At 35.4% G+C, this 121896-nt stretch overlaps 1 protein-coding gene and 1 long non-coding RNA gene across 2 annotated transcripts; one reads left to right on the top strand and one right to left on the bottom strand.

Moving 5' to 3' along the window:
• Nucleotides 1–8561: 8561 nt before the first annotated feature.
• Nucleotides 8562–109389, bottom strand: LOC149802844 ((E3-independent) E2 ubiquitin-conjugating enzyme UBE2O-like). Its single transcript, XM_089952299.1, has 21 exons — nt 109001–109389; nt 101949–102122; nt 98520–98617; nt 85320–85380; nt 82501–82665; nt 79977–80092; nt 69536–70061; nt 67356–67458; nt 61993–62095; nt 60145–60250; nt 52217–52348; nt 51257–51405; nt 49615–49680; nt 40350–41971; nt 33810–33910; nt 31846–31908; nt 27418–27621; nt 25110–25167; nt 22561–22682; nt 20768–20847; nt 8562–15756 (listed from the first exon to the last, which is right to left on the bottom strand). Exons 1-21 carry the CDS (start codon nt 109205–109207, stop codon nt 15267–15269), a joined length of 4746 nt encoding a protein of 1581 aa, XP_089808425.1. The 5' UTR covers nt 109208–109389; the 3' UTR covers nt 8562–15266.
• A 118-nt stretch (nt 109390–109507) lies between these two features.
• On the top strand, nt 109508–121505 carry LOC149802845 (uncharacterized). Its single transcript, XR_016420101.1, has 2 exons — nt 109508–109823; nt 120599–121505. It is a non-coding gene; the product is annotated as an uncharacterized LOC149802845 (long non-coding RNA).
• Nucleotides 121506–121896: the final 391 nt, after the last annotated feature.

Below are 121896 nucleotides of genomic sequence, written 5' to 3' on the forward strand. Positions count from 1 at the left end.
GATAAACCCTTCCAAATACATGTAAATATGTCATCTCTCTTGATAAACACTTCCAAATACATGTAAATATGTCATCATCCTTGATAAACCCTTCCAAATACATGTAAATATGTCATCATCCTTGATGAACCCTTCCAAATACATGTAAATATGTCATCATTCTAGATAAACCCTTCCAAATACATGTAAATGTCATCATCCTTGATAAACCCTTCCAAATACATGTAAATATGTCATCATCCTTGATAAACCCTTCCAAATACATGTAAATATGTCATCATTCTAGATAAACCCTTCCAAATACATGTAAATGTCATCATCCTTGATAAACCCTTCCAAATACATGTAAATATGTCATCATCCATGATAAACCCTTCCAAATACATGTAAATATGTCATCTCTCTTGATAAACCCTTCCAAATACATGTAAATATGTCATCATCCATGATAAACCCTTCCAAATACATGTAAATATGTCATCATCCTTGATAAACCCTTCCAAATAAATGTAAATATGTCATCATCCTTGATAAACCCTTCCAAATACATGTAAATATGTCATTATTCTAGATAAACCCTTCCAAATACATGTAAATATGTCATCTCTCTTGATAAACCCTTCCAAATACATGTAAATATGTCATCATCCTTGATAAACCCTTCCAAATACATGTTAATATGTCATCATCCTTGATAAACCCTTCCAAATACATGTAAATATGTCATCATTCTAGATAAACCCTTCCAAATACATGTAAATATGTCATCATCCTTGATAAACCCTTCCAAATACATGCAAATATGTCATCTTTCTAGATAAACCCTTCCAAATACATGTAAATGTCATCTCTCTTGATAAACCCTTCCAAATACATGTAAATATGTCATCATCCTTGATAAACCCTTCCAAATAATTGTAAATATGTCATCATCCTTGATAAACCCTTCCAAATACATGTAAATATGTCATCATTCTAAATAAACCCTTCCAAATACATGTAAATGTCATCATCCTTTATAAACCCTTCCAAATACATGCAAATATGTCATCTTTGTAGATAAACCCTTCCAAATACATGTAAATATGTCATTTCTCTTGATAAACCCTTCCAAATACATGTAAATATGTCATCATCCTTGATAAACCCTTCCAAATACATGTAAATATGTTATCATCCTTGATAAACCCTTTCAAATACTTGCAAATATGTCATCTTTCTAGATAAACCCTTCCAAATACATGTAAATATGTCATCTCTCTTGATAAACCCTTCCAAATACATGTAAATTTGTCATCATTCTAGATAAACACTTCCAAACACATGTAAATATGTCATCATCCATGATAAACCCTTCCAAATAAATGTAAATATGTCATCTCTCTTGATAAACCCTTCCAAATACATGTAAATATGTCATCATTCTAGATAAACGCTTCCAAATACATGTAAATATGTCATCTCTCTTGATAAACCCTTCCAAATACACCACTCCCTCGATAACTCGCGTACATCGGGGTCCAGAAACATCGACCGCACTATAAGCGAGGGGCGAGTTATCGAGGGACCTATAAAATAAGCCCAAAACCAATGAAGTGATTGACGACATAACGGAAAAATAAGGGGGGGGGGGGTAGGCAGATTATACTGTTGAATACTCACTTTATAATCGTTCTGAGATTAATTGTTAATAAATATCTCTTCATAACAGTGTACTTTATTATTTTCTCATAGGACAACATTAAAAATTTCAGGATAAATTACAGTATATTGAGGCGATCATCGAAAACATTATTCCACGTGGTTTCCGTTCGCTGAACATGTGTACCACTTCACACATTGTATACTACGTCACTAAGTTTTATGTTGAATTGTATACATTCTGTTTCATTGTTTGAGCCAAATTAGAAGTTTTTTATACACAAAAGATCGACTCTTTTCGAGAAACAGTGTCGATCGAACGATAGATAGATAGATTTGAATGCGATAGAAGTAAAATGGAAAACAAAAAAAAAACAAGAGTTAATCAGCACTGACATGTTTAATTGGTCTACAAATTTAAAACAACGTAAATTAGAACAAGTTAATACTTGCCGTTTGTGCCACGCTTGACAAATATCAATTCACTTTTTGAAAAAATCAGTCAATTTTTTTTTGTGTGTGTTACTCCTTGGTTTCTCTGCCGCAGAGCAAAATCCTCAGATTTCTCAACTGCATGAGCTTTACGTAGTCAACATTTTGGGTCTCCAGCCACCTTATGGCAATATCAAAATATTTGCTTCCTGTGTAGAGGGGTGGGGGTGCAACATCTGTGTCTGCATCACTTTCAGCACTTGTGTTACTCCAGTTTGAATCGTTTTCTGCTGCAAATTTGTTCGCTATAGAAATAATTATAGTTTCATCTGACTGTAGGGCAATCATTGTCTGCACAAATCCACTCCTCCATCAAGAGAAACGCCCATCTCAGGACCATGAGTCTGTACTAATTTCTCCCAAACAGCCTCGGCATTAATGACATCAGTTTCACTGAAACATTCGAAGTCACTATCGTCGTCGTTGTCTATGTTACTGTTTTGCTTTACGTCAAAGGCAGCTCCAAGACCCTTAATCCAGCACCCGAGGTCTCTTTTAATCGATTTTTTTTTTTAATGCAACAAACACTTCCCCAAGTTGTTGATCAAAACAAAGCCGGCATGTACATGTAATTAGGTTCTCACAGAAGTAATCACGGGTTTCGATGTGACGATCGATTGACTCTTTTCATGTTTTCAATGAACAGACTATGTTGTGATTATAATGTTTACACTGAAACGGAATTAAAGGATTAGAACGTGACTTTCACACAGGAAGTCGTTTAATTGGTGTTTATTTCATTCTCTGTTGCCACCTGTTAACATTTACCAGAAGTTTTCATTGATCGCTATTTCACCAGACTGTTTATTTACAGTATAATGACAACTATTTATCCTAAAAACTTACATAATATATGATATCTTTAAACAGAGGTCTCGCTAAGATTTTAAAACTGGGTCTTTCTGCCTCTGAATTCAATCACTAAATATCAGTATATTTTCTCACTCGGCCGCCAAGTCAAAGCCTTTGAACTAGCCGCCTAGCTGTTGCATCATGTTCTTTTTTTTTTTTAATGTACTCTTGTGAAATAGCAACAGTACATCAAAGAGTCTTTCAGTCACTGAATTCTGTCATTGTAAATGTCAGCACAGTAAACTGATCAACACATTTTCCCACAAAGCAGGTGGCTGAAACAGGACCGGCAAATCTTTGAATTTTCCCGCGCAGCTATACATGCGTACGGAGGACTCCCGCCTCGGTGATTTTCTGCGTCCCAGGTCAAAAATTGGCGTCCAAATACGCGTAATTAAGCGTTTTCGAGATCTCTGAAATTAATTCTTCTCTAGAACTTGCAAATTGCAAAATATGGATTATATTTTTACGGGCATTAATCACCATTTTCGATGATAAAACGAGCAATATATCAAGGTTTAATTTATCAATTCTTATCGTAATTTTTTTCATGTTCAGCATATTTTAAAGATATTTTAAATACATTTTGTCTGGAAAAAATCGGGAGCCAAGACGGACACCGCGTTATAAGCGGGATCGCGAGATATCCGGGCGCGAGTTATCGAGGGAACGGTGTACATGTAAATATGTCATCTCTCTTGATAAACCCTTCCAAATACATGTAAATATGTCATCATCCTTGATAAACCCTTCCAAATACATGCAAATATGTCATCTTTCTAGATAAACCCTTCCAAATACATGTAAATGTCATTTCTCTTGATAAACCCTTCCAAATACATGTAAATATGTCATCATCCTTGATAAACCCTTTCAAATACTTGCAAATATGTCATCTTTCTAGATAAAACCTTCCAAATACATGTAAATATGTCACCTCTCTTGATAAACCCTTCCAAATACATGTAAATATGTCATCTCTCTTGATAAACCCTTCCAAATACATGTAAATATGTCATCATCCATGATAAACCCTTCCAAATACATGTAAATATGTCATCATTCTAGATAAACACTTCCAAACACATGTAAATATGTCATCATCCATGATAAACCCTTCCAAATAAATGTAAATATCTCATCATCCTTGATAAACCCTTCCAAATAAATGTAAATATGTCATCATCCTTGATAAACCCTTCCAAATAAATGTAAATATGTCATCTCTCTTGATAAACCCTTCCAAATACATGTAAATATGTCATCTCTCTTGATAAACCCTTCCAAATACATGTAAATATGTCATCATCCTTGATAAACCCTTCCAAATACATGTAAATATGTCATCATCCTTGATAAACCCTTCCAAATACATGTAAATATGTCATCATTCTAGATAAACCCTTCCAAATACATGTAAATATGTCATCATTCTAGATAAACCCTTCCAAATACATGAAAATGTTATCTCTCTTGATAAACCCTTCCAAATACATGTAAATATGTCATCATCCTTGATAAACCCTTCCAAATACATGTAAATATGTCATCATCCTTGATAAACCCTTCCAAATACATGTAAATATGTCATCATTCTAGATAAACCCTTCCAAATACATGTAAATGTCATCATCCTTTATAAACCCTTCCAAATACATGCAAATATGTCATCTTTGTAGATAAACCCTTCCAAATACATGTAAATATGTCATTTCTCTTGATAAACCCTTCCAAATACATGTAAATATGTCATCATCCTTGATAAACCCTTCCAAATACATGTAAATATGTTATCATCCTTGATAAACCCTTTCAAATACTTGCAAATATGTCATCTTTCTAGATAAACCCTTCCAAATACATGTAAATATGTCATCTCTCTTGATAAACCCTTCCAAATACATGTAAATATGTCATCATTCTAGATAAACACTTCCAAACACATGTAAATATGTCATCATCCATGATAAACCCTTCCAAATAAATGTAAATGTCATCTCTCTTGATAAACCCTTCCAAATAAATGTAAATATGTCATCATTCTAGATAAACCCTTCCAAATACATGTAAATATGTCATCTCTCTTGATAAACCCTTCCAAATACATGTAAATATGTCATCATCCTTGATAAACCCTTCCAAATACATGCAAATATGTCATCTTTCTAGATAAACCCTTCCAAATACATGTAAATATGTCATTTCTCTTGATAAACCCTTCCAAATACATGTAAATATGTCATCATCCTTGATAAACCCTTTCAAATACTTGCAAATATGTCATCTTTCTAGATAAACCCTTCCAAATACATGTAAATATGTCATCTCTCTTGATAAACCCTTCCAAATACATGTAAATATGTCATCATCCATGATAAACCCTTCCAAATACATGTAAATATGTCATCATTCTAGATAAACACTTCCAAACACATGTAAATATGTCATCATCCATGATAAACCCTTCCAAATAAATGTAAATGTCTCATCATCCTTGATAAACCCTTCCAAATAAATGTAAATATGTCATCATCCTTGATAAACCCTTCCAAATAAATGTAAATATGTCATCTCTCTTGATAAACCCTTCCAAATACATGTAAATATGTCATCTCTCTTGATAAACCCTTCCAAATACATGTAAATATGTTATCATCCTTGATAAACCCTTCCAAATACATGTAAATATGTCATCATCCTTGATAAACCCTTCCAAATACATGTAAATATGTCATCATTCTAGATAAACCCTTCCAAATACATGAAAATGTTATCTCTCTTGATAAACCCTTCCAAATACATGTAAATATGTCATCATCCTTGATAAACCCTTCCAAATACATGTAAATATGTCATCATCCTTGATAAACCCTTCCAAATACATGTAAATATGTTATCATTCTAGATAAACCCTTCCAAATACATGAAAATGTTATCTCTCTTGATAAACCCTTCCAAATACATGTAAATATGTCATCATCCTTGATAAACCCTTCCAAATACATGTAAATATGTCATCATCCTTGATAAACCCTTCCAAATACATGTAAATATGTCATCATTCTAGATAAACCCTTCCAAATACATGTAAATGTCATCATCCTTTATAAACCCTTCCAAATACATGTAAATATGTCATCTTTCTAGATAAACCCTTTAAAATACATGTAAATATGTCATCTCTCTTGATAAACCCTTCCAAATACATGTAAATATGTCATCATCCTTGATAAACCCTTCCAAATACATGTAAATATGTTATCATCCTTGATAAACCCTTTCAAATACTTGCAAATATGTCATCTTTCTAGATAAACCCTTCCAAATACATGTAAATATGTCATCGCTCTTGATAAACCCTTCCAAATACATGTAAATATGTCATCTCTCTTGATAAACCCTTCCAAATACATGTAAATATGTCATCATCCATGATAAACCCTTCCAAATACATGTAAATATGTCATCATTCTAGATAAACACTTCCAAACACATGTAAATATGTCATCATCCTTGATAAACCCTTCCAAATAAATGTAAATATGTCATCATCCTTGATAAACCCTTCCAAATAAATGTAAATATGTCATCATTCTAGATAAAACCTTCCAAATACATGTAAATATGTCATCATTCTAGATAAACCCTTCCAAACACATGTAAATATGTCATCATCCTTGATAAACCCTTCCAAATACATGTAAATATGTCATCATCCTTGATAAACCCTTCCAAATACATGTAAATATGTCATCATTCTAGATAAACCCTTCCAAATACATGTAAATGTCATCATCCTTTATAAACCCTTCCAAATACATGCAAATATGTCATCTTTCTAGATAAACCCTTTAAAATACATGTAAATATGTCATCTCTCTTGATAAACCCTTCCAAATACATGTAAATATGTCATCATCCTTGATAAACCCTTCCAAATACATGTAAATATGTTATCATCCTTGATAAACCCTTTCAAATACTTGCAAATATGTCATCTTTCTAGATAAACCCTTCCAAATACATGTAAATATGTCATCTCTCTTGATAAACCCTTCCAAATACATGTAAATATGTCATCATCCATGATAAACCCTTCCAAATACATGTAAATATGTCATCATTCTAGATAAACACTTCCAAACACATGTAAATATGTCATCATCCTTGATAAACCCTTCCAAATAAATGTAAATATGTCATCATCCTTGATAAACCCTTCCAAATAAATGTAAATATGTCATCATTCTAGATAAACCCTTCCAAATACATGTAGATATGTCATCATTCTAGATAAACCCTTCCAAACACATGTAAATATGTCATCATCCTTGATAAACCCTTCCAATCAAGCATAAATAACCATGCAGTCTTTCAAGATAAAAGGCAAAGATGTTACAATGGTTGTAAAAAAACATAGTGGGTTACACATTGTTAAGGACATGTCATTCCAAATAAAAGTAAATGTTTTTATTTACAAGATAAAAAGTAAAACCCCCAAGTTCTTTTAATAACATTAAGGAAAACAAAAGGGTCAAGTCCTGAAAATATAGAATCAAAATTAGTCTGGAACATCATAAAACGGCTGCTTGATCATAAAATTTGTCTTGCAGTTTGGAATGAGTAGATTTGACAATGTGCTCCATGGGCAATGGTTACTGGTACACTTTTTGCATCCTGGTCAAGGTTAACCCTTAAGCTATGCATTGGTAATATGTACCACCTGAACTTGTGATTTGTTTTATATACGTTATTGATGCTACTCTCCAATGAAGGGTTGAACATTTGAAGCTTGTGTGTTTAGCTTTCATTTCACATTTTGCCCTGTCTATAGGACATAACTTTACATTATACATTTCAAGCCCCTCTCTGGGTTCTTCCATTTAGAAATGAGTAACTTTGTTCTCTCATTACTCATAACATGCATGTGACTTGGTAGTCATCAGTACAGGATGCTATGTGACTTGGTAGTCATCAGTACGGGATGCTATGTGACTTGGTAGTCATCAGTACAGGATGCTTTTTCTGGACTCCATTAGCAGATCATGCTTCTGTAAGATGGGAGATATTTAAAGATTGTCAAATTTACAAATTTGTAAGGTTTTCAATATGAAAAGATAACAAGTCTTCAGAGAAGTTTCAATATAGTGCAGCAGAGTAAGTATGGATGCAACTTTTTGCAGTCAAAATGGAAGGTACATTTGTTAACAAGTTGGAGATGGTGTTCAGGGGGTATGGCAACAACAGCTGCAACCTTTTCTCTATCTTTCGAAATATCTGTAATGTATGGCCACCACATGATGCTTCTATTTTAATTAATTCACTCTGAAAAATGAGAGGACTGGTAGATAACCTAAATCGCAATCCAGTGTTTTTGCAGTGGTTTTAATAACCATGGTGATTATGCGATTGAGAACTTTGTAGTATTCAAAAGATCTGATTTATATATGACCTTGAAAGAATTAGTAATACAGCCATCATGTGTTTTAGAAACGAGATTCATCCTGAGGATTATAGTATATGAAAGGAACATGAAAAGAACATTGAAACATTCAAAAGAAAACACTGACAACATCATTTCTTGGCTTATTTTATTTGTTTCTGTATGCAAGACCAAATTTTTGTGACTGGTGTTAGTAGCCTTTTCCATCTTTTCAACACTGACCAAGACTGAAAATTACCACATACACTTGCTTATAACTCTAGTCCAACGGTGAACTGCACCAACCCATATCTGCCATTGCATAATGAACTGGCAGATATGGGTCTGTGCAGTTTGTTGGCAGTGATCAGTTAGAACAAACACAGACCCTGATCATCTGATACATTATGAAACAACTGATCTGTGTCAACGTCTGTAGTTGGACTCAACTTCTGAGCAAGCACATAAAGAAAGATACGAACAGAACAAACAGAAAACACAATAAACATGAAGTTGTGCTAATTAACTAACAAAACAATAATGAGTTTAAAGGACAAAATGGGTGATTTTACAGAACTGGATATGTACCAGCTTCAGATTTCTTAATATATATATAATTTACTTGTGCACATAACCCAGCGTTCTGTACAGTGGAATTAATGGTCTAATCATGTGGAGCAGTTCTGATGTGACCATACATATCCTGCACTGATCTGGAAAACACCTCCATCATCGATGAGACCTTTAACTCTACTATTGTCAGGCAGATAAATAGTACATTATTAAACAAAGTATAAATGAGTATCGATAGTTTGTAACACTGAAAACATGGCGCAAATAGAAAATCACATTTTCATATTGAAATATTAAGAACACATGCCAATTTATAAATGGATAATAAGTTAGTGCATGTCAGATGACTTTAGCAATATTATCTTTATAATGCATCCCACCTAGCTTCTAATAAGTCTAAGCATCACACTGTCGATGTCACATACACTTTGCATCATACCGTATATACTCACTTGCAAGTCAATTCCAATGGGACTTGTCATATATACATGTACTAGCTTATAAGTCAAGCCCAACTGCAAAGGTCATAGACCCTGATATGCAGTCACATAATGCACCAGAGATCAAGCTATATGTCATCTGTTTACTGATCACTTCTAACATGTATGCGACGTCAGATCTGGGTCTGCATAGTTTGCAGTTGGATTCAACTTATAGTGAGTATATACTGTAACTTAAAAATTCACACAATATAAGCTACACAAGTCTTCTGGCAAAATGAATACATGTACTAAAAACAATGGGTCAAACTAAGCTTAACCAATATTTGATCAAGCAATTTAAATATCTATCATAATGTTATGTTTCATTTAATCAATTAATAGCATTCAATCACTAATGAAAGCAATAAATTATTAATGTCCACTGAAAGTTACATCATCAGCTGATATGACATTTTTCAATCATAAATTGCCACTTAAAGAAACAATTAATGATAAAATGTTGTCAAATGTAAACTTTTAGACTGGAAGTCAACTTTATGCAAGAGATAAAGAAATTTCAAAATAAAAAGATAGGAATTGTTTTTCTTGAAAGTGAAATCAATCTGTAATACCTAAATATTATTTCATTCCACAACAGTAATGAAACTTGATCGAATACATTTGTCTTCCCAGTATTGGGTTGACAACTTGTCATGGACGCTCCTGTTGAGTTTGTATGTTAACACATGAACCTTGTACCATCTTATCATTATGCAGTATGTCCTTTCATGTCCCTGCATTATAGTTTTTCTGTAAGCTTGACCTGCTAGTCACATTTGATTTAAAACATGTTGAGTAACATTTTCCAGTTATGAATCTGCCTTCAGTTTCCTAATATTATTCCCTGTGCATATAAATCAACAGATACCTTGGTATCAAGGTCTTTCTCCAGGTTTCTTATGGGTAGCAATTAAAATGAAACTATAATGAGAATAAGACTGAATGTTGATGATCAAACTTTAACACAAAACAAAGAAAGATTTTATACTGCACTTCAGTTGCATTTACACTTTCAAACGGATCCAAGAAGTCATCAACAACATGGATGAAAGTGAACAAAAAAGAAGTAACCAAGAGTTTAACATTTTTTCTTCTTAGTTTATCGTGGTATAAACTGTCAGTTGCCGACTCACACAGCTTACTTAACGCCCTTTGGGCGTTATTTGTTGTGTGAGTCGGCAACTGACAGTTTATACCATGATAAACTTGGAAAAAACGTTAAACTCTAAATTAATTAGAAAACGGTCTTGAAAATCTCCAATGGTGTGACTTTATTGTTGAAACTGCCGTATCAAATAATTATTACTTAAGAAGCAGAAGCTTCATGTAGATATTATACGATGACAAGAAATACATGGAAGTAATCGAAACAAACGGGAATAAAAATGTTTAAAAAAACTAGGTCCAAAATGGGCCTGAGATTGCTTAGCTGGCTAACATATGTCTGACAGCTAACTACTGTATAAGATGGACCAGAAATCTGGTCTGCAGTAATTTCTGTGGAAATTTTTACCAGTGCTGTTCACTGATATTTTATTAAAAAAACACAACTCTTTAAAGGTTTACGCTTTTAGGATCTTCTTTTAAATTTGATGGCACATCAACATCATTTGCCAATACTGAAAAGCCTTGATGCCAGGATGCTTTCAAAGTTTGTAATGTTGTTACATGTGCATCTCTGTGACATGCCTCAGTTTCCCATAAGGCACCCCTAATTATCATCTATATTAGCCAAAGAAATATGTACTATGACAGTTTAAACAAATATCCAGCTAGTGATTGAATCCCTACCTAAATGCTTGAATGGTCCGCTGGCCTCTCAAGTGCAGTAAGGTGCAATTGTGATAGGTCCTGTGTGCGGTATGTTATGATTGTAATTGGCTTAGCTTGGTTTGATGTTTAACAGCATAGTAACACATGAGGATCAGTTAGTACTGACACAATACGAGTAAAGAGACTTGCCCAAAGACACACCATGGCAGCCGACCCAGCCTGATCTGATGGTAGGATTGTAACCTACACTTTTCAGTTGCAAGTTCAGCATGCTAACCATCATGCCACTGCAGCTATTGTCTCCAAATGGTCACCTTTCATGACATATACTAGAATGTATCTGATTTATTCTACACTTTGTGTCTGCAGGTGGATGTGATTGTAATGAACAAGGTTTTATGAAGTCAGATTGGAGAATAATTTGCACAATGTAGTTCATTCTCAGTACACATGTTTCAAGAACCAGAAAGTTCACTTATTAATGTGATACCATTTTCTTTAATGACATAATTATATTTCATGGCTCAACCAATGTACATGTAAGGGAGTGGGGGCAGTTTTTCAATAAATGTTTATTGGCATGAATAAGAGATGAACAATATTTTGGTTTGGTTGCACTAATCCACTTTGAGTTATTTTAACTAAAAGGTATTTCTGAACTTTAACTGTGCAACTATTTAGCAGTGTGCATCAAAGACATACAACATTACATTGGTTTGGTTAAGAAGACAACTTTAGTTTTTTTGTGCCTAAATGACACTTCTGAATTCTAGCATGAATTGTTTCTTTGGCAATTTTGAGCTTTAACATTAATAATTAAGCCTATTCTGTTAAATTTCAATTACACCAATATATTATTGATCAACAGTATTATACAAGAAATGCTTAGAAACCATAAAGCCATTCATGCCTGAGTTATCTCTGCCAAAAAGTTTGGCCCAGTGTTTTGTCTGAAAAGTTCAAAATAGCATTGATGGACACATGACCTGCAAAACTAACAAAAGTCATTAAACACAAAAAGTAGACCACAGTGACTGATCTTTCAAGATGATGATACCAAAGCCTTTTATTTTCTACTCACAGAGGTGTAAATGAAATTTGTCTGATCAAACATTTAACAAAATCTAATTGAATAGATGCATAATAACTGGTCTTTGTTTCTATGATTCCTCACTAAAGACATTTATCAATCCAAAAGTAAAACTACAAACCAACTACTGAGCATGACAAGAATATCACTGATATTGTTTTGATAGGTGGCATCTGTTGAAATTATTCTACAATATGAAGCAACATTATTTCTCAACAAGGCAAAATATTTGCTCATAAATATTCCTGAACTGAGAATAATCTCACAAGTCCAGTTCTGTGTGTAATAGACAATTTCCTAAAAAGAAAAGCAGCTTGGGGCTGCATCCCAAAACAATGTTTGAACTTTATGGCTCGACTTTGGATTAAGCCAAAAGCAATCATATGATACAGTTTGAAGAATATTTACCCTCAATTCCTTTTGATTATGTTGGTATGTATTGGCCTTCTTTTTCCTTTCTTGATATATTTTTACCATAATAATTCCCCAACAAACCTTGACTGCCACGATAGATTGAGAACCTAACAGGAGCATTCATCAGACCCGAGATTTACGAAACAATGAATGCTATGTGCAGCTGGCTGTTAAAAAGGTGGAATAAATTTCATATCTGATGAAAATAGCATTTAAAAGCTAATGAAACACAACTGCAATTTGTATACAAGGTGTTTTTCTATCTTTTTCAAGGGTGTAACAGGATTAGATAATTCAACCTGAGCAGATGAATCCATGCCAGGGACAAATGTTCTGGTACATCCTGTCCATCATATCCACAATCTGGGGAAGATTCTACTAATTCCAGTTCCAAAATATCCAAACCTTGAGTCTGGTGTTGATCAAATATGGCTCTAATGTGCTTTGGTCCTTTGATGGCACAAAATATGCCTGCAAATTATGATTAGCACTGTGCTGTGTACTGAGTCAGAATGAAGGCTGGGTCTGAAGTGAAAATTCCTATGATTACCAAAATATCCCAAGAGAATCCGACTATAACAAGGTTGTGCGGTCTATAACTGCCTACTGTGTTATGTACTGAACTGCATTTAAGCAAGAATGATTAAATGTATGCGAATGTTAGTGGGTGAAAAAAAAAATGCCAATGTCTTACATATTGTAATAATCTCATTAACTGCCAATTTATTTAGTAATCAGGATTACCGTAGCTCTATGGTCGATGAAAATTATTGCTGTGGAAGAACATTAATTATTATCTGTATACTAATTGTTCCTGTCACATAACTTAATTATTTTTATCTGATTCTCAGCTTGGATGTTTTCAGTTATGTCAAAATATAAGGGATATCTAAGACAAAGAAATCATGAGCCATGGCATAACTGTGTTATACCTAAATTCATAGTATAATGAAGTGTGTTATAGCAGAATTTCCCTGTATTCACAAAATATGCCACTGTTTCCAAATACAACTGTATTTCCTGGCTTTGATGTCAAAGAAAACTGCTGTCAATGGACTTAAAACAAATAATCTAAATATGCTTATGGTTGATGCAAAAAAACATGTCACAGTGTACATCAAAATAAGGGAATTTGTTATTATACATTTGGATGAATACAAGTATTTAAAAATAAATCACAGTCAAGCTTTATCACACATGCTGGCTGAAAGATAATATCTATGTCGACAATGAATTGATATGTAAATTGTCATTCTTCATGTCAGTGGTCATTATCAAAGATACAAGATGGTTTGGCATTATGTTTTCCTCTCTGAGAAGAATACAAGGTGGTTTGGCATTATGTTTTCCTCTCTGAGAAGAATACAAGATGGTCTGGCATAATGTTTTCCTCTCACAGAAGAATACAAGATGGTTTGGCATTATGTTTTCCTCTCTGAGAAGAATATTAAAGGTCAATAACAGAGAAACTCTTCAAAGTTTTCAAGCTCTTGGAGGAACATTGTGTGGAATCAAAATCTATTTCTTGAGTAAAATTTACTCCAAATTTCCAAAATTTACCATTAAAATTAATGACAACAAAATGATTTAGACAAAATTCTGTTAATTAGTCACATGAAACTGAGTGAGTTATTGAATGAGAGATGAAAAAAATTTGTGTGAAAAATAAGTTGTCCCATTTAATAGGGTGGAGAAATCTGAATTACCAAAACATATCTTTATTAAATATTTCTTTTAAAGATTTATGATAGAGAAATAAGCATTAAAAATCACGAAGAAGATGGTGAAATATCAAATTAGGATATAAGTGGTTACATTTAAATGGGGCAGAATTCCCTATGTACCATCTCAAACATTTGCCATTAGTTTTTAGGAGTTATTTTTCATAATTTTCATTACAACGAAGGATCTAAGTATTTAATTTCTCAATGTGGCTTAAACAACATAAATGCTAGAAAGCAAAGTATCAATCTTCTGCACTTGAATTTTTTTCTTTAAATCCTAATTTGCTTTCTTTTCTTCCCAATCAATGGATGACCATACAATGGTAGATGTAGCATTTGTTATTTCAATTTCTTAAGTTCCATTGGATGACTCTCAATTGATAACCTATCAGAAATTCCATACACAATTATTTAATGCTAGCAAGTTCTTGGTTATTGAGTTACAACACTTTCATATACCCGCTTCCATATATGAATCAAGGGCAGATATTACCCCACATTTTTTGAGAGTCAGGTTTTGAAAATTAATTATATGTAAGTGACGAAATAGAAATTTATAATAACAAATTGGTGGTTTGGGGGTAATGAAAATTCAAGAACAAGTTTAAATACAAACATTCCATCTCTGACCTTTATGTAAAACAATTACACTCATTATTCGCACGATACTTTTCATCTCTGATACTGATTTTTTAACTTCTTACAATTAATAGTTCTGGTAATAATTCATATGACTCTACAATTTAAATTATGCGCATGCACCATGTGATGTAACCCTGTGATATAAAAGTATCATTAGCTGGCTATATGACTGCTTCTGCACCGCTGTTGAAAATAGTTTTCTCCAAACTTTCCTCAAAGAGCTTCAAATGATGTTTCATGCTGATGCAGAATCCCTTAGATGCAGGAAGTAGTGGGAATCCTAAATCAGGCATGCCCATAGCTGTATCCCCTTTGCACTGTTGCTGAGAGTCAGGGCCTGTGGGTGCTGTGGCAGTGTTCACAGGAGCTGGATGGGAGTCAATGCTAGCTGTACTAAGATCCTTGGAGTCTGTCATCAGCTTAGCTTGGTCAGTGCTTATTTCTGCTGGAGTTGAACTTGGGTCCAAACTGGAAGAACTGGAATCACAGGAGGCTGCTACACCACCATCAGTGAAGCCTGGACCATCCTTAGTAATGATAGGTTGCTGAGCAAACTTGACAGCCTCGCTTGAAGTGCTGGCTGAAGAAATGCTAGTCTGGAGCATCCTTTTCTCGGAGAGCTGAATATAGGTCTGGAATTTCTTAATAATGCTGAAAATATACAGGGGAGAGCACTTGTTCTAAAGCTTTGTATTAGGAAAAGAACCACAAGAGTTAACAAGATGTAATGGGTTCCCTGAAAATCCAATTAGCAATCTGCCACATTGAAAATATGTGTAGAGATTTGCTTCATATACAAATGCAACAGAACTCATAAAGTCCTTCACTTCAAAAGTTCAAAAGGTCTTACAATATTACTGATCATAAGTAATCAGACTCTGAGTGTTGAATTAATAAAAGAATATATGTATAAGGTTTGCCAAGTTTCCTTTTAATGAAAAATTTATACACATGGCATATCATTGATACAGCGTACATACTAAACATATATTTTATTTACACCACATACAAGTTTTCATTTTATATGGGAGATAAAACTGACGGCCATAAACAGTGCACTTTAGAAGACTGAACTCTTCACAATCCCTTGCATGTATGTATGCTCAAACAAGAAGTTCTGCAGTAATTCATAATTTCCTGTACACTTCATTCATATTAGTTGCTATGTTTCCTTTGGCAATATTAATTGAAATGAAAACACAAGGCTGATAGTTAACACTCAACATTTTTAAATAATGTGCATGCAAACATTGAATTTGCAGCATTTGCAGTCACGAACAGTAACAGGGTGGCCATTTGCATCTATAGCAACAGTACGATTCAAGCAAGAAACATCAAAATAATGAAGGAACAAGAGGTAATTAAACAATTTAACCCTAACTACGTTTCATTGATATCATTTCTGTCCATATTTCGCTATTCCTACTGACTGTCAGTGTCACTTTCAATAACTCTCCTATGTTTCCATTGTGTGTGCCCTGTTTGAGCATTCGCCTTTTGAAAGAAGCTGACTCAGGGATCTTATTCACGTTTTGCGGGAGGTTCAAAACAAACATATTTTGTATGGTGATGTTTGATCTGTAGAATTGGGTTGCTGATAATCTGATTCTGTTGAATACTACACGTTAGGAAACTTGATATACTAGTCTGTTGCTGTGCAGTTTGAAATTTCTTTGTTGTGGGGGAGGAGGTTGACGGCATCATTACTTAATAATAGTGAGGACTTTGTATAGCACCTAATCTTTAGAAGCTCTAAGCACTTTACAAAATTAGACAACACCTATAACATATAAAAAAACACATATAATGATATGATTACAAAAACAAACACCATGAAATTAGAAAACATAAAAACATGCTGAAAATATTTAAGGTAGGAAACATTATTAGGTCTTTAAGTTTTTTCTTGCAGTCGAAATAAGTGAGTTTTGAGAGCTCTCTTGAATGGGATAACTGTGTCTTTGGGTCTAAGTTCAGTGGGCAATTCATTCCACATTGCTGGGCCCTGGTATGCAAAAGAACGCTGTCCATATGACTTTGTTTTCATAGTGGGAATAATGAGTATACGATTGTCAGAAGAGGAGCGTAAGTATTTTTAAACATTAGCTATTATGTGGAAGATAAACAACAATGAATAGGTTGTAATGTGTTTACAACGTCTTGTTTATAGTGAAAAAATAAAAAAGAATTTAGAAACAGACTACACATCGAGAAAATTTGTGAGAATCCTGTTCTATTGGTAAGCTGACATGTTTGGCAGCAGACAATTTTGTAAGTGTGGGACAACTTGTTACAAAATTGGAAACTTTGATTAAGATGCATATTTGTATTTAAGGTATACATTTCCATCGTTTATAAAATGTAGTTATTTGTATGATTCTAACAGATACATAGTAAATAGGATTTTGTGGGTTACAGGTACAAGCACAGGTGTCTGACATTTTATCAATTAACTACGACAAAATCCCTGACAACATGAAATCACCTTATCGGCAATATAAATGAACACAAGGAGTGAAAGTGTGACCACAACCCTTTGCTCGATTCGACTTTTCTTACGCGTCTTTTATCACTTCAGAATGGAAAGAAGACTGATAAACTACACATATACATTCAAAAGACAGTGACGTACCAACGCACGTCTTGGATGACATCGCATGAATCCAATCTGGCAAATTAACCTTTATTTTCACCATTATTTTCTCAGAAATGGCAAGTATTATAATTGTTATGTCGTTAATCCGCAGTCAAACAAGACGAAACTACAGCGTAGATGAAACCTGACCCAGTACTCGCCACTTGCATTACTAGTTACATGACTTCACAAGTCTTAAATGAGGACATCGGAAGTCCAATATTCATGTGATATCAACAACAAACTCCTTTATAATGTTGTTGCAGAGAAATTTAATTATATTAAATGCAAGTCAGGTACTTTGTGTAAAAACCAGCAATCTGGTCAGTCTGATTTATCAAGGAGAGATCACGTGTCAACATGGTGGTCACGTGATACAACAATACTCCAAAAGTTGTTCTCGGAATATATAAATATGGAGAATTTAGTGTTCTTTCATTTTTGTATTTTTATTACAACCAGTATATGACTTTCATTTAATTTTTTCTTTCTTTCTCTACAACATTTGAAAAGGTGGGTTGTTAGATACTAGCAAAGCAAATCGCGAGTACCAGGTCACATTTCATCAACGACGTAGCTTTATCTCGTCTTTCAGCAGATTAAAGACATAACAATTTTACTACTCACAATTTCTGAGAAAATAAGTAATTTTCATATCGATTTCATGCATGTCTAGCAACGTTTAAAATTTGCTAGGCCATGCGTTAAGCTGCTACACTTCGTCACCACCATGTTGGCCTCTTGTGATGCTAGATTGGTTTTCATACCTTCCATGAAATGAAAGATACAGATACTGAGCTGACTTTGAAAATAAAAGTCTACTAGACGAATCTAATCCACTGGGTGTTTGGATTGACTCGGCATATATGTTTATTGCAAGCAACCAAATAATCCATACTGCACCGTCCAAATATTCTGGTTAGAACTTGATAAATTTAACTCACGATCAGTTTAGTTACGACTCCATTTTGTGACTGTTTCGAGCGTCAAGTGGTGGCAGAAAATTCCCGGGTTTTTCCCGACTTTCATTAATATTTGCAAAATTCTAGGACTTTTCACAGTCAGGAAAATAATTATCATTTCTCTCGACTTTTTCCTGATAGCATGGGAACCGTGTTGCATGATATCAGTTGAAGGAATGTTTTTTTTCTCTTAACTTCTGAATTAAGTACTTTCAGCTACTAGTGTTTATTAATTTCTTTCCTTCTGTAATATTTGCCTTTTCTTTAATATTTTCCATGATGCATCCAAGTTTGTTAATTCCAGCAACTTGTTTCCTAAACTATTTTGGGTTTGTCACTGTGACTGGCATAGTGTCAGGCGCAATATAGAAAGGATCTTCACATTGACAAAAGTCTGCTGGGCTTAGCTCAGCATACCATTTGTAGATAGCAAGTGGATCTCTCTCTTTGTTGTTTTTGTTTTCATACATCTTATAATTAATATCCCTGATGTCCGTGACATTGTCTCCTGTTCTTGTTTTTGTCTGCCTTTCATTGAGTTCAAGATACTTGAGGCCATTCACATCTTTCTTTAGTGTAACAAAACTCATTTCAGATTGTAATGTTGTCACTCCCCTCAAACCAAATAGCAAGGAGTTGTTAAACCACAGTGTGTTAACAATGGCTTCAGGTGTTTCCATCCCCATTAGTTTTTTTTCTATACAAGGCAGTTATTTCTTCATCTGTGAGAAGTTGACTCTGATTGGGTTTTTTCCTTTTCCTTTAGATCATAAATCTTTTTGCTTAGCCCAAAGAGCTTCCCTTGTTAATGCGAAATTTGTGCCTGTTCCTCTCATGACTGTACTTGCATATTTCTTGATTTTAAGGTGGTGATCAATGGAGCTGATGATGCTTCTTAAGCTGTTCGGTTCAAACTCAGATCCATCTTTTCTCCTAACACTAGGTATAAAACCAGACAGGTGTTGATCCAATTCAGGTGGGTGTATCTCGTGTAAATTTCTGAATTCATTTTTTGACTGCAAGAATTCTGTCACTAGCCTTACATCAAAAAGTGTCTTTTTTAAAGTACTTGCATTCCGCTTACTTTCTATCAATTTGAGTATACCATCAGGTACATGGTGTACAGATCTGTCTTCCCCAACAAGCTCACATTTGGACACAATGATCATTTTCATTTACAAATGTCTCAGCCATGTCTCTATCAAACTCTCCAATTAAGTCACAGTTTAGTAGATTAAATGCTGCTTCATCATCTTGCTCCTTATCTGATGTCATTGTTTTCTTTCTTCCAGAGTTGCAGTTTTTGATTTTTGCCAGAGGGAGAGACTGGAAACAGCAGTGTTGACATAGATGACAGCAGACGACACACGGTGAAACTCAATAATATTTAGTTCCTGGATTGAGTATGCCTTTTTGTTATTTTTGGTATAAAAATATTAGTTTTTATAAAAATATTTTACATGAAAATCATTTTTTTTGTCATTTTCTCCTTTTTAAATGTAGTATTCCAAGAAAATGAAATCCATGTTTAGAGAGTATAATAGTTATCAAAACATCATTTAGCATATTCATATGCCATGGGCAAATCACGATTTGATATAACAATACTATTGGTATAGCAACACTTCAAAGGCCATGTTATTTTTAATGTATGTGGTATATATATATATATATATATATATATATATATATATATATATATATATATATATATATATATATATAATACTTTTTAAGCATCTGTACAATATGAAGATATCTAATTATGGTGACATGCTGGCACAAATAAAGTTTTACAAAATGCATAAAAATTAAAACTACTTATGACAAAGGAAAGCTTTGTTAGATTCAGATGAATGATCAACATGAAATAAATAAATAATGTTCAAATTCAGCGTATAGAGTGCAGTGGCTATCTGTTTATGGTCAGAAATTTTTCCAATGTAACCACTATGAACATATAAACCCAATCTTTGCCAATATCCATGCCTCTTAAACTATTCTATAAACTCTTTTAATGAATATACAATCAAGAAAAATAAATAAAATTTTAATCAGGACCTACCCTCGTCCTTTTGACCTGAGATGAGACTTGACTTCCTCTACAAATGCCACTGGTGGTAGTCTTGCCATTTTTGTCATGGACTGTAAACAAGAAATAATAATCCCAATGGGCTTAAATAACAGTCAACATTTCACTATGCAGCATTCTGGAGTATTGCAAAAACATGACCCTGTGTAAACTATGCCCCAACCTTTATGTCATGTTGATTTTACCTATTTTTCTGCTGCCTGAGACAAATTATTTCCATAGATAAAGGAATAATTAATATATATGACTCCAGCTTCACAATCAAACTCATCCAAGATCATGATGGCATAAAACTATCTACCAAGTTTAATTGAAATCAGAATAGAAACAAGGTATCTAGAAACAGTGCAAGCTCAGTCAATCTGAGGCAAGATCACTTCATTAATATGAGCAGATCTTGCTTTTTAAACAACCTGTCTAAAACTATGATGATACAAGCTTACTAACCAAGTCTGAGCAAAATATAATATAACTTGAGTCTTCAGATTGGTAACAAACTTGATCTATGAGATACAAGATTACCTAACTGCAAACATGAGGAGATTTTGCTAATGATCCAATTCATCCAAAATCTTGAGGATATTGACTATTTAACAATTTGATCAAAAATACTGTCACTTGAGTGACTTAACAAATCAATCTAGATTACCTTAATAGTATGCACTGATCTAGGTAAGTATAAAAAAATGTCAGAGAATGTCATAAACCTATATTACAAGATATATCAAAATTTGTTGTTAAAAAAACAGTTGTTTCATTCAGATGAAATATCAGCAAAACTGCATGAGACCAAATCCAAAGTCTGATCATAAATGGGTCAGAAATAAGACCTCCCAAGTGGTAAAAAGATAAGTTAATCAGATTAAAAACCACCAAATTAATATTCCAGAATCGCACTCATTATCAAACTTGATATAATCTCATATTCCAAATCTAGATCAGATTCAAAATCATCTCATTAATAAACATGGATCTAGCTATCAAACTTATCTGAGACGCTGATGATAGCCATATTCCAAAACCATATTCCAACTTTGATTAAAATCGGACCAGACATATGACTTCCAGAGTGTTAAAAAAGCTTTGACAATAAGATGCAAGATCACATTGTTAATATGCATGTACCTCACTCTGACTCATCTGGGACTGAATCAGAATTATGGCCTCCAGACTGGTAACAATTGCTGATTGATGGATAGATTATCGACTGATAATAGATGGACAATAGGCCATACCATAAGATCCTTTGATCACATGTGAGATAAAAGCACATCAAGCATTCCTCTGATAGGATATATAGTAGTTAAATATTTTCATTGTCTGTTAATTTTCAATTTTCCATTACAGCTTGAATAAAATCATACTTTCTTCCAAAATTATAAGAATATGACTATCCAAAAATTTAAAATGTTCCAACTCCAAGTCATCTTCTCAATTACATCATATAAAAACATAAGGGGATGAAATTGTAGACATTATGATAAAGATGAAAAACTGATTATTTATTACTGTCATGCATTGTAGTACTGTAATATTCAAACTAGTAATTTTTTTACTTAAACTTTTAGGAAGAATACTTTGATCAATAGCATCTTCACCAAGATGATGGTTGAACTGGTATATGCATGACAAATTACTATTTACCAATTACCAGAAATAACTAAATGCTGATGTCAATCTAACTAAATTGCAGATTGGTCAATCTGATACCTAACTAGACAGGCCAAAGGTTTAACAGATCAAAAGTCCTTTATTTATTACGATACCTGGGTAAGTTTGAGGATGGCCATCTCGTTATACATCCGGCTATTTTCCTGCCCATGTTGTGTGCCCCTTTGTTTTTCATAGCCAGCCTCATTATAATAAGGTTCCGACACCAAGATCAGGCCTGTTAAAAAAGGATACTATTCATGAATGACACATATAGTATGCCAGGCAAAAGTTTATTTCACATGAAATCTGTGCACATTGTATACCTGATTTTCAATATGTGCACACAGCAAGAATATAAAATGGGTCTAAGATCACTCATCTCGATGACTATTGCCTAATAGTACAATTCAAAAGCAGCTGACTAAGAAATCTGGGTTAGGAGGCAGTCTGCTGACAAAATTACATCAAATTCTATTGCCTGGCTACGAAAACAGATCATAGAGGTTTCTATATTCTTTTCAGTATTATCTATATTTATTAATAGATCAACATCATGCCTGAAGTTTTCTGTCAACTTTGGTGAATATATGTTAAAGAGTTTTTGAGAAGTTGCTTGAAATTCTTTTTGACAAATATTTTTAGTAACTGTGGTGATTTCTGATAGTAAATCAGCATCAATGACACTACATGCTTCTTGTCAAATTCTGTTTAGTGGTTTTAAAGAAGTCTTTAAAATTGTTCAAGATTTTGTCATATTGCCACATTTGATGGTAAATCAACAACAATTTAACAAATTTGAAAGAATACATGCCTGGATGCTCTCTATAAAATGTAGTCAGTCTCAAGTGGATTTTGAAGAAAAAAAATTGGAACATTTGTTTTAAATTATAAAGTAATGACCTTCATATTTTAAGACAGATTGGCTTCATTTGTAAATGTATTAAGCAGCATCATGTCAGGAAGTTCTATGTAAAATTCTATGACATTCTCTTGAACACTTTCTTTTAAAGAAGTCATTTTGGAGTTGTTTTTTATTCACCAGCAGCCATATCTGGTGGCATAACAGGTTTTGTTTTTGTTGGGCTCTAGCAACACTTTTAACACATTATTGGCTATATCATGCCAATTAAATGGATATAAATGGCTTTCCCAAGGACAGGCCAAAGCAGCTGACCCAGTCTGGCCTGAGCAGGTACTGAACCCACAACCAAAGGATTACAATTTTGATGCTTTATCAACTGAACTTACTGAGCTACTGCAGCAACCCATTGGCAGAACAGTACCATTCTACAAATCTTAAAGGGGTTCCATGACAAGATGCTTTTATTAAATTTTCTGTTTAGCTGTTAAGTTCTTTAAAGGTTTTCCCTTTATCGAAATACCTGCCATATTTTGATGACAGTTGGGCATTATTTGCATAAATCTGACAGGCGTTCATGCCAGAATGCTTTCTTTAAAATGTGGTTAAATTCTGTTGCGCATTTCTTGAGAAATCATTTAAAAGGTTGTCTGTTCTAATAACAGTGGCCACATTTTATGACAGATTGGCATCATTTGTAGAAAAACTGATCAGCCTTGATACAAAGCTGCTTTTTGTCACATTAAGTCAAATTCTGTTTGATCGTTTTTGATAGGAATCAATCAAATGTCTACTTTTTAATGGTGAACTGGCATCACTTGTATGGTCTGGAAAAAATCTTCAAGACAGGATGCTCTCTATGAAATATGGTAAAATTCCAGCCAGTAGTTTTTGAGAAGATGTAGATAGTTTTATAATGGAAGCCATATTTGACGGCAGATCAGCAGCATCTGTAGAAAAACCGAAAGGCCTTCATACAAGAATTCTCTCTGTTAAATTTGGTTGATATTAGTTGTGTGATTTGTTTTCAAAGAAAATAGCTGCTGGATGATGAACGAATGACAATGAAGGATGTATGCATCATAAAAAAAGCTCACTTGATGCCATGTCCATTTATTTCTAAAACCCTAAATCGAAAATAATGTAGTCTCTTCCACTTAATAGATAATAATAAAGTATCTACATTTCAAAGTTATACATTGCAGCCTTGACTTCTCAAGTTCACTCTTCAGGAGAATAACCCCTGATTCTTACTCATTGAAATGTAACATAAGGTGATGATAATTTAAGTTTCACCAGATACCAATGAAGTAATAATGTAGCACACATAAAGTACCACAGTTTGTCTGTTCTTTGTTTCTCTTTCTTCAATAGGGTCTGGTGTAATGCATTTTAAAGAACAAATTTATAGAATATAGTCAGGGTTGTCTGAATTAATTTGCAAAGACTATGGACTAAAGTTTAAATGGGGAAGGCATTCTTGGATTAGAGTCTTCTGTCAGAAGAAATACAAGCTGTGAGGAGATTGTAACTGTCTCAGTCCAAGTCACCAGGATGTTTGACATTGATGCAATTGAGCAAAATTAAATGCATCTATGATAAACTTGATGAAATCAAGGATAGAACTGAAACCTATTGCATCTTTCAGTGAAAAGACCTTGCCAGGAATATGCACAGTTTTAATGGTAATCTGTATTTTTGTGGAAATTCCATAGAAACTGTGAAATACACAGCTCTCTGTTACATTCATGTTGATACTATGTTCCTGCTCAAATAAAGAAAAATGTGCATCAGACATAGTACCTTGTATGGAGACTAGAACCTGGAGAAGATTTGACTTGCTCATCCACATCTCATTGCCCTGAAAGTAAACAAAATAGATTATAAAACTGAGGCTCAAGTAAGCCTGAATTCATACCCTGGTGATAACTATCCAGTATCCAAATACAAGGTCAGCTGGCCAAGAAATATGAGTCAGTAGAATGCTTTCTGTAGAATTTCTTCAGTTTCAAGATTTCTTTATTTTTTTGTGTATTATTATTTATAATTTATGGCACAACATTATCATCTATCCAATACTAAAGGCCTATATGCTTTCTGTCAAATTGTGACAAAGAAGTTCAAATATTTGTCTATTTTTAGTATGGTGGACATATTTGGCAGTCAATTGGCACCACTTGTATAAATTTGAAAGCCCTTCAGGCCACAGTGATTTCTATCAAATTTAATTCAATTCTCTAGAGCATCTTGTAAGAAAGAGTTGTATCAACATTTTTTATTTTTTTGGCCATATTTTTTGTCAGATTGGCATAATTTGTACTAGACTGAAAGTTCGTAATGAAAGGTTGCCTTTTGTCAAATACAGTCCAATTCTGTTTAGCATCTTTTCAAAAGACAGTATTTAAATGTTTTGTTTTCGCAATGGCTGCATTTCTAATAGTCTAATTCTGTTCTGTGGTATCTGATAAGTTATCTTTTGAATATTTTTCTGTTTTCTTTAGTTGAATAAATAAGGAAGCCTTTTATGCCCAAATGCTTTAGGCCAAATTTCTGTCAAATTCTGTTCAGTGGTTTTTAAGAAGTCATTTAAAGGCATTTTTTTAGCAATGGTGACCATATTTGAGGACATCTTGGCATTACTGAATGGCATCCAGGCTAGGATGCTTTCTGTAAATTTTGGTCAAATTCTGTTTGGTGGTTTGAAAAAGCTGTTTAGAGATTCATATATATTTAGTAATGGTGGATACATCTGATGGCACAGTCTCAGCATCTGAAGAAATTTTAAAGACCTTTAGCCAAGCATTCTTTTTGTAAAATTCGGTCAAATTATTATGAGTAGTTTGAGAATAAGGTGATTTCTAGGTTGTTCTAGTTTCAGTAAAAACGCAACATATAATGGTGGATTGATATTATTTGTAGACATAAAAAACCTTTATGTTAGATTGCTTTCTGGCAAATTTGGCAAAATTCTGTTCAGTGGTGATTGAGAATGGCAGCCATATTGGATGATGAATCCTGTAGAGAAAATCCATGTTACTATGACCAGCCACTCAGGAGAAGTAGAGATAACAAATATTTTAATGTGGCCATTGTGGTACCATATTGCATGTTCAAATAACACTATTTTCATTCAGGACCAACAGGACTGATGGCAATATTGGATATTAGATAGTCACCATTTTCATTAAGGACCAAACAGATGTCATAAAAAGTCTTTTAGAGAAAATCCCATGTCGATAATTATCATCCACTCAGGAGAAGTTGCAATAAGATTTTTCACATGGTTACCATGGTGGCCATATTGGATGTTCAAGGAGCACTATTTTCTTTCAAGATCAATTAGACATCATAAGTATTTTTATTAGTGAAAAGCCCATGTCAATATGACCATCCATTCAGAAACAGTAGTCATAACATTATTTTCATGATGGCCACCATGGTGGCCATATTGTTTGTCAGATAAGCATCATTTTCATTAGGACCAAAGAGACAAGCAGAATAGCAATATAAAGATTTTAAAGCTACTCACCACAGCAACTATAATGACAGTCTGAGAGGCAATGTTTTGATTTAGGATCAACCAGACCCTGGGATCAATGTGTAAAGTTTCATAGCAATCCTCCCAGTAGTTTCATAATGGTCATAACTTAAGGTAATCAACAGCAGACAGACAGATGACAGACTATACTAAACATGCTGCTGCATAAGCTCTTCTGGTCTATGACGTGTGTAGCTAAACAGCCTCAAATGAACCATGCAGAAAGTAACATTATTGCGGTTCTACATTAACTAGTAGACACGTATATGCTCATCTATTTTTGGGACAAAGCTAGACTAGTAAGCCTAAAATGCAAACCCTAATACATACAAATGCAATGAATCTGTTTGTGATCTAAATAACTTTTCTTCAAAATGTATCAGCAGCATCTAAAATTAATTATTTCACATAACGACATCTAATTTTAGGTATTTTTCTGTGTGGTTACCTCAGCAGGAATGTGGCTCCAGTAGCAACCAGCAATATCTTGGTGCTGCCATTATAAATATTAAACTACAATGCGAGCACCCTCTTTGTCAATATATTACTTACACTGTTATATTGTACACTTACTCTGCCTGTCCATGTTCCAAGCAGGCTGATACAGACTTTACCATCGTCATACAGGTTTGGATTAAGCCTTTCAGAGCAGTATGACAGGTAGTGGAACAAAGGTGGTGCATTTGGATAGTTGCTAGGCAACTGGATATCAAAACAAAACAAGCCATCTTCATAGGGTGTTCTGGCTGGGCCAATTATCAGGGCAGAATACAGATCCTGTTGAAGGAAATAGAAGACACTGCACAGGTACTTAACACATTATCAAGCTAATAATGCTGCAAAAAATATAATATAGGAATATTTCCAATCTAAATAAAAGATGTAGAAGCAATGTTGCCAGCCCTAAAGAAGCAATGCATCATCAACTAAAGTATATGTCAACATGGTCATGTAAGCATTTACTTAAATTAAATATTAATTGTTGTTCTAAACTGTAATGCTAAAATACTTTTACCAAAGCCCATTCAATTCTGACAGTTGAATGCTTTGCACCTTAAGCATCAACAAAAACTTCCAAAAGAAAATTACTGATCACTACCTTTTACAATATAATCAGGTACTAAACTGGGTCAAGAAAAGAGGATGTCAGGTGTATCATAGCAAAAAGCAAAGAAATAGAAAGTTGTTTTCAACATATGCTGCTTTCTTTGTGACATAACAGCATGCAACATTTTTCAGTCTGGTTTGTACTAAACACACACTTAGGTTGACCTCATCCAAACATGTCTACATAATTTAACTTTGATTTTGCCATAACCTTCCAAAGAAATACAGATGTATGAGGATCCAAATAAGTGGAATTTTTTAAGTATTAATAAACAACTTCTAACAAATGACACACATTACTCAAATAGTTCTGAATGCCTACATGACCTGTATGACTTTTTACTATAATGCGAGTAGTGATGGGTGCACTGCACAGGGCCTGTACTCTACAAATGGCTAGAAAGGCATTTAATCTGAAGAACATCTGCTGAAAAACCAAAACTGGGAGAACACTGACATTTTGGAGCACTAACTCTTCTAACTGATGAAGCAGAATGATGAAATTCCAACTCGTTCTAAGTCTCACCAATAGATAGGTGCATGCTAACTGAAAAGCAATATTCCTGGGTAAAGTTCTGCTTTGGAAAGCAAATTTTGGCAGGCAGGTAATTGGGGCCCCATAACACTTCTAAGTGATAATGCAGAACATTTAAAATTAAACTCATTCAAAGTCTCATCAATATAGCTTCATGCCAAATATAGTTAAGTCCAAGAAAGCTTAGTAAAGTTATAATTTGGAAACCAAAGTCAGGAGGAAGGGCAATCAGGGGTAATAACACCTGCAAAAGATGATGTGAAATGCTGGAAATCAAACCATTCAAGTCTCATCAGTATGAATCTACATGCCAAATTCTCAATGAAATGCAGTAAAGCTTAGTAAAGTTATGCTATGGACATCAAAGTAAGGATTATGGTAATCATGGGCAATGACCCCTTTAAATGATGTTGTGGAATACTGAAAATTGATTCACTCAAGGTCTTATCTGTCTGAAGCCGCATGCCAACTCTGTCTGAAATCAAACAAATTTGTTCAATTTATTAAAATGAAGTCAGGAGAAAGATCAATCAGGGGCCATAACTTTTGAGAATGAGAATCATCTCGTAAAAGGCAGATGTTCGTCTATTTGAAAATATTTATACCAAATTGCATCAGAAAATGTTGAATAGTTCTGAAACTATAAAAATCTGGTTAAGTGTCATGGGACATAACTCTATCCAAAATGGAGATCATGAGAAAATAATCACTACCTCAAACAAACAACTGTTTAAATATACAACCATGTCTACAGCAGCCACCCATCGGAAAAGGCAAAGGTGGCCATTGTATACAGGTGACCTCTGAAGGCAGGTTCAGCCCTCAAACCTGGTTCATGACAAATTTATGCACTATGAACCAAATAGCAATAACATTATTAGTAATAGTATTAACATCATTATTTCACATGTATTATTATTAGCAGTAGTAGTATGCTACCAAGATATATGTATTTATATATGTAGCAAAAATCAACAAAACTAAAACTGTGTACATACATTCATTTATACATCTTTCTCATTATGATAACACTTTTATCTCATTATCATTAGAAACAGCTCCTACATAAAATTACTAATTGACAGCTTACCTGTGATTGTGAAACACACAAAAGACTTTTTTTTTAAGGCAGTTGGTATAATTAGGCATGAAAATGAATGTTCATACTTTACACAATTTATGGATGAAAATGATGCTCAAACTCACAGAGATCAAATATAGTCCGCTTCTGTTTGCAACCTTCCATGGCTAGGGAATGAATAAAGCTTCCTGGAGCTATTGTTAGTAGCACCTAAACCATTTATTCTAGTTTCTTCTTACCCTTCTCACCACATATTTGATATGGACATTTATGTTGAGGTGAAGGGTCAGAGTTTATTGCCTATCAAAAAGTTGGAATTCACAACACAGCCAGATTCATCAAGTAGAGAGAGCACATGTCAATCAGTAGTCGCATAATAAAACAAAACTATCACTGACAAGTACTCTATTCTTGATGAATCTGATTTTATTCAAATTTCTTAAACAGTGACAGGATTCTGGTCATTGTTCTTGTGATAAATAAATCAAGAATTATTTTTCTTTTCATTCTTTTACACACACAATAGGACTTTCATTTAGTATTTTAAAATGTATGTACAACAAGATTGGAAAGGGATTTATTGACGATATCATGTGATAACTGAATCTCTGATGTCACTGAGATGAAAGTTGCAAGATTTTTGTAGTCATGTGCCAAGCAATGCAAATGGCATGTACCTGGTCATATTTCATCAATGCTGTAGTTTTGTCACATCTGTTTGCAGATTAAATATGTATTGATTATAATACTCTCAATTTCTTCAAACAATTATTTTCCTATTGATTTCATGCAGGTAACATCATTTAAGTTTGCTAGGCCTGCTTATAAGCAGCTACACTATACCGCCAATACATTGAGGTGGCGAATTCCAATTTTCTGATAGGCAATTGACTCTTGCCCTACAACCCAACATAAATATCCAAATATAAATAATGGGGTGGGATGGGCACGAGGAAACTCAGATTACTAAATTGTAAGGGATATCACTAGTGCAGGGTACCTCCTGTAAGGATAAAAACTGCCTTGTTTTCAATGCTGAAATGTTGACATCTTAGAGTTTTATGGATTATAAATTAACAACAAATGGGGTGAGAAGGGTCAGAGAAAACTCTGATTACTAAATATGAAACATTTAAACACAGATTCAAATAAAATACCTTTAAATATACCATGTATTGCTCATCAAACAAAATAAGTTTAACTTACATAATTGGAGATGTCACTGCTGATGTGCTATAATGACCATGGAAGGCAGGGTGAAACCAAACCATGGTTAAGAAACACATGGCTGCTGATTGCAGAAGACAAGTGGCTGCTGATTACATGCCATTTATATGGAAAATTTGCTGGGGCTAAATAAAAATAGCCATTGTGATCAGGTGAGCACTAAACTCAGGTGACCATTAGGACTTTAACTATTTGTAGAGGACCATTCAAAATTTCAGAATCATTCCTGATTTGATTATTTAGCAAATGAAAATCCAACATACTAGATGCCCCCACTGTTATGGTTCTACTTTACAGTAATGTAATTTACTTAAGATTTGACTTTTAAAGAGAAAGAATTTCCACAGTTTTCTCTCTGGTAATCATTGGTATTTAAAAAAGACTATATTTTAGATACTGTAAAATGAAGTTTAAGTTTCTTTTATTTTGGTGCAAGATTGATGCACATAATTTGGGTTGCAAATGCAAACAACTTCATCTTATACATGTCCCTCTTTCAAAAGTACATGATAACTGTTTAACAGAAGCTACATCAATAAGCTGGCTGCTTTCTAGCTGTAGTCTATTGGTTCATGAGTCTTTTTAAAGGAACCTGTCTTATAAAAGGAAGAAGAACCAGTCAGCTTTCAGTGACAAAGGTGAACTAACAATGGTGACATATCAGATGTTGGACCTTTTTCTGCTGAATTATCCCCAAGGTGACACTATGGAAACTGTCCTGCTTTGATCCAATAGTAGGATTCTAACCCACAACCTTTTGGCTGCTAGTCCTGTGTGCAAACCGCTGAGCCACCATTACTCCTGCCATCATTAGTCACCTCTTTCAACATGCAAGAGATCCAACTGGACCTAGTCAACATCACTGATATTAAAAAAGTGGAGGATATATTAAAATCACAACCAGCAGATAAAGCAAAAGTGCCCCTTCAATCAGGAAGAAGCTGATACTATTTAACTCAATGGTCATGTAAATGTCATGAAGTGATAACATTTTTGAGTGAAAATAATATTAAATTGCTTTTTTCACGTCACTGTAAATTCATAAACTAACCAGCCTGTCTTCATACCCCTTGACTAGAATTCCTTCTGGAAGACTGGACTGTAGAAGCAGCACCTAGGTATAAAGCAAATATATAACTTCAAAATATATCAACACTTATTTCAAATTTTCTGGACAAAAAGTCACAGAAGAACAGGATTATGATAAAACTAAAGTTGGGGAAAAAAAAAGACAATTACTTTATACATAAAACACAAAATGAATGTCAAAAACACAAGAAATTACAGTGGTTCCCCTCTTGAACAGCCCCCTAACCAGCAGCCATCTGCTTCTTACGGCCAGAAGCCATTGGCACTGATGAGTTTGTGTTCAAAAGTAACCCTCAAGAATGGCCACCCCTCTAACGCAACCAGAAGCCAGCATGTTAATACAAAAATGTAAAATGTTCCCCTCACAAGCAGACACTTTTTATTTCAAAAGTGTCTAAAACCAATAATTGGTTCATATCGTACGGCAAGTAATCAGATTATCTCTACCATTGATACCTGTCTCCCAATGTCAGGATTCCATTACTGAAAGAAGTAATGGCTAAAGTACATGTAACATTAAAATTAATATATCATTATCTATAAAAGCCGATGTTTACAGGAAATGGGCTCAAAAGTGTTTTGGGCTTCAAACATTGTCGAGTTCTTCTCTTTGATGATTAAAACAGGATGTAATTGTCAAGATTATGACATGGTCAGCATAGGCTAAATATAGATTTTGTGAATTAACACACAGAGAGAAATGAACCTTGAACAAAAAAGGGTACCAGACAAAGACAAAAAAAATCAAGTGACAACAGATATATGCATCCTTTATAAAGAACGCATTTCATCCACTCTACAAAAGTTTCGTCTGCATAATCAAATCGCATCCAGTTAGCAACATCTGAATAAATCATTACCAAACATGAACATGTCATCACATAAATGGAGAAATATTACTTTAAAAGAAAGTTGCTGATTCTACTCGATGATATCAGAGATAGAGGTGGGGGAAACTTGCCTAACACATTTATGTAGAAAAGACTAGAATAAAACAATTTTATGTAGAAAAGACTAGAATAAAACAATTTTATGTTGAAAAGACTCAAATAAAACAATTTTATGTTGAAAAGACTCAAATAAAACAATTTTATGTTGAAAAGACTCGAATAAACAGCGTTGTAACCGAGGATGAGATCATTCAGCAGCATTGGTAAAATGGAGCAAATGGAAAGAAAATGATATATGTAGCAAGATCTAAATCACATTTTTGAATAGCTTTGCAATGTGCATGACAACAATACCTGCTCACATATCATGCTTACTTCAAGAATAAATATTAATGTATATTCAGTTGAAATAAGTTTATTCTTAAGACAAGAAGAACCTTTTAAAAATTAATGTTACTTTTAAACAAAGATATTAAATGCTTTAAAGTATAAAGCTTTCTTACTATGTACATTACATATACTTCTCATGAAAATGTATCCCCCTCTGGAAAGGCAACAGGTCTTATGAGGCCACTTTCCCGGTGCAGAAGGGGTGGCCGTATAAGAAGGGGATAACTGTATTGCTCTAATTTTTCAACATTTTTAACAGATATTTTATCTTATTTCACTTCCTGACAACAAAGTCTGGTGATAATTCAAAATCCAAATCAAACTTTCGAGCAAATAATAGGTTCCAAAGAACTCTATACTTTACCTGCATACAATGCCTAATGCATGTTACATGCTCTTAACAGATCTTAAATACAAAATCTTACTCATGTTTGACATAAAATCTTACTGTTTCACATCAAACTGTACCGCTGCCATTAGACACAAAATCATACCACTGTTTCAACATAAAATTTTACCAGTTTCTACATCAAATCGTGACACCTTTTAAACATAAAATTTTACCACTGTTTTAACGAAATATCTTACCACTGTTTCAAAATAAAACCTTACTACTTTTTAAACATAAACTCTTACCATTGCTTACCTCTTTTCTAACAGCTACATTAAAGAGTTTGGTATTGGCAGGATTCAATTGATTATTTGTAAACCTGTGACCAAGGTGAACATCTCCCAGGTACTGGAATCCTGGAAAGATGTCAATATTAAATCAACCATGTAGTCAAATATTTATTCTATTGAAACGTTCCTCTGACAAGGCTGGTAGATACAGCATGGTGATACAGTAAATTCATTTTCATCCACTGAGTAGCAACTGTCTTGGAGTTTTTAGTTTGATGATGACAACTGGAGTTTATTTTCCAGGTCTTAAAATTAAGCAATGAGGCAAATATATATTTTATCAAAACTCCAAAAAGTGAATCACTTAGAAAACAAAACAATTTATAGTAATCATCATGTAAAAAGGAAAAACAAAAGAGGCTTGTGGTAACATCTAAAATAGCTAAGATAATTCCCTGGCTCATTACTTCTGTTATGAATAGCTAACATAATTCCCTGGCACATTACACCTGTAATAAATACTAACCAGAAGAAAATCTGAATCATGAAAATATCATAAGATTATTTGCATGATTTTGATATGACAATAAACTTTTAAAATAGTATTCTTGCTTATGGTGACCTGAATAATAACGACAATACTATTTTAATGGTATGTACCGATGAACTTGTTACATCCACAATAGATTTCACCATTCTACTCTTCACCTCTAACTTTTGAAATGGCATCCTTAATTAGGAACATTCCAAGATAGGTGGCAGTATGTTACCAAAACATGCTTTGGGGTCTAATGACCATACCAAAAGAGGTAATTTTTGGAGTAAAATATGTTTCTTTTATATTACTTACATTACTTACCCAATTATAATACTTTAGGAATCCATCTTGTAAATCCAGCCCTCTCAAGCAAAAAAAAAAAGAGACCCAGATATTAAACATGTCTTCTGATTTGTTTTAGCAGCAAATGTGTTGAAATGTTGTCCACTTACAAACACAGAAGGTTGACAAGAGTGGTCTCACCTTGGATAGAGCATAGGTGCCACAGCTTATCAGTTAGGTGGCGCTCTACAGTTTCACATTTTGCATAGGGTTAGAATTTTAAAGAAAAAGATATTCCCCGGCTTTTCTCACTGGTTTTACTGGCTATTTAAAAAAAGACCTTGTATATCTTTGGTATAATTCAAAGAACCTTTACTTCCCTTTATTTTGGTGTATGATTGATGGGTGTAATTTGGGTTATAGAGTATACAGCTTGGCCTTACTCTAGAAGTGCACCTTTCAAAGAAGTGCTAGCTCCACTTGGTCATTTTCACTCCCTGAACTTCAGCGGTGAATTGTATAAAAAAGAGCCGATAACTTTTTTACATTTTATATATTTGGTAATTCATTCATTGCAATTTCAGAAGCTGGTATTGTCTAGTCTGGCAAAATTCATTTTCCCTATTTTAACAGCTGCTATGCACAGTGTACTTTAGACTAATTCAGGCTGATTTTTTAGCACAAGGGAGCAGTAATTTTAGTTAGCAGTGTGCTTAAAACATGTACAATTTCCAAAAGTACAATATCCAAAGAAATATCATCCACCTTACATTAATGTAGCACAGAGGTATGCTAACATTCTCTCCATTGTGCATGTTTTAAATGCAAACAACTTCACCTTACTAACATCACTCTCTCAAAAGTACATACTAACTGGTGAGCACCCCCTTAGTACTTTAGTTGAGGACTAAGCTGTTTCAGGGATGTAACTATTGAGAAGGCTTATGAGAGAGTGCCTATTTTATGATTGGGCAAGTATTATCAACGAAACCAATTGTTGTAATAAAATGTTTTTTTAAGCATTATTAGGACACCTGCTACTTCACAAATTTAGGTATCCCGAACAAAAGAAAGCTGCCAACCACTTTTTTTGGATAGCTTCAGTCATAAAAATGCTAAACAGTAATCTACATGCCGAGATGTAGGTCTGTTGAGAGTGCTCTCTTCATGGTACCAAATCCTATCAACTGTTAGTTACTACTGGAGTGGAAGAGGACTCCTCCAGGGATGCAAGTGCACAGTGTGCCATTATTATGATTGGGCAAGTACTATTGAAATAAACTATTTTACTACAAAACTGGTTTCTTCTTCACCTGGTCCTAATATACTATGACAGGAAGTATTAGGTGGAGGAAGTTACATCCCTTTACCCCTCATTCTGATTTCCTACTGTATGCAAAGCAGCTTTAAACCTCATCTAAGATAATGGCTACAGGTAGCACAGGTCGATGAATGCACACAGATGTGTGATGTGTTGATCACATAAAATGATTCAAATCATGAAAGTCGCAATACAAAAGTTCTGATATCTGCAGTTATTTCCATCTTGGTTTTATTTTCTTTCATCAGGACCCCAGTACGGCTGCTTCCTCTCCTATCCGAGCACTTCCCTTACTTGAAAAAGAAGACATACTTGCAGAGTGTCATGTGAAGAATCTGCTTCAGCTAACCCACTACATTACATCAATCTGACAGCGAGTCTTGGAGCTGATTGTTGACCAAGTGATAAAACTGAACGTAAGTTTATACATTCGAAAATATACATGGAGTTTGGCAGTATCAAAATGTAAAATTTTAATCAAAGAAATCCAGTAAAGCAGAGTTGCTCATACTGTCTCTAAACTGCTGTTGATACAGGCCCCACCTGTTGAACTGAGCTCCTTGGGATGAAAGGTCTTGGTGTTAAAAAACTACAGAATGTCATCTGCCATCTCCATCCCACATCCTGAATGTTGTCAGTCTGGAAGCAGTTGTGCTCAAATGCTATGTTAGTAGCAAATGCTACAAATGCCAGGTGTCGATATGCATTAAGAAATGCATCTGGTCTTAGGGTTGGCTCCTTATAGGCTGAGTGAATACCTCACTAGACAAAAGACAAAAGAGCCAGAGCAGAAATGTTATCCATTCCTTCTTTGAGTGGTAGCAACAAGATGTCAATCTTTGGTCAGCTCATTATGCTCCTGGTACTTTTTCATTGGGATGAAAGGTCCAAAGAAGACAGCAGTTTTAAGATAACAGACTGATTTCCCACAGTCGTGTCTCTTCTTGGCAATAAAACCATGTCAATAATGAGGCTATAGACAGTGATTCAAAGGGTACATTGCTCAACCATGTGAGAACCCAGGGAAGGTTCAATTCATGATCAAAACCTAAGCCCTTCAACTGAGAAAAGTTGAAATTGGCTAGAAGGGCAGATAGGTTTTTGTTTTGGCTTATGTCCTCCCTTGCATGATCGTGAAATGTGCCTTAGATAATGGGATGTGCACTTGAATGTTTTTGCAGCTAATTACTTCTTATCAAAAGGTCATAGTATGAACTTAGCTACCAGTCATCTGTGTACTACTGAGACTTTCAAGAGAATATCTCTGCTCATATCACAGGGTAAAACCTTTCTATTTTTCCACTCACTTGGCTTTCCAACATTCGGGTCTTCCTACCCAAACAATTCAATCCATGACTTGTTTGCAGAAATCTGAGTACTTTTTTTATATGATATATATGTACGGGTTCACCATTTTTTAGGTTGTGATGGATTATCTGTTTGTATGGTTGTTGAAGCAGGCATTGAGGTAGGGTTTTCTTGGGAATTTATGACCCCAGATTCACGAGGTCATTGCGCTATAACGGCTATAACATTTTTTTTTCCACTTGAGGGTGCAAAAGGATTACAGTGCACTTGATTCATTCACTTTCTGCAAGATAATGGGAACCAGAGGGTTTAGGAGAGGATGTATGCATCAAGAAATTGCCAACCAAGTGGAAAGGCTTAAAAAGAGCATAAAGCTAGTTGTGAGGCCTCGTGAACAAGATCACTGATTAGGCATGAGTGGAAATGATAACTCACAAAACGATGAGTTTTGACACTAATTCATTGAGCTCAGGTGAGATCATTCTTGTCTGACTTCCATCTCAGTATACAGACATTCTAACCCTTTCAATGCTAAAACATGGTGACATGTTTAATATCTTTTTACATCGGATGGATGGATTTCCAAAGTTATGGAAGGACTCCTAACATATTATGACCAGGCAATGCACCAACAAAATCTGTAAATGTCTCGTGTGAATGCACATTCAAAGAATCTAAGGATTTGGTGAATCCTAGTAGCACAAAAATAGACATTGAGAATGGTGAGCAATTTACTAATGTAAATATATCTTCCTCTCCCATATCCCACTCCAGCCCCAATTAAGTAAAATCTTTATTATTATATGCTCATTTCATTCTCCATTAACTTTACATTGTCAGAAGCATTTGATATTTTATGATATTGCACACCTTCATATTACATTCACGTGCATAAAGGAACTACTTTCTATTGTAAACAAACAATAGACGAAGACGCCAGTACTTTTGATTTGTAAACAAATCATGTACACTCATATACTAGGCGCTTTACGTTTTGGTTGATTAAATTTGTTTCTGAATGAAGCAATGCAGATGTCCTGTGGACTGCCACATTGCAGCTGCTTTGGCACATTGCACATTAACTTTTTTGATACAATGCTTCAGATTTAGGTTAGCTATACAGTTGATGCCAGAAAGGGTCCTTACCAATAACATACAAGTGACAAGGGATAAACTGTCTTCTTTAGCTGGTAATAAGAATGGCAAAAAAATATACTTAATTTTACATCCTGAATTTCCTCAAAATGTAACTTCTAGGTTCTGCAAATCCGAATTATATGAGCCATATCACAGGATCTCAATCTCGATTACACATCTTGAAATTGTACTGTAATTTCGAATATTATAAGTGCAATTACATCCTCCTTGCTGCACTCAAAATGAAATAAGCATTACATTCTATAGCATTTTTTTGAAATTGCAATTGAAAAGCTTCATATTTTTCCCACATTATGATTTCAAACATTCAATGACAGAAACAGAAACACATCTGCAGATGTAAACACATTTCTCCCTCACTTCTTCAATCCGATGTATTTCATGTGGAACTGTCACATATAAATCCTGTCCATAATCACAAAATTTCATAGAATCAAAAAAAATACCAAAATCTATTCATTCCAGAAAAGTTGTTGCAATACGCATTCATTCACAATATGACTCCAAATTTCAATTTTAACTAGACATGCCATTTTCTTTCGAAAGTTATGTTGAGCGCATGACTAAGTTCAAATTTATCCAGGCAGAGTTATGTGCGCAGTAATAATGTTGTTGTTGTGTAATGATGAGTCTGCATTTAGTGTATTTGTATTTAGTTTGGAATATGGCATACATTTAGTTACTTTGTTTCTTGAAGTGTAACAATATTTGGATGACATAAGGAGTCCATATTCAGCTGAAATCAAATTAGAAATATGGACACAGGAATTGTTGATGGGTGGATGGTTCATGATGCATGAAGGGCCATAACATAAGCTTCCTTAACCTTTCAGCCAGGTTATCTAAACGTTATGGCAACAAAGACACCTGATGACATTTTCATCTTCTGATAATGATCATAATATGTACCAAGTGTCAGAGTGATCTAGAAAATAACTACTTGAAGTTACAATATTCTCTTATATACTACATTCAGTTATAATTGAATAAGAGAGATAACCCTGACAAAAACACTATAGGAACAGTGATTTGGCAAAAAGGCACCTTTTTCAGATGATGTTCATAATATGTACAAAGTTTAATTGTGATGTACTGAAAACTGAAAACAGAGAGATTCTGTTATATACTACAGCAAGCTCAATAACAAGGGCAATAACTCTAAAACAATAGGAGAAAACAAACTGTGTCCATATTAGCATATTAGATGGTGACATAATATTAAGTTTCAATGCAATAGAAAAGCAAACCTGAGACTAATTGTATTTAGTATATTGTGTAATGGATGGGAGAATACAATGATAAATGAATGGGCAGATAGGCTGACATGAGGAAACCTAAATAGCCCTTCCCAAGTGAAGGTAAGGGTATAAAACAAATGATATTTTAGTTGTGTCACACCCACGTCAACACAAGGACATACAACTGCCAAAAACTGTCTATATCCTGTGTTTGTTTTCTTATCCTGGCATTCAGTGGGGCAACATCTGAACAATCTATGAAAAAATATCAGGACAGGTAAAGAGCTAATTCACCCTTTGGATAATTCTGAATGAAAATAAGTTAAAAATGTGTGACTTACCAGCAAGACTCAATATATTTATTTATTTTTCATAAGGTAATTTTCCTGGATTTCTTGGCTGCCTCAGGCCATACATTTTGACAATGTAAAAGTGTCTGTGCCACATAGGGCATTTTTGTCAACACCCAATGTAAAATGACTGTGCCACATATGGCATTTCTGTCAAAACCCAATGTAAAATGTGTGCCACATATGGCATTTGTGTCAGCACCCAATGTAAACTGTCTGTGCCACATATGGCATTTCAATCAGTCAAAAGGTATATCCATAAACATAAATACTGACAATGAAACATTTTTGACAACCACAAGAAATGATGCCCTAAACAAAGGAATTCAAAATCATCTGGGAATATAAAAAGACAAAGAACCCTACAAACCTCTTGTTGCTGTAGGTGAGGTCACCTCTGTATCTGAGGTACAAGTGTACCTCTCATGTGCAGAATGCTTTTCCAGATCACTGTCTTCTTCATGACTAAGGTATGCTGGTTTTTCAGCTGTTTCACACTGAACATCGTCCACTGTCTCTTCATCTTCACTGAGATTAGATGAGGTAGAAATGGTTTTGGGGCTGATATCCTCAGCCTGATATAATGATGTCTCAGAGGAACCATTACTAACAGATGCTAGAGTATGGGAAATGCCATTACCAGCAGATGCTAGAGTATGGGAAATGCCATTACCAGCAGATGCTAGAGTATGGGAAATGCCCTTACTAGCAGAGTCCTTTTCCTCAGAATCATCCTTACCAGCAGAATCCTGGACGACACCATTACCAATAGAATCTGATGTCTGAGAGGCATTAATTCCAGTAGAATCTACTTCAGCACCAAGCATGGCCTGATTAGTTCTCCATTTTTTATCCACTTCAGATCTAATCTTCACCATGGCTAAGTTTAGTTCCCTACATATATTGGTACACAGCTGTAAATTACTAAATGATCTGTCTGTTAAGCCATCATTTTGTGCTGCTTCATCACTGTCACCTGAGTTCTGTTTGCTGAGTTGTGCAAGTTTAGTTAGGCCATCAACTAGCAAGTTATGTAGATTCTCATTAGACTTTTTGGCATCAACAGAATCATCAATATAAATATCTGACTTGTCCGAGTTTTCATTCCTTGCACCATTCTCTGATGCTACAGAGTACTCTCTAGAACTAGAGATATTATCATTTACAAGGCTCCAGTTTTGCTGGGAACCTTTCATACCATCAGCATGCTCTCTCTCTTTTTTGCCATCTTCTGAGGATTGTTTGCCTTCTTTCACATATAAACTCGCATCACACTCTCCATCTGCATTGGATTTGATGCATTGGTTTTCATCTTGTACTGTCATAAGACAGTCTTCTTGAGAAATAAATTTTTTAGAACCCAAAGCAGATTTCAACTCTAACTTCTGATTGTCATCTCTAAAATCAAATATTTTGTTCTTACTTGATATTTCTGACATATCTTTACAGGAATTTTCTAATTCAAAATGTTTTGCTGAATTGTAATTCTCACTTTCATCTTGTGAGGATGAATTATAAACATATTTAAACTCTTGTTCTGCTAAATTTTTAGTTGCACTTTGGTCCAAATCAGTGTCAATACATACACTTTGACCGATCCTGACCTCTTCTGACATCATACATTTTGCAGTCTGGTTCTCATCTCCTTCAGAAGATTCAGTTATCAATTTATTTCTGGATTCATATAACTGATGCACATGCTTTGTAAGTCTTCTGCATTTTTCTTTGCGGATCGCCTCTTTCATTTCAATCAGAAAAGAAGAAATAGACAGGTCATCCAAGAAAGAAGAGTTTAATATATTTTCTAGCTCTTTGCAGCTGTTAGCTATTGAGATAATTTCCTTGAAGATCTGTTCACAGTTGTGGATGATATTGTTTGGGGCACTCATGAACACTTGAAGCAGAGAGCTTAAGGCTGTCTGGGCTCGGGCCAAGAGTTCATCCAGCTCTTTCTTTTTGTTTTCAGCTAATGCTGATAGGTCCTTCCCATCACTAGAACAAGAAAAGAAGGGATTTTATTCTATTATATACAGAAAAGACTTTACTAGAGTGGCCATTTCAAGCCAAAGTTATCAAACAAATTGAATAGCATCTACATTTTGTGAGCCTTAGATCAAAACAAGATTACAATGCATAAAATACTTTCATTATTGTATTCATGACCACAAAAATGTAAGATTCTAATTATCACATGATGAAAATGACTTTAATCAATACCTGGGAACTTTGGGCATCTCACTTTTGCCATGCATCATGTCATAATGTGCTCTTAAATATGTGCAACGTTGGAAAATATGTAATGGTGTATTTACCTAGTAAGTAACAAAGTTGTCATGTGATATTAGAAAATTCGATTGCAGTAGTAAAAGTTTTGTGCATTAAATTTCAATAAAATCATAACTCCATGCGTTACTTTGAAACTGAAAAAGCAAGTTTACATTATTAATTCATAGCTGTAGCTAAACACTACCCCTGAACATAAGTTTTGTTAAGTGTTATTTCCGAGCTTGCACATTCAAAGAAATGAGTCTTCAAATGTTCTTCAGTTCCAGTTTTCCTATGAGTATTTCGGAACAGTTGGCAATACCACATGTGGATCAAGGGACAATAGAGTAGAGAAGAGTTTTTGGGAGAGGGGACAGAGACTAGAGGTTAACCTGGATAGTGGAACAAGCTTGATGAAAATCCAAGATTTTACAGAGATTATGCTGTACAAACTAATAGTGCAAACCAAATATTTTTCAATTGTCAGAAAGAGTATCATGGATTTAAAGATAAGTTATTTAACTGATTCTTATATTTATATATGTGAAAGATTGTTTCCAGTGTAGAATATTGGTTCAGAATAACTCTTTCTCACATTCGTGTGTATGATTCTTTTTACACAGTGAAGAACAATTTTGGAGAAAATTTCTATCTTTCGTCATGTGGCTGCTGTCTTTCACCAAGCAACCTGTGGTGATAGCACACACAAAATGGCCAAAATTACCTATATTCATCATCATACTTGTGGTCATAGCACACACAAAATGGCCAAAATTACCTATATTCATCATCATACTTGTGGTCATAGCACACACAAAATGGCCAAAATTACCTATATTCATCATCATACTTGTGGTCATAGCACACACAAAATGGCCAAAATTACCTATATTCATCATCATACTTGTGGTCATAGCACACACAAAATGGCCAAAATTACCTATATTCATCATCATACTTGTGGTCATAGCACACACAAAATGGCCAAAATTACCTATATTCATCATCATACTTGAGCATTCCTTGACAATAATCAAGATAAACATTAACATTACATGTTGAAAATGTGCAGTGGTTGAAGTTAGTGTCCTCACTGACCTAGCTACATGTACAGATTTTATAATATGGTTTGGAATAGAAAAAGTTCTTTTGTAATTGCTATTCTGAAATTATCTTCTCATTATTATTTTAAAAAGGAAAATTAAGTCTAGATCAATCTTGCAATGAGGACTGTATCATCATTTCTATCTGTCTTGTTTAATCTCAGGGATAAATGTAGACCTGTTCACATTTGTATCATTTTGCAAGCTATCATCTGTGCCCAGTTTGGGACATCATGTGTTGCCGTTACCTAAAAAGTCTTTACCATTGTTCCTTGAACGTGATACATATTTAAACATAATTTAAATTTTCTCTGAATTTTTCACAGTTCAGTGTAAACTTAATATTTTACAATCCATCTCAATGTCAAGTTTAAAAACTAAACAGCTGCACAATAAACTGAACATAAAACTGTTCAATTTAAATGTGATCAATCCACTTGCATGCCACAACTGGAAATCTGTGACAAATGTGAGTTGTTTTTTTCATGGATATTGATAGGAAAGTCTTAATGGAGTCCAAAAATATATATTTTCGAAATATTTTATATTGCATGACAAAAGTATTTACCAGTTTACCTAAACTGAAATTTTAATGACTGCAACAAGTATCCAAAAACTTCAGCAAGATGAGATGTATAAAGAAATAGAAACGGACTCACTGCGCTAATAATCCCATAAATAATATTAATGTTGCCAAGATTAATGCAAGAACCAAACCTGAACTTCCTTACTCAGTTGAGTTGAATTTGTTCTTGTACATTAATTTCTTTAAATATCAGTTGTACATGTAGACCAAATTTACAAAATGTGCATTAAAGGACTACTGTTGAAAATAGTAATGCCCCACAGTACACATATTACCATATTACCATATATACACAATACAGGAATGTGCAAATTCAGTCATATATTACCATATAGACAAAATGCAGGAATATTGCAAATTCAGGCATATATTACCATATAGACAAAATGCAGGAATGTACAAATTCAGTCATATATTACCATACAGACAAAATGCAGGAATATTGCAAATTTAGGAATATATTACCATATAGACAAAATGCAGGAATGTGCAAATTCAGTCATATATTACCATACAGACAAAATGCAGGAATATTGCAAATTTAGGAATATATTACCATATAGACAAAATGCAGGAATGTACAAATTCAGTCATATATTACCATACAGACAAAATGCAGGAATATTGCAAATTCAGTCATATATTACCATATACACAAAATACAGGAATGTGCAAATTCAGTCATATATTACCATATAGACAAAATGCAGGAATGTGCAAATTCAGGCATATATTACCATTTAGACAAAATAAACTGTTTGGATATCAGTAAGTCATTTAGCAGAGATCATCTCAAAACGTACTCCACAGTATAACTGGTTATTGCAAAGAGACACATACATGTATTTGGAAATTGTTGTTTTATTTTAAATTTACTGCCATTAACAACAAGTAATAATCCAAGTATACTTTCAATTTTGGTTCACTTTGATTTTTTGAGAATTAATATTACTCTTAGATATTTAAGAATTATATTTGGATTTTCTAACTGTGTTTGATTTTTAAAATCTTCCAATATCCCAATACCATCATTTGAACAGTGTGATACAAATTCACATTTACCAGAATTCCCTCATTATCTTAAGATTTACTGCATTGTGAAAACACAATTCATAATTAGTGGTTCAACAGATGAAAATGCTTCCCATTATTTGTTAAGTGTACACTAATCAACATGCTGAATAGCATAAAAAATCGGCTGCATACCATTTAACAATAGGAAGGATGCTGAATAGTATATATTCTGGAATTTGTTGCATTGCATCAGTTATTTAACAACGGGCAAAATACCGAATAGCAAATATCCTATAGCTTAGGCTGCATTGCTGCACAGCATCACTTAATTTATGATAGCCAAAATGCTGAATAGCTGATCAAATATGGATTGGTTAGACTGCTACACTGCATTACAATACTTGCTGCATAGCAAATCTCTCATCGAGCAACTAATATTTTCAAGATAATTCACTGCCAAGTGAAAGATTTCTTACAAAGATGAAATGTTACATCACCAAAGTAAAAGATGTATAGTGAAAACATTTGAAATACCCATGATGTCAACTTTTCCATACAGGTTTCATATCAGTGATTTTAGTTACTCTATAGTAACAACTCACTGCCACGTGAATTCTCTCCCTTTGGCATTTCAAATTCTCCCTTATAAAAGGAAAAGGAGTTATCAGAGTCCTTGCATATATGGGAATAATTAATGAGTAGACACCTTCTGACAGCTTTTTGGTAGGCTATGACAAGGTGATGTGGAGCCCCTAACCCAAGTTCGAGTGATCTGATATATACCCTTATGACCAAAATACACTGGCTTAACATAATCTATTCATAAAGAAGGGATTTGGTTAAGAGTCTAGAGCCAACGGGATCAAGTTTGTTTGTGTATGTACATACATGCATGTAAATATTTACCAATGTTTAATGGCACTTCAGCACAATAAAGACTGAAAGGGGCCAACGAAAAGTAATAGTCAAGTTTAATTATTGCAAAAATGAAGAAATGTAGAAGTTTGGGAACATAAACCCTTGAAAATAAATTAAAGTAAAATTCTGTAAAATGTACATACAATAAAATTTAAAGGCCAAAAATATAATCGTTAGAATATATGGTCACATTTCTATTTATATAAAAGCCTCATTCCCTAAAAAAGTCTCCAATTTTCTTGGGTGGTATATCATTATTAAGATTATCAAATTCAAATAAAAAACTTCTTTCTCACAGTGTAGTAATTGATACACTCAACAAGAACGTGTTTCAGATGGTCACCAGTTGGGTACATATTCTGGTCGAAGTTCACTCTTCAGGAAGTATGTACATTCAATACTTGTTCAGTACAATATCACCTCATCATTGTGACTTGTTCTATACAAGGGCTGTTATTCCTTAATGATGAATTTAATATTCCAAGGCATGCTTCTGGAGTTTTCATTCCACTTTTTTCTAAGTATGACGAACATAATGATTAATATAACACTGAGGTCAGTATATGGAATCTTATAGTTAGAAATGGGTGGCTGCAGGCAGCTTGGATTGTATGACTTGAGAAGAAGTAATCTGAGGAGTAGGTGTTGTCCTGGAACCAGAGCCTAGTCAATGTTACGGACATTTGGCACGAGTTTATAAAGTCTGATATGATGAATAGTTCTGATAAGTTGGAACCTTAAGAATCAAGTGCACGAGTTTTAGGTCCACTTGGTAATATGCAAGTGACCAGGGCACTGTACAACTATCATGTAATTAAGATTCAGTGATCCCATACAATAGGTCATGCATAAGGTGAAGAAGAAGAAGAAGATGATGGTGATGATGATGATGATGATGATGTGTGCAACATCATCATCACAAGCCAACAAAGAATCACTTGTGATATACATCATACACCTGCTGCATAAATGTACATGTGCAGATCATCATCATCATCATCACCACCACCAGTAATGTTAGTTTTAGCATTGGTAATGTACAATAAAAAAACAACTACTGATGATGACTAATAAGAAGCTACATTAAGTTTATCTGGGAAGGTTTAGATAAATTATTATTATTATTATTGTTACAGTAAAATGGCAGATTCTTTTTAAAAAATATACTTTTAAGGTACGAGGTTTCTTTGATAATAATCAACCAGTCATGATACATAATGATCATGTCCACTACCATGCAAATCCAGTATTCCCAAGCTAAAAAAAGACTTTAGAATAGTTGTGATCATGGTTAGTAACACTGGTGTCTGCTTGCCAAAAACACTACCATTCAAATCCTGCACTCCCAAGTTAAAAAAGATTTTAGAATAGTCTTAATCATGGTTAGTAACACTGATGTCTACTTGCCACTAACAAGTTAGACAGGAATTGTCTCCCATCTCCCCTTGGATACAGGGATGGGCATCATATACCCTATATTTATCAGTTATCACTGGAGCAGAGGTGCATGTTATGTAGCGAATGTAACTGCAGGGATGGCTTGGGAGGGTATGCCTGTATTATGATTCAGCAATTATTACTGAAGAAACATGTTTGAACATCAAACAAATTGGTTTCTTCTTTTAATTCATTAATTGCAATCACATTGTATTAGGGTAACAGGTCAGAGAGGGAAATGGAATCCTATAAAATGCTCATTGTAAAGTGGGTTACTACCTCAGATAATGAGGAGATAAGCCATCATATTCAAAATGCCTGTAAGTGGAAACCGACAACCATTTCTCATCCATCCATCAAGTACAGATCTTGCACACATGGTCACCCTTTACAGCCGATACCAGAGGGGTGATTATCCTCTGCCAGCTTAAACCACTTGCACTCAGAGCACTAATCTTTGCCGAGCAAAACAACGGTACATTCTTGTGAAAATCAGGCAATCATCATGTACCCTATCTGTGTAGGGAACATTAACACACATTTTGGACAGATTAATGAATAACACTATATTCAAAACTGTTTATGAAGTCAATAATGAATGAAGGCAAATTAATGGTCATTTTAACAAGACAAAAGGTCACTACTGAAATTATTGCAGGTACTCAAGACCCTGTGTAAACAATCAAGATGGCATCAGAAGAATGACTGACAAAGTCAACAAGCATGGTGATATATTATTCATCTGGAATGAAAGCAGAGCAAGAGCAAGGCAAACAACATGTGCATTACACTTCCCTGCATCAAGAAAACTCCAATACTTTGCTCCAACACTGGAAATGCATATCAAGAAGTGGGATTTACAAGGCCCTCATAAGAAACATGTACACAGGCAAGAGAAGAGTAATAACTGATGACCATAAGGTGTTTGGAACCAATTCCTATTACATGTGGAGACTACCCATCTGACTTCCCTTTTAGGCAAGAAGACAGCTATTTAGCTTCACTGTTGCTGACCATACCGACAATAGTTATAACATCTTTTATAGCTTGGGAGGGTGGGTTTATGAGGTAGTGAATTTACTCCTAATGTATCACAAGCATTCAATAGCTGATGAAGAAATTAAGTAATTTTACAGTTTAAAAAATGTTTTGCTTGTACATCAGGAGACCACCCAAAGTCAAATTCAAAGGTATTTACCTTGGAGCAATGTAATATATTTACTGTATATGTTGGAACACCATAAATTAATTTTGAAAGTAATTTTTTGTGCACTGCATGTTCTGGGACACAGCATTTTTTGAGTCATAAGTTGTAAGACACCCTTTAAATCATTCGAAAATTACATGTCAGAAAATGTGCTCCAATTAAGATTTTATTTTAAAATATAAAACCATGTCCTTGAGATAAAACTCCTTAATCAACTGCAGCATCATGTCATCATCTCACCAACATAACCCTTCTCCTGCACACGTAAGATCCATTCTTTCGGTGCATGAATATTTTTTTAGCTTTCTCATACTGTGAAAAATTATTGTTCGAGCCAACATCATCATGTGATGCAGAAACTAGAAGGACTATAAGTCATATATTTTTCAAACCTGCACCAGTCTTACTAATTCTCATACTTCTGGTACTGTTTGTTTGACCTTTTATTAATTAAAATTTTTCATACATATTTGCAAAAGAGAGCATTATGTACTCTGGGCAGTTGTTAAATGAAACTGCATGAAAAACATAATAAAGCAGGCTCTCAGAACCACTATATTATTGGAAGTTAATTCCAAAGTTAGTAACATTTAAGACTATTGTTGTGTTCTGGATCTTATTCCTTATTACAGAATTTCATCACTCATCATGGACATCAAAATAAGACACACTTTGACTGATAAATTTACATGTGCCATACTGCTACCAAGATGTACACATTTCAAATCCTTCCATATGAATTAAACGAAGAGTATAACAATTTTAAGAAATGTAGAAATATATCAGCCATCAGAGAGCTTTTTAAAGTCTAAACTTCTATCAACTTCGCTGTGCATCTTCCCAGCAGTTCAAACATTTAGAAAATTATTCAAACACAATTTTGACAGCAAAGGTTTTTCTTCTTCTAAATAACATGAATTTCCTGCAATTTTGTTTACTGTTTCAATTGTGCTAAATGTGGACCATTTTTAACTTTTGTGTAATTTCTTCAACTGATATCCAAACCAGAACTTTTATTTAAGATAAGGTAGAGGAATTCTGACATACATTATAAACTAATTGTACAAAATATTCTCACAACACTCTTGATAGCACTTATATTTACCTGACGCTGAACTTGTGATGGGCACAACCTAATACATGGCAGAACTGGGTGTCTAATCTGGGGCAGCTGAAGTACAAAGTGACAGCATTATGGCAGTTTTACAAAATTTGATCAAGCTATAATCAAATTAAAACAGAAAACCTTCAAAGTGTACTTTATTTTGTGATCTCTTTAGTTCCCTAAATTTCTAAATTCTTAGATAATTTTCTTATTTACAACATTTTAACACAGATTCATACTGGAACACGATAACGGTCTTCTGAAATTAATGTCCAATTTGTTTATCTAAACAATGTTGTAATTACAGGATAGCATTATCATACTGTATGGAGAGATAGTTGTATCATTTTATTTATAGCAACAAAATAAATTAATAATTTTTTGTTAATGTAATACTCAAGAAACCTCATCTGTTTCAGTCACTATTCAACAGCAAATATAATATTTTCAGTAATTATCTGGAAATCATTCTTTTGGTTTGTTTATAGTCAAAAGCTAAGATTGTGTTTTCTTTCTTAGAGTTATCTCCCTTGAGGTGCTGACTTGTTAATTCGCTTCCTTTTTCAGGAGTGAGGAAGTTTATGTGCATAAACATGCATTTAATTTAATTTTTTGCATAAATTCTACTTGATAGCAATGGTTAATAGTTTTCATAATTCTACATCCAATCAAGTGACTCGGACCAGGATCAAACCCACGACCATCCAATCAAGTGATGTCGGCTCTAAATGAACAATAAAAAGAAATGTGTATCCTTTTTTTTCATAAAAAGTGAATCAAAGATCTATTCTAATCATACTGCTTTATTGTTAACCATGATGTGATTATTTTTTTACACAAAAATCTAACTGTACCATACATGTACTGAAAGCTTTGGAGGAACATGGTTTTGCTCAAAAGCAAAGATCAGTGCTTATATTCTATCCATAACTCACCACAGGCAAATATATATAACATTTTCCATCATTTCATTCTAAATTATCTCTCAAGCACTAAAGAATATCATCACACATGCCAAGCTGATTCAGGTATTGACCTACATTCTGGAACCTACTAACTGAATGCAGACAAATAAGCTGCTTCAGCATTAACTCAGTGAAAGAAAGCATTAATCCTATTTGATACATGTAGTAAAAGGATGAAAATATGCTTTTTTGTATTATGATTACAAGCACACACCAACAAATGCAAAATTTCATTTGTTTTCCATAGAGAATTTATAAACCAAACCTGCTGCTGTACATGTATCAATATCAAGACCTATCCTGTAAACCAGATTAAGGATGAACTGATGGACAACATGGACAGAGAATGTGAAGACACTGGGCTCCAACTTAAGAGTCAAGAGGACATACAGGAGGTACATTATAGCTGACCTTACTACACCATTCCTGTTCAAAGTCATTCCAATCATATTTGTTGTCACAATTATATAATTCTGATTCTCGTAGTTAAGGAGGTGTCTTATTGGTTAGAGTGTTAGACTTGCTACCAAAATGGTGAAAATTCAAATCCCACCGTCAGAATCTGCCTGGATGATCTAACAAGGTGTGTCCTTGGGCAGGTACTTTACTTTAATTGCCTTGGCTGCTGGTACTGATGTGCCATAAAATGCCAAACCGAAACAAACCAAACCACTTACATGGCTTCTTTATTACTTTCTCCCTCCTCATCCTCCACCTCCTCTTCATCTTCTGTCTCCCAGCTACATTCACTCCCCTCCTCCTCCTCATCTTCTTCTTCCTCGTCTTCCTCATCCATACTATCCTCACTGCTGTCTAGGTCACTAAACTGTAATATAAAGGAAATACCAGAATAGCTAGAAAAGGACTGACAAAACCCGTCTGACCTGCTCTAAGAGTATATCTGATAAGAACAACTCTTCTGACACATGTTACACTCAAAAATATGCAGCATGGTCAAGCAAATCGAAAAGCATGCACAGAACATAACTATGGGAACCTTTTATAATAGCTTCAGTATGATACTGCTGACATTTTTGCTGTTTATTTCATTGCCAAAAATATGTGACCTGATCAGGGCTTGAACCCATTATCTCCCTATATCTGTACAGATGCTCCACCATTTGAGCTAAAAGTGCCAATGTACCTGACACACTGCAAGAAATTCCCCTGCTTTTGAAAACATGTCCTATGTACTAAGACTTATAGTCAAACTTTTGGCAAGTATGACAGGTCTATATGGCATGATCCCACTGTTACTACTAAATGTCAAAAATATTCACCCAAAATGGATTTCAGACCCAGGACCTCCATCACTTGAGAAAGGCGTTCTACCATTTGAACTCTATGAAAAAGTGCAAATGACCTATTTATGCAAAATATGCACTGTGTCAAAGATTCAGCTACAAAAGCATACTTCATACACAATGGTTCTAAATATATTTATAATTTTAATTTTATCTGGAGTACAAATAATCCCAGAATGGAAAGAAATGCTTTGTACTTAATCCAATGGTTGCACTTCTTTTCAAGCATTAACTCTCAATATTCTGAGAATATGTATAAAGAGAGCTTTTAGCATTTATTTTCTGCTATTCAATAAGTGAACTGTGATTGACAGAATCCCACTCAAAATTTACCTCGTCACTGATGATATACAGGTCCTGTGGGTAGCAGGTGGAAATCCTTCCATTTGGCCACCAGATCTGCATTGTACCATCTTTCCCTAGGCTCTGAACCTGACCCACTGCCTCCTGGGGATCTGCTGACTCCTAAGAAATAAGTATAATGCATCCAGAATAAAATGGAACCAGACTTAAGTTTTGTACAATAGGTCACTTTTACAGCCCATGTTTGACAAAAGTCCAAATTTAAATTCAGAAAAGGGCTAGAGTTCCACCAAAATTTAAGCAAGAGGTCCAAAAATGAGACCCACATTGTAAGATCAGTCTTACGTTTGACCTTAGCTTTAATGAAAATCAAGGAATCTAACTGGATAAATATCAATCTGAATTAAATCAGACCAGTCAAATGATAATAACTCAAAGTGAAAAATGAAGCTGGCCTTAACCTGTATGCTGAATCCACTCCAAAGCTTTTGGGAAAATGATGTTGTCAAGATTTATCCACAAAAAGATGACTCTGTGGCCAACTGTACTACAGAAATTAAGCACAGAAAACACATTAGCATTGCAGCTAATCAATGATATGGATGGATGGATGGATGATGAACACACATGGATGCCAAAGTGATTACTATGTTGAGCTTCCACCAATGTTGACTGATACTATTTTATCTACGTTTCAACTGAAGCCTTCAAATGGGAGTCTGGTTACTTATGTATGATGTTAAAATATGGTAATTATATCTTGCTGTTGCATATGAGCCAGAGAAAAGTTGAGAACGGAAAGTAACTCCAACAGAATTTTCGATCTAAATAGACCTTGACATAATACAGTCAAGTTATATTTTATCAAAATTCTGCTATTCAGAAAATGGCTTAAATGTTATGTCAGGAATGGAAACATTAAAATTCATAACAAGAATTCTGCTGAATGCCGTGTCTTGCATACTATGTCAAGGCATATTCATCATACCAAGCAAAGTCAATGGAGTATAAAAGGTAGGTTCTTGTGACCTCCTTTTCCCTGGCATAAGCAGTACACAAATAACTTTACTGATTGTACAAGCAACAGTGTCAGAGAAACAGAGCTAAATGCAAAACCTTCAATTTGACACCTATGCCAACAATAACAATACCATCTGGAAACCAACACCTATGCCTCAGCTAGTAGACAGGTGTAACCAACACAATGAAAATGATTAAATAATAATAAGTCTGACTTAAATCTTACCAGTTATGTAATATAAGCTCAAACTTAAGAAAGTATCTGAGTTTCAATGAAACTAGGAGCTGTGGCCAGTGAAAACAGTAAAGATACAGCCTGCTAATAATAAAACTAAAAAGAAGAACTGATAGCAGCTACTTATGACAGCAAACTCTATACATTGTGGTCAGTCTAACTGGAAAACCCCTGTAAGAACCACTGACCCATACGAAGCTACTGGCAAGCTTTCTCACATATCCTCATTGGTTGAGCCACATTCGAACCCACATTGAGGTGAAATGGCAGTGATTGGTAAAGGTGAGCACTTACACCACTTGGCCATCCAGGGCCACAGTATGTCATAAAAGTTAACAGTTAAAAGTCACAAAAAATGAATACTTATATCCTATAATCAGTTTTATCTAACATTTGAAATCAAGAATCATTTTAATTTTGTAGATTGTCTCTCCTTTGTTTTATCATGATGAAATACTTTTAAGTGACTGACAGATGGGTGAATAGAAACATAGCTGATGAATACATGATGCCCCTCGTGCTTTAGAACTTTAAGTATTTTTAAGGTGTTTTGGTTCTGAAATTAGTTATATTTGAACTATACAGTGACCATATTATTAACTGACCAGGAAAAATATAACTTTCTAATCTAAAACTTCACAATGAATTTTCTGAGAGCAATATTCATGTCATGCTATTTTGATGGCTATCATGTCCAAGTATTTGAGAATGCACTGGACATTGCTGGTTTTGCAGTCTGAACATGCCAGTGATTGGAAAAAGGACCAGTTAAACACTGCTTATTATAGGTATATATTGCCAATGATATTGTAATATTATATGTATCATGATACACAGGTCCTGATACAGTTTGCACCGTGATACATATTCTTAGTTTTATTTTCATGAAAACATACAAGATTTCTTATGTCATCACACTTCATTAACACCAAAGTATTACTTGACTTTTAACACCTGAATAAATACAAAATGCATTCATTATCAAAACTAGATGTCATACAATGAAAAGTTTAAAGAAAAGTGATAAAATAAGAAATAAAAATCAAGACCAGTCCATAAATATTAGGTTGTATTGTGCATACTATGATACAGGAATGGTGAATAGTGATACAATCCACTTTAGGGCCATACACAGCTCCTGATCACTGCAAGTCTTCATCTCAGGGCCTTACAGACAAAACAATGAAGTGTAAACTTGATCAGATTATTCTTCTTAACTAAAATGATAAAACACAAAACTTATAATTTCAGCATTAGGTGTTTAAATACCACTTTAGATGAGAACTGCATTTAAAAGTTATAAACATTTTTACATACATCAGAGTTTATTTCTTCTAATCCAACTTTAAAAAGATCAACTCCAATTCTTCCAATGAAGCCAGATTTTTGACAACAAGGTAAAATCAAATGCTGAACTCCTACTACACTAAAGCTGATTACACTGACCCTAACCTTTGATTTTTTTTGCCCCAAGATCAGTAGGCTTCGTTTTTACCCCCAAACCATTTCTTGCAGTCACTATGACCTTGACCTTTGGCTCTGAAATCAATAGGCTCTTTTCTTACCCCAAGTGCAAGCCATCCACAAAGTCTGGTAACTGCTGATGGTGTACAACTCGGGTTATTTGTGTGTAAATAAAATAAAGAACTGATGGATGAATGGACAGCAATACATACTCAACCTTATGGATGTCATATAAAACAGAAACTGTTCTCTACAAAGTTTACACTACAGCAGTAGCAATTATTTTACTATCTTCAATACACTGCTTAGGTAGCATGATCAAATTCATTTCTTACCAATTCCCTGTTGTGGTAGCCTATGACGGTCTGGACTAAAAATATGCTCACAAAACATGAATGTCCCACCAAAATCCCTGAGAGTGACATATGTGTAAAACCAGTGGTATGGATGAACAGACAGATAAATAGAAAAGATTAACATTATTTCATGAACAGACATAGCAATCTAAAGAAATCTGCATGTAACACCATAAAAGGGGATTAACTCTGGAAGAGTGCATCAGACGATGATGAAGCAATATCTTTTTATGTGGATTACTTAAGTTTTTCTTTATCCTTCAGGAATACAATTAAAATTGTGTAACTGAGCAGTTGTTGAGTGACACCACAATGCAAGACATATTGCTCTCTAAGTTTATGATAGAGCTGATTTGTTTGGTTTTTGGAATATTATTCTGATACCTCATAAATCCAGCCTTACTAAATGCTGAAAAATTGTCTTATTCTGTATATTTCAATAGACAAAGGACAATAACTCTTGCCCATTACCTCCCTTTGGCACCAACAGGTGTCACTAGTTTTTACCTGAGCAAGATACTAACAAGGATGCTCACATGGCAGGGTGGTTGGGAGGGTTTTTAAGTAATGTGATTGGGTAAATATTCAATGTGAAAAATAATATCCTTAAAAATTTGCTTTCTCATTTGTATACATTCCCCAATCACATTATGTAAGGGGAATAAGTAATAGGAGGAGGGGATGCTAAGCATTCAACCTCTACCTTGGGTATCCTTATGGGGAAGAATAACTGGATTCCCCATCTGAATGATAACTGGTTCTCCCAATTACATAAGCAACTCAGCCAGGGCTCAATTGACTTGTGACCCTAACATATGGTTAAGAAGATGAATACTGAAATCTCCTTACCTATAGAATTTCACCAGCAAATCCAGTGAAGCTAACAGGCTGTGCTGATTGATCTAGTTGGGTCTGGTGGCCATCTGTGCTGCTGCCACTGGACCTACCAGATTCAAGGTTTGCCTCTGCAATGCTAAATCTCTGGGAAGAAGGCTCAGGGAGGTTGACTCTACATGCCAGTCAACAGATTCTAATATATCTCAGATCGAAACATTGCGTTTGAATGTGGGGCTCACTGAGATAGCTTGAAGCTTCTGAGCAGTAATCTTCATGAGATGACACTGATCTGGTGAGATATCAGAGTATGCCAAGCATAAAACCCACTTCAGTCATGAAGCATGGGCTTAAAGGGTGATATCCTGTGTCTCCGCTCACACAGGAAGAAGAGGCATTTGTGCATGCCATGATTTGTAGCTGTACATTTTAAGTAGTGCTTGAAAGTACGAATGGGAGCTTGCATGCCTGCTGTTTTTGACCTGTCTATGGAAGAAAGTGAGCTAGTGAAGGCTCTTTGGTTACTGATGGATGGTCACCTATTTTGGGCTACAAAGACTGGTTGTGTAAAAGGAACCACTGAACCTTCTGATCTGAAATGAAGAGTTCAGGTTGATATAAAGGCATGCAGCTTGCTTACTCTGCATGTGGAAGCTAAAGCTATCAGGAAACATAATTTGTACCATAGTCACTTTAGCAAAGTGTGGGCTAGAGGTTTGAATGGATTCAAATCAAGCCATGTTAAAACCCTGAATGGGTTCCATATGGAAACAGAATGAGGAGAGATCAGCATTCATATACCTCCAAAGTGTGCAAATGTGAGTGAAGACCAATTGCTGGAGAGACCATTTTGTGTGAAGGACTTGACCTCTCCTGGATAGAATGTCAACCAAGACAATGAGTCTGCTGGGAATGTGTCTGATTTTTACGCTGATATGGAGAATGTTGCACCAATATATAAACTGCCAAATCCAAATATACTGTCAAGGTGATTTGGTGACTCCTTGTTTGAGATAGGTCACCACCAGAGTTGTCCGACATGATGAGAAGCATTTTTGCATGAGAGTCGATCTTTTCAGGAGCGAAAAGCATTGATGACAGCCTTCATTTCTAGGATGTTGATGTTTAGAGGCTGTTTCCCAGGCTCCCATGTGCCTCTGACAGTAGCAAAGTCCAGCAACAGGTGGGCACCGCAGCCGTGTGCACTGGTGTCGGTACACACTGTAATTTCCATTTGGGGCTTCTTCAGTGGGATTCCCATAGTCAGCCAACTTGGGTTGCACCACTGATGCAGGAATTGTGACTGTTTGATCAAAAGGACTGAAAAGGAGTGCTATTGTGCTCACAATGTCCATGTAAAAAGGAAAACTGAGCAGGATCAAGTCTGCTGCTGCAAAGAAGAAGCAAAGGAATTGCAAAAACTCTCTTGCTGAAATCCAAGTTCTCTTGGAAATGGATTCAATGAGTTTAATTATTCTAATTACATGACCACAAAGAAGTTGCACCAGATTCCAGTTGGTTAAAAATTCCATATCCACATGGACAAAATTCTGGGATGTACAGAGGTCTGACTTTTCCCAATTCACTGGAAAACCTGGATGATCAATGAGAGAAGAAATCATTCCTGCCCTGGGGTAGGATAGAACTTACCGTATGTTTCTGGAGGATGTCATCCAGGTACACTGCCACTGTTGTAGATGACATCTATCAGAACAGTATGAAGATGTAATCCATAATCTCAGTAAAAGCCCAAGGGCTGATGTTGAAGCCAAAGGGAGACTTTGAACTGATAAACTGTGTGACATATGGATAAGGATGTGAAAATATGCATTGGACAGATTGAGACTGATGGTATACTTATCCCACTGAATGGAGAGGAGGACTGAACTTGCCACCTACATCCTGAATTTTGGAGGTGCAATGAATTGGTTGAGGTAACTCAACTAGCTCTTTGCTTTCTGAAAAGGAAACAGCCCTGAATAAAACCTTGGGGGTTGTGGTCTTTGCACAAACTCCACTGCCTGAAATTTTTTATTAAGAGCAATCATATCTAAGTTGTAGAACTGCATACTTCTCCTGATCTGATGTTAAGAGGGGAGAGGAGAGGGAGGGGTTTGTTGATCAACAAAGCTCGAAGTCTCTCCAAAGAACCTGCATCACCCCCTACCCCTGTTATGAAGGAAAAGGGAGATCCTGTGAGCTCAAAATTTGGTTTCTTACCACCTCTGAACGATTCCTTCCTAGGAATCTATAATGGTTCAAATGTGACTGAGAAGATCCCTTGTCCTGAGGCCACTTAACATCCCTTCACATTGGCAGGGGCTGAGTGGTTTCAAATGCCTTTGTGGGTTGAACACAAGGTGGATGGGCAGTTCCTGAGCTGTCTGCATCTGAACTTCCTCCTTTCTTCCTCCAAAGCAACAGTACCCCAAACAGGGTTGTCCAGAAAGAAAGGGTATGACAAGGTCTGAGCAACATGGATTGTAGTCATGCAACACATCATATCAGTTGTAAATTAGCCATCAAAGTATTAGCCCTGGTCATTAACCCTAGCAATCCTGGCCACTGCCTCCCAAGCATGATTGCCGGGTATCTCTGTCGAGTCTGAAACTGCCAATGAGGCCAAATCCAAAACTGAAGAAGGGGCAACGTCAACCCAAACTAGCTCTGACGTGACATGGAGCACATTTGTACACCTTATAAAACAAATATGAACAGCTGCTATATTCTTGTCAAGTGCCAGGAGATCAGTGCTTAAGGTATCTGTCGTTTTAAGTCAAGCTGATTTGGGAAGGAACCAGAAAGATAATGTCTCTGCCTCCTTGTTGAGATCTACAGATTCTTTAGAGTTGCTGTAGGGAGTGGAGGGCGTACTGAAGTAGCCAACACTCTATAAATGTTATTGAAAGCGTCTTGAAAGGCAAACTTCAGTCCATTCCATTTCAGATCTGAGTATAATGTGAAGGATGGTGGATTTGATGGAGCTTTGTCGCACTCACTGTGCACACAAAAATGGCTTGGGCTAGAGGAGGATAAATGATATGTTATTATCCAGTACAGCAGCAAAGCTAAAAGCTAGCAACAACTGCAGACCTGCCAATCCTGACAAGTCCATCTCAGTAAAGCAGTTGATTTTTTTTCCATATATTTTTACCAGTTTTCAGTAAGGTGTAACAAAATATCAATAACTGCTATTGTAAAGCTGGAAAATATAATTAAAAGTTCGACCCATCGACAATAAACATTATGTTCAACTGAAAAGTTTGTAAAATATGCATAGACTTTTTTTACCACTAGTACAGTTGCACAAATTCTAGTTCCAAACCCTATGCAGCTCAATGGCTTGTTGTTATCTCTCAACTTTAAATAATCCTTGGAAATTCTTTTCCATTTCACATGACGATGGCAATCACATCTCCTGCCACGAGACATATTCAAATTGTCATGTGATGTCCAATAAACGTAATTGTGTTCTTTCCAGCTTTAATTCACTAGAATCTGAATAATTCTTTTTATTCTTCTGTGTTGATTATTAACACTTTTCCAGAAGCTTATTATCCCTTTCGTCTGAAATATGCATCTCTTTCTGGACGCCATTAAAAAAAATTCTATAATCAACAGTTTGATCATGCAGATGCTTCGCATGAACAAATAGGTGCAGTTCAAAGTGTCTGGGGTGCTGCTGTAAAGTTAGTCTGGTTCCCTGACTAATTTCACTAATTCCAAGATGAAACCCAGATCCAAATAAAACAGATGAACCAATTATCCAGATTTTTCAGCAATGATCATTTTCCCATAGTTTTTGCCAATATGTCATAAGTTCGTATTTTAAGGGTAATTTTCGTAAGACTTGAGAGTCTGCAGCTGGAAGGCAATGGGCAAAAGTTATTGCCCTTTGTCTATTGAAATAAAAAAGGAAAATTTAGTAGGGTTGGATTTTCGAGGCATCAGGATAATATTCCCAACATAATGTGCTTGGGGAATGTTTTTGAAGGAGAAAAGATAGTAAATGATATATAAAATCTTATACATTGGGGTAAAGAACTGACCTCAAACCCTGAGATACGGATGACTGTATTGGCAGGCCTGAAAGTGAAATCTGGGTGATCCTTGATGTCATACACACTGATTTCCACTGGTTCAGATTCCTCGGGTCTGAAACAAAATGTATTACATCCTAATACAATTTGTCTGTCTCATGATTATTCTAACCCCACCCACCCCCCAACATTAACAGCAAACAAACACCTACATAGGATTCCCTAAAATTTCATAATGGACGCTTTTGGAAAAGATGGCTGTAATGTAATGTGTTTACTTCTGGGTCTTCTTCAGAGGTACAAAATATCAATATTGTTACAGTATAACTGACTGTATTTTCTAGATATAAATACAAATATTCAAAGACAGTCAGTTTTATATGATACAATCGGTGCATACCCATAAAAGCTGGAAGCAATCAGAGGATCTCAAAGTTTTAATAAAGTTAGAAAAAACAACTGCTGATAGGATGATACAAATGTGTCTAGGTCTATATCAGCAAGCTGGTGTTGATCGGAAGATTATATATACTGTTACCTGCAGAAGATTAAGATAGAGATAACTAATTTTTGTAATATTTTTTTTTTCTCGTGAATAATTACCCAATCATAATACCTAGGACAACTACTAGCTCCTCACAAATCCAGCCCTCCCAGATAACACTTTTAGCTAAAAGGAGCTAAAAGTTATCTTCCCACCAGTATGGTGATTAGGTAGAGTGATCTCCACCTAATATAGGAATTGGCAGCAAAACGTGTGGACAGATAAATGATTACTTCTGACTGATAAGTATATTAATTGTCATTAATGGTTGCAGGTACATGTTTGATCCAAAATAGGGTAAACATTTACGTGTTTTGCTCTCCTACCAATAAGAGTCAAGATGTTTGCTAGCTTCCACTTCCTTTAAGTCATTAATTTCTTTCCTCCATAAACTGTTTTGGTAAATCTCCTAAAGTGTTGGCGTTTGTTTTATCGGAAAACAATTCCATCAGGCCAAGCAGAAGACAACAATCCTTGCTTCCCTTGATAAAGTAGTCCCTATCGCATGGACACCATGACTGAGGTGACTGGTCTAAGATAACCAGACTGAGATAGGAAAAGTAAGGTTAGCAAAACAGGTAGATTTCTCTGTCACATGGGTGAGAAAAGGTAATCTGTAGTCCATCTAACTGTCAATCAATAGTGACTTCACAGGTGATAAAAATTAATTACCTAATGGCACAGATGAAAATAAAATCCATATCAGCCATGTTTATCTTTATCAAAGTTCTATTAGATCTTCAAATAGCGCAAAGTGCAAATGTAAAATCATATAATGAATTGTAATCCTTAATTATCTTAGAAATATTTTAAATTGTTTATACATTTTCATCTGTTAAACATGTCAAGTATCTGCAAAATATTAACATTTATTAGTTACTGATACATATAAAATCATGAGTATTTGACCCATTTCATCAAAGATTTTTCTATTCACAGTTCTACTTTTTCTTGAAATTCAGAGGGCCAATTATCTGGACTAGACGGATTGTGCTGCCATGCTGTTAAACCCTCTACATATACATATATGCATTCATCTATCAATACATACCATCAGTCAAAGGTAGACATATTCAAGAATTTCTCCACATGTATTCACTGATTTAAGTAAAAACTAGATTACTGCTTTATCATTTTAAATTCAAGTTAATTCTGCTTCATAAGACACTTTTCTTTTTCAGAAATCCACCAATATTTGCTGTAAAAATACGATCAATTTCAAATATACAAGCTGACAATCATTTCACAAATAACTGACTGTTGCTCATGTTAAAACTACTTTGATATCCAGTCGATGGTGCACAAAGACATACCTGTTACATTTTCCAGATGTGAATGGGGTCAACCATTTGACTGTGCACACCCTTCCACTGTGATCACAGTTGATGATGGCACCATACCGATTAGAATTTATTTCTGCAACCAAAAGATAATTGTTTCAGCATCATATAGTTAAATTTCTGTCAATCAGAGATGAGGTTTTACAGCAATGGAAACTACAAAACCAATTTTTGAACTTGAATAATGTTAAATATGCTCCTCTGATAAAGCTTATCTGATCATTATACATATGAAGTATCTCGACTACTTAGCACATATACCTTCCATCCATGACACATTTTGGTTTGTTTTTATCACTAAATGCTCAACTGTCATCAGCTTACCGAGAAAAAAGTCATACAAGAGTGGTCTCACCTTGAATAGAGGAAATGGCACAAAATTCCTTCATTCATTAGTTACCAATAGCACGAAAGTGCATGCTCTATCCGGGATGACACTGCATAATGTATATGATTATGTGTTGTTATTAAAGAATTTCCTCAGCATGATATCCAAATTTTTTTAAAAAGTGCTACTAAAACGAACAAACCACACCAGTCAATTTCACTACTTAACCTTAATACTATGGAGGGAGTTGCATCCCCTTACTCCAGAGTTGGCACTGACTCTAGTATCCTTATGTAATAACAACAGCTTTCAAAATATTTTTACTTCATTATGAAACCAATGAGAGACCATGGAGGGCAATTGGCTGAACTCATAATTCAGGACCTACATCAAAATGAGCCTTCTGAGAAGAATGGTTTCTCAGATGGGAGCTGGAGATGTTTATCAGGATTCTATTCCATAACTTCTGTAATGTCCGAGAGCAGTTTCAATCCAGCACTAGGCTGGTATCAACTGCTCAGACTTCATGAGTTGATATGCAAAAGAAATTTGTATGGACTTGGGTTAATTCTGTGTGAGAAAAAAAATAAAACCAAGGATGACAGAGCCTTTGTGAATATACTGTTCCCTGGAGTGATAAAAACATCTAAGAGCATCCTCTTTGAATAAGTACAGTAAGTTTTAGGTATCACTGAAAGACTTGGTGATATCTTGAAGACATCTTTGCAAAGAAAAGTTTAGTGAAGGTCAAGTTTCCAATTAAAGGGAGCCTATTATAGTCAGTAAAATCAAAAACCATCATGACAGAAACTAAATTATTTTGGTAGAATTGAAAAAAAAATTGGGTGGCTCAATAAGGCATAAAGTTAACTGATTCTGCCTGATAAGGCAATGGTGATGAAAAGGAAGCAGATCTTATATAAAAAGTTGGTACAGTAGTTCAAAAGATGACTTGTTTAACTACATCAGAACTCAATGCAAGTACCATTTCAGACAAAAGGCCAAGAGAAGTCCAAATTAGCCAGATGATCAAAACAGAATGATAACAAAATGTGTTGAAAATCCTGAAAATGTAGCCTTTTATAGAAACAGATGCTAACTTCTTCTGCTTGAAAAGCCAATGAAGGAAGCAAGTAATTTATAGTACTGAGGATATTAATAGAGTGATGTTTCTCTGCAACTCTCCACCTGAAGTCTTAGTCCTCCATGCCTAAGCAATTCTTCCACCACCTCTTCTTTCTGAGGGCTTGTTTGAGCCAGGCATGCAAGTTCAGCATTTGGAAAACCGTTATATGCTGTTGTTTCAGCAGGCTTGAAGATGGTAGAATTTTTCTGGAAATCTGAGCCACTGAATTAAGGTTGTTCTTTATCCACTATTTCCTTGCACTGAAGGAGCAAACTGCACTAAGATTCTCTAGCCTGGAAAAAGACCCTGGCAATTATAAAGAATGGTGGAGTGGCAAATACACTAAAAATTTCCAATTCAGTGAAATAGTATCAACTGCCAAGCCTTATACATTTGGGCCTGGGCAGATGAAGGTTGGAAACTTGGCTTTCCACCTCACTGGAAAGAGATCCATTAGTAATCAACCCTACCAGCTGCAATTTTGGAGAAGAGGTGAACAGACCATTCTGAATACATTGATTTTGCTGGACACTGATTCTGCTAGGATACTGTGCCTGCCATAGATCAGTCAATGTTAAAACTGCATTAGAAAATTTCCAACAAGAGCGTACAATCTGGGTACACACGTTTTCCCTTTACTTCTAAACCAATTGATGGCAGAAGATTAGCAGAAAGAATCAAAATACCTTGCCCAGATAGTGTCTCATGCCCTTATCAAAGAGGCATTCACTATGGCTTTTATCTCCAGAAGGTTGATATGCAAGGATCACTTGTAAATGGACCAAGCCAAACTCACTTCATAGAAGGACGGAAGGACATGGGTATCTGTTAGTTATGCTGTCATGAGATTTTCTCCTATTTGCAGAGACGGAGTCTCCTGTAATTTGAAACTTGTCATCATTTGATCAAGTTTACAAAGTTTTGGCCCCCACTCTTATCAAAAGTTAATATACAAAAAAAACTCAAATGTATTAACACATAAAAATGAACACTTGCTGATATGAACACATTGATTACGTACCATACAGATTGAAACTGCTGAACTAAAATAGGTATAATGCAACTTGTTTGCACATAAACAAGTGTTTTGCAATAAAAGAAGGAACTTATTTGGTAAATTAAGTTTACAATACTGACCTACTGACCATAATGCAGAAATCTGACGATTTTGTCTCTCCTCCACCCCTATTTTAGAAGGTAGTTGACCATGGCCAAGTTGTCAAATATTAACAAGATAGTCTTGCATTGGATGCATTCCACCCACCCAACACATGGTATGCATTCAGAATGGCCTTCATCTACAGGAGGTTGATCTGAAGTCAACCTGACATCTGTGCAGATTGTGATTTATGGCTGTCAAGTGTCCAAGGGCATTCCTGTTGAAAACCACACAGTCTTGTCACTGAACCAGGAAGTATTCAATTTCAACTGAGATCCTAACTTGACGATCCAAATGATCCGAGATCAGGTGCCATTGTACCTGAAGGTCCATCTGCAGAGGGCACATATAAAAGTGGCTGAGATGCAAGAGAACTGTTTAAGTATACTGTCCAGGAACATTAATTTTGGTTTGGAGGATGATGTCCTGTAGTGAGCAGTGACACAGTCCAACGTTGTGGTGAAGGTCCAGGGACTGAGATTGAGGCTGACTGGAAGGGTGCAAAATTGAAGTGAAGGTATTTCTGCACAATGATTAAATTAAAGGAGAATATGGAAACATTCATCAGACAGGTCAAGACTGATCACATATTCATTTTGAACAGACAGATGGAGATCCTGAAGCTTGAGGCAATAACAAATTGATTGAGTTTGCTCAAGTCTATGACCAGCTTCTACTTTCCATTTTCCTTCATAACCCAAAACAATCTGATACAGAAGCCTGGGGAATCCAGTTTTGTGCCTACCTCAGTTGTCCACTTTAAGTGCATAAAGTCCAAAATCTTCAGCCAAATGTGTTTTCAAGGGGACAATTGGAGTTCACATGAAGGGGGGTGGCTAAAGATGGAAATCAGAAGTCCCTCTGAACCTATTTTTGGATAACCCAATTACTTTGTGGGAATAATTCCATCCAAGTATGGTGAAAGAGAAGGTGTCAAGTACTCACAGGAGACCCAACAGCAGGCATGGGGACAGCAAGTCATTGATGACAAATGGGAGGCTTGAGGGAGGATAAAGTTCATTTCTTGACTACCTGTAACTCAACTGGCCTCAAAAAGAGAGAGTAGTTGTAGATTAATGGCTATGTGAGATTACTGATGAAGATCATCCCTTCTCTGATAAGCTGCCTGCTGGGGTCATGCAGGGAGAGGGGACTGTACAAGGAGCTGAAAGGGGAAGTCTTATTCTACCTGTTCCCTGACCTCCTCAGTGGGGAACTCAATGGCAGATATTACAGGAGCACAGAATGATAGAACTTGAGAGAAAACAGAGCATGAGTACATCTTTTCTTACTTCAGTGTGGTGAGCTGCCATATGTATAACCTTAGTAATGCATGTAAATGCTTTCCATGTTTGGTCATTTCCTGCTTTCTCTGCTAGTTGAAAGATAACCAAAGAGCCAGGTCAAGAAAAGAGAAAGTCATGATGACATTTCTCATTAATTTGGACATAGCACTAAATATCTATTAAAAGTAGAGAGGACATGCTGACTGCAATTATATCTTGCTTAAGCTTGGTATCAGAGTCAATATGTACCAATAACGTGAACATTTAGCAGGTAACTATTTGAAGAAAAAAGCAAGGGCATTACCAGGATTGCAAATTCTCTCCAAGATGCTCAGCAATTTCTGCAATCTTCAATGGTTCAAGTAAAATTCAGAAGGACAGATATTTGTTGTTGTCATCAGCTTCAATCTAGGCCCTGAAATACTAACTGCAGGAGGAGGAGGAGGAGGGAAATCTCAGGGAGGCATAATTCTTGATATCTCTTCAACTGCCTCCTTGAAATTAAATTCAGTTCTCACCATAGTAGGATCAAAAAGGTCATGTAAATCAGTATATTTATCTTCAAAGGAGCAGAGAATGTCCCCATCCTGTATGCTTGTGTCCAATGGTACATCATTCCATAAGGCAATAATGAAAAAAGTCTTCACCATCCATCGCCAAGGATCTGCTAGTAAAGTGGGCTGTGTCATATCTAACATAGAATTTGGTCCAGCTGTGGAACACAGGTCAGTGTTGTTGAATGGGCTGGCTAGAGGGCTCAAAATATGATGCATTGTCATATACAGGTGGCATTGATAATCTAGCTGAACGTAGCAGTTTGCTGGTTATAGGAAACTGTCACCACAGGAAGTTTTGATTGAGGCATTGTATACTATTCTGAAACATAGCTGCTTATATCGTACAGTAACTTTCCAGATGGCTGGACCATTTCGTCAGCAGGCAGGATGGAGTACAAGGACAGTTTAATTACTTGTCAGGGCCAGCCAGCAATGTCAGAAAATAATTACATTAGTCTGAATTAAAGATACCTAGATTTGTATACAGGCAAGGAAGAGGCTTTATGTCCAGTGGACTGTCAACAAAGATTCAAAATTGCCCAAGATTTGTCAAATTCACTTGTTGACATTCTCAAAGACAAAATGTTTTTAATCATTCGTAACACATAAGGGAACATTAGCTTTAGACAATCATCAAAACCTTAAAAATTAAATATCTCCTGAAAGATAAAAGGAAATACAACCCAAACTGGCCACTGTATGAAAATGTTACAATCAAGATATAATGTGTTGTTATGTACCCTAATTAGTCATGGGGGGGGGAGGGTGCTGAGTGGAGGTGAACAAAGAAACTTTATCTTTTGGAACTTTAAAGAAAAACCTGGCCAAATTACTACTTCCACACTGACCTTGGGAACCATTATGAACTTTCAAAACATACCTTTAGCATCAACCACAAAATCTCCTGGAAAGAATTCAAGTTCATCTAAATGGTGAATGGGAAACAAGTCTGTAGATGGTATTCCTTCCTCTTCTGTTCCATCCTAAATAGGAAATCAAATTTTTTTAAATAATGCAGAGTTCTGCAGCTATTGGGATATCATCTTAGTCTGTAATATCACAAAAGCTGTATGTTCAAACAATATATACTGCAAATACATTTTCTCTTGGAAGAAGAAACCTTTTAAGGCATGTGACAAATTCTATAGACCTGTCCATTTACAATTAAACCTCTCTAGTAGCCATGAAAATGAGAAGTTAGGGAAAGAGAAAAATCAAGTCTTTGCTACCAAATTAGCCAGCCCAACCAGTGTTGATGAATTCACCCTAAGTCAGTTATTTAGCAACTTTTATAAGAAGACCTACTTTCATCAGTTTAAATATCTGGACATTACAAAATAATTACCTATTTCTCTGTCCAGATAATGTATAATGTGTTAGTGAAAATTACTTTTTCCTGAATATTTTGTCCAAGTGATTAGAGCGTCCACCTCGGAAGTGGGAGGTCCTGGGATTGAATGCTGGCTGAGTCATACCAAAGACTTACAAAAATGGTACTAACAGCTGCCTCATTAGGCACTTAGCATTAAGAGGTCAGTGTTAGGACTGGTTGGCCTGGTGACAGGATAATGTGACTAGGTGGGACATCATGCTACATGGCTGCGGCATGATGATCCAGTGCTAGACATCACTATAAACTGCAACACTGCAGACATCATAGCGAATCCATAAAATACCGCATCCAAGGCAGATGCTCTAACCACTAGGCCACAGTGTTTTCAAAATGTAGTAGCGCTCCTTATGATGCATTTATGTAACATAATTTGTACTTAAATAAAAGCATTTTATCCAGAAATTATTCATTTTTAAACAAGATACAGACAGCCTAAAGATACACAAGTCATTACAATAGATTACCATATTATTTTATCACTATTACCATCTATACTGGCTTATATGTCAACTCAAACTGCAATCAACAACAGCTCGATCTACCATAGCATAATGCACCTGCAGATCAGGGTCTATGCTGTTTGTTCTACTGATTACTCCTAAGAAACTGCACTTACCCAAATCTGCTGGCGCATTATACGGCAAAAGAAATTGGTCTATGCTGTTTGCAGTTGGACTCGTAAGTCAGTATATACAGTATCATTTTGAATGACATTCCCAATACAATTTTAAATATTGTGTCTACTTGTTTTTAAGTCAGACCCATTTGAAAACTGCAAAGATGCAGAACTGAAGTTGCATAATGGGCTGGCAGATCTAGGTCCATGCAGATTATATGATAGCAGATCAGGATCCGGGTTGTTTATATGGTAAGTGCAAATAAACATTTAGTCTGGATCAGAGGATTTTACAACAGTCTGTCAGATTTACACTTTCAAAACATGAGAAAAATATTCAAACATCATGCTCAAAACAAGACCACAGCAAAACATTTTCATGTACAATTAGGACAAAACATTAAATATTTATGCATACACTTTTAAAATTTAAAGATTACTTATTTTCATGGATGGGTTTTGTGGGTTTAATGCCATTATTCAGCATATGAAAGGCTTTACTTGGAAGCCAGCATAACTGGTCCAGGAATAACCTGGAAAAACCCCATGAAGGACCACTAACAAATGGGAAGCTACTGGTAAGCCTTCACATACCCACAATGTCTGAGCCTGAGACTCCAATGGGAAGCTACTGGCAAGCCTTCACATACCCACATTGTCTGAACCTGAGACTCCAAATGGCATGGACAGAGGTGAGATGCAAGTGATTTATAGAGATCCGAGCCCTAATCACTTGGCCATGCAGGCATCCATTTTCATGAAGAAAGACTTTAAGAACTAATAAATTAATTGCAAATATCTTTTCATGACAGAGGTATAAGGCAATTAAAATGTTTCATTTTAGCCTGTCTTTTCTTCTGAATAAGTCTATCGACTATCCAACAAACTGACATTCATAATTTCTAAGAATTTACCGATTGTCAACAAAAGAAGAAAAAAGGTCAATTCATATTGATATATCAAATAACGGACAGTTTAAAAATTGCTATTTGATACAAAAGTGTATAGGATTTATTAAAAGTGGTAACTAAATTATAACCAGCTACTGTACCTGCCAGACCACAGTGGCTGTAGTAAAGGTGTAACAAATCTCAACAGCCACTTTATCACCTGGTTTAATAACTTTATCAACTGGTTTAGATTTCTTTTTGGTTTTCTTCCCCTTCACTTTTTTCATGTTCTTTGTGGAAAAATGTCCTCTCTTTCTTCTAGATGTCTTACGCTGAATAAAGGGACTTTTTGTCCCTGGATGAGACAAGCTGTCATCGGAGTCAGGTTCATCAATATCCTCATACTGATCTGCCTCATCTGGTTGACTAACATCTTCACAAAAATCATCATCAGCAGTTGACTGAGTTTCCGATGATTTGTCCACTTTAAGTTTTGCTTTACTATTTGATTTACTTCCAGACTTGCTTTTGACTTCAATGGCTGCACTTGCATCCGTTTGTAGAACATCTGGAGGTAAATATTTTCGAGGTTCTACTTTGCTGAGCTCATCTGTCTCCTTGACTGTATAGAAGACTTTGTCCCCAATCTGGACACTACAGTGCTCGAAACAGTCTAACATCTTCATCCTGAAGATGACAAAAAAAACCCCTAAGAAACTTGTTCTCATGTACATGTTGAGCCTGTCCCTGAACAACATTCTATATTCGAAAATGTTGGAGTAAAATGGTATTGAAATAAAAGCAAACCAAACTTTTTTTTACTGTAGTATATTTTTCAGAGAATACTTACCTAAAAACTTATACAACTAGGAAAATAAGCTTGACACATCCCAAATCCTGCTCCTGGAAAAACGAAAAGTTGTCTTTACTGTGTGTATGTACAAAGGGGAGAAATCTCAAAATTACCTCCCTTTGACCACTGCTGGTGGCATCAGTTTTAAACTGCAATACAATGATTAGGATGCTCACATCTGCCAGGAGGCTGAGTGTACTTAATCATGTGATTTGGTACTTATTCTCAGCGAAAAATTATTTCATTAAAAAAATCAGATTTCTGTTTTGAACATATTTCCTCATCACAATATTAGGAAAATCGGTTAATGGGGGGAATGCTGAGCATCCTACCTCTATCATGGCATACTTCAATGGAAGAATGATTGGATTCCCTATATTAAGGATAGCCTGCTCATCTAATATGAGAGCATCACAACTAATTGTCATGTGACCTGTGACAACTATACCTGGTTAAAAAGATAATAATCAAATTCTATTTACCAACATATTTTTACAGTGAATCCAGCAAAAATGACAAACTAATGGTCGTAAGGAAATTGTGCTATTGTGAATGGATCTTGCAGTCTTCTGGGTAAAGCTTAATCTCAGAGATACAAACTTGGGAATGCTGTCTCAGCATGCCTGCCAACAGCCTATATTATGTATTAGACTAAAACATCATGTCTGAATACAACGCTCTAAAATTCATGAGGTGACTCTGGTCTTTTGAAATTTCAGAGTAAACCATATGTATAATCCACCCCAGCCATGATGATTGGATTGAGGGGAAATATCTTTTGTCGTGGTATTCACTGGGGGAAAGAATTGGTTCTTGTTCCACAACTTTTCTCAGTGCACTTCAAGTAATGCCTAATCCAGGCTACAAAGTCTGGTTGCATCATGATAACTGCTGAACTATTCAATCTGATCTGGAGATGGTTCCGGTACATTGAAAGGTAACAATCATCCTGAGTGCTGAAGCTAAGACTATCATAAAGCACATTTGGATGATAGTAGCTACTACAAGGTTCTGGCCAAAGTTTTGAATTGAGCCATGTCAGGAAACATGAGAAATTCCATTCTGGAAACAGGGTGAAAGAATTTGGTCAATTCAAATAAAAACTGGTATGTCTAATATATTTTTTATCTTGGAAACAGGGTGAAAGAATTTGGTCAATTTAAATAAAAACTGGTAGTTCTAATATATTTTTTATCATTACCTATATCACCTCTGCCATGATGCCTGAAGGTGGGGGAAATCATGCAGCAGTAGCCTTTGGTGGTGGTCGTTTTTTAAATAATTGTATTTGAACAGCCATAGGAATGTGGGTCTGGGTGGGGTGATAGGCTAAAGCCCAAAATCACTGCCAAATGGAATCAGCGAAACAATGATGGGCATCTTATGATTCCATATGGTCACAGAAAGAGCCTTTATCGTATCCTTCCCCTCCCTTTTGTGTACAAATCCAATGCAGGCTCAATTGTTGAATGGACCATTCTGTATGAAGGATTTGGCTCTTTCTTGACAGAAAGTTGGCTGGGACATTAGGCCTGTTGGGATTGTCTGATTTGTAGGATTATATTAAGCTGAGTGCACCAGCAAAGAAACTTCCGTACCAAAATGAACTCAACTGATTTGATGCCCCATCCCATTTCAAGGAGACAAGGAACCATTACTGAAGTGTCTGATATGATAAGAATTACTTTCCCACCGAGTCAGTCATTGTATGACATGACAAGCACTGATTAAAACCTTCATTTCTAGAGGACTGATATGAAGATGCAGGCCTCTGGACCCTACTTGCCACTGACTATGTCAAAACATGGCAACATGTAAGCTCCCCTCTGTATGAACTGACATTCATGCAAACTGTAATTTGTGGTTTTTGATTGAGTTTTATTGCACCATTGATGCAGGAATAATGTCACTTTGGTTTTAATCCTGACTTATAAACAAGATGACTGGAAAAAGGCAACCAGTGCATCAGCAAAGCCATCTGCAAGAAGCGCATGAACAGAATCAGATCTGCTGCCACAACGAGCAAGCAGAGGGGCTACTCTGAGTTCAATATTCACAACACAACAGCTGACAATGTTGAGACTGATGTTGCGCAGATGGACAAACATCAGTATGGGCTGAGATCTGTCTGTTCCCAGACCACTACAAAGCCCAGGTAAAAGGTACAGGAGATTATTCTTGCCCTTCACCAGAATAGAACTTACCATGTGTTTTTTTTGGAGGATGTAGTCCATATATGCAGCAGATGCTGATAAAGTTGACTTGAACTGGGTGATGATGCAGTTGGTAAGTTTTGTAAAAACCAAAGTTTTTACGTTGAGACAAAATGGAGCATACCAAACTGAAATATTTTCTTTTGTTGACAAACCAAAGAAACTTGCATGCAATCAGATGAAAAGGGCAGTGGAGATATCCATTGGTCAAGTCTAGACTGATTGTAAATTTCATCCCTATTGATAGAAATTTTGATTGAATTAGCTGTTTTCATCTTGAACTTCGATACTCCAATGTATTTTTGAGTTGACTGAGGTTGCTGATCAGCCTGAGGTTTCCGCTGGCCTTTGACACTAGAAAGTGCCTAGAATAAAAACTTGTAGAGTTCAATTTCTGAACAATCTCCACTGCCTGCTTGTCCAGTAACAAGCTGAACTCCTTTGACACAATCTAGGATTTCTCCAAAATCTAACTGAATAGAAATGTAAAGCCCTCTGAACCACTTGGATCATCCATTCATCTTGCAGAAAAAGGGATGATCCAACGCTGATTGAAATGAAGAAGTCTGTCACCAACCAGTAGGCTGTCTGCACTCGGTTGGAATAGTGAAGTCAACAGTAGTTGTTAGGAGGCTTGGGGAAAGAGAAACCTTGTTTCTTATCCCTTTATGAAACTTCTTCCTATATTAAGAAGCATGTTGCCTCCTAAAATTTTGTTTAGGTCAAAACTGTTCCTGTTGCAGGTCAGTATATGGCTTCCTTGCCATTTCATGTTGTTGAGCAGTATTTGGCTTCCTTGCGATTTCCTACTGTTGAGCAGTATTTGGCCTCTTTTACGCCAATCATCTCTAATTTGAGGCTGAGACTGATTCAGCCGAAACATCTGAGCAGTCGGCATTATCCAGTTTGATGGGCAGTTCCTTTGCTGCTCATCTCCTTACTTTCCTTATCCTACAAGTAAATAAATAATGGTGACCCAAAGAGTGTTGCATGAAGCACTAAAGAATGGAATGACCCTAAGAGTGAATACAAGTGTCTTTTGTCACCAAATCTAAGTTGGCAGAAGCCATTATGGCATTAGCCAAAGACTGAGATGCTGCCTTGTTTAAAACCTTGGTGATCCTATAGACACGATTGCTCTCTGCTTTCTTGAACAAAAAATATGGCTAGCAATGCTAGATACAACAATTAAGATTACACCAAGATATTCCAAACCATCTGCAAGGTTGTGTGAACATTGTACACCTTGTAGAACAGTTGTTTGTTGTTTTAGGTTTAATGCCATATCTTACCACGTGATAGGCTATACATGGTGGCTAGCATAACTTATGTAAGAAGAACCCAGGATAGCCCCAGTAAGAACCAGTGACCATGGGAAGCTACTGGAAGCTTTTTTAACATACCCACATTGGCTGAGTCTGTGACTCAAACCCACACAGAGGTGATTTGGCAGTGATTGGTAAATGAGAGCGATCTATACCACACAGACAGAGGTGATATGGCAGTGATTGGTAAATGAGAGCGATTTATACCACACAGACAGTGGTGATATGGCAGTGGTTGGTAAAGGTCACCTGAGACCCATTTTAGGACAGTGGGGTAATCATATTCTCCATCACTTTGTTCTGGTCATGTGATGGGATCTCAACAGTAAATGTGTCCAAATGTGTCTTATACCAGTGTGATGAAAAAGTTGCCGGTAGCTGACTTTTTAAGAAAAACAATTTAGAATTCGCCAACTCATAGATTTTTCTAACAGATGGTCTGAAATTTCCTTCATATTTGCTGTTAAGTGGCAGCAGGCAAAAGGAAGGATGCTTTACATCTAGGTCTATCAATGAGTTCTACTTATACATCCAGTTTTGCAGCTGATGATGAGAGAAAGTAAGAAGTCAGCAACATATAGTGTATTTTGACAGATGCCTTGAAACTGAACTCAGACCATACCATAGCTGAATCTGAGTTTGTTAAAACATTAAGGGTATTCCAACACTCACTATGTGTCATCCTCATCAAGGTACACATCCATGTCCACGTAAAACATCCCCTACAGCAGAGAAGATGCTTTAGCATTGTCTTTAAATGTGTTTCAGTATTGCTCTAATGGATAAACTGAAATAAATGTCCCTCTGAACTCCAAAGTTGCTGATGTCATCATCACTGCTGACACCATGCCTAACTTTGGATGAAGAGGTGGGGTGGAAGGACCATAATGACAATCCCTCTATACTTGCAATTGATACCGTCTTAGGGTGAAGGCTAAAAATGTCACTTGCACAAAATATGTGAGGTCCATCTAATGAGTGTTATTGCTTGCTTTGAACTATCCACATTTGCTGCATTGCAATGAAAAAAAAAGAGAAAAATAGGAAATAAACATTCCAAAGTGTACCCAAACTTCACAATAATAACACTCGTTAATAAGATAAATGAAAATATGTATGCAGTGCACATAAATAACAGATGTATCAACAATACCATGTTGAAGCAAAGGATCAGTGTAAAAAATTCACACAAATACTGATTAAAAAAAAATAATGTTTTGACATGTATTAACAACCTTACTTTATGAAAAAATAGAGACTTTCTATATGGATAATTTGAATCTGTGAAGAATTTTGAAATGATTTTTGGGAGGTAGAGCTATCTCAGTCGTACATAATACAAAGCTTAAAACTGGCACCACCTAGTAGTGGTCAAGCAGACGTAATGAATAACAATGTGATTTTGTGGGCTTAATGCCATTTTTCAGCCCATGATAAGTTATATGTGGCAGTCAGTATATTTGGTGGAAGAAAAACCCTGGTAAATCCCAGGAAGAACCACTGATCCATGGAAAGGTAATGACATACATTTCCATGTTGGCTGTGCCAAGTTTCAAAACCCAAACATGGCAGGTGGTAAAAGTTTCTTCCCATTGCCAATGTGATATAAAGACAGAAGAGATGAAGCTTCTTCTTTCAGTAATGGCTGCATTCAGGAGGTGATAAGCATATTTTCTTAATGTTGATGTGATCAGCAAATGTATTCAAAATAAAAAGCAAAAAACTTTAACACTGGGTTTCATCTAAGATATGAAGAGATGGATGGATATGCACACAAAAGTAATCACTACATCAAGAGATGGATGGATATGCACACAAAAGTAATCACTACATCAAGAGATGGATGGATATGCACACAAAAGTAATCACTACATCAAGAGATGGATGGATATGCACACAAAAGTAATCACTACATCAAGAGATGGATGGATATGCACACAAAAGTAATCACTACATCAAGAGATGGATGGATATGCACACAAAAGTAATCACTACATCAAGATTCTACCAATGCAATATATATAAAAATCATAGAAATTCAATAAAATGTGTGATTAAGACAAAGCATGCCACTGTCTATACACATTTTGATGCACTCCAATTAATGATGAAATACATAAAATTAATAATAATAATAATAATGAGGACTTTGTATAGCACCTAATCTTTAGAAGCTCTAAGCACTTTACAACATTAGACAACATCTGTAACATTAAAAACATATATAATGATATGATTACAAAAATAAACACCTTGAAATTAGAAAACATTAAAAAAAACATGCTGAAAATATTTAAGGTAGGAAACGTTATTAGGTCTTTAAGTTTGTTCTTGCAGTCGAAATAAGTGAGTTTTGAGAGCACTCTTGAATGGGATCACTGTCTTTGTGTGCAAGTTCAGTGGGCAATTCATTCCACGTTGCTGGGCCCTGGTATGCAAAAGAACGCTGTCCATATGACTTTGTTTTCATAGTGGGAATAATGAGTATACGATTGTCAGAAGAGAAGCGTAAGTATCTTGCTGGTGTGTACACATGGGTGAGGTCAGATAGGTATGTTGGAGTGGAGTCCATCAGTGAAACATAGCACAGAGAACAAATTTTGTGTTTGATTCTGGATCGAACAGATATCCAGTGTAGGGTACAAAGCAGCGGGAAGGTGTGCTCTGATTGTGGTACTCTAAGTATGAGCCGAACAGCTGTGTTTTGAACTTTGTGAAGTTTCTGGAGTAGATATTGAGATGAACAAGACAGAATTGAGTTACAATATGGACTAATGAACACACAAGTGTTTTAGTGGCATCAACTGAAAGATATTTGCGAATGGAGCTGATGCATCTGAGCTCAAGATATGCAGCCTTGCATATGTTCATGACATGTTGGTGCAATGTGAGAGTACTGTGCAGAGTAACACCTAGGTTTCATACTGATTGTGTGAATTTAATGTTGGTGTTGCTCATATTTATTGTTTGAGGTAAAGGATGTGAATGAGAAAGTCTTTGTGTTGTGATCAGTATGGCCTCAGTTTTATCATCATTCATCTGCAGCTTGTTACATGTCATCCATGATTTCACATCAGAAATGCACCTCTCTACACCTTGGATGGTAGCATCAACTTCAGTTGGGTGGCTAGATTTGTATATTTGGATGTCATCAGCGTACAATTGGTGAGACACTGGATGATGATCTATGACACTTGAGAGCGGCTGAGTGAAATACATAAAACATCATGACATCAGGTATCTGCCAGTGTCACTTTTCGAACATGATGTCAACCAATAATTTTGCACTTAAAGACACGGTGATCAGTTGAAAAAATGAATCAACATGACCAATATCTTCTGATGAGTTACAAAGATAATGAAACCAGTCAGGGACATCAAAGCAGACAGAGATAATGCCTCCACATCCTAACAGGCAGTACCTTCTTTCTGGAAGGTTGGATTAGTCAACTAGCTAATCGGGAAGGACTGATCAGTCTGAATGGCTAGTGTGGAAGGATGTATTAGTCTAATTAGCTAGTGTGGAAGAACTGATCAGTCCGACTGGCTAGTGTGGAAGGATGTATTGTGTGTGTGTGATTTGGATTTTTAATGTAGCTTTAACAATTTTTCAGTCAAATCACTACAGTGTCTGCAGTGTGGCAGTTTATACTGCTATCTTACATAAGGCATCATGCCGCAGACATGTAGCATTATGTCCAACCCAGTCACATTATCCTGACACCAGGCCAACCAGTCCTAACACTAACCTCTGAATGCTGAGTGCCTAGCGAGACAGCTGTTAGTACCATTTTTCTAAGTCTCTGGTATGACTCGGCCATGGTTGAACCTGCAACCTCCTGCATCCAAGGCAGACACTAAAACCACTAGGCCAACGGAGTGGCGAGGAAGGATCTATTAGTCTAATTGGCTAGTGTGGATGAATGTATTAGTCTGACTGGCTCATGTGGAAGGACTCATCAGTCTCAATGGCTAGTGTGGGAGGATTTATCAGTCTAATTGGCTAGTGTGGAGGGACTGATCAGTATGAATGGCAAACATGGAAGTGCAGATTAGTCTGACTGGCTCATGTGGAAGGACTGATCAGTCTGAATGGCTAGTGTGAAAGGATTTATTAGCCTGAATGGCTAGTGTGGAAGGATGTATTAGTCTAACTGGCAAGTGTGGAAGTGCAGATTAGTCTGACTAGCCAATGTATGACTGATACCCACTGGGCACAAGAATATAGATGCCATCCCAAGTACATACCACTCAGGAATCATAACATCAATTTTTCTAAATCTAAGGCATTTTGTCCAGAACTGACAATACATTCTTTGAAATAAACTTCTGCATAAGTATATTTTATCTTTCCATGGGCCTGTACATACCTGCAACACAATCAGTAAGAATTAAGGTCCTTGAGAATGAATACAGATAAAAGCACATTTAACATGTACAGCTCTTGCTATTAATCAAACTCAGTAAGATCTTGATGATATGAGCCAATTTACAATCAGAATCGGATGAGAAGTATATTCTCCTGAGAAGTAACAAGGTTAGCCAATTAGCTGCAAGGCCACCTCATTGATGTACTCAGATGTCACTTATTACAGAATGTGTCTAATAAAATAATTATATAAACTTATTTATCCAGTCTGAGAAAAATCCAACTGAAATTCAGTCTCTAAAATGGTACCAAGCTCAGTCAATCTGTTATGACTCTTACGGTCTTAAAGTAAGTAACAAACAAGCAAAAACCAGCAAATTTTGTAAAATTAAACAAATAATTCATTTTCTTATAATACAAAGAGAAAATTAAATAAGAATGTACAGTGTGGTAATTTAATCATAAACAGTCCTAAAAGTTTTATCATCAGTCCAAGAGTGTAGATTGTTCCAAATGAATTCCAGCAGCGTTCCAAATGAATCACAATCTTGACTGTGCTGATATATCACTAGTCTGGAATAGTTCTGATGTGCTAAAAGTCTTGATGTATCACAATTATATAATCCAAAATGCATCTAAATGAATTCAAAATAATCACAAAATAGTGAATTAGTCTCAAAGCATTTTTGAGCACTTTGTAATTCCAGTGAATAATTTTAAATAAATAAAACCCCTCAGATTAAAACTAAATCTCAACTAAATTGATTCTTTTGAAGACTGATGATAGAAATGAGTAATTCTAATATAAACAACCTAATATAAAAACTTAAGACACGATTAGTGGACTAGGATGAGGGTCACCGTAAAAGAAATTTCCATCAAAATGTAAACAAAATTAATTTCTGGAATCTTCAGGTCAGATTCAAGGCTGTATCTAGAACTCAAAACCAAATAAGCCTGTTTACCTATAACGGATAATTATCTTAATATATAATCTAATCATAGAAAAATTTAGGTTTTGCAATATGTTGTTTACAAGCACAAAAAAAAGACATTAGTCAGGTAAGCCCAACTCCTACCTTCAGTTATGGACAAAGGTCAATCACACCCTACAACTAAATACAACACAATCAGAAACACAATTACATCATAAATATGTACTAATCTTGCTTATAGTCATCCTGATTAATGACTATTTAGCAACTGTGATAAACAAATTATCAAAAATATTGCAGACACTAGAATATTGACAAGCTCAACCAACCTGACCAACCAAGACCACCCCATCAATATGCATGAAATTTTCCTCATCTGATATCTTGATACTATAACAGTCTCTAAAGTTCCAACAATCTCAATAAAAAAAAGTTTGAATTAAAAAATGCATATTTCTTATTAATAGTTTTACAAAAATAAATAAAGATTCTGGCTTGAAAGAATGTTGATGACAAGGCTCTGATGTACCAGTGACTAGTTTGTATTTGAAACATGTACTTGCCAATATCATGTCCAAAAAAGAAATTACATTTTGTTTAGAGATCTTCAAGTCTAATAGTGGTGACCATGTCCAAACAGTTCTTGAATAATGTATTATTGTTTACTTTGTAGAATCTATCAGGACATATCAAATAGCCAACATTTAGAAAAACAAAGCTTCTGCTTGAAAATTAAAACAGAAATGAAATGAATGATAATGTAAATGACTTCAATTTCCGCAGCTGTGGGTGTCTGTCACTGAGATACTCAGTTTCTAATACTGACCTACAATTTACTAGCTCTTTCACTTTTTCTCAATGACAAACTGCAATACTAATCTGACAAAGATTAAAACACATTTTTAACCTTTTTAAGTCATCTCCCTTGACCAGCCTAGGTGGAGCCTCCAGCTTGTCAGAGCCCTCTCCTGATGCAGTGAACCCACGGCATAACCAATGCACCTCCACACTTGTAGTTTCAATCTTCAAAATAAAAATTAAAAGTTGACTGTAATGAGGTGATGCCTTAATATAGTCACAAAGCTGTTTGACTGACACTCCATTTAGCAGAAAGAATTTTCTTGGAATACAAGGTAAGACCATGGCTTCTTTTCGACTGCTGAAATCTTCTCTGATATTCTTCAGATATAAATGCCTTTCAAGATGGCCATGAATGTTGTCATACTGGATGTCAGATTTGCTTTTTCTTTAGGACTAAGCAGACATCATAAGAAATCCATTAAGGAGGAAAAACAATAAAAAGTTTGTCAGGATGGCCAAAATACTTGCCATATCTAATGTAAGATTGGCACCATTTCCTTTTTAGGACTAGTTAGATATCATAAGAAGTCTTTTGCTGAAAATGCCATGTTGATTTGACCATCCATTTAGAAGGAATAGTGATAACAAGGTTTTCAAGATATTCACCACTGTGGCATTATCATCTTTTAGAATCAATTAGACACCATAAAAAAATCTGTTGAAAAATAAACCTGTTTATATGAATTTCTGTTCAGGAACAATAACAAATACAAGAATTTTAAGCTGGAAGTAATGATGGCCATGCCATATTTGAATTCTGATAAACACCACTGCTATTTATCACCAGCTAGACATTGTAAGAAGTTTTGAGTGATCATCTGTTTCAAGATGGCCACTGTGGCAGCCATAATCTATGTCTGAGTGACACAATTTTCATTTTGGACCAACAACACCTTAGGATGAATATATGTGTAAAGTTTCATGGCAATTTTCCAATAGTTTTAAAAGACCATCGATAACAAATTTATGCTAACAGAAGGATTCATAATGAACAACAGGCCATCCCACATACTCTTCTGTTCAATAACCAGTAGAGTTAATGAACCTAGAGCTGAAATTTCATTTTCAGAGGAATTTTCTTAAGCAGTTCTAATATACAAAGAGCTAGATTAATCTCATTTCAGCTAAATATGCATTCAAGGAATGGTACATGGTTATCTCCATTCTTTTCTGAGTGTGTGAAAACAAAAAATACCACTTACACTCTAAGGCTCAAAATAACATTCAAATCCTAAAAACATGCACAGAATTATTGAAATGAAGTTTTCAGTACTATGGTGCCATGCCCTGGAATTCTATGACACTAACTGTGAAAGCCGCACTGAATCTGCAAATACTGACATCTAAATATAGGCATGCCACACATGGATAATTGTTACTTGATTTTATCTTCTTATGTTCCTTCTATTTATTCATTCTTTTACATTTATATACAGAAAAGAGTCTTTAATTTTTATGTTCTTCGACAAAACATATCAAAACAAAGCTACAAATCAGAGTTACATTCTCCCTCACTGTGATCCTCACCCTGAGGTGCTGGACATGTCTATGGGACATGATATATCGTATAAATCTGATATATAATTGGTTACAGTTTCATCAAAATATCTACACTGGTGCAAACTCTGGACAAACATACAAGTCACATAATTACACTATGACTTTGACCTTGAAGCAGAAGGCATGACTGTGGTAAGGGACACACAGTCTATACATAATATAAACAGTTTCAGGAAAATCTCTTCAGCCATTACAAAGGATGTGCTGGGTTAGCAAATGTTAAAGGACAGATGAACAATGCAAAATATTATATCCCTGCCTTGTGATGGACATGTAATTAAAACAAGTAAACAGTGTATAACACATGTAGCACCTACGGAAAAAATACTGTTATTAAATATTACCTGGGTTGTATGATTTAATACGACAAATTTAAAGAAAACTTTTGGATCTAGCTAGGGAGGTTGGAAATCTACTCAAGAGTGGACACAGTAAGCTTAAGATATGTAATAAGTTGTTTTGTTTTTTCAGAACAAACTTTGATATGTTTCTTCTGTAGAAATCTGTATACATTGAATTTTAGTATTATCAGAAATAGCATACAAAAACATCTTGACATTATACATTTTCATAATATAAATACAAAAATATTTTCAATCAAAATTTGCATAGATAATATTTTAATATAGGCTTTATCAATGACAATAAATATCAAGATCAAAAGCTTACTGCATTTGTATGGGAAAATAAGAACAAGTGTTTCTGGCTATACTACACGATCTGGGAGTGCAGTATTAGTTACAAATAACAAGTTCAGTAACCTTTTTATTATATACTCATTTTGTTTTTTGACTTAAGGCTTAATAATAATTAAAAAAACATTACAAGAAGCAAAGTAATTGAATTTATGTTGTATTCCAACATAAATACACAAAAGTTGATTCATCAATACACAGTAATAATACCAAATTTAGTAAAGGAAACTCAACTAATCTTTTACTACAATTTGATGTCTCTATGACAACTACAAATGAAATAAATTTTTCATCATAATAAGCATTATGTCCTACCTTCTCTACGGTGACAGGATTGGCATCATAGAACATTTTGATCTTCAATGTTTCTGGGTTGTGTAGTGGTGTTGTATCCAGCCACTTGGCATTGTAGTAGTCAGCTGGGCTACTCCCAATCAGCTCCTGACCAGCATAGTAGCTGTAAGAGCTAAACTCTGTATGCTACAGACAAAAAAAAATCCCAATTATGATCTCATCATTCTACAAGAGAAGCATGCAGAATATTTGTAATTTGTGTTTTTTTTGCAGCAAATTTATTTCACAGCCATTTGAAGTCAAAGTGTTTGAAGTATAAAGAGTTGGCAAGAAAAGAAAATCAGCCAAGATAAATAGCTACTACTTTGGTACAAATATACAAAATAAATGGATTTGATTTTGTCTCATTCTCCTCTCATCTCAAGAATCCAATTACAAAAAAAAATAAAAGTATTCTAAAAGACTTTTCTTGTTATTAGTGAGAGAGAGAGATAGAGATGGCTGAAACGATAATGTCTAAGTGTGAAAGCTCATCTGCATCTAGATCATACATACTGTAGCTGTTCTGGTGTGTAATGTTGGCAAAATGATTAAGATGGTCTGAACATGTTTTAGTTACCAGTAATATGTGTGCAAAAACATAAGCCCATGTCAAGAAGTTAAGTGCAACTTGTATTCTGAGAGAGAGAGAGAGAGAGAGAGAGAGAGAGAGAGACAAAGAGAAAGAGTAAACAATGTTGTGTCAGTGTGCAAGACCGTATTTATACAGGGCAGTTTTTATTTATAGCTTTTGGAAAGAGAGAAAAGAGGTTACAGCTCAATTGTAACTTGTATTTTCAGTTACTTGATGATTGTGATCTTCCTCATGTACTAGGACATTACTATATTTCAATTATCACCTCTAAATCATTCTTGTTTTAATAAATATATACATTGTCACAACAACCACATGGCTATTCTGTGTTATTTACAAGCTAATTAAATATGCTTAGTGCTTTGGGCAGGTTATTCTAGATGAAACCAAACAGAGGGCAAGATTCGACAGAAGAGGTCAAATCAGTGAGGCTACCAATATGGAAATGAGGCTATCTGTAGGGATATTAAAATATGTCAATGTGCTATCAAGGCCACTGTCCATACAGCAGATGTTGTAAGGACAAGCGATCATACACATCACTTGTTATTCATATTTGCTAATAAAGATAACAATAGATTGGTGTATCACAGAATAGATTTGCAATTAAATGTTAATTATGTCCATGTCAAAACAGTACAAGCACTTTAACAATAGTATATTAATAAATTGATTTAACGGAGTCAAATTTACAACAGAAAATAACAAAGCTTTTATATTTTATGTTTGTATGACTATAATGAAACAATAAGACTAGTTGACCTATGGTCTGTGGTCTTCACTTTAGCAAGTACTGAGATATAATTTTTGTTTGATAAGAAAACATTAAAGGGCTTCCAAACTCATTTTAAAATTCACATGGTGTTTCATTATGGAGATGAACTTGATAAAGAGAACTAATTAACAATAATATTTACATATATGCTCTGTAAAGACCTTTGTCAACAAACATCAGTAGATATTGTAATGACAATAAGAGAGTTTATGCATCAATCATTGTATTTTCTCACCAATAAAGAAGACAAATAAGGGTGAATTGATGAATGAGAGTAGATCAACAGAAGGAATGCAATTTCAACAATTAAAGGCCTTTCTGTATGATAATAAACAGTGATTATTTCTTTATTTTTTGATCTCTCATTTCATTATTCACTGTTATATACAAGTAAAAAAATAGTCAGGTCAGTTTGATCTGAGACAACAAATAGTTAAGTTTTTCATTTGGTATTTTATAAAACATATTCTCAGCAAAAAATGTATTCCTAGTTTGAAGTGTCTATATTGTACATCAGTATTTTTTCAAATCTGAACTTCTCGAGTCAAATAAAAATCTAAATACAATGGTTATAAAAGCAATAAAAGAATGAAATGATCAGTGACCTCTCTGCACGTTGTAGTTTAATGTATCTATATCCAACATCTGTAACTTTTCCAAGCTGTGTGAAATGTAAACTTCTCTTCTTGATTCAAACAAAGAAAACATCAAAGTATGTAGTCAAAAATAAAAGAATAAAATGAATTATAAATGGTGATTATTTGATTCCTTAATCTCCTGACGTTTCATTATTCAATGTATAACAAACTGGCCTGAACTTAATATCACATTCACTGCTGATGACATTTTTCCAAGCTGCAAAGTCGGTGTGGACAGAAAAAGGTATGGTTTCAAATTTGCAATGTATAAAGGGATTAAATAATTCTAACCAAAACTGTATGGAATTACTTTACAAGATTGATGATGGTGTACAATTCAGAAAGCATCAGATTCTAACTATCACAGTATATGAAAGTCTTAAACAAAGAATACATCCTTTCTTTTGCTGTTGAACCTTCATTGGTTTTATTGTCATGTTAATGAATTTCTGAATCCCCATGTTTCTAACTTCTACTGCTAATACCTTACAACATTATATGTCTAGATTTCAAAACAAATTCTTAACTATATGGATACTTATTCTACATTCTATTCATGCCTAGTGTCTTTTAGTGGTATCAGATTATGTGGCAGGTCTGCCTTGGTACAATTTGAGATATAATGAGAAGAAATGAGTTATCATACAATGTTACGGCTCAAAATATTAAAACTGGCAATGTTGTAATTGTTTGTTACTGCTACTGCTCAAAGATGTACACCAATGTCTTGACACCTGTTAGACAGAACCAGAAATAAATGTATGGTTAACTTTGGCTATATAAAATATTTTACCTCATATCTTTTATCATTTGCATCATCCAGGGTAACAATATCACTGTCCCGAATTAAACACCTGAAATTATATATAATACATAACACACACTCACACACATGCACAATACTAGAAAATAGTAGACAAGCTGGAATTTGGTAACATTAACATATGAACAGGAGATTTAAGAAATCAAGATATAAGTGTTAAATTGCAACATGTATCAAGGTTTCTTGTTTCTAAATATGTAAACATCCAATAGCTGAAACAAGCTTAAACATATCCCCCAATCTGCACATAGGCTCACAGCTGATAGCTGTTTATATGTGAGGCATTTGGCAATGGACATGCCATACCTTGCTCATCTTGTTATTGTTTCACTTGCCAAACATCTTTTATCTGTTATTATTATTATACAATTCAGTTTGTAAAACATGTCTTTGGTAAATATCCCTAACAATTTAGGTGAATATCCCTAACAATTTAGGTGAATATCCCTAACAATTTAGGTGAATATCCCTAACAATTTAGGTGAAACCTCCTTAAGATCATCATGATACTGGTTCATACATATAAGTACCTGATGAAAAAAGTTTAATAATGTAACTAGATGTACTGCCTGGACATGTTGTTGTTGTTGTTGTTGTGGGGTTTAATGCCATTTTTCAGCACACGATAGGCTATACATGGAGGCCAGTATTAATGGTGGAGGAAGAACCTGGGAAAACCCTGGAAAGAACCACTGACCCACAAGAAGCTACTGGCAAGCTTTCTCACATACCCACACTGGCCGAATATGAGACTCGAACCCACGCAGACAGAGGTGAGATGGCAGTGATCCGTAACGGATAGCGCTTTAGACCAGTTGGCCACTCTGGGCCCCCTGCCTGGACATAGATGCTTTCGTAGGATATACAATGACAAAGAAACTCTGCAGTAGTTAACAAACTTTCTGTAAAATAAAGTGATAGTCATTAAGATTCTATTTTTACAAATGTGCCTTCTGCAGGTAAATAATGTAGTTAAAAGAAATATTTGTCGACATAGTATACCATCTTGCAGTGTAATGTTTTGTCATGTACAATAGAACCAATTTTCATCAACCTTTTCCTAGCTATAACACATTCAATGCAAAAATCATTTCTACTTTAAGAACAAAAAGCCCCTAAATCCATTCATGGAGAAGTAATGATAACACGATTTTTAAGACGGCAGCTATTGGTGGCCACATTAGATATCAGATTCGCCCTGTTACATAAGAAGTCTTTTCATGAGAAAGTTGATCTCATGGACAACCTTATAAATGAACCATAGCCCCTGGGGTCTGTACTAATATTACATTAGTCCATAACACCATGTTAACTATATTATGTGGCATTATGTCAGCACATCACACCTTTAGAAGTAAACAAGTATAGCCATGACCCATATTAAACAAAGAAAAATACTAGCAATAACAACTAGCTTTTATCATCTTCCAACACTTATTTCAGACCTGATCATGTAAACCTTTACCAAGAGATCTGATCAGAAATGCCCACTAATTCAGTGCTATGTATTTTCATGGTATGATGTCTATTTGATTAAATAGTTTTAAAACAGTTGGGTTGCATTAAAAAAAAACTATTATTAGGTGAAATTTAAAAGTACAGTTTTCTGAAAGAAAAAAAAATCATTTTTATAACTAACTTGTCAAGCATGGAAGGATAACACTGTGATATATGCAACAATGAATTCAAACTACAAATGACACATTTTCCCATACAGTTAATAATTAAATAATAGATATTTCCTTTTTGTTTCAACTTGTTTTGCCTTCTTTTGGGACCAACATCTTCAGTGGCATGTGAGGGCCCTCCAGAGGATGGACTCAACATTGAATGGGTTGATCTCCACCTGAAAGGAGTAGGGAGTTGCTCCCTCCTATTAGAGAGGTGGAGCACTTGCACAAGCATTTTGCTCCTTTCTGTTAGGGAGGTGGAGCATTGTACAAGTGTGTTGCTCCCTCCATCATGAAGGTGGAGCACCATACAAGCTTGTTTCCCATTAGGGAGGTAGAGCACTGCACAAGCAAGTTCCTAATTCCCATTTGGAGTGCTCTTCCGAGCTGTAAAGGTAAGCCTCTCACAGACTTTTAATTATTTATACCTTCCCCTTGGGGAGGGGGCTCTGTGAGTGAAAAACTTGAAAATCCAAATGATGATGGGAAAGGAACTTTTTGTTTCCTCTGCCATCCATTGGTATGGCTGGAATCAGTTTGATTTCAGGTTTCCAAAGACCATAATTTGCAACATGCATGATTTTTCCATGTTGTACTTTGAGCAACAGATGCAGTCTGGTTGAGTGTCCCATGAGCTCTTCTTGTGGCCATACTATCCAACAGACAGTCCTGACATTATTTTGATTTTTTTAAATAGAAATAATGAACTCATATTTAAATGTTATGTGTACAGTCACCTGCAATGTGTACTAAGTATACCCCTGAACATGCACAAGGCAAACAAATTAAAGCCCTTTTTACCTGTTCTTTTTCTTTTTGTTTTTCTCACTTGCAAACTTTACCAAGGAAAAATTAAAATTTGGATACACAGGAAATACACATTTATTTCATCTTCTCTCATCCTGCAAGAGTGTCAACATCTTTAATATACGTAGAAGGAAACAATGACAAAAAGATTCTTTTCATTCTAAGGAATACACTAGCCTCTAGCCACCTTTAATGTTAGGCAAGTTGTGCTGTTACTATTTAAAACAAGGACTTAACTGTACCCAAGTGATATACTGAAAAGTAGGATGGTGTATCCAAACCCATCTTCGCTAGCCAAGGTTCCAATAACCCAGTCTACACCATGGCAGATTGAACAGCTATATCTGTCCTTTGTCATAGCGACATCTATTGGATTTTATGTGTTGCCTCCCTTAGTATGTAATGCCAACAATCCAATAACATGATGCATTGTAAATCAGCCCAAAACAGTGGTGGCAATTGGCCTAGAAAGACTACTTTGTAAGTTTAACATCAAAAGTATGACTATGTACCAGAGGGAAGCCATTACAGGTGTATCTGAGTGAAAGGTATTTGTGCAAACACGGACCAGAACTCAAAAATTGTTTATGTATCAGTCCATTCAAAATTGTGTGCACCCCTTGTATCAATCACATAGAAACAGTGTTTCAAATTTGAACAATTTAACTTTGACTGGATACGGTGGCTTGCAGACTCATCCAATGAAATTCACAGAACCAAAGCACAGAAATGTCTGGTCATTATGCCAAGGTGTAGATAGGGTTATTGGAACCTTGGCTAGTGAAGATGATCTGAACCCCCTAAAGGTAGAACCCAAGACAATCTGTATGTTCCTTAAAGAACTTTATTCCAAATTGGAAAAATTTTAAGGGCATAATTTAAATAACAGAATAAATGCAGTAAACAGTAACTAAAAGCACATTTCGTCTGGTGATACTCTAGACTTAATGTCCATAAAGCATGGCATCATTAAAAAAGATGACAGCTGTATACATGCCCTAAGCCAGGTGCATGAGTGGGGATAGCATCATACTGGTAATTCTTCACTCTGTAAGCATCAAACAGATGTTGGTTTTTCTGCACACAGAAAAAACAAAAAGCTACACAATAGCTGCATTAGATGAGTAATTGCTGCTACTAAATTACATTTTCCTTTTCCTTTTTAATATGAGATGTTATTCCTAAGTGACATTTCCCTGATTATCTGTCAGTGCATGTGGGCCAATAAGCCCTTAGCTTGTAAAGGTAACACTCTGTTGTGAAGCTGACAACCTTTTTGACTGAGCTGTGCCTGTTCAGTGCCAAGCGGAGTTCTACCACTTCATGTATACATTTGACTGTAACCCATTAGCTTGTAAAGTCAGCATCCTCTTTGTTTTCCCACACAAAAACCCCAATACAGCCACAAATTTGATACCTGTTAAGTGCCAAGTAACAGTGGATCGTTATTTGAACGACTGAACATAAGCACCTGCACAGGACAGTAAAGAAAAGGAATCAGAGTTGGATGATATTTATTATAACTAGACTACAGTGATTTCTGAACTATATTTGGTAACTCAGACAATGAGAATAAATTCCTGGGCTTTGTACCAGATGACCTTAACTAGTGACATTGATAGGATACTGTGAATCACAAAAGTGTGGACTTGACTTTCACTGTTTGTTTGTAAAATGTGTTGAATTAATACATTACAGGACACTGTGAATCTGATCATATTGGGCTACTATTTTTGTACTGGTGTATAATATATGTGTGTGTGATTAGGATTGTTAACATGGCTTTGGCAATTTTTCAGTCATATCACTATGATGTCTATCACTGGAGCATCATGCCGCAGACATGTAGCATGATGTCCCACCCAGTCACATTATCCTGACACCAGGCCAACCAGTCCTAACACTAACCTTTTAACGCTGAGTGCCTAGTGAGGTAGCTGTTAGTACCATTTTTGTAAGTCTTTGATATGACTTGGCCAGGGTTCAAACCCACAACCTCCTGCTTTCGAGGCAGATGCTCAAACCACTAGGCCACCTAAGTGTCAGTCTGTGTGTAATATATAACTGAATTTGTAGATTTATCATATAAATAGATTTAAAATGTCAAGCAATATGGATTTCTATCGATTTAATGTCTATGACATGAAGGTGGACAAATGCAAGTTGGCAATTTATGTGATATAATCCACTCTGAAATATAATTGTATTTTACACTGGTTTTGTCTTTATTTTTCCCATCTATCAATCAAGTTTATTTTTCTCAAGTGTAAATCTGACTCCCTGACAATAAATCAACCATTTGGACAGATGTGACGGCAAAATAAGCTCTGACTTAAATGAGGGTCAGAAAGAAATTACTGTTTTGCAGCCTTGTAATTAAGTATGTACAGTGCATTGTAATCAGCTGAGGGCTGGATAAGTTCATCCCATTGTGAACCTTGCACCATCAAAAAGATAACAGTTTGACCCTGGACATTCTGTTCTGTAGCACTCCTATCCAGTATTAGTGTATAATGGGTCATGATGTCATACAATGTACATATACAGTCACACCTGTCCTAATAGTCATCCGAGTTTTCCGGTGACCTGGTCACAATGGCCATTCTCAATTCCCACCCCCCCAATCAAATTTCCTATAAAAATGTCATGTAATCAGTGGTGATCTGTCTTCTACAGTCAACGTCCGTGTGTTTCTTAACCAAAAAGTGGTTTCTTCACCCTGTCTTTTGTGGTCGGTGGCCACGTATTTCTTAACCAAGTAGTAGTTTCACCTGCCTTCCATGGTCACTGGAGTGTTACAGCAGTGACTACTCCTAGTATGCAAGTTAAACTTCTTTAGTTTGATGAGTAAGGCATGGTGTGTGTGTGTATATATATGACTTGCTCAATTTCTCAATTTGCTTGATTTGTTTACTGTGTAAAACCGGCTTGGTGTATAATTTTAAAAGTTTTACTGAGTGCGGCCACCACCATCACCAATTAAAATAGAATAAAGGAACAGGAAAACAAGAGCAAAGAAATAATACCAAGAAGAGGACAATAACAAGATGGCGGACTGTTCAGATGGGCATTGCAGTGCTTATGTGCAAATCATAGACAATTCTGTTTATGAGACTCGCTCCAGGAAGAAATATACTGAACTGGAAACAGAAAATGAAGGTGATTGTACTGTACATGGGAATTGTGGTTTAAATGCTTTTTATGATGCAGATTTGGTGAGTGATGAGCCTGACAATGCAAACAAGGCAGATCTATGCTCGCAACCTCAGTACACGAGTACACAGAATGTTGATAATACATGTTTTGACAGAGATGCCCAAGATTCGAGTCACCGTTGTAACAGCCCAACATATCAAGATGTCATATCTCAGGTTCCCAATCAGGACTATATTAGAAGACTTGATCAGGAACTAGATAATCTACCCAGAGACATGTATATTGAGAAATTGCTAGAGGTTTCACACGACAGTGAAGATATTGTAACCTGGTATAGGTCAGTTTTATTTAGTAGAGCACGAGGTTTTCCTGGCTGTCCGTCTGGATATTTGGTTGTTAGAAAGAACAGAAATGGTGTAAGTAGTTTAATAAAATATGCAAGGGATTGTTATTCTTTAGCTATATTTATAAAAGGGGATCCTTGCGAGATCGATTCTATTTTTAGCAAGAAGAAATCAAACCCTAATGTACAAGCTGAACATTGTGAACATGACGATGAACATAGCTCAGGGCAAGCAGAACAAGTGATTAATTCAGCAAGACTCTTGCTAGCGGAAATCAAGAGTGATTGCGGTCATCTACAACAAACTGTTGTTTCGCTCTGAGAAGAGATTATATCTCTGAAGACAACCCAAATCACATTGGTGACTATGAATGACCTTAATGCATTCCGTGCTGATGTAAACAATAAGGTACAGGCACAATCTCAAACAATAGAATTGCTCCGTAATGAGATTAAGTCACTGAAAACTACTCAAAGCGTGTTGATGAAAGAAAATGAAACTCTCCACACCATCACCGAGCAACTTAGAGTTAAGCTGATGAAATCTTTGAGTAAACCCATGTCTTATGCGGATGTCGTTCGCACGAATAGTCCAGCTGTAAGTAACCTATCATGTAGTCCCAATGGATGTGGTGATCAATGCTCTCCATCAGTTGCTGCTCAGAACAAGATTCATGTGTCTAACTGTTCATCTTCCGTCTTGATCGACTCTAACAAAACTGGTTGCGATACACACTGCTGCCTATCAAGTGAATCTCAGAACAGAACTGCAGTGTCCAACTGTTTGTCTCCCGTGTCGGTTGAGGCTGACAACTCTACACCAGGTACAACGGCAGTGGAGTCACGAACCGGCTTAATGGCCCAACCAACTTTGGAAAAGAGTGGGGTCAGTGTTCTGCAAACTCTGGTTTCAAAAAGTTCGGATATAATTTCACAGACTTTCGATAGAAGATGTATCGCCCCCTTCGATGGAAATATCCCACAGGTTTATAAAGCCAATGTTCATCCTGATGTGACAAATATTGTACGCACAACCATTCGGAATCAAAATAAACTGTTAACCCACACCGAACGGCTTTCTGAACAGGGAACTTCGACTTCGACCAGGATAGAGAATGTTAGGCATCCGATTACTAGCAACAGTAATGTGAAAGGTATTGACTTGAAAACCCCTCCTAGCAAGATACCTACCGTTATTGGGGGTCAGGTAGAAAGACCTAGATCACTTGGTAAATCAGGTTTAGAAATAGGTTCAGAGAGTATTGTTGGACATGAGGATGTTGATGACAATAATGAGAATGTTGTATTTGAAGGTGTAGTTAGACGTAGAACAAGGCGCTTTTATGTGGGTGGCATTGGTGTCAAATCTACTGCTGAAGGCCTCGGTAAATTCTTGAAAGAATACGATATAGATCCATTATCCATAAAGTTTATCCACAGTAGACGCAATTGTCAATCGGCCAAGCTGACTGTATATAATTCAGACTGCAACACTGTTGAAAATGATGTAACATGGCCAAAAGGTGTTTATGTAAGAAGGTGGTATGGGAATCAATCTTGGCGAGACAGGTTTAGCAATCGCGATCAGGAGGCAAATGAAGGTGCAGGATGCGATATTCCGTGACTAGGGTGACAGTTAATTGTTCAAAAATTTGCCATTATGTTCTGTCGTAAGTTAATGTGTTTTGTCATCTTTGTCATTTTAGTCCTGCTTTCACGATGCATAAGTATTAATATGCCTATATTGCAAGTTAATATGAATCTTAATATACTGACCTGGAATGTTAGAGGAATTATGTCCTCTGCTCTTAGCTTTAGTGCAATGCTGGATAAATATAATGTTGACGTAGCTTGCGTAACTGAACATAAACTATTACAGCACTTACTTCCATTCTGCGATACTATTTGTTCTGAATATAAATGCACTGCTAAGGCAGAGGATATTTCCTCTAATAGCACGTTAATAAAATGTGGTAAAGGAGGAGTTGCAATCTTCTGCAAAACTTCTCTCATGAGATATGCTAACTTTATAGATGAAGTTAATAGTGACAGAGTTGTTGGCATAGAATTCAAATTTCCCGATATGCAAAATGTATATATTTTTTGTGTATACATGCCGACCCTATTATATGGCATAGATTGTTACAAAGCCCAAATTGAGTTGATTCAAAATCTCTATGATCAGTACTCACAGCTGGGGGACGTGTACTTTACTGGTGATTTCAATGCAGTAGCTGAACCAGACACTTTCAGAGATTACAAAGATAGAGTATTTCATGAGTTCTTGCGATATAATAATCTAGTGAGTGCTGGACATTTAATAATATGTACTGTTTCCCGTTATACGTTCACCCCAGCAAGAACGATGATTGATCATTTTGTACTGTCGGATCAATGCATAGGTAGATTACGAAGTGTGCACATTGTTTCAGATCATGAAGAGCACGTGATATCTGACCACCTTCCTATCCTTACTTCCCTTCGTACAGTGACCTGTGGGAGAGACTTCAGACAGTCTATGAAGAGAAACAACATAGCCTGGAATAAATTAAATGCTGATATCTTGAAAAACTATCAATCTGAGCTGGACCTTCGCCTGAAAACTTTAGATATCGATACTATTTCGGACAATGTTGATAGCTTTTACCGGCACATTGTTAATGCAATACAGCAGTCAAGCGACATCGCGCTTCCAAAGTCTAAATTCAATTATCATGCCAAACCATACTGGTCAAATGAACTCAAAGAAGCACATAAACTTTGGATAAATGAGGGAAGACCGAGGGGTAGTCAATTTAATTCTTACAGAGAATATAAAGATAAGAAGAGAGACTTTAGAAACGTTCAAAAACTGGCTGTGGAAAAATATATGGGGGAGGTGTATGAAGAAATTGAAAAAGCACATGAATGCGATGTAAGACACTTTTGGAAAATGATCAACATTAAGACAGGGAACAATATAAATTTTTGTCAGGAACTATCAACTGATGGAGTTTGTGTCCGTGATGATGATTCCATCACAAATGGCTTTGCTAGATACTATGAGGACATTCACACGCCGAATTTAAACCATAGTTTTGACGGAAACTTTTATGAATTTATAGAGAGAGAATTAAATCGGGGTCTACAGGATGAAGTAAGCCATATCGAGGCCTTACAGACCAGTATCAGTTTAAACGAAGTAAGAGAAATCATTAAAGGTCTAAAGAAATCAAAAGCATCGGGCCATGATCAAATTTGCAATGAACATTTGATCTATGGCAGCGACTACCTCATCGAGTGTATGACAATTTTATTTACTCGGATGATTGATCAATCTTACATACCTGTAGATTGCAAAAAAGGGTTAGTAATACCACTGTACAAAGGTAACAGAAAATCAAAGAACTCCCTCGAAAGTTACAGGCCTGTTACTTTACTGCCTGTTATCTACAAAACCTTTGAAAAAATTATTCATGAACGTTTGGTAACTTGGCTCAAAGATACTAATTCTAGTATACCCAGTTCACAACAACATGGTTACCAAAAAGGTTTAGGCTGCACAACAGCGAGTTTTGTGCTGTTGCAATAAGTACAATATAATGTAAACATGGGTTCACGGGTTTTTGCTGCTTTTCTTGATACAAAAAAGGCATTTGATACCGTGTGGCACGAAGGACTGCTTTTTAAATTATTCACGTTGGGAATTACGGGTAAATCCCTTTTGATATTTTTTAACATGTATACAAGTTTACAGAGTAAAGTTCTTGTAAATGGGCAAGTTTCAGATTGGTTCTCAATTGGCCAAGGAGTGAGACAAGGGGGTGTTTTGTCAACCTTGATGTACACAATATTTATAAATGACCTGCTGCTACAGTTAGAAAATAGAGGATTTGGAGCAAAGATTGGATCCTTAGCTGTGGGAAATCCAACCCTAGCTGATGATATTTCACTTTTGGCTATATATCCTAGCAATCTACAAAAGCTGTTAGATATAGCATACGACTACAGTAATAAGTGGCGATTTGAGCTTAGTGTTACAAAGTCATACATTATCATTTTCAGACCCCAATACAAGAATTATATCAATATGAAATGGTATCTTGGCCCATCCTGTTTGCCGGTTACCGATTCGGCAACACACCTGGGTCACCGGATTAACTCAAAGCTGACGCATGACGCAATACTCGATGCATGCAAGAAAGGGAAAAAATCTTTTCATGGTCTGTTTGGTATTGGCATTAAACCGAATGGTTTAAATCCTTTGGTTGCTGCAAATGTAATTAAAAAGGTAATTTTCCCTTCAATGTTTTATGGAAGTGAATTATGGTGTAACATTTCAAAAAGTGACCTCGCTTTATTGGATAAAACTCTGAGGTATTTTGCCAAACATTTACAAGGTTTTCCAATACATACAAGATCAGACATTGCCCTGAGAATGCTAGGATGGACATCAGCACAGTCCGAAATTGATAGAAGAAAATTGATGTTTTTACACAGATTGTGTTTGATGCCTAACAATGTACATACTAAACGTGTGTTTAACGTTGCGTTATTTCACTTCATTCTGAGCAGATGCATGTCAAGCTGCGGGTTAATTTCAAATTTATATTATACCTCAAAGAAGTTTGACTTGCTCAGGTATCTAACTGATTATTTACATCATTCTGAAATTCCAGATAAACATAATTGGAAAGAAGTTGTAAGGTCAAAAATTGTTGGTCTTGAAAATAGCCTCTGGAGAGTTTGTATGTCTAATCAAGCAGATTTTGAGAGATTCTCTTCGATACACGAATACTTACGACCTGCCTCAGTGTGGCAGTCGGCTAAAACCAGACAACACACTAAGGTATTTACATATGTAGCTAAACTATGGGCTGCTGTTCCACAAACACAGCTTGATATGTGTATTAGATGTGGGAATGTTTATACAGACTTGATACTTCATTGTTGTGTTAGTTGTCCTTATATGTCGAACTTTCGAAATTCTTTCTGGGATTTCCTTCCTGATAAATTTCCCCTGAGCCAGCACATTACGTTATTTAATGCAGAAGATGAGCTGCAACTACAATATCTTTTAGGTAAAAGGTTACCATCAGGAGTAATCGACAAAGAAAACTCCAAGCTATTCGTCCTGTATGCAGCATACTTTGTCATGCAGTGTGCAGCTATCTTCTGCAAATAAGGTACTGAAACTTGCAACTTATGAGTTGACGAACACTTTGTTGATTGATATTGTGTAAGAATTTGTATTCTAATATAGAACATTTTTTTTTTTTTAAAATATTTATTGATTGTATTCAGATGATTTATTCTTATATCATGTAATCTTCCATGGAAGGAAATAAAGATGATGATGATGATATATATATATATATATATATATATATATATATATATATATATATATATATATATATACACACACATGAATTTAGGTTTAAACATTTCATATTTCTATTGTACATAATGTAATCCAGTGACACTCAAAGGTATTAAGCAATGCTGTTTTCATCCTTACATGATAGGATCAAAGCAATCCTATTTTAAATTGATTTTCTTTGTTTTCTGCTGTTAATAGGATGAAACTGTTAATTGTCATTTTTGATATTTTGAATTATGCTATCTCAGATGAAAAAAAATACATTTAATCTTCAAAAAGAGGTACTCTGCACTAATGATATTCTTCAGGTTCTACTAACAAAAGCTCCATGAAACCTTTTTATCTTAATCATCAAATGTCACAAACAAAAGGGGACTGTCTTTTGATCATGGTGAGCTTGAACAACAGCATAATCCATCATTTAAAGTATGAACACATGTTCTCATTCCTAATTATACAATCTGCCCTGACGAAAAGTCAGTTGTGTGCACTTTTACATGAAGTACAGGAATGCATACATAAACTGAGAGGGTTTGCAATTCATCATGGACAATCAAACATTCTGAAATCAGTGACAGAAGTTTCAGACATTGCGACTGAAATAGAGCTGGAGATCTGCACAAACCAAACTAAGATCAGTGACTTTTTTAAGGCTTAGTTATGATATAAATTACTTAACGGATTAGAGTGAAGATACATCATCCTTGTGTGGATGTAATTTTATTAATTTTGTTAAATTTCTTGTTGCTAAATAACTAAACTAAATACATATACCATACTAATAATACATATAAAATAATAATAATGAGAATACTTCTAATAATAATGCTAATTCTACTTGGTTCACAGCTCATAAATTTGTCATGAACTAAGTTTGAGAGCTGAACTTGCCTTACAAGGTCACCGGTCTACAAAGGTCACTTTTACTTTTTTCCATAGGTGGCTGTTGTAGACAGGTTTAAATGTAACTTGCAAAAGAAATCTTGCAATTACTGCAAAAACTAGAACAGCATTAAAGTGTTTATGGTTTGAATCTAAATCTGTTTTGTTTTCTGTCCTAAATTCTGCATCGTGAAATGCAACTAATTTTGTTGTTTTCAGTGCAGCCTGGGAGTTTATTTATGGGTGGAGTATTGTACCATCAGCAACACCGACTAATCTATCTTTATCACCAGAATTTATTCTAATACTAACAGCAATGGTAAATGCTTCAACAAGACCGCCAGCATAATGTCAAACAATGGGCAAAGTTAAGTTTCCCCCTTTTAATTTTTGGTATCTTATATGTTTTTATTTTCTTTATGTTTGCTTTCAGATTCGCCACGTATTGCTGATAGTGTTGACTGATTTGTAAATTTGTTGAATGATGTGTAAAGAATCCATTGGATGTTGGCCATCTGTCAGCCTTATTGGAAAGTGTGTGCATATCATCTTTAGTGTGCTTGTGTTCCTGTATTGTGTTTAATATGTCAGCAAAATATGGACCACCCCACTTTTTTTTACACTTCTGTGAGCTCTAGCAGATTGAATTATTTCTGCCACAAAGACATTTTAATTCTTTGAAAAAGGGTTATGTGAGTCTACATACAGTTAAAAATCTCCACAGGTGTCACAGGGCTGCTAATTCTCTGCTTGCCATCTTAAACTTGAAGAAAATCATTTGTTTCAATTTGTACAAAATGAAGTCCTCCATATGTTAAAAATACTGTCTGGTGACAGACAATTTACAGTGAGGATGAAGTAGTTGTGTACTATAACTTTAGAAATGAACCTTTTCATATTGATTGATGACTCTGAAAGTCAATTCGATACTATTCCATCTGTTTAATTACCTTGCTCCATCTGCAAATCTCAAGGTAATGCTGTCATTAATCTCCATTATTCTGCCTACCCAGTGATCTAGAGTGACCTCTCTGTCAGGATCCCAATCCTGCAATGTTAGAAATTCTGATGAATGTGCTATGTACCATAATCTGGCTCTGTATTCTCAATATTCTTTTGGGAAACAACTCTTGTTCAAACTGAAGAAAAATATCTCAGATATTGGATTATGCCTAGGCTATTATAATTCAAAAGAAATGCTAACAGAGGAAGTAATGTTAAAAGAATCCTGAGAACTATGTGATTTTCACTTCATCCTAATCAATGACACATGATGCCAGTTTTCTGATGGACTTTAGTTTGTGATCAGAAAGTTTCCACAATATGGGCCTTAGTCTATTTATTGCAAATCAACACTCTGCATAAAATTATTAAATTGGCCTGACTTACAGAGGAACTGACACCCATTAAAGTTACCCTCCATGGATCTCCCTGCTTATAATGTCAATTTAAACTATAGTTGCTTATATACAGGTCTGATCAAGCTTTTTTTGGAATGATATGAATGCACCTATCAAATGAGATCTTGTGTAGAGGATTCCTACCTCCCACACTGTATTTAATGATGGGTGGACAAGACATAACACTTTTCTTCAATAAGGGGATATATGTATTCTTTGATATTTCTTCATGTAAACCAGAAAACATGTTATATACATAACTAAATCCCTGCATCAAAACAGTCCATCCCCCCCACACACACACACACATAAAGTACATCATTGTCTCCACCTCTGCAACCAAAGAATGGATCTGAATTCCAAAAACATTCATGCACATCAGCCGACAACATCGCCAAACATATCCAGTAAGCTGAATTATCCATCTCAGATGGTTTAGAAATTACTCACACATCATATGGTGTGGAGCCATGGTAACTGAGTAAGTTTATCATCTGACTCATAATACAGGAGTTGCAGGTTTAATAGCTGCCCTTGTCAACCAGGGATGGTTGCCTCTGCATGTGTCCTTAGGCCTGACACTCAGCTTCCATTTTATTAACATAAGTTACCATACATACTTATTTTATAAGTCGATCCAAGCTGCAAACAACAATGACATTGATCTGCATTAGCATAATGCACCTGCAGATCTGGGTCCATGTTGTTTATTCAACTGATTACTCCAAACAAACTGCACAGACCCAGATCTGATATCGCATTATGTGACAGCAAATCTGAGTCTGTGCAGTTTGCAGTCGTACTCAGCATTTTAAGCAAGTATGTATGGCAGCCAATACTGTGTTAAAGTGCTGTTAAAACTAACCAACATAACATATTGTAAGATCGATTAAAAAATTATATCACTCAAACAGATTACCATTCTCTAGCCACAAAGTAAAATTCTACTGATGCTACATTTAATATTACTAAAACTTTCAACAGACTAGACAGCATTTTACCATATCAGTTAGTCACCATTTGTGCATTTCTTAGACTGGTTCCACACATAATGTTAAACTGGAACAAAGTTTAACATTTTATTACAACATGAATGGGAATTAAAAATCAGTCTGGTATGGACACAGAAAAATTGTGGCTGAGTACCAAGGTAAACACTGAGAATACATTCAAAAGCAATTTAAATATACAAAATCAAGCATCTGCAAGTTCTTACTTTAGGAATAGAAAACCTATATACTTAAGGTATGTCAACAATGTAAATAAAATTAAAGCAGATTAATGATGTCTCCAGAGTAAATAAATAGCCAATACAAGCCTGTGTAAAGTCAGCAATAATTAAACCAGAGTAAATGTACAGTTGTATTCAATGCTTTAATAAGTAACACATTGTTGTCCCCCAAAATAACCATAAGTTTTCCTCATACATTATCTGCCTCTTTCTGTCCTCATTTCTGCTGCCCAATTTCACTTATTTAGAATGTCATTCCCTGGTTGCTGGCTAAGGACACTGCCCTATGCATTGAGAAACTATATTCCATGAACAGAAATAATTGTTATAGTAATTAATGCCATCTTAAATTTTCTTTGATGGTCCCAGAAACTGTAATGTGATTTATCCCAATTGAGAGTTAGTAAATCTTTCCTGTCAGAATTCCATTCATATCTATAACATAATTATGTTACTAGGTTTAAAAATCATAACTTTATCTTTTTCCTTACCATAAGCCATCTTGATCAAGCAGAAACTTTGCCCTGTTTTATCAGCATTTAAGCATAATAAGCATTTAGATTTTCTAAAGTATGTGAATCGTTATGTCAGACAAATAAAGAGACACATAGATTGGCTGCAGATAACAGTTTGATATTAAGGACTTATTCTAAGAAGGATGTTTTTATACCAAACAACACAACAACTACAACTAGTACCACTAAACAAAAACAAAAATAACTTCTCAACAAGCCTGAACAAAATTATCTTATTTTGGTTTACACCATACAAAACCCCATATAATGTTAATGTTAATCTACAACATGTGTAAAGGGACATCTGAAAAAACTGCAACAATAATTACATGATTGACAAATATTAAGTTATGGATGCATATGTGTTAATAATTACCCAAAATACTTGTTTCATTATAACAATTCCCAACCATCCCTGTATGTAACAGTCTGTCATATTAGTTCCAAGGTACTTTCTCAAATTAAAAAAAAACTCTTATTTAAATATCATAGAAACTCATTGTTCTCTAAAGTTCTATCAATATACTTCATACAGTGCCCAGGGGTAAGAACAGACCTAGGGGCTCATTTTACTTGCATTTGTCAAGTTGTCTTTTCATGCTTGGTAAATGTATATATCATGATATGGTGGAAACAATGACCCAGTAGTCAAGTCCAAAGGGATAGAAACTGACCACATGGCCAATGTCAGCTGCATTTATAAATGTGTCTTTCATGCACAGAAACTTTATGTCAGTACAGGGTGTAGATGGTAACAGTTCTTAAATTTAACCCAGGGCTAAAACTTAAAGGCCCAGTTCCCATTTCAATCCACCATCTGACATCTGTTGACACGCATGCACACACACACTTTCGCAAACATATTAGTTTCATATTTAAGAAGTTTATGCAAAACCACCACACACCCTACAACTCTGCCTCTTGACATTGCATAACAATTCTAAAACTATTATGCATATCTGCAGACTACTCCCCAAATCACATCCAGCCACATCAAGTCTCTATCTCAAACCATGCATGATTAGATGCACAACATTACAAACTGTCAGATGCACGTGCTGATTCAAACATCACTGCCTTTTCTCCATTAGTGTGGGAGTATTAAATTGTCATAATAATTTGAAACATAAAATCTTGCCATTCTTAATGATGTGGATGTCAATGTGAGGAGATATTTTAATGTCCCACTAACTGCTCATGCACACATGGCAATAAACTATCTTAGCTACCTACCCCAAGTGCCTTGAGATCCTTGCTATTTATGTTGTACAGCCACTTGTCAGTCCCCAGTACCTTGAGATGACATTTGACCTGCATATCCTTAACATAGCCACGCTGACTGTCCTGACCTTCCACAAGACGACGAACTACGTCTCCTGGCATCAGCGACCTGTCTGCTAATATTAACTACAGAATAAACAAAAATTATAGGCTCTATTAATACAAAGGTCTCAGAAATTTAAAAAAAAGTAAATTATATTGCATGCATTGTTCGAAAGTCATCAACAAACATTAAACATGAAATCTGAGACTGGACTTAATCATTCTTGTTGCAGAACTGAAGATCTGGAAACACAGTCATATCCTTGTATCAGTCTCCATGGACAGGAAGAAGTATCTGTACCATTATGGAAACTACCTGGGTTTGTGCAGTTTGTTAAGAGTAACCAATAGAACAAATATAGACCCTGATCTGCAGGTACATTATGCTACAGCAGATCAGGATCTTTGTTGTTTGCAGTTTAACTTGACTTATAGAGATACTGAATGGAGAATGTAGATGGTGCTAACATCTTCAAGAATGTTTTGAGCAATGCACAAAACATACAAGTAAAAAGGCAAATTCTGATTAAATTTTAAAGTTAACCTTTCTGAAGAGTAAGTGTGCCAATGCTTGTGGTAAAAGTTTCATTTTGTCTATTAGTCAAAAAACCAGATACAACTAATTTTATGTGCTTTACTTCACAACCAAATTCAACATCACCATTATAGCTTTCTGATACTTACTATCATATGACTAAGTGCCAACTAGGGTGAATGAACCACTACTTACAGAGCATGAGATTCACTATACAACTGACTGGTGAAGTTGTCATTTATGCTACTGAAGATTATAGATAGGGACTGTCCAGCTTACAATTAATTAAGCCATAGCAAACTAAAATATTCATATTATAATGGTTTGCATACATTGCAAACCAAAATTTGTAGTATAATTTTGTCCTGTCTTGTACAATTGCTTTTCTTACAGTAATAGTAGTAGTACCTTTTGCTGTCTTCATTAGTATTACAATAAAACAGATTTTTGGGAATACGTGCTTAATATGAGATTTAGTTTCTGCAGCAAACAGATGGATTCGTTTATTCTTTGAACATTAATTAATATAAGCTGCATTATAATAATTCTGTTACTTGTTCTTGGAATTAAAATGTTCTCTGATCAGATGGCACCTTCAGTTAGTTTCATATGAAACTAAGTTCTACTCAAGGTCATTTCCAAGCAGCCACATGGCATTATCTATATTCCCTTTAAAAACAAAAAAAGAGTTAGGAAAGAATGGCACAAAAATATTATTCTGTTCATCATAAGTCACTATAAAATTTAGCATTTCAATCTAGAAAATGAGAGTCCAAGAATAATCTGGCAGATGAATCTCAGAGCTCGTTCTGAATTTAAGCAATTAAAACACACAGAATATGTGCATTGGTCATTACCAGTATGTACTATAAATTATCCAAAATTAGCCAAAAAGTTTTTTTTTATGGAGGGAATACATATCCATCATCATGAAAATGGAGAAGTGGTCTGCTCACTTTTCAGTACCTTGAGTATCACAAAACAGTTTTGTAAGTCTGGCCTAGGGGTAACATTTTAATGAGGGCTCCCAGAGTATCTGCATCATTATTAGCAAAGGTATCTTGAATGTATGTCCACCTATGATAGTTGTGTGGAACACGTTCTGAGCAGAAAACTGACAGTTCGGTTTGTGTGAGTACAAGATTACAGTTTTTATGGACAGTCATCTGGCACGAATTATGTGGTCACCTGAACGTAATTCTCAAAAGGAAGTAATTACTCATGGTCCACTTTTTAACTGATGTGTTACATATTTGGGTATCAACTGATAAGCTGTTAGTAACGTGATTTCATTTTGGAATTCATCTGAAATATTGTTGAAAATGTACAGTTTGATTTTCATTCAATTCTGGAGAGTGTTTGGGTATGAAAATAAATGGGTGAGAAAATAAAAAAGATTTTTAAAAAATATTTTACTTTCAGTTTCTCCATCCTCTTATGAGCACAAAAATACATACATATTGATAACTGCATTTTAATGTATCACAGTGGTTGGATTTTTATCTAACACAGTACATGCAGACTCATGGGCCTTGCCCATTACTATTTAGTGCTACCTTGATTAGACATGTACGATGGAGAATCTGGAAACTTGTTATGCCTAAATGCACTTCAAGTAATGCAAAGACTTTTATATGATCAAGATAACATCAAGTAGGGAGAAAAGTAAAATTATGGTTCCCAACTATGAATATGTTACAGAATGAATGGAATGAGAAACAAATTATGGTAAGCAAGAGTTATTAACTTTCTAGTGGGTTATTTAAAATCGCAAATCCTGCAGCTTAAGATCTCTAAATTCCCAATTCATTGTAAATTCTCATTAATATTGATGAAATTGGTGTGACAGGTGTTCCTAAATAATACAAAAATGTCATCCCTGCAATAGTTCATTTGCGATGCATATGCAATACCATTTCATGAAATCTTGTTGTATTTCTATGGAACACATACACTATGCCTTTGATTTGGACCGCCTAGAAGATGTGCAACGTCAAGCAGTAATTATAAATGTATAGATGTGGACTGAGATGTTAAAGGACTTAGAAATGTCTCCTTACAAAGTAGATACACCTTTTCCTCAATAATTCATGCCCGGATAATGGGGTGTAAGGTGTGGATTCCATTTTTGTTGTCTGAAAACACCAAATGAATTGGATCTCATTTCTTGAACATGAAGAAAATCGTGACAAAAACTGATACGCGAAATTTTGATAAACCGCTCGTTTTATTGTCAATAATGACAGTTAGTGGCCCGAAATTTGAATCAATGTGTTGAAATTTGCAACTTTTAATAAGTCATATGTTTTTCAAAACATTCCTTTAAAACAAATAAAATTATAAAGTACACAGTAAATAATAAAAAACAACAATACTTTGATCTGCACAATAAGTCACTAATACTTACTGGTGGCAGCACTTCAAGAAATAAATGCAATTAAGCAAGTTTTCTCATGTGACATTTTAGCTCTATCTTTTAATTCTGTTTCAGCATCAGCTTCATAAATGCTACATATCCTCTTCTATTCAAACATGAAAAGAGCCAATCAACTGTCTTAGCTATGTTTACAATAGTTTCTAAGAATCTGTTTTGATCTAAAAAATTTATAAGTGTTAGCTGAATTGTTACAATTAAAAGTTGACTTGCTTCATATTATCAGATTACATTTTTTGTATCAAATCAAATAAGGGGATTGGAAAAAAGGTTAAAAGGCACACAGATCCGACCTGTGCGAGAGTTCATGAATACAGTGTCAATTCAACTAATTTCAAATGACCTAGTGAAAACTATTATAAACTATGTAGGTAATATAATTAAAGGATCTAACATTAATCAGTAGTTTATCCAACTAATTCACATATGTGATCATGGATATAAAAAGAAGCAAGGCAAAAAAGCACCATGTACATGAAAAGCATGTTTCCAAAGTCTGTATTGAACTTAAAAATTTGCAAATGGCTATCAGAGGTTTGTCCAAGGATGAACAGAAATTTCATTGACAGTTGTTGTTTCACAAATTAAATGTCTGCAGGATAAATCTTGTTTTGTTTTGAATCAACAATAGCACTTGACTATTATACATATTCACATGCAGTGTGTGTGATTTGAATTTTTCAATGCAGCTTTAACAATTTGAGTCATATTACAATGATGTCTGTAGTGTGGCAATTTATAATGATATTTAGCCCTAAGGCATCATGCCACCGACAGGTAGCATCATGTCCCATCCATTCCAGTCACATTATCGTGACACCAGGCTGACCAGTCCTAACACTAACACTTAATGCTGAGTGTCAAGCAATGTAGCTAATAGTACCATTTTTATATGTCTTTGGTATGACAAAGTCAGAGTTCGAACCTGTAACCTTCTGCACCTGAGCTGGGCCACCAGAGCAGTGATTCATATGCAAAAAGCATGGACAATATACACAATGTTTTCTCAAGTATATATGATAGCCCCCTCCAATCCACTCATTGTCAACATCTTGCTGGGATGGTATCTCCTTAATATTTCTTAGGTCTCTTTGTAATTCACATCTTCACTTATACTACAGTCTGTGTTTCTGGACCCTGTTGTGCATAATTTATTGAGTTGAGGTGTATCTTGTAAACAGACTTATCCTCTACAAGGTGGTTGGGGGTTGGTACTGGCTATAAATACACTGATTTTCTCAACTTAAGGGATAAAATTCCACCATTTGCAATAGTAGAACTTTTACTATATAAAAGCAATGTAATACTGTATACTTTCTTTGTAAGAACAATCTATATATTGTATTGCCTTGTCAAGCAAACTATGCATGTTGCTATATATATCAATACTGTGTTTAACTTTCGTCCATGATTGTAGATTGTAAAAGACATTAGTAAACAACATATTACATAGCTAACTTTTGTCCATAAGTGTACATTATACTTTAGGAATAATGATCAATTGTAAATATGATTACTTGGATTTGAGTTCAGGACATTTTATCAACTCATTTCATTTTCCATGGGAATATTATGGTCTAGCTGATTTTTGTCAATTCTTTGCTAATATATTAGTAAACAGTCCTGATCTTTTTGAAGAATTTGAAGGAAATTTCCACTGGAGATGATCCAAGTGCAGGGTATTTTGTTGTGTCTAAGTCAGGTGTCTGTGCATAAGGAAAACCATGTAAAGAATTATTAATTCCTATCTTAATATCAGTCTTTCATTTGTGTTCAGTTATAATTTGACAGGAATTATTTACTGGAATTACAAAGTTCTCCTTGATATTTTGGGATTATTGTGTATTCATTCAAAGATATTCTGGATTATAGCCTTGTGATACATAAGGACTGCAGGCACATAATTCATTCAAGGCTATTGGTTCATCACACATTCAAGACCTGGAATTCATGCAGAATGCTCTATACTTTCTGACTTGTGATGGAACTCATAGGATTACTTGGCATTTAATACACAATACCATCAGTCCCCCTGTTATGCAAAGAATCTACATGGATTGATGGAGATAAGTTTACCAAGGTGGAGATTGGTGTTTGTAAACTATGTTGAAACCAGGCCTGTATTATTATTGAATAGGACAAGCAGTCTATCTATGTAAAACCATACTGACATAAGACTTCTCAGTAATCTGAGCAATTTCTTCACTCTAAAACTTGTATAATCAAGTGGATTCTGCCAAATGAATACTTCTAATGCAATTAACCTTCAATTCTGAAATTAAGTGATAACTGAAAATTATCTTCTATCAAACTGTATTTGCCAACTGTGGTTTACAAAATGAGGGGGATATGCCTATCATTACTGTACCAGCTAAAATAAAATAAATATAAGTGATACCTGCATTGCCCTTTGCGCCATCATAAATGAGTTGGAATGCAGTCATAAACATATTCATTTCCTGTTGACATATTTTATATAAATCTATTACAAATCTCTCCAGTGAAATGGTCTACAAAATGAATGCTCACTTGAAAACAGTTGTCTTTTGTGCCATATTTTGTAAGACTGAGATGCTGTCGATTCATCTTAAATTCTCTTCACAATATCTGATGGATATGTCATAAAACACTTAAAATTTACTTCAATACAAATCTTTTCCAAGGTCATAATATCCAAATGTATACTGCGAGTCACTTGACATCACTACATGATGAAAATGTCTCCCAGGTAATAAGTTGGGTAACTTTGTTAAATTTGTGACTCCCTGTATGTCACTGTAAACTTTGTCCAATATATCAACCCTGCTAAATCTGTATTGATACTGATGGATAATATGTGGGTCTGCTGTCATTGTTTCAGTAAAATGTGTAATTCTGCTGCATGCAAAACATTTCTGGAACAAATCTGCGTATTCTTCATACACAGCCAAATCTGGCGTGAAATTCAAAATGGCCACAGGAGAGAGGGTTGTGTTATTCCACGTGGATTTACAAGTCAGCAAACATAAGATTTGCTCCGGAAATATAATGAACCTATCAGCAAAAGAATCCTTCAGCTGATGGTAGCTTCACAGCTTCATAAATTTTGGTAAGTGTATAAAATGTGCACCAATGTGTGCAGCCAAAATTGGCTCAAGACTTTTACAGGTTTTAATAAAATGTGGTATCTACCCCATAACCGCCAGTCAATATCATCACAGGTGAGTGGCTGATTTATTGACCTAGTGTAAGCTTAATTTAATTAGCTTTAAAAATATGAACTAAGTTGTTGTTTTGTTGTTGTTGTAAAGTTTAATACCATTTTTCAGCACACAATAGGCTATACACTGCGGCCAATATTAATGGTGGAGGAAGATCCTGGGAAATCCCAGGAAAGAACCACTGACCCTCGAGAAGCTACTGGCAAGCTTTCTCACATACCCACATTGGCCGAATCCAAGACTCGAACCCACACAGAGGTGAGATGGCAGTGATCCGTAACGGAGAGCGCTTTAGACCACTCCCCCATCAACTAAGTAAATGTAAAATTGACATTCTACACTGGAATAGAATTGACAACAGCTAGTTTATGTTATATGTTCACTAGGGTTTAAGTTCCATGGGAAAAATGCTTTCAAGGTAGTCTTGTCTCCTCTTCACAACTGTTCTAATGTCTTGTACTTAATAAATAGCATATATAGCCTTCTTGAGTCAATAACCAGAAACATTATATACACCATCAATAAGTTATGCAAAGTGTCCCGTTCCCGTAATCTACTACCTGTGTTCTAATACATGAAGCATAAGTATAGGATTTGTTGGGTATTTTAATTTATTGATTTTTTTATTTCAGAAACATGGGAATGGCTTTCTAATGTGAATGAGTATAGCTGATAACTATAGCAAAAACTGATATGGAATAACCAAAATATTAAACTTGTGATATCCCTCCCCATAATATGGGAAGGATAGCAAAATCCAAGACGACCCTGGTTCCCGGTTATCCATCCACACCTTATTCTCCTCTACCACCGTCTCCTCTCCATCTGGATGCCAGGCAACCTTGACCATTCCTTTGCATATGGAACCTGGCAAATCGTCGTCCTCGTCCTCGTCACTGCTAACATATTCTGAGCTCATGAGAACCAGTCCATACTTATAACTGCCCGAGGATGTCTGAATACAAACTTCATCCTCCTCGAAAATGTTACAAGATGCCATTTCTTCTGCTCTGAATTTGAAAAAGAAAACCAACTTAACACAAACAGCAAAATTAATCCCTACTGACTGAACTCAAAAGATGCACAAAATATTTATAGGCGTATCCAGTATAAAATGTATTTAAGTTCATCAATAAATATTCCATATATGATCAATTTGAGTTTAAAAATGAAAAATAAGCAGGTAACCTAACTGATATGTTTCAGGTTGGTTGCTACTTTCGTCTTTATATTTGGTGCTTCTCTAAACTATTCAGCAACTACTTGACATAAAATATTGAAGTCATCCAAAAACAAGATTTGCGTTCCAAGATGGCGACGAAATTGACGCAAGTACTGTTTCCCGCAGGGAAAAGACTTCAAAATAACGTTTTGTTAAATACCTGGAGGAATCAAAGATCAGATTTGATGATCAGGAGAAATTCAGCATTCGAAAAATCAGGTGCCCTAATGCCCGAACCTGTGAGTACCCGATTTGGTGTGGTAAAAGTTTTTCTGACCGTGTTTCCATTTCTGTACCTGGGTCAGTGGACAGGGAAGACCGTTGCCGCCTGGTTGGAAGAAACAGAACTGTTCGTTCCAGAGGATGACGACGATTAATATCTATAATAATCTAGGTTAGAGAAAGAATAGAAAATACTTTGTATAAATTAACACACTCACTAAACACGTACCCATAAACGGGTGTTACGAAATACCCAAATCCACACAGAAGTCCAGGCAGATCAACCCAAATCCACACCAAATCGCATTGTGTATACCGTCTCACCTATAAATGACACCGCTCTCCCCTCCCCCAATTATTTTTCTTTATAATCGCGTTCTTGTGTCGGGTTGATTAATAATAAATACAAATGCAATTTACTAGTATTATATCTTTCGACTTTAGTCTCATCAGAAATAAATGACAAATCGCTCAATCGCATCACTTCATCACTCGGCCATATACTACATGATGGAGAGATGGAACAATTGGCCCTAACATGATTCCATATAAATGACCTATAAAATATATAAATGACCAAAAACAAATGTTGCAAATGTTTCTCTTTCTCCCTCTCCTGCATAATTGATGCATTATTATATTGATTCGGTATTAAGATGGTGAAAAAGAATAATCTGTAAAACATTCTAATGTTTGACATTTGGAAACTGTTACAAGGAACGATTATTCAGGGTAACATTTAACTAATAACTTTCAATGCCCTTGGTATGATTTATATAATTTCTTTTTTTTTCTTTTCTTGTTTTAATAAAAATTCTATACATAGTTGTGTCTACACCGGCTGATTATAACAAATATTATATTTAGTTTAATGGAAATTTTAAATGTGTAGCCTTATGTGTTTATGAAATATTTATTAACAATCATAAATATATATTTTTGATTTACTATCACCGAAAAAGATAAACCATGGCAAGATATATATACACTACAAACATTAAATCTGGCATGAAATTTGCATGGAAATCTAAAGATTCTAAAGTTATTAACATGCATTTTGTAGTTAATTATATCGAATGCCTTCTCCTGATCTAGGCATATGAAGGGGCAGAGGATTTATTTTTGCTATGTATAGTCGCAGATGTTGCGAATCAAGTGGCCATTATCGAAACTGTAACGTTTTTTTTAAACTCAACATGCTGGATCCATGTGTATGATTGCTGGCATAACATTACTTGACTTCACTAGCCAAGAGCCATTTTGAATTTAATGCATTATTATTAAATGAAATATAACATATTACAATTAATAATAAGATTCAAAATTTTGGTTGTATCATAATTATAGCACACATGTTGTTTAAAAAAAATATAAATATTAGTCAAATTAAAATATGTAAATTCATGCATTGGCTGCATTTATTCGTAGATAAAATGGTCATTGAATTGTTTCAAAATCCATGGTACTAGATGATTACACACATAATTAGGGTTCTATAGCAAAAGAATGTAGTTTTGCTTGTGCTAACCTATGCAGTTTAAAATTAGTTACAAATTATAAATAAATGCAGATACTTACATTCTGCAGACGATGCATGCCCATCAGGTAGTCAAACTCTTTACCATCCAATGTACGACATGAAATGCACACATAGTCCAGATCAATTTTTCCCCACATTTTCATTCATCATCCTAGATTTCTTAACATTTTCTGTGATACCAGTTCTTATACAATGAACATTTAACACAGTCATTTGAACAATTTGATTTGCATCCACCACATTAGAAACCTGGCTACGTGTTTTTTTTTTTAATGCTGAAATCTACCATGATTACTTTAAATATCAGAAATGAAAACAAGAAATGTGCAGAATTTAAGCTTTGTTTTAAAATGAGAGATGAGCTCATGAAACATTACGATTATTTTCCTTGCATTTAGTTGCTTGTAATTAACACAATAATGTTTGGTTTTTGATCAGTACAATATCGGAACTAATACTCATCCCGTAAAATTTAATTTGCCTGAATAGAGATTTTATTAAACATGTAGCTCTGATTTTGTCTAGAAATATGACAGTGAAGAATTAAAGTATAATATTAAAACTATATGCCAGTATATAATATGTGTATATATCATATTAAGTACGTCTTCATTTGCGTCAGTCCGTGCGCCTAATGCCTGCCTATCTGAATAATTTCCATATAGGCAAATAAGTCATAACAGTCTTAAACAACCACCGATTTTGACAAATATGATATCAATTTATAGGTTTCTCATCTGTCTGAATCGATCTAACCCAATAGAACTGTGTAAAATGCAAACTAAGTTGGTAGCTTTTGCTCATTATCGCTTGCGACTTTACCACTCTTCACATCCTTGCTATGTGCTTCTACCCTTGCCTTTTTGCGATGGAGTCACATATTTTGAAGCTAACACTATATATTTGAAGTATAAAATTACAATTATACAACAGTATATGATGTGTATATGTATCTTATTGAGTACGTCTTCATTTGGGTGGATTTGGGTTGATTTGGGTGTTTCGTAACACTGCCCATAAACTGACCTCTCCAATTTTGTTCAGTGATTGTCCCACTACTGTAGGACCTAGTCCTGCACGTAAGACTTGGACGCTGATATTTATTGTTTGGTGCGTCTATGTCTTACTGCTCAAATAACGGCGCTATATAGTGTGTTCCGATGTCGTTTAACATTGGAGCGACAAGTCAGATTTTCAGGAATACCTCGTACACTTGACAGCCCATATCAGTGCTTTTCTACAAATTAGAGTTAGGATGTTTTAGTCAGACTTTACGTACTCTTATGTCCTTTTGTTACTAAATTCAGATTCCCTCACAAGTAAATGGACATGTCAAGTTCCGTTGGCCTACATTTCAATTGGCTGGAGTGTGATGGAAGCCGGGAATACCAAAATTGGTTAAAAGGATGATGAATCGTGAATGAAATGAAGCTATCTAAATACTTTCTTCAACAATAATATATTTTATTAATGTTATTAAAGAGGCATACTTCAGCTCAACCTGATTTCGGCATTCTCGGGTTCCATCACATTCCAGCCAACAGAAATGTAGGCCAGCAAAACTTGAAAACAGGTCCATTTCTTTTGTGAGAATTTGAATTTGTTAGACAAAAAACATCAGATTAAGTAAAGTGTTACTAAAACATTATGACTTTGTAGAAAATAGTCATTATTGGCTGTCAGTTGTGTGAGATATTCCTGAAAATTTGACTTTCATAATGATGTTAGTTGACATGAAAACACACTACACAGTGTCATTATTTAGGCAATAAGACTTAGACACTCAAGATATAAATTACAGCATCGAGGTCTTACATGTAGGACTACTGTAAGACCATCTTTTAAGTCAGTTTATTCATTTTTTAAATTGACGATATACCTGTTTTTGTTCCAAACTGGAATTACCAGAATCAATGGTAAAAATGTCTCCAGTCATCATTTATGTTACTTAATTCCTTTTGAATTGGCTGCACAGCCTTTACTGGTCTCACTTTGATACTATTTCTTTTTTAGACTGAGAAAACGTGCACATAAAACCCTTTTATGTCAGATGTAATAGTGCGAGGAACATATAAAAAAAAGCCTGGACAACATAAATGTAAAATAAAAAATGAATGGACAGCGACATTAACAAAGAAAAAGACAAATTAACATTTACAATCAAAGAGACAAGAGGGACAAAGAATTTGAGGTGCCCTATCTATACAACTATTATCCAGATTCTTTCTAGTGATCACTTGGGTCCATTCTAGTGATTTTATCCCCTTGTGCTTAACAAGAAAATTTCCTGTCCATTTGTGAGATATTAATTCCAAGGCATTGTGGTTCTTGGTCAATACTACTAGTTTTACAATGGAATACGTTGAACTTGATATGTTTAATTTGGAGGTGAGAGTGGGTCCATGTTCTACACCCTTAATCCTCATTGCCATGCAGCCTCAGCAGGGGAACTGGAGGTCAAAGTTTGAAGAATATCTTGCATGATTGCTAGCCCAGCTTTGAATCTAATTGCTTTAGTTGTACTATACTTACTCTGATGCCTCTTTTACTGACCAATACACATCGAGACTCAATCAAGTTTTCCAAATCTGTTGACAACCATTGCATTTGGTTGAAGAGCAGTGTTAGCCATAGAATACAAGCTTTGGTTGGACTGAAAGTTAATTTTCTTTAATGAAACTAATATGTATAATCACAATGGGAATTTGGTTAAACTAAGGGTTAATTTTCCATTATAATACAAATGTATCTAATTACATTCAGCTAAATGTGACAGTTACACCCATAGGTATGTAGTTGTTGTTGTTGTTGTGGAGTTTAATGCCATTTTTCAGCACACGATAGGCTATGCATCGCGGCCAGTATTAATGGTAGAGGAAGAACCTGGGAAATGCCCGGGAAGAACCACCGACACACGAGAAGCTGCTGGCAAGCTTTCTCACATACCCACATTGGCCGAATCCTAGACCCAAACCCACGCAGACAGGTGAGATGGCAGTGATCCATAATACAGAGCGCCCAAAGGTATGTAACAGTGTCAATATGGGCTGCTAACAATGTGGGATGTTCTTCGAAGTTTTACTTCCATTTCCTCTGGCAAGGCAGTTGGATATTGTAGTTGTAGGGTTTAACGCCATTTTTCAGCACACAATAAGCTGTAAATGGCGGCCAGTATTAATAGTGGAGGAAGAACCCAGGAAATCCCTGGAAAGAACCACTGACCCTCGAGAAGCTACTGGCAAGCTTTCTCACATACCCACATTGGCCAAATCCTAGACTCGAACCCACACAGACAGAGGTGAGATGGCAGTAATCCATAATACAGAGCGCCCAAAGGTATGTAACAGTGTCAATATGGGCTGCTAACAATGTGAGATATTCATCAAAGTTTTACTTCCGTTTCCCCTGGCAAGGTAGTTGGAACATAGAACTATATGGAATTGAGTATTAGGTCTGTTAGATATTGACCCTGCTCCCATGACTTACAAATCCAATGCAATAACTCTCAAATGATTATACACTTATTTATTATATGACCTTGGAAATAAAATCCATAACAATTAGATTCTTCAACATATTCATAGGTTTCTGGTATAAAGTGTGACATATTTTACTCAGCAAAGAGAATCATATGTGCCCAATTCACTTTTCAGTATCATAGAGTGTTATATCCTTGATTTATTGCACTTTATTCCTAAATTTTGCTATCAGAGTTTATAAGCATTTGCTATCATAGTTGCCAGCATTGCCTTTTTAACATCACCCCTGCCACAGTGATTGGGTGTTCATGATTTTATTGGGTTTTGTTTTATACTCTTGAGTAGATATTCTCTCCCATCCATTCCCATAATTGTTTGTGACATTCATCTAAGTTGTTTTCTAATTTTTTTAACAAATCTTTGATTAAAATGATGCTTCTTTGGCTACAGTATCATAGTGTACTAAGTTTTATACTCATGGAAGGGAGTGACACGCAGCTGTCAACACTTCATTTATTTCACTTTGTATGTTCAGATGGTTATGCACCATTCTTTTTAGTGTGTTTGGATTGCACTCTATTCATTTTATTTCTTATTATTATAGATTTTGCTCCCAATATTTGGCTATAGATATTGTAATACTATCAAATCAGGCTTGATCTCTAGCAATTCATATGTCATAATAAGTTTTGGGGCCAGGTTGCCAGTTTCATCATTCAGGCCAGGAGAGCTTCCGCATGCATCTAAAGCCTATGCTGCCCAGTGGAGAATCTTCTTTGATTGGTGCAGTAGGAAACGTGTAGATCCTGAAATCCATTGCTGATTTGATTTTGTTCCTTTCTGTGAATGAAAGATGTTCACTAATGGCTATCAAGGGTTATTCAGCTGCCATTTTGAACAAACATAAATTCTCATCGGGCACAGCAGTTGATTTGGATTCACACCTAGCAGATCTTATTGAGTATTTTAAGCTGCAGAGACCTGTCTCTTAATCTCTTACACCTAGAAAGAATACTCAAGACTGTGTTTTTACTTGCCCTAGCATATGCAAGAAGATGAAGTGAGATCATTGTCTTGTCTACTACCACTTGCTTTTTCCATAGACATTTCAGCTGCCACTATTTCATGGATTGTCACCATGATCAAAAGAACTCATCAGTTCTTTACCAATTGAGACCTTTCCTTTATGAAGTTAAAAGCACATGAGATTTTATCTATTGGTTCTTCATTTGCCTCTCTTAATCACTCCTCCATGGAGGATGACTTAAAGGCAGCATTTTGGTGTTTTCCATACAAGCTTCCTCACCTTTCACTTTCACTCATTAGCACAACAAAGTGGAGGCAATTCTTTTCTCAGGAGCCGTAGTTGTAATGCAACATGTGGCCCAAAGAGACACCAACATTCTCTGACTCAGACCTCTCCCTCAACAGTGAGTAAATTCCATTTTCTGTTTTTTATAAGTTTAATGAGAGCATTGGTTTACCTACCCAACTGATAAATTCAGGTTTGCTTTAGTGATGGGTAAGTTATTGCTGCTATTAAAATGTACTTTTTTGTGGGGGGGTACAATTAATTTTAATTATGTAATACTTACCCATCACTATTGCTGAATGCTCTCCTCCCACCCTGCTGTAATGTCCTGTTTTAATCATCATCTATGAAAGAGAAAAAAAAGATATTTATGTGCATGAATCATGCAAAGTGCACAGGTGAATTGCATCAAATTCATACTGACAATTGTTCACTTTGTTGGAAGATGTATTCACATCAAATTGACTGGTTTTTCAGCACAGAAAAGTAAAGCTAGGCAGTAGCGATGGGTAAGTATTGCATAATTATAATTAGTTTTACCCCCTCCCAGTTTCATTTAAGCATAATGTCAACAATGTATTTTAATAGCAAAACTACATTACCTGTTATGACTGCATTGCTTATCTTTTCACCAGTGTCAGGTTCCTTGTCCAAAAATAATTGGAGCCCAGAATTGAAAAGAACAAGATCCCAGTCTGATTCCTTAGTCATTGCCAGCATCCAGAATATCTCGTTCTTTTACATTGGATTTTTATGAGTACATGTGTGCAAAGTTGCCCATCAGAATTCACCATTATTTGTCATTCTTAAAAATTATTTTGGCCAGTCACTTGCCTTTTAGTGTTGAATGTTTTTCTCACTAGTCCTTGCATTATTTTAGTGTTTTGTGTTTTCTTTGCTAATGCTTCTGTCCAGTGTTCTCCTTCATAGATGTAGTAACTAGTGTTTTGGTATTACGTACCCTTTGGTTCACAGTCATCTTGTTTTTTGTTGTTCAAAGATTAATGTCACAGGGTGTGGGTAAGTGTATGTGGCAAAATCGACAAGGAATGCATTCGTATTGTCAACAGTGCTTTTTGCAGAGCTTCTCCTCCTCCACAGGGATAATCCCTTGGAGACATCTAAGTTCTTGTTGTACCACAGAAAAAAACTTGGTAGGGCTGCACCACTCAAAGCATAAATGCTTATCAGATGTCTTATCCCCTGTAGCATCACAGGATTTGAAGCACCAGCAAAACTGGTTCCTGGTTGCGACTTCAGGCCAATTGAAATGTGCTAGGAAAGGTGCACATGCTTGCCAACCACATGAACCTCCTCACAAGTTCTTCAAACAGGATAAGCCTCAACAAACAAAACAGGTAGCCACTGTCCAAATCTCCCTCCTGCCTGCCTTAACTAGATGGAATGGTTGAAGGTGCTTGACTCACCCTCTTTTCAGTGGTCTGGTTAAGCATCACAGATTTTGTTTGGGTCCATTCCACTGCAAAGGAGGGATACCAGTTTCACTTCCATGACCATCCTCATCTATTCCTTTCATCAGTTCAAACTGGTTCATCCAAGGGAAGAGATATACACATTTCTGCATCAGGAAGCAGTCAAAAGAGTGGAAAATGTATCAAACTCCAGATTTTTATTTCTGGATCTTTTTGACATTGAAAAGTTGAGATTTTTCGTCAATCGTTCCACTTTCAGGATGAATGCCACAGGATGAAGACTACTGGATGGTATCCATAGATTTGCAGGAAGCACTCCATCACATTCCCATAATCCATTGTCTTGGCCAGGAGCTATTTCAGTTTCATTGTCTTCTGTTTGACCTCATGTCTGCCTCCTGAGTCTTGACTTTTCCTGTTAGCCCCCCTACCCCCCATTCCCCATGACCCCAACAGTTGTAGTTCACTGAACTACTTGACCTGTGGGAGGACAAGCCCAGGAGTTGTGTTTACAGCACATAAGGTCGCCTATACAACAGCATGCAAATAATCCACGTTCATGCTTGGCTTATCTCAGTTGATTGATTCACATACTAGAAGGCAATCCACTTCCAAGGTTTATGATGCAGAGTAGAGGATCTTCTGTAATTGGCGCTGAAGGAAATGCATTGGTTGTAACTGTACCCTTCAGATGCAGCTGCATTCTTTTCCTTTTTGAGAATGTTCTGCTTCTGCTATTAAGGTCTAAAGGGTGCCCTTTCTAACATGCAGGTTCTCAAAAAGCTGTACCAATGGATATAGATCCTTGTCTTACTGATCTCATCAGGTGTTTGAGCTTCAGAAACTGGTATTTACTCATTAATGGCTAGATGGAAAATTATGTTTTCTTTGGTCATTAACTAAATCGCCTCTTGGACCTTCGAGTGAAATTTTCCTTGAGAATTATATTCTCAATCAGGGCCCTCACAAGTTTGTGCTGAATGAACCCAAAACCATTCACACTCAAAATAGCACTTCAAGGAGTCAACTTATATCACCTGCCCCTTAATACAGTCTTCTTCTCCTTTGCATCATTGAGGAGATTTAGTGAGCATAAAACCTTGTAATTGAAACGTGTTTGTTCACAGCTAAATATTAACAAGGGTTCATTTTCTCTTTGCCAACCTGGGTTTCTGGCTAAGAATTACTAGCTCCAGTTCCTACAGAATTTCCCATTCTCAGTCATATCTGTGCTTGGAACCATGAGTTAGGGCCATAGGGTTTTATTTGACTTCCTTGAAAGAGAGAAGGAAAGGTCAGAATTTTTTAATTTATTTATTATTTTACCTTTCAAGAGTTCCTCTGATATTTTAGCAGCCACCATTTCTAAGTGGATTGTCCTCATTACAGAACTTATCCGTACATCAAAGAGGGACCTTTCTTTTATGAGCTTGGGCTCAATTGGCCAATTACTGCATCTTTCATGATGTTGGGGCTGTTGCTGCATCTTCAGCTAATTGAATCACTCCTGTTTGGGTGACATCATGAAAGCAGTCTGCTAGCATTCGCACACTATATTTTCATTCTTTTATCGCAATATTTTGCACATCAAAGTAAAAGTATTTACTCATGGGTTCAATTATGTCAACACAAATTTTGGCCAAGCCAGCTACCAGCAACTACAGCTTGCTGTAGTAAACACTCCTGCATAAAGGTAAAGACATGATTTTCTTATCCAATTTTTTGTTTGAGTCATCAGCCTTCCTTCTAAACTGATAAATGCAGCAATTCATTAGTAGCAGGTAATGTATTACTTAAAATGTTAGGTATTTTTAAATGGGTAAAACCAATTTTAATTATTTATTATTGAGCCTGCTACTATTGCAGTAATTCTCTTCTCCCAACCTGCTCTGATGTTCTGTAGTCTCCTTCAGAGTCAAAAGAGGAAGATTGTATGGTGGCAATGACTTAAGAATCAGACTGGAGTCAAGTTCTTTTCAGTTCTGGGAATATTTAGCTTGAACTGGGGACTTGGTGGCAAAAATTGTTAAATTGAGCTAAAATGTACAAATGCTAAAGTATTCTTCATGGCACTGATAACATCATATAGATCATTAGCTGGGTTAGAGTAAACTCAGTTTGGTGCTCCTTCCTTTATTATTTTGACTTCTCAGAACAAAGTTATGTGGGAGGGGGGTAATTGCCAAAGTTGATAATACTCCACTGATCTGGAAAAGATTTTGTTGTCTGATTTGTGTACTTGTTTATCAATTAGTTGGAAGTTTATTGTGGACTCTGTATTTGTTCAGGTGAATGCTTATAACATTTCGTACATGTCATATTCCAGGTTCAGTTTAGATGCCAATATCTAGGTTGAAGTGACTTTCTTCATATGTCAGAACTAGGGAAAGTGGTCAGCTAATCTGTTGAAGTGAGCAGAGAATTCACAATTTAGAATTTTTATATATTTTACAACTCTTGTCAAGTTTGCAAATTTTCTAGGTAACATTTTCTTGGTATGTAAAAAGGGGTTGACTTGGATGGAACTCAAAGGCCAGTTCACATTTCCACAGAGATGATCCATTGGTAACAGTATAAAATGAAAATGTATATGTACTATTAGTTATGATGATACTTCAAAGGCAAACATAATAGGTTAATGGATGTAGAATTTGCCTCATGGCTATAATTTGAATCATTGGGCTTGTCAGAAGTATATAGTACCTCAGCAAAGCATTCTACGTACATCTTTTAGGCTTTCCAATGTATAGCTACAGATGAAACTGGTTGCATGGATAATCAATGAATAATAAGGTTATATTTATGAAGCAAGCTTCTGACCTACAAAATACTTTAAATAAAACAACCTAATTATTTTTAAATTATTAACCAGCTACACCTACAGATAAGGAGCATGTTTGAAACATTCTGATGAAATATGTTTATAGTATATACATATTTGAAATTGGAGAGTTTCTTAAATGAAAGTCAGATTTGTAACTGAAAAATTGGAATCAGATTGAGCAGGAACATTCCTATGACATGAAAATATGATTTAAAGTACGTACAGAATATATAGTCCTCAAGTTTTTAAGCAGACAGAATGAACTGTTCACATTTTACACCATATTTATTATGAGAACAAAACTCGAAAGAAAATTTTTTGTATTGCAAGCATAAAAAAATCTGTTTTTTTATTTGCAGCTGTAGAATCAGCTTTTTGTAGATGTCAACAATTTTCCTACCAGATTAATTTTTGTTGCTTCACCTTGCTTCCAAATTGGCACTGATGGTCAGTTCCTCACCTCAGACATGTTCCGGTAAAAGACGCCTGCCTTAAAAGTCCAAATCCTCTCAAAGAAACTTTCCAAGTGAAAGACTTTCTTCATGATGAATCAAATTCCTCTTAAGGGAATTATGTTCCAGTGAAAGACTTTATGATAAGGGGAATTTAGTTCCAGTGAAAGACTTCCTTCATGAGGAGTCAAATTTCTCTTAAGGGAATTAGGTTCTAGTGAAAGACATTTTTCATGAGGAGTCACATTTCTCTTAAGGGAATTAGGTTCCAGTGAAAGACTTTCTTCATGAGGGGTCACATTTCTCTTAAGGGAATTAGGTTCCAGTGAAAGACTTTCTTGATGAGGAGTCACATTTCTCTTAAGGGAATTAGGTTCCAGTGAAAGACTTTCTTCATGAGGAGTCACATTTCTCTTAAGGGAATTAGGTTCCAGGGAAAGATTCTTTTGACATAAGAAAAAATCATTTTTCTTTCTTCATTTACATGTGTCTGTATGATATGAAGATATTAAATACCACTTAGTTTATGACGATGTCATGTCTGAAATTGTACTGCATTGATTAACATAATGTCAAGTTTTTAAAGGATGAGTGCTTTCTTTCCTGTGATATCCTTGTCCATAACTAATTGGGAATGTTTCTATATTTTCTTCTGTATCTGATGTTGTCTTCTAATTTTTGTAACATTTTAATACTGTGTTGACAACTTAGTTTCCATAATGTTGTATTCATTAGATAGTTTAGTTAGTAGAGTACTACCATATGGTACCTGTCCATATGTATTTATTGCAGTTAAAATAAAATATATATAGAATATTTGTGTCCTTGTATAGAATTTACATTGCAATACATGTATTTGTAACAAACTTTGAGATTTATTGTAATACTTTGTAATTGAATTTACATTAACAAATGCTAGTTGAATATTACTTTTGCAGTAAATTAATACAGTGCTTTTAAAACACATGGGAAGAAAATAGAAATTTAAATGGATTGAGTAATTAACGGATATATTTTATCAAGTGGGTGAAATCTTTGTATTTTAATCAACTTTTTTACCCATGAGATTTTATCTTGCTGTACTGAATGTTTCATTTATTAGGAAGGGTTTATTTTCACTGTGTTTTAGTATTTAGTAATTCTTGTTGAAACTTACAATTTAATTGGCACCATACAGTATGCATTATGCTGGCATGCTGTGAAAC

The sequence above is a fragment of the Sinohyriopsis cumingii genome, chromosome 3 (genome assembly GCF_028554795.1).
Source record: "Sinohyriopsis cumingii isolate HCF-2022 chromosome 3, ASM2855479v2, whole genome shotgun sequence".
In the NCBI taxonomy this organism is placed as follows: Eukaryota; Metazoa; Mollusca; class Bivalvia; order Unionida; family Unionidae; genus Sinohyriopsis; species Sinohyriopsis cumingii.

Bases quoted from the DNA above. Each gene is read 5' to 3' on its own strand.
- LOC149802844 (XM_089952299.1), bottom strand. From the start codon at position 109,207: ATGGCATCTTGTAACATTTTCGAGGAGGATGAAGTTTGTATTCAGACA. The intron at 41,972-49,614 runs GTAAATATAAGT...TTCTTGTTCTAG, and splicing joins CATCACAAGTTCAGCGTCAG to TGATGGGAAGGACCTATCAG. The intron at 22,683-25,109 runs GTACTATGTCTG...CTTTTTTAACAG, and splicing joins GGTTCTAGTCTCCATACAAG to GCCTGATCTTGGTGTCGGAA.